At 38.1% G+C, this 144179-nt stretch overlaps 2 protein-coding genes, 1 long non-coding RNA gene, 1 other non-coding gene and 1 pseudogene across 9 annotated transcripts; 4 read left to right on the top strand and 1 right to left on the bottom strand.

The window, feature by feature from the left end:
• Positions 1 to 20116: 20116 nt before the first annotated feature.
• Trnav-cac (transfer RNA valine (anticodon CAC)) lies at positions 20117 to 20189 on the top strand. Its single transcript has one exon. It is a non-coding gene; the product is annotated as a tRNA-Val (tRNA).
• A 22627-nt stretch (positions 20190 to 42816) lies between these two features.
• On the top strand, positions 42817 to 43347 carry LOC143407315 (MICOS complex subunit MIC26 pseudogene; annotated as a pseudogene).
• A 15179-nt stretch (positions 43348 to 58526) lies between these two features.
• Hnrnpa3 (heterogeneous nuclear ribonucleoprotein A3) lies at positions 58527 to 67257 on the top strand. 3 transcript variants are annotated; one of them, XM_076865698.2, is made up of 11 exons: positions 58527 to 58652; positions 60417 to 60539; positions 60630 to 60776; positions 60860 to 61070; positions 61381 to 61470; positions 61554 to 61649; positions 61743 to 61823; positions 62313 to 62453; positions 63184 to 63306; positions 63396 to 63463; positions 66238 to 67257. In XM_076865698.2, exons 1-10 carry the CDS (start codon positions 58581 to 58583, stop codon positions 63446 to 63448), a joined length of 1137 nt encoding a protein of 378 aa, XP_076721813.1. In that variant the 5' UTR covers positions 58527 to 58580; the 3' UTR covers positions 63449 to 63463; positions 66238 to 67257. The 3 variants fall into 3 exon arrangements, with proteins under 3 accessions (XP_076721813.1, XP_076721812.1, XP_076721814.1); XM_076865697.2 differs by lacking the exon at positions 66238 to 67257 and adding an exon at positions 63556 to 64275; XM_076865699.2 differs by lacking the exon at positions 66238 to 67257 and adding an exon at positions 63556 to 64275 and having other exon boundaries at positions 58533 to 58586.
• A 3389-nt stretch (positions 67258 to 70646) lies between these two features.
• Positions 70647 to 101632, bottom strand: Nfe2l2 (NFE2 like bZIP transcription factor 2). 4 transcript variants are annotated; one of them, XM_076865693.2, is made up of 5 exons: positions 101444 to 101632; positions 74867 to 75133; positions 74098 to 74187; positions 73694 to 73882; positions 70647 to 73195 (listed from the first exon to the last, which is right to left on the bottom strand). In XM_076865693.2, exons 1-5 carry the CDS (start codon positions 101486 to 101488, stop codon positions 71972 to 71974), a joined length of 1815 nt encoding a protein of 604 aa, XP_076721808.2. In that variant the 5' UTR covers positions 101489 to 101632; the 3' UTR covers positions 70647 to 71971. The 4 variants fall into 4 exon arrangements, with proteins under 4 accessions (XP_076721808.2, XP_076721810.2, XP_076721809.2 ...); XM_076865695.2 differs by lacking the exon at positions 101444 to 101632 and adding an exon at positions 100834 to 100856; XM_076865694.2 differs by lacking the exon at positions 101444 to 101632 and adding an exon at positions 100275 to 100337.
• Positions 101102 to 140123, top strand: LOC143642135 (uncharacterized). The gene is made up of 3 exons (XR_013155596.1): positions 101102 to 101262; positions 113960 to 114053; positions 139865 to 140123. It is a non-coding gene; the product is annotated as an uncharacterized LOC143642135 (long non-coding RNA).
• The last annotated feature ends 4056 nt before the right edge of the window (positions 140124 to 144179 follow it).

Below are 144179 nucleotides of genomic sequence, written 5' to 3'. Positions count from 1 at the left end.
TTGTGCATGGATTCCAAGTTCTGAAAGGTTACCAATAGTATATTTTCGTTTCCTATTAAAAATACAGAACCTTATATCCTGCTTCAATTCACTGCCTAACTCATCTCACGACTTTTCCATTTTTTACCTAAATAAAATATCCTCATTTGATAACAATGCAAAACTTTTACCTAAAATGTTGAGGTATGTGTGTTTAAGTTCCTTTGTGCATTAGCCAGCTATTAGGTAAATAAATCAAAGCCATTATCGAATCCATCCTAAAGTACAATAAATTACATTTTGTTTGTCCACCTCATAAAATATATCAAAACACATGGAAATTAACGAGAGTTTTAGTCAAATATTCTAAACTCTTTTTCTAAAATAAATAGATTTCCTGAAGCAAATAATTGCTATTATGAATGACTGCCTGAATAAATTGATTTAATTCACTGTCATTGGTACACTTACAAATGCATGGTTACATGAAGGTTTTGAACCCAATGGAAGCCCTTTATTTTCCAGGATCAGGATATAAAGAAGGTTCTTGCTAAAATTAACTTTCTAAGATGAGACTCCAAAGTCTCTAAAATGGTTGCTTTGCTATTTATTGAATCAGCATTCTCAGGATCTAAAATGTAGACTATTCCCTTGAAGATAATTTTTTACTAAAAATTGGTTTGAGGAGCAATTTAGAAATACTTATTCAAGTCTCATTTTTATGAGCAAAGAGGATTAGTTAGGGCTTGGTATCAGAAAGAGCAATGATGGGATTTTAATTTTTCATAAAGCTGGAGGTTGCTTAAATACATTAACATGAAAACGCACATCTTTTTATGTGAATTATCTGAAATTAACCAAAAGCTGAACATGGAAACATCAAATCAATGATCTAGCAAATTTAGGCTCATTTGAGCCAGTGTGGGGACAATTACTCCACTAAGTTGATTTAACAAACATCCCAAAACTGACCCAGAGCTCAGCCTGGGTCTAAGGAAGACTCATCCTTCCACTATTTCTTGAACTGTTTTGTGGGCACAAGGGCATGTCACTTTTGTGTGATGGGGAGGTGGAGGGGGGACATAAGGAATGTAGAACTTCCTCATTCATTCAAAAGCAAACAGAAATTTTTTTTCTGCTCCCAAATATCTTCCTTACTAATAAGTGAATTTCATCATTCTATTAAAATAAATAAAAGAGCAAGTCTACATGTTCTAAGGGGACGGAAGCCATAACTGTCCCACAGTTCTATGCCAGCCTAGCACAAAGGCTGATCAATAAATATCTGTTGAATGAACACATTTCCTGACATTTTTAGGCAGCGTGGGATTTTAAAATGTTGTTTGTTTTTTGTTTCTATCAAATCTCTTTCCAGTTCCTATATGTAAGAACTCAAATTAATGAAAAGCTAGGAAAGGGAGAACTTCAGGGTAAAGTGCATTTATTCTTATGGAATAATGAAAATGACAGTAAATTTCTGATTTGTAACTATTTTTTTGGCCGACCTGGCTACAGTCTAATAAATGAAGAGGAGAGCAATCTCTCCTAATACATGAATTTGGTTGTTGAATAATGGAGTACATTCTTTATTATCAAAATTTTGTTACCCAAAATTCAGTGGGTGGTAGTATGTCCTTGTCTTTATAAGTTCCTGTAAATTCTAATTCTAACCTTATTTAGTTGAGCAATTGGAGTGGGAGTGGTGGATTAACTGACAAAAAATAATCCTAGCACATAGACTTTCACTGGCCCTATTACTGGAATTGAACATTCACACAATAAAGAAGGACAAATAACTGATGCTGGAGACATAATTTTAATCTTCATAAAAATTCTTACATAAATAAAGCTCCCCCCCCTCCACCCAGGAGACTGTGAGTCTATGTTAATTTGCATAGTTTGTAACCTAAAGTCTGAATAAGGCATTTTGGAATAAGTCAAATGGAGAACTGTGTACTACAGTATTACACCAACCATTAGATTACCTTTTAAAGAGGGGAAAAAATATATGACAGGATTGTTTCATTGCAACATTTCAGAGAAAAGGCAATATAATTATGTTAAATTCAGGAAGGAAAATTGTTTAGTTGCATCTTTGTTAACAATTTGGAAGCATCCATTGTATTACTTCTGTAATGTTATTGAGCTAGTTTTATTAAGGCAAATTTATAGCAATGTTAGAAATTAATACCACTCTTATTTCCTCCACTGCCTGACTTTATTGAATGCCATGGGGCATATTAATCAGTAAAGCCAAGTAGTGCATGAAATAAAAGTATAAATTAACCTGTAACATGAATGTAAAAGGGGCTTAATAAAATAGAAATAAATAATACTTTAATGATAATCAACCTGCCCTGTCTGAGCCCAGCAAAAATTGTGATAATGCCAAACACAGAGTCTAAAGAGCACTATATATTTATATAAAGTTAGATGGGAGCACGCATTGACATGGAAGTCAAAGATGACAATTATGGCCACATAAGCCAGAAATGATGAGTTGCTTTAGTATCATAGCACTACTGGTTCATAGATAAACACAAGTACTGCTTTCAAAGAATTTTAACACTGAGCAGTTAACTGTTCTACTTTTTTGTCGAATGGTTTTAAAAAAAATTATTGTCTTATTGGACTTCTTCTCATCTCCAATATATTTTAAAAGTATAGTATAAGGCTCTTAAATGTATTGTTGTAAACTCTTATTTTCTTCAAATATTTTTAAAGTATCATAGTTTCCTAAAATTTTTTAAATCTCTCTTCTGTGATTAATTAGGGCCCCTTTTTGTTTTTCTCATATCATTTTACCTTTTCTCTTTCTCTCTAGATCAAACAGAACACTCTATTAATATATCATATCTGTAAATTGCAAATATCTTTACACAAAGGAAGATATCACTGAACAATACTTATATACAACTGGATGCCACTCTATTTCCCCTCCAAAATGTGTTTTTCATATAACTGAATCAACTCTGAGTATATGAATATAAAACTATGAGAATAAAACTGAATCAACTATGATATCAAGTGTAAGACCCCTACAAAATGAAATTCAATGCTTCTTCCAAATAAGTAATAAAACTAGGAATGTAGCTCAGTGGTGGAGCACCTGCTTAGTATCTGTGAGACCCTGCATTCAATCTCCAATACTGCAAAATAAATAAATAAAACAAGTAGCCACATAATGATAATCTCAGCTCCTCACAGAAATGCTGCAACAACCACAAGCTTTTGATCTTATCTATAAATCTATTTTTACATATGTAATCAAAAGGAGATCATGGCTGGGGAGGGGATTATAATACCTTATTTTAAGCATCTGTTAACCTTACCAGGCTAATGGAAGAACAAAACAAAATAATGTGTTAGCATTTAGAATAACAAAATATATTCCCCAAACATAAAATGTTATTATTGACAGTCATAGAAAGAAAATAACCACACACAGCTCTATTCAGATTAGTTCTACTGGATTGTAGCATTGACTATAGTAATCAAGGAAGATGATAAAAATACTTTACATCATACTCTAAAATTATGTGAACAGTGACTTTTAAATTATAACTTTTTATTTGGCTTTCTAATGCTGATGCTAAATCAATTTGATTAAATCTTCAAGGATCCTGTACCATGTCACCAAAACTATGTCCCTGGAGTAAAATTCCAATTATGCCTCTCTCTAAAACTCTCCCTAGTTCCCATTGTTGTACCCAGAATAAAGTCCTAAATGTTCGGTGGCACATCAGATAGTCAGAGACGGCTCCTCTGCAAGCACCCAGTTCCTGTATCCTTGTGTAACTGGAGCCCTTTCCAAGGTTGTTCTTTGCTTATAATCTCCTTTCTGCCTGAAGCATCTGCCCCTCTCAACACTACACACCCCACCCCAGCACTATCCCCATAAAGTTATTTTCAACCTTCAAAGCTTCCTCCAATATTTATCTCCCTAAAAGTTTCTGATTGCATGAGGTTACATTTTTTTTTCTCAACATGAAAAGAACCAGAAATGTTGTTCCACAAAATTGTTGATTCATCATAGAATTCTAAGGGTTACACTGTTCCGGGGTAAATAATTACTCTTAATTTTTTTATTGTATGTTTTGCACCAACATTTGATATCCTTGTCAGTGTAAAGTTGATGCTTAAACTCTTCCTAATATAGTCATGAATCATATTGTGAGGTGACATTGCAGGCAAATTCTCCAATCCGGGCATGTGATTATCACTCTGGAGTTCCTTCTCCTCCAACAGAGCAAAATAAGACGAGCCACAATATGTAAAATGTATGCCCATGGACATTATAAATGGTTTGGTGAGTGAAAAGTAATTCATATATTCTGAATTGTTTTACCATAGTAAAAAACTAGTAACCAGTGGACTTCCATCAAACATCAGAAAAATAATAAAGGCTTCTCCATTTTATTGACTTTAGAGTTTAAAAACTAAATAGTGTGTGTCATATCAGAACACGGGGATTGCTGGAAGACCTGTCCTCACTATCACAATCTAAAAAATATATCAGTGTATTTTAATTTCTCTTTTATTTCAGTTGCAGGTGGATTTATAGCTAGAAGTGCCAGGAAATAAAATCAGCTGATTTCATTTTTCGAGAAATAACAAAATCTGAAACAAGATTTTTTTCCCCTGGATTAAAAGACTGGGAAGAAAACTCTTACTGGCAAATCTTTGCCTATCAATTATTCTTAGTGGTATTCCTGTAACTTCACATAATTAAAGAATAAAAATGGACCCTCTAATGACTTAAAATTGCAATAATCTAGCACATAGTGATTATGTTCTAAACATCTATGTTATACATGTACACAGATTGTAAACATCTATGTTACAAATGTAAAACAAGAGCAACTATAATAATTATTATAATAGCAATCCAGCCAGAGAAATAGCAGACCGTAAAACAGGATGGGCTCCCCCTGCTGTTTCTACTGCTAAACTTAACTAACATTTCCGGTTGCCAGGGCTTGGTGCCCTGATTTTAAGGCTGATTCATAAACAGAGGGTAAACAAAACAAAATTAAAATACCATCGTCAATAAATCAACGGGTCAAGGGGAAAAGAGGGAACGAGAATCCCTACTCATTTTTGCAGTCGAGGAGCATGAACAGGAGCTTGAAGGTGAGGACCGCCTGGCTGCACACGCCTACGCGCATGCGTTGGCAGGGAGCGGTCCGGCTGCCCTGCAGCTGCACATAGTTTAAGAAGTTTTGCAGGTCGGGCTAGCTGCAGAACTTTGTCAAGTCTGAAAATCGTACGATGCCCTTTGGCAAATTAGGCACGATGCCACCATCTCTAATCTCTGAAAGTGCGACTAGGCCAGCCTGAGCCCAACAGGGCACACTAAGGGGATTATTTTGGAGAAATGGTAATGACATTGAACAGGAGGCTAACTTAACATCTTGTCCAAGTGAAATCCCAAGCCTCCTTCGTGATGGCTGCTTGGAGTTCCGTAGGCTAATGAGGGGAACCATCTGTAGTACTTTGCTGGCAGCTGTGTCCCCTCATCCTGTGCCAACGTCTCTTAATGGGAGGGTCTTCAGAGGGTTTCAGTATCACTGTGGGGGAAGAGTGCGTAATTTCACAACCATGTAATGTAGAAGCCAAACAAATATTTAATTATTCCCATATATGCACCTTAGTATGCCTTGTCTTGTCAAACGTCAATGTTAGAATGAATGTGAGTGTATGTATTTGTTTGTAAGTTTGTCTTTACGTTGTCACATTCGGGGACATCTACCCCCAAGAGTAAAAACTACAGCCTATGTTTGTTTCTTTTGTTTAATTTTTTTTTTTTAGACTACCTCGAATGAAAGAAAAATTTGCATTGAATGAGCTTCATTTACTGCTATCACTATTTCAAAGTCACAAAATAATCTCTAAAGAAAAAAATATGAATATGCTCAGATTTTTCTTCCTTCAGATGTGTTCATTTGAAATGTTGAGTTAATTTCTGATTTTATAATTTCAAAAAGTAAGAAGAAATTAAACTCAAATGATAAATCTTAAAATCTTTATGAGTAAATTTCAAATTAAGAAAAAATGACATTTTGAAGCATTTATTTGGCAGCATATGGGAAATTATATAAGGATTACAGCCGACATCAAAATTTTTTAAGGCAACCATTAAACGGTTTTAAAGATAGACCTAATGACAAACTCAACATTCAAAGTAAGTACTCACATTATACAAAGCTGTTTTAAAAGAGCACAGATTATTTTATTTTGCTGTAATTCTTAAAATTTTATGACAATTCAATCTATCATTCACTTTCATTTCAATTAATCCACTGTCATTGATAGAGCCTTATTAAAATAAATTATCCTTTAACAAAAACATTAAAAATAGTACTCCTTTTCAGTTTCTTATTTGAAATTTATTTCATTATATAAGTGCAGCTTTTGTGTAAAGATTTAAAAGACACAGAGAAGAGCAGGTCAACTGAAGATTTTAAGATTTTTTTTAACTGGAGCCATATTAAATACCAAAAGTTATCAGTTGCTTATTAAAACCAAAGGACAATGGCAACATTTTGACCTGGTTGGTAATAAGGCTGGGTGAATTTTTTATATTAAATATGCAATTTTTAGCAGAAGTTTAAAATATAGTTTGTGAATTTCACATAGCAACACCATGGCCAGCTATTTTACCACCTGATATCTCAGGTAAATCTTTTAAATATTATTTCTCCAATAGCACAGTAACATAAATTGGACTGTAAAGTAAGACTGGCAATTTTTCTTTCCTGAAACCTCCTCTTAAATTAGATATAGTTTCCAAAAATATCATAACAAGAAGTTTCAGCTTGGATGATCCTTGTTCTCTGTAACTGACAAAGATATGGAAATATGAATGACATTTTAAAAGAAAAGTTCTTTATCACCTTCAGGTGTTTTCATAATAAATTCCACTTAGAATATTAGTACTAGTAATTGATTTTAGCAATAAGTAATAGAGTTATAAACAGCTCCTGCTATTTAATGAAAGAAATGTCTCCGCTTCAGGTTTTATTTATTAGCATTTGAAGTCCCTCCATAACCCCAGTAAGAGCAGTTATGGCTTAATTAAATGAGAGAAATGGCCTGCCAAAGATTCTTTGTTCTTAAAATAAATACTGTATATTTTTATTTTTTCTGCAAACCATGATAACCTATTTCTATTTGAAATAGATTGGGCTACAAGACTAAATTTGCTTCATATATCCCAAATAAAGTCTCTTTTGCCTGGAATTTTTATATTTTTTCACAGTGTACCAGCTACAAAGAACATCTGAAGATGTTTCTACTTTATTAACCATTTGAGTTATTCATCTTAGAGTTGTTCCAGTGAGGAGGTAGTCCATGCACAGTAAAAATCTTTGCTACTTAAGCCTGAACACAAATTTACACTTACAGCATGCCTCAGTACTGTTTGTGGTTAAGTTCCATAGTTATACATGTCCTATTCATATATGGAAATATATCTACAGGTTAAAAACAAAAGCTAAAAATTCACTGGCATAAATTGATCTCCATCAACATGGCAGGAATTTTTCAAATACATGATCTCAAATCCTTCGGAGAAACGATTGCATTTGTCTGGCCTTCCCTCTTTCTGCCCCCGCATACCGTTTTTTCTCTACTTTCATCAATAATCCCGTGTGTTCCTCTCTGGCCACACTGCAATGATTCCCCCATTCTGTTGATGGGGAAAAAAATAAGGAGGATAAAAGGTAAAAGGAGGAGGCCACTGACGCCTTCTCAGATTTGAGCCCGACAATGCAGCTCCCCTCTGCTACCACTAGCTGGCGCCAGAACTCTAAAGATACAATGATATATTGCGTCATCGCTTGCTAATTAACGAAACTGTTTTCAAATTGATCATCGTTTTCCGAAGAAAACACGAAATGATTTTAACTATGAACATGTAGCAGCAGCAGCAACAGCAAAAAGGCTGACATTCCAATGAAAATAACCCCATTTACGCCTCCAAGCTTTGGTCTTCAAAAAAAAGGAAATACATCCTTAAAAATGCATTGGAGTTTTTAATTTATTTTTTATCTTATCCAAATAATAAACCGAAGGGAAGTCATTTTTTCCTTCACAAACTATTCACTATACATATAAAACTGTAAAAATTTTTTCTGGTTATATAATGCTCTGTTAACCTAAATAAAGCGCCTTTTTTATTATCCCTTTAGTCTAAGACAGAAATGTCCGACACACCAGGGTCACACAGAGAAAGACTTTACTGCGTGAACTCCTAATTCACTCTTTATGCTCCTTCCTCCTAACCAGTTTCACATGTATTCCAAGAGCCCAGCTTTTGGTTTTCTCATCCTGCCCTCCCCTCTTCTTGTACAAGCAGAACACTTCCCTTCCAGACTCTTCCATGGCTGCAGAGAAGGAGCTAGTCAGCTGTCGAAATGCAGTGCTCATGATAGGGAAAGTCAGTCCCGGGACCAGGACCAAGGTTTAGGAAATAGTGGGTCTGATTCACAACGTTATCCCTGGACGAATAAGATGTTCTGAGTTTAGGATGGATAGAACAAAATCTCATGAGAAAAAATTCAAAGTGTATGCTGCTAAGGAAAAATTTTTATTTGTGAAAATGTCATTAGAAAAGGGACAGATACTGATTAATTTTGGCAAAAGGCAATGAATTCAGACAAAACTACAGTGAAGTACCATAATTTCAAAAAGAATTTGTAGTTTGACTTTTGTAGTTGAAATCTCTTTTATAAACCCTTTTAAATGACAACCGGGTGGCTTTGATGTAGTAAAGAACATTCAGAAAGTGAAAATGAAGTTTGAAGGAAGTGTCAAAATTCTGCATAGGAACACAATGCAGAAGCTCAATATGTCTGCCACATAGTGAAAGGTCGGAGCTAATCCTTTGCTAGCAGTAATTTTGCTGGGCCTTTTCAGGAGACATAATGACAGGGGAACTACATTAACCACAATTTGGAATGGTCTTCATGCTAACTGCAGTTATCTTTTGTTACTTACTGGCCTTGACCTCTAGATGGACTGCATTAGGTGCTACTGAAACCAGCAGGTCCCTCTCCAAAGCCTAGTGCAGGCCTGAGTCGTATGCAGTTTAATTCATATTCCACTCAACATAGCCCATTTTATTTCCAGTGGAAATTGCTCATTTAATTGCACTGTAAGTTTTATGGGGTATGCCCCAGGCTGCGTTCTTTATGCTAGGCATTTCAGTATTTATGGGCAGAGCTATACCCAAAACTTCAAACATAAAGTAAAACCAGCAAAATATGCTCTCCTCTGGTTCCATAAATACTTTTCACCAGTATCATTATTTTTTCCAATGAAATTAAATGAGTGTGTTAAACCTGTAGCATAGGCTATTGCTTGGTATCTTCAGAACTGCTTTTGTCCTTCATATTCAAGTCAGAATTGGCTCCTCTTTTCCTGTTATTCTTAGAATGAGATTGCAGAAGGGCAAGCACAGTCCATGCTGTGTATGGTCTGGCTTTCCAGTAACAATAAAGACTTTCTTGGTCAATAATTTATATGGTTTTTATCCATGAGACTAACCCTGTAAAAGGTTTTGAAGGTTTTGTTTTTTAATAAATGGTGCCTGCTTCTAGGTCACACCTACCTCCCATAAATAAACACTGATTACAGGGCTAATGCATGTGTTGCAGAAGGTGCCTGGTTTAAAGAAATAAATATGTTAGCCTTCTACTGCTGATGGTTTCTGTGTTTGGGGACAAGAGCAGACAAACATTACCTATTGCAAATCAGAATACATTCCTATAATACTCAAATGCCAAATAAAGTTCTACCTAGTTTTACTAAATCTATGACTGTTTTCTTTTTTATCTTCCATTGTTATCCTGCTATATAAACTATATGAAAGCATATTCCTAGGGAATTTCAGAGTTTCAACAAATGGTTCTTGATAAAGGACATGAATGGGTTTTTAGGCAATTTCATTGGAGAAGTAGGAACAGAAGCCTCATCATGGGGTTTCAGAAAAGGAGAACGAGGGGGAAATAAAGACACTAGGTATGGAACAGCACATCTTTCTATGTATTTGGAAGATGCTGTTAGGTCAAATGAGTATGTTTATTGAACTGAGCAAGGTAAGGCCATATTTAGAGCCACTAAGAAAAATGACAGATCTCAAGGACTAAAGTTTGAATGTGAGAACAAAACTAAAGTTGTTTTTTCAAGAGAATAGGGAACATATCCAAGACTTAGAAGAAAGTAGAGGTAATAACATAAATTATAGGAAAGGGAATTCTTAGAGATTTATCTCCAATGTACTAGATCCCAGAAATTCAAAGATGAATGTAAAGGGGAAGGGGCTGGGAATCTTTAAGAAAAATGTGATTTCTTCCTTCCACAAAAAGCACCTGGTAGAAGTGAGCCTGCAAATCCTGCAGAGGATAAGGCATATACACCCAGGAACTGCCTTCTTCATAAGTCTTGGTTTGAACCTACTTACCACAGCAGTGATGTGACCATTCTTACAGTAATGGGATTCAGTGAAGGTGCAAGTGGCTAGAAAACAAAGTAACAGTGGCTTACACAAGATGGAAATTGTACTAGGTATTAGGACCATATACTTATTTGGTTCCCTCCCTTTGGAATACATAATTTGATTATACCCCCTCTAAAGTTAGGTCATGTGCCTTGCATGCATGAGCAAAGTAAGACGTGTCATTTTTGTATACTTTCTGGACCCATCTAACAGGGAATGTACAATTCACTACCTTCCCTTTGCCTGTCTCAGCTATGGTGGAAGTTTGGTTAATTTGAAATGCTGTTAGCCTGGGTATCTGAGTCCCCACAATCAGCAGAGTTCCCTGCTGACCAGCATTGGAAGTGTGATGTGACCAAGAAATAAACTTTTGTTATGTTAGGACACAGATTAAATTTCTTTCTCACATGAAAGTCTGGGTAGAAAGACCAGGACAGATCCATGGCATTAGAAATCCAAGCTCCTCTGTCTTGCTGTTTAGCCATGCATGGCCACATGCTTCTGACCCGTAATTATAGCACTGATGCCCAAGCTGGAGTGGATGTAGAAGCAGAGGGCTTGGTGCCTCTTAAGGAAGGCTCCCAGATGTTGTCTCCCTTCCACCTGGACACCTGTGATCAGAACTTAGGCTCATGGTTACACCTGGAATTGAAAGGGAGAAAGAGTTAATGAAGATTAGGCAAGGCCAGCCAAAAGTTTGGGGCTGTTTCACCATCTCAGAGGAGAAAGAGAAAAGGGGACCACCACTCTTATCTTTCAAGGACTGCTCCCACAAACATGGTAGGGATAGGACAGCACTTCCCCACCCCATTTTTCATAAAACTACAGAGGTACTTAGCATATTGACCAATATGGATGAGAAGAGATTGAGGTCAATTAACACATTTTGTTGTTAGGGAGGGACTCTTTTTCTTCCCCAATATCTCCATGACAATGTTACTAAACTAGGCCCACTTTGCCCATCATGTAATATGCCAATCACTGAAATGATTTTTTTTTTTTTTTTGTTACCAAGAATTGAACCCAGGGGTGCTTAACCACTGAGCCATGTCCCTAGCCCTTTTTTATGTTTTATTTAGAGACAGGGTCTCATTGAGTTGCTAAGTACCTCACTAATCTGCTGAGGCTGGCTTTGAACTCAATCCTCCTGCCTCAGCCTCCCCAGTTGCTGGGATTACAGGCGTGCGTCACTGCACCCAGCCCAATCACTGAAATGAAAAGACAGAATTTATTCACAAAGCAGTCAAGCCTATTAGAGATAGGAGAGCTGGTCTCAAATCCACATCCCCCAGGATAGAGTCCAAGGGTATTTATCGAATAAAGAAGTAGGATGGTCTGAGGCCTTGGAAAGGTGAATGGAGGTAAGGAAACTGAAGTAATCTGTGGTCTGTGCATGCAGAATCAGATTTCAAGAATTTCCATAGGACTTGTGTACAGAAAATGGAGGTATTTTCATGCCTTCAGGATGGAGTTTGGGCCCTCTGACATTCAAAAGGTCACCCTTGGACACTTGCACAGGCCCCAGTGAAGGGTCAGTGGTTTCAACTGGTTTAAGCTACCTCCAAGTTCCTTGAAAACAACTTGGACAATCATTACCTTCATGACCCCTATGTCAAAGGTGTTATCTGTAGCAAAGCCAATGGGAAAGTATTGCTTAACTATGTGACCTCTAAAATTGGTGATAAAAACAAGTAACTAAAAGCAGGTGAAGCTAGAGAGTTTATCCAGGTTTTGCCTTGGTTTCAGTAAAAGATTATGAGACAACAGTCCTCAGTATAACCTTCAACAAGATTTGAAATGGTACTCTGTATTCATTCCATGTACTTGTTTGTCTGGCTTCTTTTAAAGAAATACCACAAAAGGACTGGGGCTGTAGCTCAGGAGCACAGTGTTTGTCTAGCATGTATGAGACCCTGGGATTGATTCCCAGCATGGAAATAAATAAATAAATAGACCACAAAAAATTAAATTTATATTATTTGCTACATCTCAATATAAGAGACAGGGATATAGTATAAGAAATATAAGATATAGTGATAGAAAGATTGGCCTAATCTAGGGATTACATTCCAGTGAGTTTGGCTGTATACTCATTGTTTCTTGCAAAGACCAGAATTACAAATAGATCAATGTGATCAATTCCAACAGACCACACTTGATCTAGTACCCAGGACAGTCTTGAAGAGATGGGCTGAAACTGGTCACAGAACTCTTGTTTCTCTGCAGAAATTAATCTGTTCTTTTCATAGTTTACTTAGTTCAAAGCAGAGTGAAAAGCCCATCTAAATTCATTTTTGGTCGCCATTCTTTGTAGTGTGTGTGTGTGTGTGTGTGTGCGCCGGCGTGTAAAATGCCTTTAAGCTTTATTAGTGAGCACTACATTCAGGCCAGGAAAGGACTAGAGTTTGACCCACAGAGTACTGACAATTCAAGATGTAGAGAGAAGAAAGGCAATTTTTGAACCAAAATTAACCATCAAAATGAAAATCAAAAAAGAGGACTCAAGAGAGACAATGATGTAGTGACCCTCTGTCCTTTCACTCTTTTTTTTTTTAACCTCTTCTTTTCCTGCTTCCTCCCTTTATTTAAATAGTTAGAAACTTGTTGTCCATTGCTGAGGTTCAAGCCTGCCTGGGCAGGTGTGTGGAACTGGTGGGGCAGGCTTTTGCAGAGGCCTGAGGGCCCCTGGCAATGGATTCAACTGGGTCTGCTATTTAAATTCAAACACATCCAGACAAGTCTGGAAAATTAGTAGAAAGTAGAACTGGAATATGTGTGACATGCGGAAAAGCCTCTCTACAGAGAAAACTTGTTCTCAAAAAAGGAGAGCCTTAGTTGCAGGAGTTAGAGACTGATTTAGTTTCTCCCCTCAAAATAATTCTTATGATGACTTTTTGGTCCTGGGAAATTGGGACTCGGTGTCAGAATCTGTGTACCTAATGAGATCATCTCTGTTAGAGGCTCAAATAGGATTTGTTATCAGGTCAAAAAACAAGCCTGCAGTGTGCCTTTGTACACATTAAAGTCTCCCTCCCTCCCTTCTGCTTTAACCCTTCTGAAGAAAGTAACCTAAGTAACATGATGCAATCAATTATTATTATTATTATTATTATTTCGTTCCCACACTGCCAAAAAAAAAAAAAAAACTGTCTACCATGCCCAGGAGAATTTTGTTTTGTTTTTCTTTATTTCAATGTTAGGATTAAACATAGGGCCTCACACATGCTAGGCAAACACTCTACTACTGAGATGCAGCCCCAACCTACAAACCTAAAGATTTTCTAAATCTTTAGATGAGATGTCCACTGACTTGTGAATTGCTAATAAAAGACAATTACATCTTTATACTGAATTTGTTGTAACTTTGTCTTTTGACAGAGATAATTAGATTTAGATTAGGTCACTAGGGTGGGTCCTTGATACAATTAGTGCCCTTATGGAAGAGGCACAAGAGTTTTCTTCCTCTCACTCCCCATTACATTCAGGAAACAGTGAGAAGGTAGTTGAATGACTGCACAACAGGAAGAGAGCCCTCACCACAGACCCAAATTGGCTGGCCCCAAGCCTAAAAAGGAGCAGGGAAGGGAACAGGGTGGAAACCTAAGAAGAGTGATCTAATGTTTAAACTGTTAATGCTGCATGACCAGATACTCGACTATATAGTTCTCCAAGTGTGATTATAAGGAGGTAAAAGGGCAAGGATTAAATAAAAATATTGGGGGACAAAAACTAATGCGGGATAAATCGATATATTATTCCAATACCATAACTCTAAAGAATCAAAAATTGTTAACAAGAATTTAAATATTAACACTGCTTTCTGTTCCATAAAACATAGAGGAGTGGCACTTTTCTGAAACACTCATTTCTGTAATGACTTAACAGATTAATTCAATAAACTAAATTTACTAAACTTCAAGCTGGCAACCAAGAATTTTTCCTTCTTTTGATATATCTAAAACATTTTAAAAGTACTTTAAACTGGCATTCAGTATAGATTTATTAGAAAGCTAATGGTATGTAATATTATAGCTTTAGTAAATAGATTATGTAGTCTCTAAAAACAAAGAATGATATTAAATGAGTTATTCTTAAATTATAATATTCACTATGTATTCTACTTGGAAAGGAAGAAAATATCTTATTGAAGCATTATTTTCACATTTCTTTGTAGTTATAAAGCCTTTTTCACAAATATTTCCTTTAAATACAAGGAAAGCAGACCTGCTCCAGAGGTGTGCTGGTAAATGCTTAACAAGGAGCTCTCTGAAAGGAGTAGAGTTTGAGCTTTGCTGCTTTCCCCAGCGTAAATGCTCCCACCATGGTCATCCCTCACTGCAGTGTTGGGAAAAGAGGCAAGCTGCAGACCTCTGACTCAACCCAGACTCACAACCCTTTTCTTCTTGCTCATACCCCTAGAGATATCGTTTGAAAATTTACAAGTATGATATCCTTGTACAGGGACACTCTTTGATGGTTATCTCTAAAATTGATAAATTGTTGTTTATCTAGAAATCCTATTTTCATAGACTTATCTTAGGATTCTTTTTGTTTTTTTTAAAGAGAGAGGGAGAGAGAGAGAGAATTTTTAATAGTTATTTTTTAGTTATTGGCAGACACAACATCTTTGTTTGTATGTGGTGCTGAGGATCGAACCCGGGCCACACGCATGCCAGGTGAGTGCACTACCACTTGAGCCACATCCCCAGCCCTTATCTTAGGATTCAATGAGAAATTTTATAAAATATACAGGAGGAATTTAGTAACCAGCAGTAGACAATTTTTCCCACTCATTGAAATAAACTTTAATCTTCATCCTATAATCCCTAATATATATATTTCAGATATATTTTCTCCTCAAATTTAGTGTCATATGGAACTTTAAAGAGGTGCGCAAATTAATTCTTAAAAAATTTACTCGTAAAATTATAAATGAGACATTACCTTATTCCTTTCCCTACTTTTTTCTCTCTCCCTCTAAACTCTCTCAATCTCTCTTTTCCTCCCTCCCTCCCTTTCCTTCGTTGTCTTCCTCCAAAAGTTACTATAAATTTGGAGACCACAAATTTAGCTTGATGAGGAATTTGTACAGAAGCTAAGAAATTGCAAGCCTTACCATCCCCAACATAGAATGGAAAGATGTGGGACTTGTGATTTGAAGGAGTCTGGGGATAAGGTCAAAACAAATTCCCTCCCTCTTGTGTTTCTGAGAAGACCCAGGAAGTCTAAGTGTCTGCTATAGTCACATGACAGCCAAATGCCAGTTCGAGCATTGCTGTCCACCAAAAACAAGACAGGCTCTTATGGTAATGATCTTCAGAAAGATGAAGGACTGATGAGGCATCCAAGCTTTTATCACTTCTTGGCAATATCTCCCCTCTTTTTATGTGTTTGTTTTCTTGTTAGTAAATAACCACTCCATTTCTTTCTTCCTTTCATGGCTCTCTGTAGCCACACACATATATCTAGATATAGATTTAGATATAGATATAGATATAGATATAGATACACACACGCAACACACACACATACATATATATACACACACTGTAGGTTATGTCTTCAGGGAACAATAAATAATCATTTTCTTACATATGCTAGGAATCAACAACAAAATATTTGCCATGAGCAAATCAAAAGAAAAGAGTTGAGACCAGAGCCCCAGTTGACTGTCTTTCCTAGAACTCCACCCAACTGAGACCTGCGCCAGTTACAACACACATGTATAGAGCACTGACTGTGTGCCAGGCACCATGGTCTAGAAATTACTTCTTCCATCCAAGAGCCCCAATTTACCCTCAATTTATTAAAATTTTTTGTTTGCTTTTGTGTGGCAGAGGGCTGGGTGGTCCATTTGTTACTGAACCAAGCACATTTTGCCCACTGTACAGTATAACCAATCACTGAAATGACCTGTTTCCCAAAAGAGAATGATTTTATTCACAAGGCTGCCAAGTGTGTAGAGTGGAGAGAGCTAGCCTCAAATCCACCTCCCAAGGATAGAGTCTAGTGGCACTAACTGGATCAAGAAGAAGGGTGGTCTGAGGCCTGAGAAAAGTGATTAAAGGTAAGGAAAATTGTTATGTGTTCTGTGAGTGCATAACTAGACTTCAAGTTTCTTCATAAGACACATGTTCAGAAAATGGCAGTATTAGCATCCTCTGAAGGTGGAGTTGGGGCCCTCTGACATTCAAAAGGTCACCCACTGGACACTTGCACAGGCCCCAGTGAAGGGTCAGTTGGCTTCAACTGGTTTGAGCTACCTCCAAGTTCCTAAAAAACAACTTGAGCAATCATTACCTTCATGACCCTATGTCAGAGGTGTTATCTGTAGCAAAGCCAATTGTATTGCTTAGCTACGTGACCTCTAAAATTGGTGATAAAAGCCAGTGAAACTAGAGGTTTTATTTGTGTTTTTCCTTATTTCCATTCCAGGCAGTATTGAAATACCTCTCATTCCTCACAAGGACTAATTCTCATTCCTCTGAGACTCTCCTACCTGGGAGAGGAAGGGGGAAACTACTCCTAGAAGGGCAGGCAGAGAATAGAGGAAGCAGAATGTGTCCTCTGGGTCAGGTGAGGCTTGCTGAGAACTCAGGGAGAGGGAATTGTGAAGATCCAAAAAGACACTGAAGAGAAACCATAAGAGAGGATCTAAAATAGGATAGGCGAGAAAGGAGGAGTAAGGATAGGAAAAGACAGGAAGAAGTTCCAGCTGGAGATCAGGATATGTTGGGGGGCGGAAAAGCTGTGTCAATACTGGAAGATAAATCTGGTGAACTAGAGCAAAGTCAGGGGAAAGCCTCGCTCTCCAGGAATTGTGTGGGAGACAATTCATCCTAAACCTAGGAATAGAAGGATAATGGAATAACCAGGAAAGATAGGCTCAGGGAAGGAGCTACAAGAGTTAACGTGCATGTTGTGTGCAAGACACTATCCTAAGTACTTTGTATGTTATCTCATTTAACCCTCAGCAATAGCTCCATGCAGTGGCTGATATTATTACAGTAGGAACACTGAGAAACAGAATGGTTAATTTATTTCTGTGCAGCTTGTGAGTAACATAGTCTGGATTCCAAAGCCAGGTAATATAATCTCAGAGGTCTTATCACCGTGCTGTTGCATAACCCAAAGAAGAACAGACAAAACTGGGATGAACAAGTTAATGTTTTCCAATGAGTAGCATAAGGTTGGAGTCTTACAAGTAGAATGTAAGTAGAATGTGTCCTGAAATATCACTGTAAAGATATTTGTTCACATGACATATTTTGAGCACATTATACAACAGACATCTAATTTCATTTGGCAAATATTTACTGATCACCTCCCAAATTGCAGGAACTGGGCTAGCTAATAGGAATTCCTGCTCTCAGGGAATTTATAATCAAGTGGGAACTCAGTGGTCATGGATTATTACTAAAGCAGATGAAGAAAAACCCACAGGTTTAAAGACATATATATTAAAACTTTAATGTTAAAAATGTTAAACACTATCAAAATTACTGATTCTCCAAATGGTCCTTCAATTGTGATAGTGAGGACAGATCTTCCAGCAATCCCTATGTTCTAATATGACGTACACTACTTAGTTTTTAACTCTAAAGTCAACAAAATGGAGAAGACTTTATTGTTTTCTGCCTATTTTTAAATGAAGAAATTTAGTTATCAAAAAGTAAATAGATTATCCACTGTCACTGAGAAAATAAGTGGCAGAGATTTAAATCTATTTCCCTCTGATATGCAAGTCCAGGGTTCTGCATTGAAATACAAGTCCTGTGAAAAGAATGAGTGTCAGTGATAGTTAATTAAAGCTCCATGGGCCTTCTAAATCGTAAGTATAATTTTTACAGCATGAATATGTGACTTTTCACAGATAAACCCACATGTATTGAACAAGGGCTGGATTTGGGAGCAGGGAAATACTGGATTCCCTGGTAGTTCTAAAGATGAGGTTTTAAAACAAATCTGTTTAGCTTAATGATAAAAATATTTGGCCTTTAAATAGCTCCTCTCTTTTCTTTTTAACTCAGAGCCTATACATGCTGTACTATTGAACTCTACCCCCAAAATAGCTCCTTCTCTGAGGAATTTTTTTAGAAGATCTTCCCAGAGCAGCCTTAACCCATTATGCCCCATTGTCCTATATGCAGCACACTTATAAAGTTTTATAGAATGCCTATAAAACTGTTCAATTTAAGTTTTTATAGGTGCTCTATAATATAGAATGATGGCACATGATGAGTTAAGGTGTGCTAGAGATCTTTAGCTAATTCTTCACCTAGTGTTGAGGGGTCTGGCATAAAGTCCACTTGGTAAAACCTTTGACCAACTGTGCATCTCTATTTATTTTTTTTTTTTTTGTATTTGTTTTTTGTGTTTTTTTTTTTAATCAGGGATTGAACCAAGAGGCACTTAACCACTGAGCCACAAACTCAGCCCTTTTTATTTTTTTATTTTGAGACAAGTTCTCACCAAGTTGCCTTGGACCTCTCTAAATTGCTGAGGCTGGCTTTGAACCTTCGATCCTGGTGAACTTGCCTCAGCCTCCCAAGCAGCCAGGATTACAAGCATGTGCCACTGAAAAACCAGCCTCTACCTCAGAGCAAAGCCTGTCCAAGGAAGGGACATCACCTTTGTCCTTGGAAAGACCCACAGAGCACTCCTAGGCACATTCCCACCCTGCTAAGTTGTTTATCTACAAATGAGATCTTCTGTGCCAGGTGTCCCTGACTCAGTCAGGCTAGGTAGAGATCCATAGCAACCCCCTAGTAGCCACCAATCAGCATGAGACAGGTAAATACCTGGGATGCCAGATGACCCTCCCAGTAGTTTATGGTGGTTGATAACATGTTGGGAAACCATGTAGTTCAGCATGTACACCCCTCTTGGCTTAAACCCTACCCAACTTGTTCCCACCAGTGAATGTGCTAATCATGTTTTAGAGTTGTTATTTGATTTTCCCGCGGTGTGTGATGATTTGCTAAGAGATGCTATGATGTATGTGGGGGTCCCTGCCTTCTCCAAAGAATGTATAAAACTGCTGCAAACCCTGGGCTTGGGGCTTCTCAGCGTCACCAGTTGCTGTGTGCGCGCAGAGGACCAAGCTAGCTCGCAATAAACACCTCTTTGCTGTTTACATCGATCTAGGTTTCTGGTGGTCTTTTGGGGGGTCCTGACTTCGAGCATAACACCATCACGCCTGACTGTATCTCTGTTTAAAAGCTCACAACTGGAAAATTGATCCAAATAGACTCTTTTCTCAAGAGTTGATTTAAAAACCTGTATCACTTCAAGTTGACAATTTCCTATTTCCATACCTGTTTTGGAAGAAATATGAAGTGATCCATGGTGTTTCTGGAAAAACAATCCTCAAAACAGATTGGTTCTCTCTCTCTCTCTCTCTCTCTCTCTCTCTCTCTCTCTCTCTCACACACACACACACACACACACACACACACACTGTGATCCAGTGACCATGTGTAAACATGCCCCAAGAATAATGAAAAGTAACAAATTCAGAACCAACCAAACAAGAAAAGAGGAACTGAAATTCTATAATCAGCTCTTCATAAGAATCCCCCATGATGAACTTATCTGAAATCCTCCAAGAGCTACTTTGTAATAAGGCTTTGGACTGGGGATACAGCTCAGTTGGTAGAGTGCTTGCCTCACATGCACAAGGCCCTGGGTTCAATCCCCAGCACCCCCAAGAAAAAAAAAATCTGTAATAAGACTATTTCTTCGATCACCAGAACATCCCCTAGGAAATTATAGCCTATAGGCTTAAAAAAGAAAGTTTAAGTGTCACAATCTGGCTCCAACACAGCTACCTGCAGCAAGATTCAAATGAAGGATTTCTCAACCTGGGCTGCTTTTTGAAATCACCTAGAGAGCTTTCAAAAACATTGATGTCAGGGTTCCATCCCCAAAGGTTCTGGTCTAAGTGGTCTGGGGTACAGCCTGGACATTAGAACATTTAAAATCTACCTATCTGATTCCAATGTATAGTCAAGGCTGAAAAGCATCATTAATGCTAGATACAAATGATGTGATTGCTTTTCTCTATTAAAAAAAAATGGTAAGTTAGTTGTAACTGGACAGGCCCATCTCAGAATCCTTGACCACCTTGGTTAAGGGAGTGGACTATGTCCCATTAACCCCATTAGAGGGCACCCTTCAGGCCATTTCTTCCAAACCAGCTGAGGCAAAAAGATACCTAGCCAGTGCACTTCTCTTGCCCTGCTGAGCCAAACCTGGAACGCATTGGAGGGCTATCCTCCTGGAAGGAAAGTCAAGCTTGCTCTGAAGTCTCCTGCACTCTAGTAGGAAAGGAGAGGCAGACTGCCTGAGGGTCTAAGAAAAGAAATTTGCTATAACAGCTTTCTGTTCCAAGGCTTGCTCCTTTCAAACATAGTTCGCCACCTTACCCATACACTTTTGTATTGCATTCTAAAAACATTCCACATATTTTTCATCAACGTAGGTTAATACTTTTTTATTTTTTTGGTCAATACATGTTGAGATGTTTATACATTGTTCTAAGGATGAATGCAAAAAAAAAAAAAAATGGGAAAATCTTCCATAAGTAATGTCCCCTTTATTTATATGTACCTTCACCAGGAGCACTGTACCTCTGGTGTTTCTCTGCACATTGATTTTATTACTGTCATACTGATTAACATATGGAAAATGAATTTGGTGTCAAGGAGACACCAATGAAAGGAGAGGAATATAAGACATGTATATTTTGAAAGCAAAAAAGTCAACAGGTTATATAATATCATAAATATTTATAGCATTCATCAATTTTAAAGGCTTCTAGTTATTTGACTTACACTGTTTGGTTATTGCCTATATAGTCATTATTGTAATTATCCCAAGATCATAAAAGGTTTTTTAAGAGTGTTGGTATATTAATGTGATCTGCTGTTTGAAAAATCATTTCCATTTATGACTCACAATAGAACATAAAAGAACTCTACAACACCAATGCTGTACTGTACAATTCAGGAAAGGGAAGTCAGTGAGATCATAAGATCCACAAAACAGGACCCAAGTCTGTTTTACTCACAATTGTATGCCCAGAACTTAACACTGGTGACTAACACATAGTAAATAACCAATGAATAAATGTTTGTTTAATGAGAACACATGGAAGGAGAATAAAAAGCAGGAAGGAGGGAGACTATATTATAGAAAGTGAATGGAAGATTATTTCACAGATTCTAGCATGGAAACTTTTTTATTTTTTTCTACCAAATTTCTCACCCTTGCTACAAATAAGGTATCTGTATAGAAACAAAATAATTTTAAAATGATGATTATTAAGACTATGCAATCCTATGTATATTGTCAGTACTCTTAGTTGCAAGTGACAGAAATTCCGCTCCATTTTTTTTAAGCAAATCAAGAAATTGGCCTTTGCTCACAAAACTATGTATCTAAAGTTCCAGTTCTGAGCTGGTTCTAGTATAGCTGCATTCAGATGTGCATACAGGGTCCTCAGACATACTTTCTCCTCCCACTCTCTTTCTCTTTTTCTTTCTCCTCCTCCTCCTCCTCCTCCTCCTCCTCCTCCTCCTCCTCCTCCTTCTTCTTCTTCTTCTTCTTCTTCTCTCTCTCTCTCTCTCTCTCTCTCTCTCTCTCTCTCTCTCTATATATATATATATATATATATATATATATATATATATATATAATTTGGGGGGGTAATTGGAGATTGAACCCCAGGGGCTTTTTTAACCCTAAGATACATTTCCAGTCCTTTTTATTTTTTTTATTTTGAGACAGGGTGACAGGGTCACTAAGTTGCCCAGACTGACCTCAAACTTGTGATCCTCCTGCTTCAGCCTCCCTAGAAGCTGGAATTTCAGGTATGTACCACCATGCCTAGCTCCCCTCCCTTTCTTACTTAGCTTTATTCTTAGGCAGGTTTTTTGCATTTCCGCATGTTTAGCCCCATGCCTTTCAGAGATCTCTTAGTGTCTCAAACATACATATTAATTTCCTAAAACTGGTTAGTCATTTAGGTCAAGAGTCTGTTCTTGACCAATCTCTATTTCCAGAGAACTGAGACACTGGGATTGCCCATCCATAATCACTTAGAGTAAAGGAAAGACAATTTTCAAAGTATAGGCTATGAAACAAACAAAACTAACAGACATTGTATGGATTTCAGCTTGACCTGACTGCAGCCAGCCAGAGTCTTGGCCATCATGATTGCCCCTGAGTAACCCTGTTCAGTTCTCCCTGCATATGTTCCCAACAAACTATAGAGTTTTGTTCAATAAACATTAAATAAACAAACCATGTGGACCTTTGTAGCCAGACCCTATGCCTAATTTTTTTTATATTAGCTTAAGATAAATTAGTATGACCAGTTTAGATAAAATCATTTTTGTCATAACCACTTTGTAAGTTTTAGCCTTTCTGAACTAAATCTCAGTGGTCTACTTAGTCTTGCTGTCACCCAGGGCCATGTTTCTATCAGTAAGTTCCCCAGCAAATTAGGAATCTTGGATCCTCTTGCCTCTTCCGGTTCACAGCAACTGGGGCAGGTTTTCATTCACTAGAACCAGCTCAGTCCTGAACAACTGAAAAGTCTGCCAGGACACCAAGGAGCTGAGCAAGGGGAAGGAAGCAAATCCTAGGTTAGCCAGCTAACCTGGGAAAGAGGTGGGACTTATGTTAAATAATCAGTGCCCACCATATGAGTAAAAGGATGCCCCCAAATCACCTCTTGGTTTGGAGCAGCTATGCACTGAATGCTGCTTCTCCCACTGTGGTAAGAAGAGAGGCATCTTGCCAAGACAGTGGCATAGACATAGCTGTGGGCAGTTCAACTAGCCATCATTGCACAGCTGACAGCAGATGGGAAGATAAAGAAATTAGAAGAAGAGTTATAACTTGAAAGAGATGTGCATCTCTCAACCTCTCTCTTAGCCTCTGACTTGGCAGAGGAAGTGAAAGACCAGGACACCGCCGCCTACAGACCCTTGCTTGCTATTTTGTGCAGCTGAGAGTGAAAGAACTAAAAGAAGGAACAAGTGTGAGCTATCATCTCAAGATCAGATTAAGAGGCAAAGAATTCGATTCACCAGGAGGACAGGAATGAGGAAGAACCTGGTATTGAAGTGAGAGAGGGTGGGGATCCCCTGCCGATGAGCCTTGCTTTATTGCTCAACCATTAATGCAATATAAAAAAAAAAGTTCAGCATATGCAGATGCAAGAGGGGGACCCTCCCATTCAAGATGTAAGAGGGGAACCCTACCATGCACAAACTTTGACTGTTTGGGATTATACTGCTGTAGAATTGGTAGTTTGTTGCAAAAAGTTTTAAATAACTATCCCACAAGGGTCTGACTGCCTGGATAGCAAGAATCTGGGACACAGGATGGGATGTCATTTCTCTGGCAGGAATAAAGATGAGAAAATGAGTAATATTACTATTCATCTGGCCTTTGGGCAGTGTCTACTTAATGACCCCCAAACCCAAGTAAATAATTCCCTTATATATTGGATAATCTTGGACCTGAGAAGAGTTTGGCCAAATGAAAAGGATCTGCCAAAATAGGTACCATGGAAAAGTGTAGAAAAAAAAAAACAAACAGGAAATTCTGCAGGATTGAGTATGCAACAGGTCATTTACACTTAAGTGTTCCAAGGACTTGATAAAACCATTTTTAAGTTGGAGTGAGAAATAAACTATTACAGAAGCCCCTTGAGAATGGATCAGCCCTTTTCTCTCCTTCCTTAGCCCAGTCATCAGATGTTTATGATGTGGGCAAAGCTATTAACAACTGGGGAGAGAGACTGATGTGGTCAGGAAAGGGTGTCCCTAGTCACAAAACCTGACAAGAAAAAAGGATAAATAAAAACAGGAGAGAAGAAAACAGGGGTCTGAGTGAGATTAACAAGAAAGCACATATGACACAACTTGCTTTGCACTGGCACCGCTGGAAAAAAGCTAGATAAACAATGGTGTGCAATTTTGGTAGCATCAGGAGAGGAACTTAAGTCCCAACAATTTCTAAACTTTCCCCTGTGCTCCCCCTATAGGGGAAGAAGTGGAATTTCTCCACTCCTGCATGGCCAGTTATGCAGGATGGATTTCCTTTTCTCCTTGAGATTAGGAGTGGGGCCAAGGTCACCCCAGAATGAGAAGTATAGGGGAAACCAGAGGACTCACATGAAACTCACTATTCACTGGTCCTCCAAGAAAGAGGAGAAGATTATCACCTTGGTAGATATGGGTCTGAGTCTACACTAATCCACAGCAACCCAAAATATTTTCTGGGGGTCCTGCACAGTTATTGATAGGCATGGAGGTAAAACCATCAGGGTAAAACAATTACTGTTATGTCTAAGAATTGGGAGAGTTCCCCTTGCCACTCCTTATTTGGTACTAATTTCCACAGTTCCTGAAAACATTTTAGGTATTGATGTTTTTTATATATTTATTTTTTAGTTGTAGATGAACACAATATCTTTATTTTATTTTATGTGGTGCTGAGAATCAAACCCAGGGCCTCACGCATGCTAGGCAACTCTACCGCTAAGCCACAACTCCAGCCCCTTGATATTTTATTAGAAGAGGCATTACAGACCTCTGTGGAAGAAATTTTGACTCACCTGGTAAGTGTGAGGGTGGAAAGCACTGCAGGAGTCTGCTAGACTTTCCACCACTAGATGGGTGATAAATAGCAGGTAGTACAAGCTCCAGGTGGAGGTGCTGGAATTGGTGCAACCATAAAAGCAATAGAGCAGATTAGGATATTTCGATTTTCCCATAGAGCCTTCAGTAACCAGTCTGGCTGGCCAATAACCAGATACAACTTGGAGAATGCAGACTCACAGAACAAGTTTATCTTCTTCTTCTTCTTTTTTTTTTTTTTTTTTTTTTTTTAAGAGAGAGTGAGAGAGAGAATTTTTAAATATTTACTTTTTAGTTCTCGGCAGACACAACATCTTTGTTTGTATGTGGCGCTGAGGATCGAACCCGGGCCGCATGCCTGCCAGGCGAGCGCGCTACTGCTTGAGCCACATCCCCAGCCAAAGTTTATCTTCACTTAGGATAGAAGGCAGTAGATAATCCCCACAGATATCCTCTGGCTCTATTATAGCAATAATATCATGCTAACTGGTGAAGATCATACTTTCTTACAGAACACAGTAAAGTGACTGTGCATTCATCTATGCATGAGGAGATGGGGATGTCAACCCCAGCAAGATTCATGGCCTTGGACCATCCATAAAGTTCGTAGGTTTTGGCTGGATTCAATAAGACCTTTTTGATTCTGGACACAGTGCAAGATATATGTGCCCAGAATATCCGTCCCATACAGCAAAGAATTTGATAGCCTATGTGCAGGCTCTGGGCACCTCCTTTCTAGGCATGTGATGCAGTTAGATTTCACCAGTACAGCACATGGCATGAGTTGGGCTCTCTGGCAAAAACAAGGACAAAAGTTACTTCTAGGTTTTTGGTCAAGGCACTGGAAGGGAGCGGAAACTAGATACACCCCTTTAGAACAAAAGTTTCTAGCAGCATACAATACCCTGCTCCAGGTGGAACTACTGACCAAGACTTTACTCATCACCGTGCAAATCGGCCAAACTATGAGGGATTGGTGGACGGCCTATTTCATTGACTTCAATTACTGTAGCACAGACCCCTACTCTAAGTAAGTGGCATGCACATTTACAATAATGCAACGTCCTTTTCAATAACTTAGTGACTCCCAAGCTGTGGATGGTGCTAGACCCAGTTACCTATGAAACGGTCTCACCACGTTCTGTGTTTACCCCAGCGCCTCTCTCACAGGGCAAGATTGGTGGTCCTAAATCTGAAAATGTTTTGTATCCAAATTGGCCCAGCAGGGGGAGCTCGAGTGTCTGGACTGCTGCTGCAGTACAATCCACCACAGATACTATCTGGTTTAAGGCCGAAAACCAGAGAGGATGGAGGGCAGTGCCGCAGTCTGGCTGGGCACAAAATAACCAAGCTGCCACACAGCCTTGTAGGTTCAAACAACAACCTTTATTCCCGAACTCTCACCGGCCCTCTACACACACTTCCTGGGAACACACTGCCTCCACTGGGATCTGAGCACCAATTCTCCCAGAACCCCACGAGAACTCAACCCCCCTCCTCCCCACCCCCAACTCCAAAGTAGTGGGAGCCCAGGGCAGCAGGATCCACCCTAATCCCAACAGGAGCCGCCCTAATCCTGGAGCAGGGTCACCTTTCAACCATTCCCTCTGGCAAAAATGCCAGGCGCCATTCTGACTAAACTGTGGCTCTCAACAGGGCAGAATGACAGCGGTATGGCTAGTAGGAGTTCATGGCTGCTGGTTGTTTGTACTGACAATTGAGCAGCCTTCTGAGGATTTACTTTGTATTTGGCACAACGGCAAGAGAGATAATGGTCTACTAGCATCATGCAAGCCTTTCCTAGCAAGAGAGAGTTAATGAAACTCCCACCATTAAAGATCCTAAGAAGTTAAGTGTGATGTATGGGTACCCATGCCAGATTAACACTGACCTGTACATTCCACCAGCACATTCACCCATTCCACAGTACATTCTTCTAGGATTGAGTCTAAGCACATATTTTATCATAGCATACATCTGCCATGTAACCACCAGGTAGCAAGATTGGTGAGGAGAAAGCACCACTTATTATAGCAAAAGATGTGAGCCCTATAAGGCTCCGCTGGGAGCTAAAGGGACTTGTTCACTCACAATGGGTTGGCTGTTCCTCACTACAATGTGAGAAATGAATGGAAAAATAAATGTTTAGTTGGGACTAAAATGTTTAATCCAGCCCTCCTAAATTGGCCCCTGTTGATCCTGTTGGATGCTGTACCAGTGGCCATGACTTAGGACCTGAGTGGGCTAAAGGAAACACCTCTAGGTGTTACAGGTGGCTTCTTGGTCTGGCATATCATAGCACCAGTGGTTTTAGAATCACTCGTGGATCCTGTCCTGTGTGGTATGCTCCATGGCATCAGCCCCCAACTACTGTCATGTTGTCTAACAGGGATGATGCCACCAGGGTTGTTTAGCTGGATGATACAAATTTCCTTTATAAATCCCAACTAAACATTTATTTTTCCATCCGTAGCTGCAGGATTTTTATTGTTCTTGTTTGTTATTTTTCCTAGAACCCATGCTGTTATCAAGACAAAATATTATATGTACAACTCAGATGTCATATGTCTATGTCACATATGAAAACCCAAATTAATGCTTTATCTGATCCTGTCTCTCCTATAGTAAACATATTAGGCCATTGATTTGATTTCTGGGTCTCCCGGTAGCAAAGATTTTTATTTTTTTTATTATTTTTTTAAAGTTTTTATTTTTTATTTTTATTATTTTTTTAGAGAGAGTGAGAGAGGAGAGAGAGAGAGAGAGAGAGAGAGAATTTTTTAATATTTATTTATTTTTTAAAAAAAATATATTTATTTATTTTTAGTTTTTTATTTATTTTTAGTTTTCGGCGGACACAACATCTTTGTTTGTATGTGGTGCTGAGGATCGAACCCGGGCCGCACGCATGCCAGGCAAGCGCGCTACCGCTTGAGCCACATCCCCAGCCCAAAGATTTTTATTATTTGCATAATTGTTCTGTCTTTTTCCATGCATGGGGCCTCTACTGCAGCTAAAGACTTTCTTACAGGTCCCACAAATGGCCTCACGGCTTGCCATGCTACAAAGTGCTAAAACCCTTCACAGGCTCAGGTCTTAGGGTAGAAGGGAGAGAGGTCCCTGAGATTTTAAGAGCTGGTTAGCAGGAGTGCAATGTATGGATTCAGCTTGACGTGGCTGAAGCATCTTCAGTCATAACCACCATGACTGCCCCTAAGTAATGCTGGTCAGTTTTCCCTGCCTAGTTTCCCAGTAAACTATAAATAAACAAAACCATACTGTGGTATGTGGAGCTTTAGGACCTGACCCTGTGCATGACTGTTTCATATTAGCTCGAGATAAACCAGGTATAGTCCTGCTTGGATGAAATCAATTTTTTCCTAACCACTTCACATTTATTTTCTTTTTTCTTTGTCGCAGTGCTGGGGGTCCAACATAGGATCTTGTGCACTCTAAGCAAGTGTACTACCACTGAGCTATATCCCCAGCCTCTGTCCTGAATAGCTATATACAAAGTCAATGCAAAGGACTTAAAATATAATACTACATTATTTTCAAATATGCAAAATTACTTATTTGCTAGGATGACAGTATGCTTTAAAAAAGAAAAGTAAAAGGTGTACATTAAAAAAAAACAGGGGTATGGGTATAGCTTGATGGTAGAACACTTGCTTAGTGCATGCAAAGTCTTGGTTTGATCATTTTATGTCCAAGACTGAGAAAAAAAAAAAAAGAACTGAATAAAATTACTCTAAAATATTAATAATGATTATGTTTGGGTGCTGAAATTCTTAATAATGTTTTTTCTTTTCCCTTGTTCACAATTTTCTTTATTGATCATGCATCATTTTTATTATGAAAAAATTAATAACATGTAAAAAAGAGGACATGTTTTGCATTATAGGTATCTGTGTAAATGTTTGATTTCACTTTCCAAATTGTGAAAGTAAAAACCAAAGTCTTTCGCAGCTTTCTTTCACAGCACCTGGTACACAGGATCTTGTACCTACCAGATTCTAAGAAAACATTTGTTAAATGAATGTCAAAAACTAGCTCCTTTACCATATGCTATCTTGTCTGAAATTCCCATACTTATCCTTGAACTTTTTTGGATCAAGGCAACAAAGGCTCCTGATAAACCAACAGTATGTTTTCTAAGAAATGTAATATTAATTGAAACCTTATTTTATCAAAATAGCAAGTCTGCCTTCTGATAAAATGCAGTCGAAATGGGACAAGGGAAAAGAAAAACAAATTTTTCTGAGGAGACAGAATAGAAGTTAGTGATTGTCAAGTATAAAGAAAGTTGGTCTCCCAGTGGAGTGTCTCTTGGTTTGGGGATTACAGAAAGGAAGCCTTGGGGAGAGGTTTTGTTCAAACTGTGTTTGCCCCTGCTCTTCTGATATATGCTCCACCTACGGTGTGTTGAGGAGGGAATGGGGAACACACATAGGAGAGTCTACTTGTCAGATGTTGCATCTGAGTGAAGTACCATGGTAGACAACCTAGGGAAAAACATGGTATTTTATTACCCTAAAGAATTTTATCTATTTTTGTATATATTGGTAATAGTTTTGTATCTATTTGATAATAGTTTTGTATCTATTCACAAACTCACTTTGGCATTCCTGATCTTTGTACAGGTATGTGTGTATGTATTTATATGTGTATGTATATATATACTCACACACAAGTCAATACAATCCTGATTTTTTTTTTTTTTTTTTTTTGGAGCGGGGCTGGTTAATGGGGATTGAACTCAGGGGCACTCAACCACTGAGCCACAGCCCTATTTTGTATTTTATTTACAGACAGGGTCTCATTGAGTTGCTTAGAGCCTCTCTATTGCTGAGGTGGCAATCTTCCTGCCTCAGCCTCCTGAGCCGCTGGGATTACAAGTGTGGGCCACCATACCCAGCTTGAACTGATCTTAATACCTTACTGAGTTCCTCATTACCGAGTTAGTAAATCTTTTACACATCTTCATTTTATGAAAATTTTATTGCCTGAAAATTATGTCTTAACTTTTTCAAAATTATGTTAGTACCATAGATGTTTCTAGGAACATTTTTATTCATCAGAGAATTCCAAAATTAAAGTCTCAACTTTCCAAGCAATATCATTCCACTTTCAAAATAATATCGGTTTTGTAATAAATCTAATTTTCCTAAATTAAAATAGGAAAAATGGACCAATAGAGAACTTCCAAGGAGGTTTTGAAAAGAAGACATTGTCAATTGCTTTAAAATCAGATCTTTAAATAAAAAGAAATTAAAAGCAGACAGATCTGAAGAGTGTGAAGAGAACAAAATTTAAAAATGATCAATGCCAAAGATCTATGATTTTAATACCAATCATGGGCAAAGGTCAACAGTTGCAATTAGTTATATAGATGATTTGTGAGCACTCACAAAAAAAAAAAAAAAAAGATTGATCATTAGCTTAGAGTTATTAGTGAGGCAAGAATTACTGTGGAGCCTGATCCATATATAACCACCTTGTTAACATAGAGTAGGAATTCAATAAATACTTGTTTGGTTGATCCATATGCAAAAATGTTCTTTTATCCCCCAAATCATTTACATTGCTCCCTTAAAAGTTTATAGTCAAGGGCTGAGATTGTAGCTCAGTTGCAGAGCACTCACCTCACATGTGGGAGGTACTGGGTCCAATCCTCAGCACCATATAAAAATAAAGTAAAGGTATTGTGTCCATCTACAACTAAAAATAAATAAAGAAAAAAATATATATGTATATATATATAAATTTTTAGTCAAGCATCCCAGTATCCTGTCTCTTAAAAAAAAAAAAAAAGATGCATCAAGTAGAATAAAATGTAATTTGATCCATACTGTATTTTGTTTCCTGAATATTTTATAATTAAAGTGTACAGTGACTTAAAAGTCAATGGAATAAAGCAGATCTTAATTGGTACTATTATTTACGCCACAAACAATGAGCATTTCAGAACCTATTCTAGATAAAATTCTAGGTAATATTTGTCTTTGCTGTCCCTTTTTTTGCCTTCAGCACTCCCTTGTGCCAGAGATCCCTTCCTGGGGCTTCTCCTGATGTGCAGGAATCTCCCTATCCAGGTTTGTCATTTCCACTTGATTTCCAATACTGTCATCTATAATCTTCCACCTTTGTCTTACTTACCATATTGTTTCCCTAGGTACAGAAATGTTGGGGTCTCTGCCTCTCTCCTACTTTCCCTTTTTGCTTGCACCCAACCCAGCCACCAAAGGGAAATAAATTGTTTTGAGCCCAAGTTAGGTCAAGTTTACTGTTGAGCAGAATCACTGTGTTGGTTAAAGTTCATAATCTTCCTTCAGTTTCCCATGGCACTAGCTCCGTCTAGATTAATCAGGAACCTAATTCAGGTTCCCAACCATCTCTCTCTATGGTCTTTCATGTAGCAAATCAGATGATAAGATCTCAAAGTTGAGAATAGAATTGTCCATAAACCCAAAGAATCTAACCCCAGTTTTTATTGAACCCTTATTATGGTTTAGATATTAGGTGTCCCCCCAAAGCTCATGTGTGAGACAATGCAAGAACGTTCAGAGGTGGAATGATTGGGTTATGAGAGCCTTAACCCAATCAATGAATTAATCCCCTGATGGAGATTAACTAAGTGGTAAGTGTGTAGGGTGTGGCTGAATGAGAGGGGAATTGGGGGCATGCCTTTGGGGCATATATTTTGTATATAGTGAGTCTCTCTCTGCTTCCTGATCATGTCCTGAGCCACTTCCGTCCACCACATTCCTCCACCATGATGTTCTGCCTCACCTAAAGCCCCACGGAATGGAGCCAGCTGTCTATGGACTGAGACCTCCAATAAACTGAGACCCTAAATAACTATTCCTCCTCTAAAACTGTTCTTATCCATCTTTTAGGCAAAAGAGAGGAAAGAAAAAAAAAAAAAAAAGCTGACTAAAATAACCCTTTTCACCAACAGTCTCAGGAGAAGACTTTTAAAGCTAACAAATGCAAAAGTAGGGGTGGGGAACTGTCTTTATTTTTGGAGTGGCCCCTTTAAGTAAATAGTAAAGTAGCTTGTGGGAAACTGATAAAAACCTAAAACAGGGGCTGGGGATGTGGCTCAAGCGGTAGCGCGCTCGCCTGGCATGTGTGCGGCCCAGCACCACATACAAAGAAAGATGTTGTGCCCGCCGGTAACTAAAAAATAAATATTAAAATTCTCTCTCTCGGGGCTGGGGATGTGGCTCAATCGGTAGTGCGCTCGGCTGGCATGCCTGCTGTCCTGGTTCCATCCTCAGCACCACATACCAACAAAGATGTTGTGTACGCCAAAAACTGAAAAATGAATATTGAAATTCTCTCTCTCTAAAAAAAAAAAAAAAAAAAAAAAAAAATTAAAAAAAAAATTCTCTCTCTCTCTCTCTCAAAAAAAAAAAAAACTTAAAACAGAAGGGAGCATGCTCATTTTATATCAAAGGCAACATCTCCATTGTTTGCCAATTATTTTCTTTTTTTGTTATTATTTTTTAAATAAAGACTACTTAAAAAAAACTACCAAAAGAAATTAATCTAAAAACTCAAATGTTATGTTTTACTTAGTAATATCAAGTCAAATATTCACAAAAACCTTTCTCTGCAAAGATACTTGGTTAGTGCTGGAAATTTGGGAATGGAGTGAAGAGGAAGCCACGATACATATATAGATACATAACAATAATCTACTGATATGTCTTTCTTTAACCTGTAAGCTGATAGACTGATGAACTGAAGGAAAATAAGAAGCACAAACAAATATTCTGTTACTAAAACAAAGTACAAGTAGGATGGGAAGGGCGGGAAGTGTGTCTCAGTCAAGGACTTCCACTGATAATCACTAATTCAAGAATACCCTACATGGCCAGTGCTTTCATGAAAATGCTTTTATTGTTTTATAACTGCTGTGAAGATTTTTTAAAGATAAAAGGGATAAAATATGTAAATGTGGAGTTTAAGTTAGACTTTGCCCATGTTTAGCAATTAGACTTTAGTCAAATTTCTCAACTGACAAAGAGGAGATTAATTTTGACTGATTTGGGAGGAAATGATAACAGTTATGAAGCACTGCGTCACTAAATATCAGCATGGTCACGACTTAGTAGTTTTATTTTTGCTTTTATAATTAAATGTAAATGAAAGTTTACATTTCTCTGTTGCTTTTTGAAGGACGATTTTTATTATTTTCATGTACAGAAAACTGAAGAGTGTATATTAACCAAGTTGAGTGGGTGAGATCTTTAGCCTCTTCTTGGAACATTTAATTTCTTTTCTTTTTCTTTCTTCTTTTTTTTTTTGTGCTGGGCCTTGAACGTGCGAAGCAGGTACTCATCACTGAGCTATATTCTCAGCTCTAGAAACATTAAATTTCTTACTTCTGAAAACATGACAGTGCTTTCTCAGCATGGTGATGCTAGCCAAGGCCTGATGAGTCTTCCTAAGGTTGCCCACAAGAGACTGTGTGGACAAGCCCATTTAAAGGAAGGACACCTCTGAAAACATCAACATATGGTTCAGATCAAAAAGATTGTGACATTTGGGGCTAGGTTGTAGCTCAGTGGTGGAGTACTTGCTTAGCATGTGTGAAGCACTGGGTTGGATCCTCAGCACCATATTAAATAAACAAACAAACAAACAAATAAAAGGTATTATGTACATCTCCAACTAAAACAAAAAATTTTTAAAAAAGATTGTGACCTTTTATCTCAACATAAACCATTTAAATGTAGGCAGAATGAGCAGAATATCTTTCCAATGCCTCAAACTCAAACCAGTGCCTCAAAACATTCTGGCTCCTCACCCTCCTTGCCCCTCTTATTTCTGCACTCTCTTGTGAATTAATGGTGTCATCATTCACTCAGTTGCAGAAACCTCAACTTCTACCTCTATTCAGTCAGTTACTGACTCCTGTAAACTCTCTCTTGAAAACTCTGTTTCTTATTTTCCTACATCCAACAACTTGGATATACAACCTATAATATCTGGATATATAAACTTATAATATTTTTTCAGTCTTTAGAAATTTTTCTTAATTTCTATTTTCCTTCCCTTCATACATTACTTTTAAATTTCATGATTTTATAGAATTCAATTATTTAAATTCAAGCAGAACTTTTTATACTGGATAGTGAGTTCTCAAAAACCATTCTTGAATAAAATTAAACTCTTTAATTTTACTCCTAGATCAACAAAAATGTACAGGTTAGCTATATGAATGTTAAATAAGGACCCAGATTATCTTTTGCTTGTGTGCTTAATTCACTTATTCCTAGGATATTTCAATTCAACATTACTCTAAAGTGAATTATCTCAGTTTTTTACTCTTGTGTAAATTATGGCATGACTTTCAATTTAATATGTGTCTATTTATTCACTCCTAGATTTTCATCTAGATTATCAAGAAGTCTTCTTTCCAGCACAAATGTTTACTTGTGTGTGTGCGTGTGTGGTGCTGGGGATTTAACCTAGAGATCCTCAACTACTGAATCACACCCCCAGCTCCTTTTATTCTATTTTGAGATAGGTCTAGCTAAACTGCTAAGGCTGGCCTCAAAATCGCAAGCCTCAAGATTTGTTGGAATTACAGGTGTGTACCACAACATCCAGCTCAAGGTGAAACTTATATCCAAGCATTATATTCAAAACCATATTGAAACAATTATTTATTATGCATTCCATTTGAAGATACTGGTATAAAAATAGGTCTTGATTAGTTACCTCTAAGACCTGATATACCCTCCAGACTTTATATTTTCTTGTTCATCTCAATGGGCTTTTTAGTCTAGTTTACTAAAAAACACAGTCCAAGGGAGATTGAGTGCTCTTTTTTTTTTTAATTTTAATATTTATTTTTTAGTTGAAAAAAATTTTAATTTTAATTAAATTTAATTAAATTTTAATTTTAATATTTATTTTTTAGTTGATGGCGGACACAACAACTTTGTTTGTATGTGGTGCTGAGGATCGAACCCGGGCCGTACGCATGCCAGGCGAGCGTGCTACTGCTTGAGCGTTCTACCACTTGAGCCACATCCCTAGCCCCAGATTGAATGCTCTTGCTTTATATGGTAGATGTAAACCCAGAACAGGGAGAATGAGGAAGAAAAAAAAAAAGGAGTGGCAGAAAGGATAGGAAGCAATTCACAGGTAAGCCACAGGAGAAATCGCTATGGGGCAGCTAGTCAATGAGGAAGGAGGAAAGAGGGTGATTGACTTGCCACATTCCCTCTGACTCCAATTTCTACTAGTCAAAGTACAGCTCCAGTGTAGTTAACACCCCAGTCTTTTGCATTGCATCATCCAGATACTTTGGCAATCATTTGAGAAACTGGATACTGTGCTCTTTGATATCGTGTTTCATCAAAGTCCCAAGGTGATAAGAGGAGCTAGGAACTCCAAGTGGGTGACTGGCACAGAAGCAGCAAAGAGGAACCAACATCCTGAGCCAGGGCTAAAGGGCAGAAGAAATCTGAGGATGTATATAAGACATCTCCATTATATGTAAGTGCCTACCATAAGGTTCAGAAGACAGGATAAACATCTATCCCCCACTGTCTCTGGATTCTTTCTCAGAATTCTCAAAGGCAGCATGATATATTTGCTATAGCAATCAAATGAGGAGGCCTCCCCACTATTCACCAGCTTTCGTTCTAGGATCATTTAACAAGAATCTTTGTTCACCTAAATGGAATTGCATTATAGTATATTGAGATAAAGAGGATGGGGATATAGCTCAGTTGGTAGAGTGCTTGCCTTGCATGCACAAGGCATGCACAAGTCCCTGGGTTCAATCCCCAGCACCTAAAAAAAAAAAAAGGAATCCCTTCTGGCTGGCTATGCCTTATAGGGATGAGCAATGAAAACTAGCTTCTCTCTATCCCATGTAATCCATGATATATAAATAACCTAAGGCTTAAATAAATAACATATTCTGTGGCAATTACATACATTTATCAGATGATTAAATGTGCAGCTTCCACAAGTGGAATATTGGCAAATATCTCCTTAAAAGAACCATGACAACAATTCATTCCAGTTTCTCTGTTCAATGACAACTTTCACTGTAGGTCCCCTTGAGAATGGAATAAGCCAATTCTAATCTCATCCAGGGAAACAGGTAACATTTGCCAGACGTGAAAGCATGAGTGAATTGGGGCCCTGACTAAAGGCTGCCCCCAACCTTCTCTTTCCACCTTCTGCTCAGAGGGGCCTCTGGAATATTTGTGTGGACACTCCAGCCCGTTTACTTAAAGGATATACTACCAGGAGTGGTACGCCTTAGGGAGGACAGATATAGAGAAGGGATATGACAGGCTCTGATGTGTTTTCCAGGCTATTTGGGCAAAGCATTCAGATCACAGAAAACCAGAGTCCTATCTATAAAAAGAGTTGTCCTAAGAAAATCACAAAATTATATATCTTGTTGTAAGTAGTTGAGAGCAATGAACTCAGCTCTGTTCCTTTTCATGAGTTTCTAGGAGTTATTTATTACTGCTTATCACCTGTAGATGACATATGGGCATTTGGGAGTAAATGGTTACATAGATTTCTTATGAGAGATCAAAGTCTTTGTTGTATAGCATTTTGTTTTATTATTCTATTATGTAGCCAAGGAATTGATTATTGACATTCAATAGCTTCGATTGCAAAGCTTATTTTGAGCAAAGAAATGTCAAAGAGGAATGGAGTAAATATGTTGAGAATTATATGCTGCTAGATTACTAGGTGATAATTATAGCTTCACTTTATTTATTATTATCAGTAGTAGTAGCAGTAGTACCAAGGATTGAACCCAGGATCAGGCACTTAACCACTGAGCCACATCCCCAGTTCTTTTTATTTTTTATTTGGGAAAGGGTCTTGCTAAGTTGCTTAGGGCCTCCCTAAGTTGCTGGAGCTGTCCTTAAACTTCTGGTCCTCCTGCCTTAGCCTCCAAAGTCACTGGGATTATAGGCATGTGCTACCACACCCAGCTATAGTTGTACTTTAAATCATGTATTGTGAAATACCTGCTTTGTTTTTCTGGTGGTGGTGGTGGAGTGGGTTGTTAGAAAGAGAAGATGTGAACATTTAGCCAATCACCCTACTTAATTTCTCAGGGAAAGCCCTTGAAAATATTTCATTCTCCTGGCATAAAAATATATTATTTTGATTACAATCTATGCCATGTTGCTTTTTAATCTGAGAGATTTATTGTCTCTTGTGAGAAAGTAACCAGTGATATATTTTATACTCCTCAACTCATACATCTAATTAGATGAGCAAAACACAATTAACATCTAAATTTCACACTATTTTGGAAAGGAAAAAAAAAATATTTGCTGAAAGCCAGTCCTGCATTTTAAGAAACAAATTGCCAATAGCAGGAAGAACCAAATGGGGAAAGGTTTGAAGCACAACTATAAGCCTGTAAGGATTGTAAGGTCACCTGAGGAGAAAATGGCCCCTGTATAAGTGCCCGGCAATGCCCTGCCTCTGAAACTATAGCAACCCCATATGGAGAATTTCGTTATGAAACTGCTAATAAAAGAAAGAATTCAATATTACACCTTAAATTTTTTATAGCATTTTACTCAAAGGGCACTGGGCTAGTTATTGCCTTCATTTCAGAAAACTGAAACTTATACTGGATAGCTGTTGCCTTCATCTGCAGAAGCCCAGGGATGCCCTAAGCTGCTGCTATTGGGATTCAGGGTGGCAAGGCAGAGAAGAAAGACCTGGGCAAGTTGCTTACAAAGTGAGATTTTATCTCACACTATCTCTGTTTCTAGTGTTCTCTTCTTGTCTTTTATTAGCCATATTATCATAAGCAAATTACTTAGCTTCTCTAACTTGGTGTCCTGGTCTCTTAGGTGGGGATACTAGACCTATCTATGGTAAATAAAAGGATTAACTGAAATAATGTATATAAACACTATGACAACCAGTAGGCTCCTAATTTAAGTGTCTACCTTTTAAATATAAGTAGAAATTTGGAAGCTACATCCTTCCTACCTTGTTGCTTTTTTTGCCTAGAAATTCAAACTCACAGGACAGGAAACAACCCAGAGTCTAATGTTGGAATTGACAGAGAGCCAGGAAGTGATGATGGCTGTGCTAATCTTCCCTGAGAATTACTTGCCTCCAGCAAAACAGGTTCTCAAGGGAGAAGATATCTTTTTTTTTTTTTTTTTTTTTTTTTGTACCAGGGAATGAACTCAGGGGCACTCAATCACTGAGCCACATCCCCAGCCCTATTTTGTATTTTCTTTAGAGACGGGGTCTCACTGAGTTGTTTACTTCCTTGTTTTTGCTGAGGCTGGCTTTTTTTTAATATTTATTTTTTAGGTATAGGTGGACACAATGTCTTTATTTTACTTTATGTGGTGCTGAGGATCAAACTCAGTGCCTCACGATGCTAGGTAGCCGCTCTACCTCTGAGCCACAACCCCAGCCCAAGGCTGGCTTTCAATTTATGATCCTCTGTTCTCATTCTTGCCAGCTGCTGGGATTACAGACATGCACCACCACACCCAGTTTATACACCTTTTTTTAGAAACACTCTTTGCTCCACACATTAAAAAATACTTTAGAGGCCAGAGTTGTAACTCAGTGGTAGAGCTCTTGCCTAGCACGTGTGAGGTACTGGGTTCAATCCTCAGCACCACATAAAAATAAAATGAAGTAAAGGCATTGTGTCCATATACAACTAACGAGAGAGAGAGAGAGAGAGAGAGAGAGAGAGAGAGAGAGAGAGAGAGAGAGAGAGAGAGAACTGCTTTAATGACACCATGGGTCTTACTTGTACATGTAAAAAAAGTATTGGCTAGAATGTGATGTTCTTGGCAACTAAAAATAGAATGGTTTCTCTCCTTTACAGCACTATGCTGAAAAGCTTTTTTCAGTTCTCAAAGGTGTGTGGTCACTAAAATATGAACACTGAAGTGTTAGACACAAAACGTTAGTTTGAGGATTTTAGAACACATATTCCTTATTCAAGAGAGCACTGGAACTATTTAATGAATATATTATAAAAATTTTAAAAATTATCAAATAAAATAGAGAAAGTACAAAACTAAGACTTTCTATGAAAGGAAAATCTCAGCATCAATGATATATTTAATGTCTATGTATAAATATAGATGCTCTACTAAACCATGACTGTAGGGAGTGTCATCTACAAGATGGTTTTGCTTGCTATTTCAGAAACCATAAACATGGTCACATTTACTTATTTTATATCTGTGAATATTATGATTCAGGTAGTGAAAATATTTCCTGCACAAATATTCAGGTAATTGCTGGGCACAGTGGCACATGCCTGTAATCCCAGCGTCTAGGGAGGCTGAGGCAGGAAAATTGCAGGTTCAAAGCCAGTCTCAGCAAAACCAAGGCACAAAGCAATTCCTGTGAGACCCTGTCTCTAAATAAAATACAAAATAGGGCTGAAATGTGGCTCAGTGGTCAAGTGCCCCTGAGTTCAATCCCCAGTGCCAAAAAAAAAAAAAAAAAAAATCAGGTAATAATTACAGTGTAAATAAAGATTAATTGATGAAGATGAATTTCATTTCTTTTCTTAGTTAGTCCCAGATTTTTCTTTTACTTCCTTTCTTTTTCTCTCTTTCTTTTTTTGTTTTTGTTTTTGCAACTTTAGTACTATGTTATATCAATAATTCAATGAATAAAATGTGGTATAAATTGTTACAGAGGACTGGGGATGTGGCTCAAGTGGTAGCGTGCCCGTCTGGCATGCGTGCGGCACAGGTTCGATCCTCAGCACCACGTACAAACAAAGATGTTGTGTCTGCCAAAAACTAAGAAATAAAATATTAAAATTCTCTCTCTCTCTCTCTCCTCACTCTCTCTTTGGGTTGGGGATGTGGCTCAAGTGGTAGCGTGCTTGCCTGGCATGCGTGCGGCCCGGGTTCAACCCTCAGCACCACATACAAACAAAGATGTTGTGTCCGCTGAGAACTAAAAGATAAATATTAAAAAAAAATTCTCTCTCTCTCTCTCTCTCTAAAAAAAAGACATAAAAAATAAATAAATAAAAAATAAATTGTTACAGAGCTGGGGCCTTCTGAGAAACTGAAGCAACACAAAGACTCTCCTTCAAATCCAGATTCTTGCAACCAACTCAGAAAGATTTCAGACATGTCACTCAGAGTATCAGGAATGAGTTTTTTGAAGGGACAGCAAAGGGGAAAGGGGACATTCTTGAGGGAGAAAGTGGGTCCTTTCAGTAAAGAGAGGGACAATGTGCCTCTCCTGCACTCCAGATTTATTTGAAATCTCAGAGAAGTTTCCAGAGAGTCCAACCCAGGTCCACCTCTTGACTTTTGACTAATAGCAAGATGGCATCAGACTTTCATTGTCATGGCAATTCTAGGTCACATTGGCCCATACTGACCAGTTCTAATTGTATTTTTTTTTCTTTTTTGTACTAGGGATTGAACCCAGGGACACTTAAACAATGAGCTACATTCCCAGCCATATATATTTTAGAGAGAGGGTTTCACTGAATTATTGAGGGCCTCACTAAATTGCTGAAGCTGGCTTTGAACTCGTGATTCTCCTGCCTCAGCTTTCAGAGCCACTGGGATTATAGGTGTGCACCACAGTTCCCAGCTCTAACTGGATTCTTAACCATACATTTTTACAGATTTTATGGTTAGAGGAACTAGCCTTATCTCCCAGACTTTCAGGATCAAGCCACAAAAGTCTCCCGGGTTCCTCCCATCAACATTATCTCAAGCCTGCATTTCTGCTGCAATTAACAGGTAGTTTGCTGAGCAGTGTGACCTGTCCTGTTCACTGAGGCCACGCAGGGCTGCAGGTAAATTGCTCCTTGGAAAAGAAAACATGTGGGAATCAGCACAATGGGCCCATTTCATAGAATTATTCTCTTAACTTTGTTGTTCCCACCATACTCATCTGTATGCCCCCTAAAATAAATTAACGAGGGAGTTGAGTTACTTACTTTCTAAGGTTTCTTTCAGATTTAATATTCTTAATTCAACTATAATTCAATTTCATATATAAAGGAGAAAAACACCATCATAGCAACAATGAATTAATTGAAACATTGATGGTATAGAATCCTTTCCAGTAATCCAAGAAGGTAATTCTTCTTGAATGGGTTTGAATTTAAATAAAACTTCATTATTGTAAAAGGAGTTATAGTAACTCAAATTAACTGAGATTCCGAGAGAGAGTTAACAACACACTCAGGTTGCAGGTTAATCTAATAAAGATTTGTAAAAATTGTCAAATATCAAGAGAGAAAACACTTTAAATAACCATATTGCATTTTATATATCCCTTCTGTTAAAGTGAGCTATTTGCTCAATGGTATTCTTTAGAACTATGTAAATTTACAAAACCAGTGATAGGAAGTGAAGTTGAGCTTCATCCCCAGTGCATTGGAAGACCTTTAATCACTTTACCACTTACTTGCCTTATCTGTGGTTCTATGTACTCTTTCATAGAAGGATGGAATTGAGGTAAATAGCCTAGAAAGCTCTAAAATACTCATATGATTCTTAATGAGTGTTTGGTCCTTTTGAAAAATTCTAAATATTTTCCTAAGTTTGTAGTACACCTAATAAACAGTGTTGAAGATACTATCATAGAATTTGAATTAAATAGAATTCATAGTTGACATTATAAGCTTGAAGTAAACAACAGCATATATTAGCATACTCTGAATAAGATACAGGATGTAAACAAGACAAAAATGTATTATCATTCTAAATTCAACATGGTTAATCCTGCCAAGTGGAGATTGTTTGCCTGTATCTTTTAAAAAACAAGAGGAAAAAAAGGGAAAGAGAAAAGGACAGTGCTATTTACTTTGTCTCTAAAACCCTTTTGGGGTTTTGTTTGTTTATTTAGTATTTATTTCTTCTTAGTTTTCGGTGACACAACATCTTTATTTGTATGTGGTGATGGAACCTGGGCCACACGCATGCCAGGTGAGCGCGCTACCGCTTGAGCCACATCCCCAGCTCTGTTTGTCTTTTTTTTTAGATACTGGGGTATAAACCCAAGGGTGCTTCACTACTGAGCCACATCCCCAGCCCTTTTAAACTTCTTCTTTTGATATAGGGTCTTGCTAAATTTCCCAGACTGGCCTTGATTTTGAGATCCTCATGCCTCAGCATCCCAAATAGCTGGGATCACAGTGTGCACCATACACAAGGCTGCCACAATCCTTTTTTTTTTTTTTTTTTTTTTTGGTCTCTCTTATTATGTCAGATTTCTTACCAGTGGTTCTATTTTGTTTTCTTATGTATACTTCCAATAACAATCTGAATTGCACTTTATGTTTTAGTTTGGTTTGGTTTGGTGTTTTGCCATGCTGGGGATCCAACCCAAAGCCTCAAGTGCATTTTGTTTTCTACCTGCGTTTTGAGATTGTCATAATTGCTACAAGAGACTAACTAAAAACACAGATCAACAGAATAACATTGTTTGGATGTAATATTACTCGACTCACCCTGCCGGAGCCACCAGCAGAGACTTGTTCAAGAAGTTGAACAATAGATTGCAAAGAAGAAAAAAAAAATTGCCCTGCAGCTCTGGACATAGTCTGAAAGCACAGACTCAGGTAATTCGGAGGTCCTTGGGGCCAGGGAGCCTGAGCCTGCTCACCTTCAGAGTCTATGCAGCACCAAAAAGGACGCACCTCACAAAAATGCCATGAAAGTTGAGGAGCTTTCACTCTATACAGCTCTGAAGGGTCCATGTATTTACATTATATGGAGGAGCCAAGGACTCAACTCAAGAAAGCATCACACAGCTTCAACATCATTGCAAGCCATATAAAGTTGGTGTCAGGAAACATACTCCCAAACTAAGCCCAAATGTTAAGTTTGATTCAATGGGGGCTAGACAGCTATGAATATCTCCAAAATGTACCCCCTGGATTCTTTCCAAGACTTGGTGTTATTGGTTTTGCTGGCCTTGTTGGACTCCTTTTCAGTAGAGGTTCAAAAATAAAGAAGCTTATGTATGCACCTGGTTTCATGGGATTAGCTGCCTCTATCTATTACCCACAACAAGCCATTGCATTTGCCCAGGTCACTGGGGAGAAATTATTACTGGGGTTGATGAAGCTACATAGTCATAAAAGATTTGCAGAAGGAGAACTTTCAGAAGCTCTCACTTTTGCTTTATAAGCCAGGAAATGTGAAGAAGTCACCTGGAAATAAGTAGAAAATTGCATATTCTGCCCATTTTAATCAGTTGCAGGTAAACAATGGAAACTCCAGACAGTACATCAGTATTTCTACAGAAAAATGGCAGAGAAGTCAGTATTGAATATAGTAAACTGGACGTTTTCTTCAGGAAAATCTCTAGTAGGCTTTTTCATTATCTTGAATGATATACTACAAGTGGACTAAGCTGAAATCCTTTCACCTAAAGATAATGTAAAAGGGGGCTGGGGATGTGGCTCAAGTGGTAGCGCGCTCGCCTGGCATGCGTGCGGCCCAGTTCGATCCTCAGCACCACATACAAACAAAGATGTTGTGTCCACCGATAACTAAAAAATAAATATTAAAAATTCTCTCTCTCTCTCTCTCTCTCTGTCTCTCTCTCTCTTTAAAAAAAATAAAGATAATGTAAAAGCCTTAGAACTCCTCGTTCTCATGTCACTATTTATGTACATAATTAAAATCCAAATTCAAAAAAATAATAATAATACTTCACTCAGCCTCTTCCCCATTTGCATCTATCATTTCTGTAGATTTAGGATATTCCATTGCAAGAACTGAAAACACAGCTAAAACTAGGCATATTTATTCATCCATGAACTTTCGGAAGAACTATAGGTTATCACCATTTACATCAGGGTACATCCACATGGACAAAGAATCATTAAATTCCTATTTTCTGAGCCTAAGTAGACTCCACATGGTTCCATTTTCTCCATTTCATTCTGAATTAATAATAATAATAATAAAGCATGCCTAAATTTTTTTGAGATTTTACTGTGTCATGTTGTAAGTAACTTATTCTTTATAAGGATCTTTTAAAAACTTTAAAAAAAAAAGTACCAAATAAATAAATAACCCAAAATAGAACCAGTCAGTTGAAATCTGACAAATTAAGAGATACAATATACAGATCTGTAATCAAAAGCTCAGTCTCCATCCTTGACACCAATCCAATAACAAAGACAAGATCTTGAGAAAAAAGAAAAATAAAATTTATTGCTTTGCTAGAAAAGGAGAAACACAGTCCCAAAGGCTGTGATTCTGCCCATCAGCAGAAATAGGGGTTTTTTTTATAGAGGTGATTCAGAGAAAATGAGATTAGGGAGGAGAGATCAGGAAAAAGAAGTTTAGGGAAAAGAAACTCAGGGAGAAGTTTAGGGAAAGAAGATTGAGAAAAAGAAAAAAAAATGTAAGTTTCAAAGCCACAAGGAATGTAGTCAAAGCATCAAGTGAACTCCTGTTACAGATCTATAGGGACAAAGCAAATAGAATTATATATATAATTGTATGCATACACACACACACATACATAGATAGATATGTTGTTGTTGATGTAAGGCCCAGGCTAACAATGTCCATTTGGTAGGACAAGCCATGTTAAGCTTTACAATGTCTGGTCTTGCTTATAAATTTAGTCCAACGGCACAAGAAAAACTAATATTATTATCTTCTCTCAATTATTAGCAAGGGGTAGTGCAGGTTCAAAGTGCACTGTCTAGATGCTAAATCCTTACTGTTAACCACTCATTATATTATTATGTAGTGCCTGTACCTGTGTAACATAAATTGAAGGCCAGAGCAAAGCAGTCTTCTCTAAAACTGAGGACACAGTATCGGTAATAGAGCTTAAACAAGACAGAGTTTGTACATCCCAAAGTACACTCCCTTCAACTTGCTGCTCCTCACGAGAGGCAGATCCCTCAGCAGGACACAGATCCAAGGCCCATATTAGAAGGTGTTGTTAAAGCCTTTCTTGACTCCCCTTAACCCTACATCTAACACTTTCAGGTCACATGATGACAAGAGATATCCATCAGGTTCCTTCCCTCTTAGGACTCATCTTATGAAGGAATAAGTCATTTTGCTCTTCGTCTTAAAGTCTCATTCTTTAAACTACCTATTTTTTTCCTGTGGCAAAAAGTGCCAGTTATTCTTCAATATCTGTATAGTCCCTTCTTCCATAATGATAGAGGTCCCATTTGCTGTCTCCCTGAAGTTAGTTATGGGCATGTGATCAAGTTTTTCTCAATGGCATATAAACACACTGATAGAGTTCAGGACACACTACCCCAAGTAATGTCATTCCTTTGGTATTTGAGAAAACTGCAGAAATGACAATACTCTCACCTTCTCTTCTAAAGCAGGTCATAAGGTCCTCCTCATTTGAGAAGTACCCTTCCTATACTTGAAGGAAGGAAACATCAGCATCTCTGAAGAATCTGAACAAATGGGCCTTGCTAAATTCCCCACACTTTATTACCATTAGCTCATGTTCCTCTTGTCCAATCACACTTCTCCAGGAATATATAATTTTTCATCAAACATAAAATACATGAGTATACTTGTTTCTTTGGATGTTTATTTCCTTATGAGGTCTTATGTATTATGTAAAACTTAAGTTTTTATGTTTTTCTCTTTAATCTATCTTTTGTTTTAGGTGCGTTGGCCATGAATCTACCCATGGGTGAATAAAGAAATCTTCCCCCCTTACTATTTGCTTTATTTATTACATTTATTTATTTACTACATTTATTTATTTACTACATTGCTTGCACAGTTCACAGAAGTGTTCTTGAAGGAGGTGATATACTCTTCTCCCACATTCTCCCTTCTGCTGGCTGGAATGTAGATTTAATCTCTGGTATGAAGCACAGCAGACAGCAAGATAGAAATAGGAATGGCATGTCATTCCTAGAGTTGTACTGATAACTTCATGCACCAAAAAGATTTCTGGAGTATGAGAGGGAAACAAACTTCTACCTTTTTAAAGCTCTATTATCTGGAATAATGATGTTACTGATAGCCAAACTGACCCTAACTACTCCCCCCTTTCATCTATTGACCAGCAGGACTTGTGGCTTTTCTAACATAGAAAGAAGAGCCTCCTTTTTATACCAGAGGTCCTTATGGCCCCTCCTAATTGGGCCCATGATAAAATAGAAAATGAATTTGGAAAAATCCTTCCTTAGGTTAAAAACTCTGCTTACAAGGATACTAATATGCATAATACGACTTTGCTTTCAGAAGCTGTTAGCACATAGCCTTTTTTCTTTTATACTTTCAATCTAAAAACCAAAATTTCCCACTTTTGCTAACATATCAACACTTCTATCAATGGGAGTAGATTGTGTTCTGTGAAAAGAAAAGGAGAATGTCACATAAATGTTTTCAAACCTTACTTCTTTACAGCCATCTGAAGGATAAGAAATGGGTCTCATTCCTTTGCATCCTTTAAGCTATTTCCCATTCATTTAGCCACCTAAGTTCATCTTTTAAAAATGACAAATTCATAAAAATCAAAAGTAGATTAAAGGGCTAGGGACAAAGACTCAGTTGGTAGAGTACTTGCCTTGCATGCACAATTCCCAGCACCACACACATACACACAAAAAAAGTAGATTAGAGGGGCTGGGTTGGCAGCTCAGTGGTAGATCACTTGCTTAGCATGCATGAGATACTGAGTTCAATCCTCAGCACCACATAAAAATAAATAAAGGTATTGTGTCCACCTACAACTCAAAAATATATCCAAAAACCTGACATTTTTTTTTTTTTAAAAAAAGGAGATTAGAGGCTACCAGCACTGGGAGGAAGAGAGATGAGGCATTACTGTTTAGTGGGTACAGAGGTTCTGTTTGTGCTGTAAGAAAAAATTTTAGTAACAGATAGCAGTGATTATTACATAATATTATGAATGTAACTAATGACATTGAACTGTACATTTAGAAATGCTTAAAATTACATATTGTTTTATATATATATATATATATTTTTTTTTTTTTTTGAGAGAGAGAGAGAGAAGAGAGAGAATTTTTTATTATTTTTTTTTTAGTTATTGGCGGACACAACATCTTTGTTGTTATGTGGTGCTGAGGATCGAACCCGGGCTGCACGCATGCCAGGCGAGCACACTACCGCCTGAGCCACATCCCCAGCCCTGTTTTATATATTTTTTCACAAAATAATTTTTAAATGACAGGAAAAAAGTCTAATAGTAGAATAGAGGGAATAATGCCTACCCTACAGCCTTTTAATAATCTATACCTATTTATTTTTATGTTATTTTCTAATTTCTTTTGTTATAAGAAAACAATTTATTTCACAGCAATTAAAAATAGTCAAGCATGTATTTTACCACATAATTTAGCAATATCAAATAAAATTTTCATAATTTGTTTCCTTGATAAATTCTTCATTTTTTCCTCCCACAATGTTGCAAGCTACATGGTTGAAGCAAGGTTGTATTTTTATTTATTTATTTATTCTTTTTAGAGAGAGAGGAGAGAGAGAGAGGGATTTTTTTTTTAATATTTATTATTTTAGTTTTTGGCCTACACATCTTTGTTTGTATGTGGTGCTGAGGATCGAACCCGGGCGCACGCATACCAGGTGAGCGCTCTACCGCTTGAGCCACATCCCCAGCCCAAGGATGTATTTTTAAATACCACAGCCAAAGAACTGGAGCATTCATTGACAGCTACCATGGTACTATGCTACATGTCAAATGTGTTCCTAGCAATTTTCTTCAGTCATCTTCTATGACAAGTTTTTGAAAAGCATTTATTCCAACGACTTTCATTTATCTTCAAAACCCACTGGATGTTGCACCTTGAAGAACCCAGCACGGGCCCACAAGCCCTACTACCACCCAGCCACCATGGCAAAAAGACACCTATCATTCTCCACGGCTCTGCGGAAAAGTTATTTTCTAATTCTTATATAAGCTTTTGAAGATTAGAAGATGTTTCTAATATATGGTGCAATAGAAACCTGCATATTTTGTTTGTTCAACTGAATAATTAAAAACAAAACCACTTTATTGAGTACATGGCATCTTCCATCTATATTTAATGATGTGAGGGCAAGAAGTAAGGTTTTTGTAGCTCGTATTAAAAGTGTTTTTAGGGGCTGGGGATGTGGCTCAAGCAGTAGCGGTCGCCTGGCATGCGTGCGGCCCGGGTTGGATCCTCAGCACCACATACAAACAAAGATGTTGTGTCCGCCGAAAACCAAAAAATAAATATTAAAAAATTCTCTCTCTCTCTAAAAAAAAAAAAAAAAAAAAAAAAAGATTAAAAGTGTTTTTATAGTGAGAACTGTTTTTTGTTTGTTGGTTTGCCAGGATCTGAACCTATGCCTCATGTGTACTAGGCAAGTGCTATGCAACTGGATTACAACCCCAGCCTGACTCTGTTATGTGAATAGGGCTCTGAAATAAAAAGAAACCTCAACTGGGGAAGGACTCCATGTATCCAACAGAAGACCTGAGCCACATATAAACCTGTTAAGCCTAAATCCTTGATTCCTTTACAACGTATTTGCCTTCTCATATTGTATATAACATTATATAGAGCCTAGGGTTAGCTGTGTCCCTTCATACTTTTGTCTACAGGAAAGGCTGAATTAAAAAAAAGAAACCCCAAACCTCCTTGTTTAGGGAAAATTAAGTACTAAAAAGAAAGTTATTTATTTATTTTTTTTTAAAGAGAGAGAGAGAGAGAGAGAGAGAGAGAGTGAGAGAGAATTTTTTTTTAATATTTATTTTTTTAGTTTTTCGGCAGGCACAACATCTTTGTTTGTATGTGGTGCTGACGATCGAACCCGGGCCACATGCATGCCAGGCGAGCACGCTACCGCTTGAGCCACATCCCCAGCCCCAAAAGAAAGTTATTGATGGGAGGTAAAGTAACACCATATCCCAGGAAATTAACTAAGGCAATGATAGCAATAGGACCAGATGAATCAGCAGAAAGGAAAATACCAAAAAAAAAAAAAATAATTAAGATCAGGAAATAAAGACAAAGTATTGTGAAATCTAAGTAGGGATCTAAGTAAATAGAATGAAAAGGGATTGGAAAGTTATTGAAAAGACTGGCAATCTTAAATATCTTTTTCATTCTTTAAGCCTTCACAGTGTGCTATTTAAACAAACACATTTTGAATATTACCATACAGTAGTCACAGCAATATGAAAGTATTTGTCCTTGCTTCTACATAAAAGGGGATTTCATAACTGCCACTCAGTGTAACTTAATTTCTACCTTCTAATCATTCACAGCTATAGAGCTGTTAGTTTGCAGCAGGGCCAGAGATCTGTCTAGCAGGATAGGAAGTAGCTATGATGGGGTGATTTGTTGAAAACTTCTGTCCAAAATCAAATTCCTCCACTGACTTGTCTTGACCCAAATTCCTACCATTTTAAACTGTTTGCTTTGAGTTAACGTATTATTGTCACAATAAATTTTCCTTAGGCAGATGTCCCTGTGCTTAGATAACCCACAGTTCTGGGATGCATTTGTCAATGGGAAATCAGAAGAACTTGAGTGAACAAAACATAGGACAATTTTTCTTGTGTAGGGGGGCGGGTATGCTCTTGAGGGGTATGTTCCCTCCTGCAGCTCAGTCAGAAGTCTCATGTCATTATTATCTATCTCTGTGTTTGTGTGTGTGTGTATGTGTATGTGTATATACACCCTCCCCCCCAACACACATTTTGCTTGTTTAATATCTCATGTTACTACTAGTGACTCTTTCCCTTTCATTAATTATATTTGGGTCATAGTTACCCTCACTCTTTTTACAGAGATACATACAGTTCTTAATCACAAACAAGTAAAATATATTTAGTAATTTTGGTCGACTGCCAATACATTCTGAAGAACAACGAGAGTTTTGGTGCATCTGAGGCTCAAATGTAAAGGAAAAGAAGACTCCTCAGTCAACAGGGACCTAGACAATCTCCTTGGCAATCATAGTCTACCTATACAAACCCCTTTTTTATCTCCGAATCTCTTCCACTTATTGCCTAAAATCCCAGCATATAGTTTGTTTTGACTGATATTCAAATGTACCTGAGAATTCAAAGGGACATAGAAGTCAAATTTGGGACAATCTAAATATCAAAAGGAATATTGACTGCAATTAATTATAAAATACTGAATAAATAAAAATTCATAAATCTACAGTGGTTCAAAGAGAGAGAGAGAAATTAATTTGCCATCATTAAGGTAACTGTTACACTACTTATTACTATTGAAAAACCAGCCTCTATCTCAGAGCAAAGCCTGTCCAAGGAAGGAACATCACCTTTGTCCTTGGAAAGACCCACAGAGCACTCCTAGGCACATCCCCACCCTGCTAAGTTGTTTATCTACAAATAACAGGAGAGATCTGCAGCGCCAGGTGTCCCTGACTCAGTCAAGCTAGGTGGGGATCCATAGCAACCCCCTAGCAGCCACCAATCAGCATGAGACAGGGAAATACCTGGGATGCCAGATGACCCTCCCAGTAGTTTATGGTGTTGGGAAACCATGTAGTTCAGCATGTACACCCCTCTTGGCTTAAACCAATCAGTTCAAATGAATACCCCTTTTGTACTGACCAATCACCCTTACCCAACTTGTTCCCGCCAGTGAATGTGCTAATCATGTTTTAGAGTTGTTATTTGATTTTCCTGCGGTGTGTGATGATTTGCTAAGAGATGCTATGATGTATGTGGGGGTCTTCTCCAAAAGAAGACCTTCTCCTGCCTTCTCCAAAGAGTGTATAAAACTGCTGCAAACCCTGGGCTCGTGGCCTCTCAGCGTCACCAGTTGCTGTGTGTGCGCGCTGAGGACCCAGCTAGCTTGCAATAAACACCTCTTTGGTGCTTACATCGATCTTGGTCTCTGGTGGTCTTTTGGGGGTCCCGAATTCGAGCATAACACTATTAAAATTGATAAAGTATTTATCTTGCCTTTTAGGGATTGTAGTTCATTCACAATTCATGAGGAAAAGTTTTTTTGGTTTGTTTTTGTTTTTTTTGTGGTGCTAGGGAATTGAACCTAGGGCCTTAGTGCATGGGAGGCAAGCACTCGACTAATTAAGCTATATCCCCAGCCCAAGAAAAAGTTTTTTGATTTTTACAGACAAGTGTAGATTGTTAAATGTAGAAGACTGATAATTAGAAAAGTCACAGGGTGGGCATGTAGCTCAGCAGTAGAGCACTTGCCTAGCATGTGTGAGGCCCTGGGTTCAATCCCCAGCACTGTCCAAGAAAATTCACTATTCTACTATCCCCAGTTAAATAATAGTTCACTCAAGGATGAACAGATAAAGGGAAAGATTGTTCCAGGGTCAAAATGACAGAAATCCATCTAAGGGAAATTCATGAAAGTAATTTATAAAGAACCTAATATAAAAATCAGCTTGCCAGGTGTGGTGGTATATGCCTGTAATCCTAGCTGCTTAGGAGGCTGAGGCGGGAAGATAGCAAGTTCAAAACCAGCCTCAGCAAAAACGAGGTGCTAAGCAACTCAGTGACTGCCCCTGTATCTAAATAAAATACAAAATAAGGCTGGGTATGTGGCTTAGTAGTCAAGTGCCCCTGAGTTCAATCCCCAGAAATACCCCCCACCCCCGGCAAAAAAAGATTTTAGCCTCATTAGACTTCAAAACTGGGATGAGTCTGAAAGAAAGTATAGTCATTATGGGTGTCTCATGAATAATACTAGCATGAAATTATCTCCACACACTAATCACTACTTCATTCTCCTGGGAGGAATGGACACATTCCAGGAGAGTTTTTGTTATGCTCGAATTCGGGACCCCCAAAGACCACCAGAGACCCAAGATCGATGTAAGCAGCAAAGAGGTGTTTATTTCGAGCTAGCTCGGTCCTCCGCACGCACACACAGCAACTGGTGACGCTGAGAGGCCCTGAACCCAGGGTTTGCAGCATTTTTATACATTTTTTGGAGAGGGCAGGGACTTCACACACATCATAGCCTCTTTTAGCAAATCATCACACACTGCAGGAAAAATCAAATAACAACTCTAAAACATGATTAGCACATTCACTGGCGGGAACAAGTTGTCTAGGGGTGATTGGTCAGTACAAAGGGGGTATTCGTTTGAACTGATTGGTTTAAGCCAAGAGGGGTGTACATGCTGAACTACATGGTTTCCCAACACCATAAACTACTGGGAGGTCATCTGGCATCCCAGGTATTTCCCTGTCTCATGTTGATTGGTGGCTGCTAGGGGGCTGCTATGGGTCCCCACCTAGCTTGACTGAGTCAGGGACCCCTGGCACAGCAGATCTCTCCTGTAGATAAACAATTTAGCAGGGTGGGAATGTGCCTAGGAGTGCTCTGTGGGTTTTTCCAAGGAAAAAGGTCATGTCCCTTCCTTGGACAGGCTTTGCTCTGAGATAGAGGCTGGTTTTTCATTTTCAGGTGGACATCACTATACACCTTCTCTCCCAGGGTAAATAGCCACCCCTGAGAGAACAATCCATGCATTTCACAATGTCTATTTTCATTATTACAAAATCTTAGGAAAACAGGGGAAAGAAAAATAAGAGGGAAGGATCCAGAAGGAAGCAGACAGCATAGAAGGGGAGAATAATTTTTCTTAATAAAGGGAGGAAAACATCATAAAGGAGGGACAGGTAGTAATACTAATCCCTAAATTAGAAAGGATTAACGTTGAAAATAGGGAAATTTATGCCGCAGTCTGGCTAGGCACAAATAACCGCCACGAGGCACTTACAGATTCAAACAGGAACTACTTTATTGCCCGAACTCTCACCGGCACTGCACACGCTCTCCCCGGAACTCTCTCTGCCCTCAACCGGGCTCCCGGAGAACTCAACGGGAACTCAAAAGTAGCGGGCGCCCGAGGCAGCAGGAGCCGCCCTATTGCCAGACAGCAGGGGTTCATATATAACTGAATATACAGCCTGCCCCAATCCAGCATCAACCAGTCACAGCAATTATACACAGCTTAACTTAATTCACCTCTCAACCATTCCCTCCAGCAAAATGCCAGGGCCACCCTGACTCAGCTGTGGCTCTCAACAAATTTATTTGACAATTAGATAATCATTTGTGACCTTGAAGAAAGAATTTCTGTAGCCTAGGGCAGAAACTAGATTATGAATACTTAAGAAATGAGTCTCTGATGAAGAAGTAGAGGTAAATCACCAAATGGTAAATGAATAAATTGCTCAAGAGACTAAGAGTCTGCTTTAGACAGGGCACTACAAAGGAAACTGCTGCTGGCTCCATGGGCTGTGACCTTTGTAGACACACAGGGCCTTGACTTCAGGAAGGGTCCTGGCTTAGCTTAATCCTCTGATGTCAGTCTTGAAATTCTTAATTTTGAACAGGGGTCCTGAATTTTCGTTTTGCATTGTGCTTTACAAATTATGCAGTAGGTTCTCTAGGGCTCTGTAGGGGAACTGAAAATTTCCATTTAGCATTCATTCATTTAAATGAGCTTCACAACATAATAATTGCCTACTATATAGCCAGGCACTGTAGTTGTCTCTGGAAACAGGATTTTTTTTTTTTTTTTTTTTTTTTAAGGTAGTAAGCAAGACAGGCACGACAGAAAGTCTTTTAAGGAAAGGTTGTGACCAACCCTCAAGAATATTAAAATAACATGATATTTTAATTCAGTGCCTTAGTCATAGGACTTTTATGACCTTTGTCAATTTACTCAACTTTCCTAAGCTCTAGTTTTCTTAGCTAAATAATAATAGGTCCTACCTGTTAAAGTTGTTAGGTGAATTAAATGAAATCAGGAACATAAGATGGTCAGCACAGTACAGGACACATGGTAGTATTCAAAATGTGAGTGACTATCATGAATTTCCAGCACCTACCATCACTTAGGGTGGAGAAAGAAGGTAATTTTAGATGTGGATTTTTTCACTTTTGTAAAAATGAAACAAATGTGTTTCATACATAACTTAACACATTGATTAGGCTGAAAATGTACTTCAGTTTTTGACAGAGGTCAAATCTTTGTAATAGGATGTAAGGGGGAGAGATTTTTATTTTGTGTGTGTGTATGTATGTGTTTTTTTACTTTACATACTCCTTTTCAAAAACCAAGATTTTAGAAAATAAAGCAGTTAGCATATCTTGAATATAGAGGCAGAAAACAAAGTTTATGATTTATTACAATTCTTCCTTTCTAAGAATTACTTTCTTCCAGTCCAAAATAATTTCATTCAATTACCATTCTTTGTTCTGACTCTGCCATATCTTGGAAATATCAACTCCTTCCTTTCTCCGTGTAACAGATTCATCATTCATAAAATGAGTCACACAAGCCAGACAATGTTTCTCAACCAGCAGACCTTGGCATGCTTATGTCCTGAATGGATATGAGAAATTGACCCTTCCTGCAATGGGGCAGTCAAAGGAGGTCAGAAGCAGCCAGGGCCGGTGGGGTCAGTACCTCTGGTCATGAACTGCCTTATTTAAGACTCCCCAGGGCATTTTATGCAGGGTGGTCTGGGGTGTGTGCGAAGTAAGCAATAGCCACCATGGTCAATAATCGGCACTTGCAGTTCTGATTGTCTGTGAGCAGTATCTGCCATGTGGGCAATTATATGCAAAGTACCCTACTGCCTATCATGGACCAGAAACAGTCTGTCAGGGTGTGAGAGAGGAGCTTGAGCAGAGAAAAGTTTCTGGTGGGCTCAGCTATAGGTAATGCCTTTAATATTTGTCTTAACTTACCGTGGTCATTTCTATACCTTTGCAGGCAGTGTCCTTTTAATGGCATTCAAGCTAGCTGTTTTCTTTTCTTTTCTTTTTTTTTTAAGAGAGAGGGGGAGAGAGAGAGAGAATTTTAATATTTATTTTTTAGTTATCAGTGTACACAACATCTTTGTTTGTATGTGGTGCTGAGGATCGAACCCGGGCGCATGCATGCCAGGTGAGCGCGCTACCGCTTGAGCCACATCCCCAGCCCAAGCTAGCTGTTTTCTATGCATACATTTCTGCAAGCTAAAGTTTCAATGTAGAAATCTTGATATAAAAATGTATTATTGGGTTTGAAATCCATTTGATTATCACATGAAATTACATTTGTCAATAAAAGAAGAGTTGCTACATCCTTTAAACATAATTATAATTGTAAATTTTGAATGGTTGTATAAAATGGTTTTAAATATTTTATTACGTACTTATGTGATCAGAGTCCCTCAATGATAATGACTATTCAGAATATGAGAAGTTCAGCATTAAAAAGTCTGGATCAAAAACTGCATAAAGCCATTTCAGCCATAAAACCTAATATCAAAATGTATTCACAGGAACAAGTTCAAATCCATCATTAAAAAACATGGAAATCCTTATTTTAAAGTATTATGCCAATTCCATATTTAATATCTCCCCTAATACTATGTATTTCATTTTTTATCGAAATTATAAACTTTAAAGAAAATCTTAGGGCTGGGGATGTGGCTCAAGTGGTAGCGCGCTCGCCTAGCATGCTTGTGACCCGGGTTCAATCCTCAGCACCACATACAAACAAAGATGTTGTGTCCGCCGATAACTAAAAAATAAATATTAAGATTCTCTCTCTCTCTCTCCCTCTCTCTCTCTCTTTAAAAAAAAAAAAAAGAAAGAAAATCTTATAAATTTAACCATCATTTAGGTGGCTCCAAATCTCTTTCAGTTTACCCTAGTGTGCTGTACAAAAATGATCATTTTCTGTGTCATATGAAAGAAGTTGAGAGGCCTTGATATAGATTATAAGGCCTTCTGCCACCCATCCCACCCCAGGAACCTCATTCCCTGCTTTTGCTTACTCTGTCTCTCTCATTTCAAACACAGCTAGGGATACAAGGGTACATAGCAGCCAAGGTTCAAGTTTGTATATTACAGCATCAAGAACTGGACCATGGATGGTTGAATGCCACATGATCTTAGAGCTAGAGGGCAAGCTTAAAGCATAAAAAATAGACAGTGCCTAAAAATCACCTACAGTTAATAATAATAATAAATCTGGCAGGGTATGGTGGTGCAAGCCTGTAATCCCAGCAGTTAGGGAGGCTGAGGCAAGAGCCAAAAATTCAGAGCCAGCCTCAGCAAAAGTAAGGCGCTAAGCAACTCACTGAGACTCCGTCTCTAAATAAAATACAAAGTAGGGCTGGGGATGTTTTTCAGTGGTCGACTGCCCCTGAGTTCAACCCACCCCCCCAAAAGAATAATAAATCAGGATGATTCCAAAGGGAAAAATTCACATTTATTAAAGGACAAAAACCTGAATAAATGGACTAACATACAATATTCCCAGATGGAATGATTTAGTAGTCCTGTTTCTCAAGTTAACATACAACATACAAGTTATTGATTAGAAATAACTTAGAATATACAGACACCCATGCCCTACAGCAAAGCCAGGTAAATATTCTCCTTTATCACCCTTGTAATGTCTCAGAATTGCTCAGTGTGGATAACATCTTCCATCATTTTATAATTTTTTTTTTGTAGGTACTGAGGATTGAACCCAGAGGGACTCTACCACTGAGTTACATCCCCAGCCCCTTTTTATTTCAAGAATGGTCTTGCCAAGTTGCCCAGGCTGGCCTGGAACTTGTGATCCTCCTACTTCAGCTTTCCAACTAGCTTTCCCCTGTGCCATTTCTTATGGTCTTTAACAGTGCATTTTTCTACATACCTGGAATTGATCAGGCTATCAAGATTATTTCATAGTAATGAAATTCACAAAATCTTGGAATTAACCAGACACTATAAATTTTTACAATGCATCAAGGCTGTTGTTGGCTACTGAAGTACCTGAGTACTTGTACTTAAACAAGTCTGCTTGTAATTCTGAAATCAGAGCAACAGGAGGAGGCCATTTGGGGTGTTATTTCACCCAAGTTACATTTAGGTCTGCTGACTGGTTTTTGCCCCACAACATAAACTTTGTTTCCCAAATACGAGGCATGTCCTCCTTTGGCAATGCTAAATATCAATAAATTCTTCACTTTTCATGTCTCTTTTCCACACTCCAAGCTGACCACTCCCCATTTAACACAAATTTTCTTTTCAAACAATTCACAATATAACTGATTAGACTTCTAATCTTTCAAGGGAGAGATCAATTCTAAAGGAGTTGTTCATGTGGATTGCTGAATTAAAATATAAGGCATGTCCTAGCAGGGAAGGGAGGTTTGTCAATTGTAATTTTGTTTAAATATTATTATTATTAATTTATGGCTGTCATGGATGTTGGGAGATCACCCAATCCTATTCCTATTTTCAGTCAAAAAACTAAAGCTAAGATCAAGAGCTGGGGTTATGGCTCAGCAGTAGAGCGCTCCCCTAGCACGTGTGAGGCCTTGGGTTTGATTCTCAGCACCACATAAAAATAAATAAAGTTTTGTGTTCAAATACAACTAAAAAATAAATATTAAAAAAAGAAAACTAAAGCTAAGATCAAATGATTTAAAAATCCTTTGGCTAGGCAGAAAAAGGATTAGATCTCTGGTTTTCTAATTCATCTCATTCATTACACTGAATAACAGAATTGGTAACAGGTGACTACATGAAAGTAAAAAAATTACTCGCCAAGAGGCAGCAGGTCTGGTGAATGTGCCCCTTTAGAAATTTTTAAGCCATTCACAAGCCCCTAAATTCTGTCCCTTAAAACACATGCTTCAGTTCTTTCCTGGATAACTAGAAAAACATTAAAAAATAGGCCTGACAATTCTTGAGATCAGTGAGCACCTAATGAACTGACCTCCATTAGTCCTGACTCATGTCGTTAAGGATAAAAATTCAGTAAATCAGCCGTATTTTGAGGACCGTCCAAGGTGCCCCATGATTCATGCATGTCAGTGTCGCATGGATTTTCAGTACAGGCCCTCTCATGTGGGCGTCGCCAGTCATACACATTGGTCCCTAGCATTTGAAAGGTGGAAAGATGATCCGAGGGGTCGAGCCTTTCTTGAAACCTTAAAATTGCAGGATAGAAACCAGTGATTTTAGCTCAGGCACAGGACTGGAATGAATTCGGAAATGGAGACCGAGAAGCCTGCATGGGGGAGGGGAAAGAGGCGCAAGAAGAAAGGAAAAGGCCTTTCTCTCCGGTGACGCGCGGTCACGAGGCATTCTCCCGACGTGGGCGCTCGCCATTGGCCCAGCCCGAGCTGACGTGCCGGCAATCGCCAGGGCGCGAACGGCGGCAAGGACTGTGCTGCATTGGAAGTTAGCAAGGCGCGCGCGCTCCCGCGTTCCGCCGAGCCTCCGCCCCCCGCCCTCCTCCCGCCAACCCTCTGCTCCAGTCCCCCTTCTCTCCCGCTTGGCCCCGCCCCTTTCTTACGCCGCCCCTCCCCCACCAAGCCGGCGGCGCGCGGAAAGGGCGTCACGTGACGGCTGGCCCCGCCTCTTCCTCTCGGTCCCATATTGAACTCGAGTTGGAAGAGGCGAGTCCGGTCTCAAAATGGAGGTAAAACCGCCGCCCGGTCGCCCCCAGCCCGACTCCGGCCGTCGCCGCCGCCGCCGGGGGGAGGAGGTATTAGGGGGAGAGTGGGGGGTTGACGGGTAGTGGCCGGCTTGGGGGGAGGCCTGGCTCGATGGGAGCGGGGAGGCCGGGTGGACCAGGTTGGCCGTCCCGCGCTCTGCGTTGAGACGAGCGGTGGGAGGGGGAGGGGAGCGGGCCTGGGAGGCCTCCTCGGGGCCCCTCGCCTGCCTCGCCCTCACTCGGCCGCACAAGAGGAGGCCCTCGGAGGCGAGGCGTGGCTGGGGGGACCTCGGGCGGGCGACCGGTCCGCCGGCTGCGCGGCCTCGGATTCGAGGCCGAGAGCGGCATGGCGGGCCTCAGCAGGAGCGGTTGGGAGGAGGCGGTGGGGGGAGGGGACGAGCCCGCACATCCGGGCGAGCGAGCAGGCGGGCGGCGGCCACATTGACATTGATCCGCTGCCGCGTTACGAAATGGCGCATTGGCCCGCAATGGCCGCCGCCTCGCTGCGCCGCTGAGAAGGAGCGCGGGATTGGAGGAGCAGTCAGGAGGCGGCCCGGTAGAAATGCCGCAGATGGCTTCGAGGTTCGCGGCGCAGTGCTTGCGCTGAAGTTCTGCCGGCAATTTTCTAGGCTTTTACAGGTCCTCTTCGGCGACGAGAGTTGATTAATTCTCTGGCCTGTTCTTCGGAGTATCAAATTGGAAATAACGAGATATCTGAAAAGTTTGCTGCTTTAAAATTCTTTTTAATCTGCTAATTTTGCTAAACAAAGTATAACTACTTAAATCGCCATGTGGATGCAGTACTTCGGAGGATTTGAGAGTAGATGTTAAATAGGAATTTACATTTTTTGACATCCGTTTTTCTCTCTGTAGTTTTTCTGAGTTTTTGTTTTAGAGGACTGCAAGTGAAGTTAAGTTCATGTGTTTTCGGTTATTTGAGTTTTGATTTTTTTGTGGACTTAATATGTTATCAATCAAATGTATTAAAGACTTGAAAATTTTCAGTAAATTAGTGCATTAGGCTATTAGTCACTTAACATTTTTTTTTTTAGCATGTGACAACCTCTTCAAGTTAAAATACCTTGTCTTCTAGAAAACATTAGGATGTAGTTGTGAGTGCATGCGTTAAATGACGTGTAATTCCTTAAGTCTTTAAAACAAAGTCGGGCCACATCTTAATTTTTTTTTTAAACCCTCAATATGTTTTGTGCTCCAGTTTATATACTTACCCCAACTCGTTTGTTGTCACACTTAAGGTTTTTTTTTTTAAACATTTATTGATATGAGGCAAATGCATAGTTTTTGCACTGTATAACAAACTGGTTGCAGAAAGATACGTGGTGGGTTTTTTTCTAAGGTTTTGGGAGGTGCCTGTTTTAATTTTCATGAAACAGATTCTCTAAATTGCCTCTTGCAACTTTCAAAGTTGTATTACACAGTTTTGTGGTTAAAAATTAAATGCTTCTTGTTGTGCTGACTGAATATTTGAAATGGCATGTATTGGACAGTTTCTCCAACACTTCAGGTTTACAGAAAATGACTTCTCATTGGCAACTTCTAAAATAACCTAACAGTTGTAGCTTAAAGTTAAGGAATTTTGGGTTCTGGATTTGTCCTCTTGGACTTAATGACTTAATTTAGTTGAAGTGATTTTGTATTTGATAGGCTGGTTTCTTTTGCTATCATTTTAGTCAGACTTTTTAACTGAATCAAATATTGCAGGTGTTTGTTTTTTACTACTTTGTAGATTGAAGATTTGAACTTTTAAAAAATTAGCTTTTTGCAAGAAATAATTAATATATTGACTTTTCTCAGGGCCACGATCCAAAGGAACCAGAGCAATTGAGGAAGCTGTTTATTGGTGGTCTGAGCTTTGAAACTACAGATGATAGTTTAAGAGAACATTTTGAGAAATGGGGCACACTCACAGATTGTGTGGTAAGTTACTAGGGAAACAAAGGTTTAGGAAAGGGAGGGTGGAGCGCCTGTGAAGGTATATTTCAGTGCTTTCAAATTTTTATTTTGTAGGTAATGAGAGACCCCCAAACAAAACGTTCCAGGGGCTTTGGTTTTGTGACTTACTCTTGTGTTGAAGAGGTGGATGCAGCAATGTGTGCTCGGCCACACAAGGTTGATGGGCGTGTAGTGGAACCAAAGAGAGCTGTTTCTAGAGAGGTATTTTAATAATAACATGTTTTGTAATATGTGAAGTTGTGAAAGTTTTGTTTTTTTGACTCAACATATTATTTTATTTGTAGGATTCTGTAAAGCCTGGTGCCCATCTAACAGTGAAGAAAATTTTTGTTGGTGGTATTAAAGAAGATACAGAAGAATATAATTTGAGAGATTACTTTGAAAAGTATGGCAAGATTGAAACCATAGAAGTTATGGAAGACAGACAGAGTGGGAAAAAGAGAGGATTTGCTTTTGTAACTTTTGATGATCATGATACAGTTGACAAAATTGTTGGTAAGTAACAATTTATTGGAATTTGAGGAAACAATGGTTTCTTCTGTGAACTAATTTTGCTAAATTGCTGTAATCTTGTGTTGAATAGCCTATGAAATGTACAGTTCACTTTTCATGAAGCACCTACACTTGTGTAACAAGCATGATAATCAAGAACTATTTTTACATCCCAGAATGCTCCCTCATCCCCACTCAGTCAACTACCTTCTTGGCAATGTTTTAATGAATTACAAAATGACACAGGATATCGTTTACATATGATTTGCCAAACATAAAATAACTTTTTTTGTTTGTTTGATTAAAAAATTAGTTCAGAAATACCACACTATTAATGGGCATAATTGTGAAGTGAAAAAGGCCCTTTCTAAACAAGAGATGCAGTCTGCTGGATCACAAAGAGGTAAGTAGGATCGTATATACATACTCAGTAAATGTGAGGGGTTTTTGTTAGATTCTTATAGAACTTCTTTGCCTGTGTTCAAGGTCGTGGAGGTGGATCTGGCAACTTTATGGGTCGTGGAGGAAACTTTGGAGGTGGTGGAGGTAACTTTGGCCGTGGTGGAAACTTTGGTGGAAGAGGTAAGAGTATACTTACTAACATTAATTACATGTGTATCTGAAATTTAAAAGAAATTAAATACATAATTAAAGTCAAATCTTACATTTCCTCAGGAGGCTATGGTGGTGGAGGTGGTGGCAGCAGAGGTAGTTATGGAGGAGGTGATGGTGGATATAATGGATTTGGAGGTGATGGTAAGTTTTTATTTGTCTTTTAATGCCTGATATCTTGATTTTGATTTTGTTTCTCAACCTTCTTTAAAATGTATTTAAAATGTTATACTGTGTAATTTAATCATGACTTAAATAGATTATTAAATTGTATTTTTAGACTAGTGCCATAGAAAAACATTTTTCCTTGGAGATTAAACATTATGTTCCTTTTGGCCAGTAAGATATATTGTACTTGACAGTTGAGATAGAATTTTAGTGAAACTTTTCCCTGAAAATTTTTTAAGTGAAATTTTAAAAAATGAAAACAGTTTTCATTTCAAGAAGTAATTAAGTATTCATCTTAATTCTTGCTAGCCCAGATTGTTGCTGCACTATTAACCAGGTATTGCTAGGTTTTAGTGTTTATTCATTGGTTTGTTGGCCAGTGACTTAACTGTAATATAAAACCTGAATTCAATACCTTCACCATCAATTGTGATTATTTTGTGTGGCCTTATTTTATCTTTTTAGGTGGCAACTATGGTGGTGGTCCTGGCTATAGTAGTAGAGGAGGTTATGGTGGTGGTGGACCAGGATATGGAAACCAAGGTGGTGGATATGGTGGTGGAGGAGGATATGATGGTTACAATGAAGGAGGAAATTTTGGTGGTGGTAAGTTAACTTTTATGTGAATACTCAATGTCCATTACATAGTTTCATTACAGATGTTTCCAAAAAGTGATAAACACATTTGATTAACTGTAATATTGGAAAGTAATCAGTAGGTAGACAATTTCCTTAACTTTGCTGACTATTAGTATATTGGTAAAAGTATTCCATCACATTTAACTCTCAGGCACTTTTGAATTGGTCAAATGGGATCTGCAGATTGAATACTCCCAGACTCAAGATGCTGTTTTGGGTATAGTTTAGCAAAAATACTTTGAATCGTGATATGTTACAAATGCATAATGTAATAAGTTTGAATCATCATTCCATGATACTATATAACTTTGTTAGAAATGCAGTGTTTTGGAATTTACTAGTGAAAATGAGTTCTGATAGAAGGTATTTGTGTCATTTTAAAAGTTGTATACTTTATCAGAATCACCGTGAGTTTTGAACAATGAAAGTTTTGATGGTGTTGGATGAGAGAATATGTATAGAATCTAAGTAGATGTTCCTGTAATAGTCTGACATTTGGCCTGCTATCTAGATCTGAGGGTTTGCTAGGAGACTAGTAGAGGTAGTCTGGTAGCTCTATAAAATCTCTTTGGATGTAAGAGTTGGATGTGAGTTGCAGAGAGGGCTACCATGATTGTCAAGATAAGTTACATAAATTAAAATGAGGAAATAATTATTGTATATGTAAGCCACCAATAAAAATCTTTTGTGATTTTAGGTAACTATGGTGGTGGTGGGAACTATAATGACTTTGGAAATTACAGTGGACAACAGCAATCAAATTATGGACCCATGAAGGGGGGCAGTTTTGGTGGAAGAAGCTCTGGCAGTCCCTATGGTGGTAAATATACTTTATATAAAAACTCTTTTCAGAACTATTTTAATTTAAAATTTTACATATATTTGAAAACTCTACATGTGTATTTTCAGGTGGTTATGGATCTGGTGGTGGAAGTGGTGGATATGGTAGCAGAAGGTTTTAAAAACAGCAGAAAAGGGTAGGTATCTTTAAGTTTTTATCATGATGATAAAGAATATGTGGAACTGTTCACTGAGTGTAATAATTTTTTTATCCTGTATTATTCAACAGGCTACAGTTCTTAGCAGGAGAGAGAGCGAGGAGTTGTCAGGAAAGCTGCAGGTTACTTTGAGACAGTCGTCCCAAATGCATTAGAGGAACTGTAAAAATCTGCCACAGAAGGAACGATGATCCATAGTCAGAAAAGTTACTGCAGCTTAAACAGGAAACCCTTCTTGTTCAGGACTGTCATAGCCACAGTTTGCAAAAAGTGCAGCTATTGATTAATGCAATGTAGTGTCAATTAGATGTACATTCCTGAGGTCTTTTATCTGTTGTAGCTTTGTCTTTTTCTTTTTCTTTTCATTACATCAGGTATATTGCCCTGTAAATTGTGGTAGTGGTACCAGGAATAAAAAATTAAGGAATTTTTAACTTTTCAATATTTGTGTAGTTCAGTTTTTCTACATTTTAGTACAGAAACTTTAACAAAATGCAGTTTTGAAGGTGTTTCCTTGTGAGTTAACAGTAAAGAAGATCATTGTTAATTACTATTTTGTATGAATTTTGCTAAAGTTAACTGTAAAGAAACACCTGCTGACTTGCAGTTTAAGGGGAATCTATTCTCCCCATTTCCAAACCATGATATGAATGGGCGCTGACATGTGGAGAGAATAGATATTTGTATGTTTGAAATGTGTGTTTTAGATAAATAGGATTGGGTATTTAAATTAGCGTATTTGTGAATTTAATAGCACTAAGATTATCTTCAAATGAAAAATCTCAAAATTCCTATTTGGTTTTTGTGCATTTTCTTTCACAATGTAATCATGATTTTAGTGTGTTAGATTTGCCGAGTCCTAGCTGTGTTTAGAACATCTCCGTTCTACATTTACCTTGGTCACATTTAAACTGCTGCCATAGTTTTTGGGTGTAAAGGATGTCTGCCGCCCTCTATTTAAATTCTGAAAAAGGGTAGTGGATGTTCTCCCCCTCCCAGCTTAAAAAACATTAACTTTTTTAAGATAAGGTCCACTAAGCCTGCTACATTGGAGCAAATAAGTGGGTATCTGCTTATGTTTTGTTTTCTTTTTAAAGCACATGAGGCCCATATGTCTTGATTTATTTTCCTTGGTTTAATTTTTCCCCCCTTGATAAAGCTTTCATAGCAAGAGAATAAAAATCATGCTACTGAACGCTCAACTGGCTGGCATGCTTTCCTGATTTTGCCCTATACATTTTGCTGAATAAAACCAAGAATAGTTTAGGTATAATTGTTGAAAATAACTCAATGCAGCAGAAATGTAGCAACAGTTGCTTAGTACAAGCTTCTCACTTCCCAAAGACCTGAATTCCAAATTTGGATAGCCTGAGTTTTTTCTTAAATTCCCAAAGAACACATTGTTATTCTTTATGTATATTTCAACCTAAATTATGTTGGTGTGAGTTATCAATTTGTTTGGAAGACCATGATTGAGAAGAGTTATAGATGATAACAAGGTCATATACTAAAACCAATGTTTACTGTTTTGCGCCAGCTAGTGCTTAAAATTTCTTTCAAGCCCTAAGTATGTGCCCTGCTGTTATTCTTTCTTTGGTAGTTGAACATTGAATTCAAGATTTTTACTTGGTTTTAAAAGTACTAAGCAAAACAAGCAATAAAAAGGGGAATGGGGCGTGCTAGTGTTTGAATATGCTCTCTTGTTGCTCTAATTCTGTGCCTCTGTGCATTATTAATATTTGGATGCATGCAATGCCAGCATGGAAATCGGTCTTCACAGATACTGCAGTTTTCCAGAAAACACTCACAAACCAATAAATGTAACAGACAACATTCCATTTGTTAATGGGCATATGTGAATAAGCAGTGTAGAAAATAGGCTAATATTAGAAAATGGTTAAGTCCTTAATAACTTCAAGTGTGGTTATATAAATGGACACTGTCAATGTTCATAACTTAAACCTTGGGTACCTGGTCAAACTAATGCTTGGGAAACATTTTATTAAAATTGAGCTAAATTGTCTCAAGTTTTTTTATTCACATAATAAAGGTTGAAAGAATGGGGGAGATTAACATTTTCTGTTTTTATGTTTGTGAAAAATTGTTTGACACAACCTTGACAGTATCCTTTAATGGCATATGAGGTTAATTGTACTGTTAACGAACTTTGTATGTTCTGGAACTAGTTTAATAGTGAATACATTTTCAGTAAGTCAATGTTTGCAACCTATAAGCAGGTGAAATCTGTGTATGTGACCTGTTTATAAGTTGTATTAGCTTAGTTTTTGTGAACAGTGTGGAAAAGTAAGCCATGAGGAGAGCGATTTAACCAGCTTTAAAGGACCTAAGATGTGCTTTTTAAGCACAATGTGGATCAAAGGAAACTGACTAAGACAGGACTTCAGCAGCCTTTTGAGTATGGACAAGTCAGCATAAATAAAGAATGACAAGGCAGCAGCAAGAGCTTCAACTACTGAGAAGTGAAGGCATAAGATACTATGATGATAGTAAGCAACTTTCCAAAAGCTAGTTAAATCTGCTTATTACAACTGAAATATCGAAGAAAGTAGCAGGAAGGAGCTCTTCGCCTTTTGGAACATCAATGAGAGATAGTTGCCACAGTCACTAGGTCTAGCATTTAGACCTGCAAGGAAGGGCAATAAGGATTAGGTAAGGCTTGAATTTGAATTTTTTCACTAATTAAAGAGTAATTTTTTGTAAAGCAAGGTAAGAGTAATCTTTTTGATTTGCAGGTTGAATGAGAACCCTACTTGCCTAAATGAGGAATGTCTTTCCTACCATCTTAAATACGAAGGTTTCTGGCTGGGTAAGGTTTGTAGCTCACAGTAAAATTTGATGACACCATTTATTTCCCTACAAATCTATATTACATATTTTGAAATTTCATCCCCTTTCTAGTAGGTACATTGGCAAAATTATAAAGCTGAAAACTTGGTACCACGTTCAACATGTGTTAAACCTAGGACAGTTTTTAAAATTCTGAAATGGCCACAAGTGTTCATCTTGATGCAGATGTGGCCCCTTCATGTATACAATTCATTAATATCTTTAGGTTCAAGTCAGTTTTTGGTAAGGGAAAATACTTCTGTGGAAACAAGTTTTTGTAACAAACATGACTGATGCGTTAAGTTGTCAATCCTCACGCCAGGAAAAATACCTTCAAATGAATTTACAGCATTATCAGGTGGTATGGTTTTCTTCATTCAGGTGGCCTCATGTATAACTTCTCTTGCATATAAATTCAGGGAATTATTTGAACAAATAGGATAAGCTTGGTTTTGTTCATTCTCGTTACTCTTAGCTAGAAGCAGTGGAGGCCTAATTAAACAAATGAAATTACCTCTTTTCCCAAAGAATTATTGGTTACTATTCAGATCAGTTGCTGATTGTACATAAGGGCTATTTTTGCTGCCACAATAGGGCTTGTTAAAACTTGAGGTTTAATTTACTTTTTAATAGAATAACAATTTCAGGGGGACAGTTGCTCAAAACACTAGTTTCTAAGATGTGAGTTGATTGCCTTCATGAATGGGAGTAGTGAGTTTGCCATAAGGTTTAAGAAAAAAGGTTGGCTCTTATCTAAATTAGGACAGAGTAATTCATAGAATTGAGTTAAAGGTAACAGCCTCTAAATGGTAAATAGAATTCCTTCACAACATGGTTTAGTAGAACAAATTTAATAAGATAGGAAACATTTTAAAAGCATTCTTTCCAGTTCATTTATGAAATAAAAGGACTTTTTTAAAAATGTAGTTCCACTGTCATTTCTGAAAATTCCATATTGTGTGTCTTTTTTTTTTTTTTTTTTTTTTTTTTTGTTGTTGCTGGGGTTGGAACCCAGGGCCTTTTTTTCTGCATGATAGGTAAGAGCTTTCCACTGAGCTACACCCCAGCCTCTCCATGTTGTCTTTAACTTGTAACACCAATAAACAAAGTAAGGAAATTGTTAACTAAATGGGAAATGCTTGAGGCAAACTTCACACTGATATTAAACTTGCAGATTATTCCTTTCTTAAAAGTTGAAGTTACTTAAACTTGTGTCCTGTGGGAAAAGATATTTGGTAAAATCCATTTGTTCAGGGACTAAATAGAAATAAATTTGGTTTTAAGAGTTCTGGTAAAAGTCACAATTAGGAATATTTCTAATTAATGACAGTATCTCAGTTCCATTAACTGATGTCACAAAGTAGTGAATAAGCATGCTAATGTGCAGGGGTAATGTAAGGATTGTTAGCTTATCTAAATATTCACAATTACTTTTGAAGCTTCAATGTTTTCTGATTTTTTAGACTTCAGAGGTGGTCTGTAATGGATTCAACTGTTTAATTTGTAGTATAATGAAATGTTTACAGAAAGAAATTTTTCATTAAAATATTTTTAGAAATGTGTGTGTTTCGTCACTTCATGATGTTCATGTAACTTATGCTATAGGTGAATGTTATAACTTTAGTAATAAAACAGTAAACATGAAATGAGCCTTTTATATAAAGTTGTTTTAAAAATGTGGGGTTGTTTTTGTTGTTGGTGTGTGTGTGTGGTGCTGGGGATTGATCATAGGGCCTTGTGCATGCAACAAGGTAAGCACTCTACCAACTGAGCCATTTCCCCAGCCCCTAAGATATGTATTTTTATTAAATGGAATATAACTGGGAAGTAGATACATAAGAAAAAGTATTCTTAAAACGTTAAAAATGTATTGCCACAATTCTTACTGCTTCACTTAGGTCACAGAGTGAGATACTTAAGTTGATGTGAGAAATCTGAACCTGGGGGGAGAAGAAAGGATTAATTAAGGAAGTAAATCAATGAACAAACAAACTGGGAAAAGGGGGTTGGGTGCAGCAGAAATATTCCCAGATGTTAGAATTGTCTGTTTCTTGAAGTTGGTAAGTTGAATATTTCTTGTGAGGGCAAGTTGGGGAAAGAACCTTCCTTAAAATTGGTGTTGAACTACACCGCTGCAGTTTTAACCCCAAGTTAAAGTGAAATGGATGTGGTTATGTATGGCTTGATAATATGGGATAGGGTTTTCATAATTTTTTTTTTAGTAGCATTGCAAATTTGGATTTCTAGCTTTAACAGCTGTTGATATTTTCTCAGTACATTTTAAAGTAAAATACCTTGTAAATAGAAGTCCGATGAGGATTTTTGGCTATTAGCAGAATTATAACACATTTTGCTTGTGTTCACAATGGTTTCCTAGCATGTGCAATGGCTTAATATTCTCTGCAGTTAAGTAATTTTAAAAATTGTATACTTTATTTCATGTTAATACTTGAGTCCCTAAATAACATTCAACAATGTATTTATTTTCTCAATAAGATTAAATTTTATTAACTGCAAAACACTCAAGAGATAACATTTGGATCTTCTTCTATCACTGTTATTTTCTGAAGACTGGTGTTTTGCAAAAAACGATTATAACCATTGCATTCATTTTAATTGTTAAAGGACTTGTCAAAAATTTTTGTCAAATGTTAACTGGCTACCTGGAGGTTACAGCACAGGTAGTTTTTTTTTTTTTTTTTTAATTTGGTAGTTTCAATCTTTAATGCATTGCATTGCTCTTTCTGTCAACAATTGTGTAACCTTATATCCTTCAAATGTGAATGTTTGATGGGCTGCATATTTGAAGTTAATCTGTCATTTTAGTAGGTGTTGAAAGTGGGTTTTTGGTCTTGTTTTTTACATAAAGTTTTGCTTATCAGATTTTAAATAGTATCATGAACTTAGATAAGTTATTTGGGTGTTCATATACTGTTGCGCTTTTTTTTTTTTAAAAGTAAAAGGAATATAACACCCATCCTGAAATATCATGACATGAAAATGATCTTACAGAGCTTAACCTAGTGTCTATCTTTTGGTTTGTAAGAATGTTGTGGTTTTGTCAATTCTAAGTGTTTTCTGTCCAGGTGTGGTGTTGTGAGGCTGAGGCAGGAGCATTTAAGTTCAAAGCCAGTCTTGGCCACTTGGCTTGACCCTGCCTTAATATATATCTGTACTGAGCATGCCTGAAATTTTCATGGGTGACTAGGTATGCCAGTGTCTTAGACATTTTTCTTCGTGTGAGATTGAAAAAAATTTTTTTTCCCCTCAGTTCTTAAGTAGTACTAATTCATATCAACAAACTGATCTGACAGTATCTTCAAATAGGAAGAATTCCTATGTTCCAAGACCTGATTGCAAAAATAGGGGCAGAGGAGATGAATTCGAACACACTCCCACCTAGCACATAAGTGAAACAGGCTTCAGAAATCTCAGAATGAAAAGGGCATTTACATTTATAGCAACTAGTATGTGTAGAACGATGACTGGCATTAATGCCTCAAAAGGTATACATTCTTAAACTACAGAATGGAACTTACTTAGGAATAGTTCAAGTAAGTTTTAGGATTTGTTCTACTACTAGAAATTTTAAATGAGTTGCAATTGAATTAGTACGTAAATAATTTTGGTACTATAATATGGTTACATTGAGCTGGGAAAGAATTTTGGAACTCAGCGGATGCAGCTAAGTGGAAGAAGACAGTTATTACTAAGTACCAACCAACTCCAAATGGGTCTGCTACTAACATTCTTGCCATGAAACCCCACTTAATTTTGTGTAAGAATGAATACTTCACTGTTCTGAGGTTGGAAAAGTCTCCTTGGCGTCCATCAGTCACCACTGCTACCACCACCAGAGGAAATTACTTGACAGCACAATATTCAGGACACAGTATTTGAATCCCAGGTCTATTCTTGAAGTCATTTTCAATCCTGATCTTAAGTCATCCGAATCAGAAAAGTATTCAAAACACCAGCTACAACGTGCTTAATGTGAGCTAAAACTGAAATTTACAGATAAAATTAAGCCTGAGTGCTGAAGAAAGTTGGCTGGAGGTCATAGGAAATAATAGCAACTTGGATTATCTGGTTCCAGAGGTGGTGGAACACTAGCTTGCTCCTGATGGATTAACAGAACTCTCATTTTGGTACTGGGGATTCAACACAGGGGCACCCAATGGCTAAGCCACAACCACAGCCCTATTTTATATTTGATTTAGAGATAGGATCTCACCTGAGTTGCTTAATGCCTCAGGCTGACTTTGAACTTGTAATCACAGATGTGCACCGCCACATGTGACTGGATTAATAAAACTTTTAAATGAGTAATTGATATTTAATGCTTGCTTTGAGTCTCCTGAGTCAAAAATACTTAACATCACATACAGTTGCTTAGATGAACTGAATGGAAGCCAGGAATGGTTTGAAAATGCATTTTTAAAAGAACTTGGTAAGGCCTCCATGTCTAATATTCAAAGGTGTCCAAATGGGAGCCAGTTCCCATTTACCTGTGTTCTAGTTTACTCCATTCCTGGGCAATACCATTTATAATAAAGTCCTTTCCTCTCAAGTTTTTGAGATGCAGAATCTAATACTTAGTTGCTCTTAGAGGATGTTAGCACAATCAGTGCTTGAATATATTCCTGCTTATTGTAGCCAATAAGCTCTTAGGCTGAAGTGAGGGCTTAAAAGGCTTGTGTTCCATCCCTCATCCTCTCTGGCCACAATGCATTCTCTCCCAAGTTCTTGACCTTTAGACTTACTAGATGTGTTCCATCTTTAATCAAAAATTCTTGCTTTTCCACACCTTCAAATGTTGCAACTTCAAGGTAGTTTTGTGTCCAACCCTGTTTTAGGTTGCAACACAAATGCTGACATTCCCAAGGTTTTTTTCCCAGGTTGGCCTTGAATTTGTGATTCTCTTATCTCAGGCTATCACTGGACAGCAGAACCTTTATTTTCCAACATAATAAGTTATGTTTGCTATCCTTTACTAGAATGCAAATTCTAGAACAGGAATTTTGACTTTAACGTTTCCCTTGTTTGAGATGCAGCTGCTATTGAACTGCCACTATCTTGATAAAAGTCATAAAAAGAACATCCAAGTGTGTCAGATGATTGTCTCATGGAAAATGTTGTGAATAAAGTCAAATTATTTAACAGTCGTAATATTCCTTTATTAGTATCAGCTCTTAAAAGTTGCTTTTTGCCAGAGCTAAACAATTGAATATAAAAAATGCATTTTTTTCGTTCATACAGTATTTGTAAAAAAAAAAAAAAAAGTACATAGTGGTTAGTTTTACAACGATTTACTTTTATCCAGATGTCATATCATCATATAAATCTATGAATGTAACAAATGAGATAAAGAACAGTATAAATAAGTTTTGTAGTATTTACACTTATGCAGAATCTAGCCCAAATGGTGTCCTAAGAAATTATAGTTAAAAGTGAAATCACTGATTCAATGTACTGATATTTTAATGCTTTTAAGTTTCATATTATCTTCTATACTAGCTTTGGCTATAATTTTGCATAGAATTATAAAGTATATTTCTGCATTTCACATCACAGTAGGAGCTTTTAGTATTACAAAAAAAAAAAAAAAACTAGCTCAGAAAATGTCAAATTCTCCCAAACCTAGTTTTTCTTAACATCTGGCTTCTTACTTTTGGGAACAAGGAATACATTGCCATCTCTTGTTTGTTGCAGAGAGTATTCACTAGGAGAATAAGGTTTCCCATCTTCATCCCGTAACATGCTAAAGACTTCAAGATACAAAGTGCTGAGTTGCTTTTTCAGTAGATGGAGGCTTTTGTCATTTTCTCCTTTTTCTTTAAGTAATTTTTCTTTTTCATCTTTTAAATGACCTAAATCCTGCTCCAGTTCTACTATATTTTCCAGTTTTCTTTTTCTGCAATTTTGAGCAGCCACTTTATTTTTACCCCTCCTACGTATATCTCGAATTAATGCAAGTTGGGCTTCATTGAATTGTTCTTTGGACATCATTTCATTGAAGTCGTCAACAGGAAGGTTAATGATTTTTTCCACAGGGAATGGGATATGGAGAGCTTTTGCCCTAAGCTCATCTCTGGTGAGATGAGCCTCCAAGCGACTTGAATGTTTGTCTTTTGTGAATGGGGTTTTTCTATGACCAGGACTTAAAGGCATTTCTTTCTTTGGTGTGTTTTCACTGTAGGCATCATGCACGGGTGCACTGTGCACTTGAGATGGTGACAGAGGTTGCATTGTATCCCCAGAATGTATTGGCTGTGTTTTGGGAGCATTCTGTTTAACACTTTCAGGGGCACTATCTAACTCTTCCATTTCAGAATCACTGAAGCCAGGTGGTGGGTCTCCATAGATGGAAGACTCCACTGAATGTTCTGGTGATGCCATGCTAGGGCTTGTGTTCAGTGAAATGCCAGAGTCAGAATCATTGAATTCTGCTGTGCTTTCAGGATGATTTTGGTTGAAAGCTTTACAGAGTGATAGGTCAGAACCATCAATGGGTCCATACAGAAGTTCAGAGAGTGACTGACTGACAGTAGCAGAGGAGGGCATGCTATTGCTGGTACTAGGTTCTGCTATGAAAGCAGAATAAAATTCATCACCAAAATCTGTGTTTAATGTGGCATCTGAATTTAATGAATTCACTGTCAACTGATTGGGATCTTCTGTGGAGAGGATGCTGCTGAAGGAATCCTCAAAAGCATTCAGAAAATGTGGACTGCAGTTCCCTACTTCTTTCTCCAGTGAGGGGATGGATGGGTAGAAATAATTGTTGTCGATTTCTGTCAGCTTGGCTTCTGGGCTTGGAACGGTGGTAGTCTCAACCAGCTTATCATTTTCAATATTAAGACACTGCATGGAAAAGAAGTTTACACTATATGAACCAGTATTAAGTTTTTTCCCAGTTTGACCCCAGGGCCTTGCACATGCTGTGTAAGCATACTACCACTGAGCTACATTCCAGCCCCTTTTAAAATCTGTTTTGAGACTGGATCTCACCAAGTTGACCAAGCTGGCCTCAAACTTGTGATCCTCCAGACTCAGCTTCCTGAAATCACTGGAATTAAAGGCTTGCGCCACCATGCCCAGATTACCTCAACTTCCGTTCTATAATCCAGAGATTAATGTCCATTTTCAATAGATGTATACACCTAAGCATATGTATTATTTTCAAGAGTTATAGATCTATAACAGCCCATTAACAAAGTGCATGTTAAGTGAACCTGGGAAGTTCTTATGACTAACTGAAAAGCATTTTCAAATCCTTCCTATGAATAGATGGCATATAAATAATAATCAGAATGACTAATTTAATGGTACATCTTCAGTACTGCATTGTATCTTAGTTACCTGTAATTCTGGAATGGAAAATAGCTCCTGCCAAACTTGCTCAATATCCTGCTGGATGTTGTTTAAATCAGCCATGGCTCCATCAAGAGAAGTTTCAGGTGACTGGGCCTGAGGAGGAGCATTGAAGACTGGGCTCTCAATGTGGCTGGGAATATCAGGAACAAGTGACTGAAATGTAGCTGAAGAAACCTAAAATTGACAAAGCATTTATTTATCTACATGAGTATGTCACCAACAGTGGATAAGCAGTCTCCAAGGCACTATCATACAAATAGAATGAGCTGAGCTGCAGTTCTGTACTTGAATTTACCAACTTCTGACCCCAATTTTATTATTTCTTTTAAATGAATACACATTGAAATGACTTATTTATAGAGTTTTGCTGTTAACCAAAGGTTTTATACCTCATTGTCACCTACAAATGGGAATGTCTCTGCCAAAAGCTGCATACAGTCATCGAAGTACAGAGCATCTGGTTTGGGAATGTGGGCAACCTGGATTAAAAAGGGAAAGGCATAAAGGAAGAAAAAAATTGTTAAATGTTCCATTGTCAAGCTAAATATTCATGATTAATGTTCATAAAATGTTTACAGTCTAGTTAATTGCTTAGTTCAGAAATCAGTTTGATACACAGGCTCAAACCAGACTACCTGGATTCAAATCTTAACTCCCTCATTTTTGTTTTGTTTTGTTTTTGGTAGTGGTGATAGGGATTGAACCCAGGGCCTCCCAAATGCTAGACAGGCACCCTACCACTGATTACACCCTTAGCCTTCCCCTAATTTTTAAAGTGATTAGGCAAATGTTTAACCTTTTTTGAGCTTCAGATAAAAATGTGAATATTCTTCACTTATATAGAACATTGTTTGCCCTAATACCGTAAGCAGACTATGGCTAGTTTTAGTACTGCCAGTACTTCCATTGTTATTTGACCCTAGGGGGATGTTTCTTTATGTACAAAGTTCTTTTATGTGATTTATGTCCTACTAATCTTACAACAGGTTAAGTATTGAATTTATCAGAAGGCTGTGGTTTGGAAGTTAATATGGCATGGTCACAAAAACATAGTTAAAGGCAGAGCTGGAACTCAAATCCAAATATTGTCATTCCTCGATCAATGTTTCTTCCCTTAAACCCTGCCATATACTTTCCCCCAAACTGAGTACTCTGTACCTGGGAGTAGTTTGCAGATCCACTGGTTTCTGATTGGGTGTGCTGGGCTGGCTGAATTGGGAGAAATTCACCTGTCTCTTCATCTAGTTGTAACTGAGCAAAAAAGGCCTTCTCTTGCTCCTTTTGGAGTTGTTCTTGTCTTTCCTTTTCAAGTTTTTTCTGTTTTTCCAGCTCATACTCCTTCTGTCGCTGACTGAAGTCAAATACTTCTCGACTTACCCCAAGATCTATATCTTGCCTCCAAAGGATGTCAATCAAATCCATGTCCTATGTTTAAACCAGAAAAGAAGAGATCATGGTTAAGATGGTCCACATAGGTTAATTCATAGTATGCCATGGTTGATGGTGGGGGAGATTACAAAACTCAAGTGAGAACACAAGATCCAGTGTTCTAGGAAAGCAGTTACTTTTGACTCAATGAACCTATTCACTAAAACAACCAACCTATGCCGTCTAATGACAGTTTGAATCACTGGTAAGGTGTAGAGAAAACTAAAGGGGGAAGGGTTACCTTTTGCCTACAGAAAAGTTGGGAAAGTGGTATTGACTGCCTACTACCACATTTTTGTTATTGGTATATTATAGTTGTACACACTAGTGGGTTTTGTTGTTACAATGAATAAGTTTTAAGATTGGGAACAATCTTACAAACAGGGGATGGTTATTTTGAATTAGTAACACTTTTTCCTAATGAAAAATGTATCAAAAGCAGTTTTTCTGATTTGTAACTTTAGTTTGGGGAAAATGTCCAAACAAAATGTCCAAACAAAATTTATAGCAGTTTCATTTAATGAATTACCTGTATCAAAATGAAATTGAGAATGGAAAAGTGAAGCCCTGAGCAATAGGAACTGGGGCCCTAAAGGCCTCAGTTCTGCTTAGGGCTGGCTGTGTCATCTTGCCTGCTCAGTAGAGGTCTAGAGCTCTACTCTATTTGAAAGGACAAAAATATAACATGGCTGCTTCCTCAGTGAACACTTGAGACTATTTTTACCCCACACAGCAGGATCAGGTCACCTGACCTGGAGACAGCACAGTGGCGATCACACCAAGAATTGATTTACCCCCCTATTATTTCTTTTGTCCACTTCACCCTTCTACCAGATGATTACAAGTTTCGATTGGTTTTAGTTATGATTAATATTATTTTATCCTGCATTAAAGTGTAAAATGTACAAATGTTGTTATGTATGTTGATAGCAATGGGCTCTACTACTCTGGACTCCAGGTCTCAATAGATACTAATGAAGCTGGGGACCTATCTAATGGGAGCCTGGAATAACATTAGGGCTGTCTAAACGGACAAAATGAACAATTTAACTTTTCCCAAAACTATGTATAGTATCTTTGAAGCAGTGAAGCTGCTTGATCCTTCCTCAGGGCAAGTCTGAAACTGATTACTAAACATGTGCAACATGTAAATAAAAATGATGGAGGCATCTTAATATGAAGCAAATTGGATGATGTTGTGTTGGTGAATGTTAGTTTTGGTGACTCTGGTGTTGGGTGGTGGGGACCCCATGTACATTTATATATACCTTTTTCACAAACAATTCTGCCACCCAATTCCTGCTATGACTACCTTTCAGTGCACTCCAAATTTATTCAGTATGCTTTTATTTTTAATTTCCCATACACATTCAGAAAAGGACAACTTGATGGATCCTTATCAACAGGAAAAATACAACAGAAAGCATCATCTGGATCAGCTCTAGAACATCCTGTCGCGGGCAATGATCTGAAATAGTGGTAGATCCTGGGAGGCTGAGCAGCTCTCATAGTCCTAGCTTTCCATCTCCACTATGAAAGCAACCGAAAGGTTTTCAAAGAACAAACGTTATGTTTATTAGGGTAGGGGGATTATAATGGCACCCACACAGATGTCATCAAAGTGTTCTAAGAGGTTTTCCTCTGTGTTTTTAACTTTGTAGTTATGCTATGAGAGGTCTCTAGAAGAAGAAAAAAAAATTAAAGCTTAATTTTAAAGCAATTACTTTTGGTTTCCTAAAAACAGATGTTCTAACCAAGTTTAGAATGCAGCAATATTGATTTTCTCCTCCCATCCTTAATACGTCATGCTGTTACTCTAATTTTCACACGTTTCAGAAGGAAAATGCTTGTAGATTTGCTATTGCATGAAACATTGAAAGCTTTACATTTAATACAAACAGGAGTTTATTAGCCCACACTGCTACTGGGAAGACCCACAGGCTCAGTGCTGTGCTCTGTGCTGACCAAACAGGCAGTGAGCATTTCCTGTGAGAAGCCGTGTGACCGGGCACATGACTAACTGCACAAATGACCCATCTCTGCAAAGCTTGCACATTGTCTAAAAGGAAATTCAATTGTCAGGGTGGAGCCCGTAACAAACGAGGACTGAGGAAGAACTAAAATTGCTCTTCTGCACAGAAGCCTAAGGTTGAAGAAGTACAAGTGCCTGATCTCCTAACAAGGCCCAGAGGAGGATAGCCACAGTGTTATTTCCTTAAAACTGATGAAAAAGCTTCCCAAGGGCCACAGAAGTGCTGGCTATGAGCCTTCATGTGGCATATGGAGCAAATCCTGTCTGCCATTTAAAGAGTCTGAATTTTTGTTTTCTTTTGTGAATTTGAGTGTGTTGTAAATTATGTTGCAAGTGTGGCTTACACAAAAGAAGACAATAGGAAACACAATTGTTCGACAATTTATGGTAAATCACCATCTGGCCTAATGGAAATATTCATGTTTAAAATGTATTCATCATCATTTGCCATCTGTATAATCTTTCACAGGTTTTATGGGAAATTATCTTTGTACTAGGATAAACAAATAAGAAAGGCCTTGAATACAGAATCCACATAAAATGTTTTTCTGCAAGCCAATTTTAGTACTTTGAACAAATCAGCATTTATCATGTTCAGGTCATCCAAAATATCAGAAAAGATAAGGCACAAATAACATGATCACCATCCTTAAAACTATTCAATAAACAAACTCTGGAATGGTATTTGAAAACTAAAATGGTATGTTTTACACATGTGTAAATGAAGCTCACATCCTATTCCCTTGGAGAATTGACTGAAAGTGGTGACACTCTTTTCTTCTAAAAATAAATGCATGTGATCTGTAATCCCAGCTACTCAGGAGGATGAGGCAGGAGGGTTGTGAGTTCAGTCTCAGCAACTTAAGTGAGACCCTGTCTCAAACAACTAAAAGGGCTGGTGATGTTGCTCAGTGGTTAAGCACCACTAGGTTCAATCCCTAGTACCAAAAAAAAAAACAAAACAAAAAAATGAATTTCACTAATAAAGTGCTAAAAAAAGTACATATTATTTAGTAAACAAATCCTTACTGCTAACTTTGAAAGCAGAATTTAGATAGCATCTTCAGTTACTCTTTGTTTTTTCTTTCACACATTTCATTTTTTTTGTATTATGCCCAGGTGAATATTCACCTAAAACTTAAATCTGATTTAGTATTTTCGTCCCATAGACACTGCCCAAATTATTTTTTAAACAAAACTAGACAGAACACGGATCATACTCCATTGTATGAATGAATTACACAAAAACAATTGAGGGCCCCAATGGCCGGGGGGCTGGCTAAGACAAGAGGATCATGAGTTCAAAGCCTGCCTCAGCAAAAGCACTAAGCAACTGAGTGAGACCCTGTTTCTAAATAAAACACAAAATAGGGCTGGGTATATGGCTCAGTGGGTGAGTGCCCCTGAGTTCAATCCCTGATACCTGTCCCACCCCACCCAAAGAAAAGAAAATTTAGGGCAAGCCTGAATTTTGAGGAATTCATTAAACAACAAAAAAGAACCTAATTTACAAGGTTCTACTTTGCAGTCCTAATGCTTATTAAAATGATACCAAGCAGAAGTGGTTTTAAAATGCTTCTTTTGAAGACTATTATATTTCATGAATATTTATGTACCTATATACTTTTCTAGGGCTTCTGTCCTTCATGGCATTACAAGATACACAGTGCAGTGCTAATTGTTTTCTTAGAATTCTAGATTATCCAAAATATCAAAAAAGACAAAGTACAGATGGCAGGTCATTCTTTGTAGTTTGTCCACATTCAAGTACTTTTGAGTTTTTACAAGACTGATTTGCTAATTCTTGCTTGTGTTGCTACAATAATTGTAGATAATTAAAATTATAAAATGATTATAAATATAGATTAAGAGAATGTTGGAGACAAAAAGCCATCTAAGCTAAGTAGAAATGTTGCTCTGTTTATTTCTAATTATAGCACAATTATAAAAAATACTGATCTAGCAACCAGTTGTAATACATCAGCAGAATTCTTAATAGGTCTTAAGAGTTACCACTAAACCAAATTTTCCTTGTAAAGAAATCTTACTCAGGAATTCTTCCTCAGTCTTCAACAGCTAGCTAGGGATATTTTACCCACATAAAAATTCCTGAATTCACACCAAGAGAGATTATTCAATAAGTTGAAAGGCAAGTTCACTATGTGCCATTCCCTGGATTGTAGAGCCATTACTATCCTTCTCCTCTTGTGTCTTTAAACTAGAGTGGTCCAGTTTCCTCAGACTGGCAGGTTACTATACACAGACATTTTCATGTGCCTGCTTCCTGTTCACAAACAAGTTTCTCAGCAATGACTCAATCTAAGAAATATGATCCAAGCAGCTTACTGGAACTCTCACCCATTACCCTTGTCTATAAACTCTAAAGCATGATGCAGAGATAAAGCAAAACTGAAAAGTGGTTTTTCTCAAGAGGAACATATGTAGTTTAGTCAAAAAGAAATCAGAAGAGTTAATTTCCAAAATAGGTGACCCCAAATGCTAAAAAATCTGCACAGCTCCAGCTTTTCTGTGAGAGGTTTCACAGCTGAGTCCCAACAGGGCTGGTTTTGGTTATTTGTATTGGAGCAAGATCCTGCTGCTAGGCTTCTTAGGGGTTATACAAAGATTGTCACTTCTTCGCCAAGAGAATGGCTTGAACTGACAAAGAACTTTGAGGATATTTTGAGTGACCTATACTGAGCATTCAGTTTTGGAAGTCTATCCTCCACGTATGAAAGGCACACTTGGATAGATGTACCACTACTATCTGAATGATCCTATAGGAAAACACACATGTATACCCCTTGTTACCAACAACCTTGGAGATCATTACATCCAACGCCCTAACCTACTTCATCTAACCTACATGGAAATTCATTGGACGTGGACCACCCAGGCAGCTCTAATGGAGGTCAAGCAGCTGTGTTGCTTGTCTCCTAGGTCCTCCTACAGGGGTGTCTCCATAAAGAAAAACTCAAACCAAAGGGGCTCTTTACAGAAACTTCCACCTCTTCTAAATTTCCCAAAGTCACCCTTACCCTATTTTGAGGTCCTGCGTTTGTAAAACAATAACAACAATAAAACCCCCACCCTTCAGGGTCTATCCTTTTCATATTTAACTATTTAATATTAGCTAAAAAGTAATAAGCAGGACAGTCACTCAGGATTGGGGGCCGAGCACTCAATGTCACGCCAGTCAGAGACCTTGTTTGATGTGGCAGTGGTTAGGGACACTGATGGGAGTGATGAATTTTATTGATACATATATATTTTTTATCATATTATATGTTAATAATTATAGGCTAACACTTAGCTTTCATTTTAAAGATGTCATTAAAACACTTTACTTTTTTAATGTAAACTTTCCAAGTATAAAATATTTCTTAAAATAGTAATCAATGGTTAAAACCTCAGTTTTCCACAATGGTGGTAGTTTCAAAAGGTGATGGTCAAGATCAACAAGATTACTGCACATACCTTAATCCATCTACCCACCTCTCTTACACACTTACAGGCCACCTCTAAGGTGCCAGGAGCCATGCTAGGTGCCAGGGATATAAAGATAAATAAGAGACAGTCTCTGACCTTATTATGAGACAACAGGATAAAATGCACGAGCAGCCCAAGTAGCAGAGAGGAAGTACCACTAACCCTGCACAGAAAGGCCTCACAGAGATGACAGTTGCCATAAAGTACATCAGTCCTGACTACATGAACATTCCTACCCATTTGAAAGGAAAGGAGGCTACAGAGGTGATGAGAACACATAAAAATAAACACATCTCCACAATGTTTCTGTGTTCTTATCTCCCTTGGTGGTGGAAATGTTTTCCCCCACTGACACCCCCACCAGAGGCTCAGATTCTCCAGTACAAGGGAAATTCTCAGACTCGGAGACTTCCTCCATGCACTTGAACTTTTCTGTCAGCATGACTCATCTCAGCTGGCATGGGGCATGGGAATTACTGTTTATGCCACATAGTCAAGGAACGCTTCTGGAAGGGACCATAGGAATCATCCAAATAGCCCCTCTCATTTTGTGAACAGGGAAACAGGTTTAGAGGGTGAAATAACTTACACACAGTCCAACATCAAAGGATTCTTTCTCACACTATCCTTTTTCTGATTCTCTAATTTTACAACTCCTACCAAATTATTTGTCAGAGAGAGAAAGATACACCTTTGCTTCACTTTTGCTTTTAAATGCACTTCATGGTTTACAGGAGTTTTAGTGTGAGGGAAGGAGATCAGTATCGTATAATCTTCAGTTCTACATGAGCATGTTGAGGCTCTGGGGTTGGAGCTACTTGTCCCAAACATGTGTTCAGCAAGCAGCCACAGCTAGGGCTCCAACACCAAACTTCAGATTCAGAGTCTGAGGGAATTCTTCCCATACTCAGGCTCCAAGGCATTCACACCCCAGCAGAACAAGGTCTGGAAACTCTAGTTTTAGCCCCATACCTCCATCCCCCAAGCAGGAAATTAAGATGTGGAAGTCAGCCCTCTGAACCCCTGGACCTGACTGACCCAGGAGTCTTAGACGCAGATCAGACCAACTCACAGGAAGTTCAGCACTGAAACGATCTTCTATAAAGCCAATATTTGCCCTATACTATTTATATTTCTTATCAATAGTTTTATTACAATACTCTGATTAGACTAAATTCCTTTTGGGCATGACAATATATTTGAAAAGGAAAAATACATGTATAGGTATAACATTTAAAAAGAAAGATCAAAAAACTAACCTCCAAGTTACCCTCCTCAAAAGCAACCACTTGTATTTTGTGCTTCCTTAGGGAAACATGCCATTATATGTCCACATAGACATACAAAACAGCCTACAATCACAAGGTTCCGTTTACCCCACCCTCCTGTTTAATATATTCCAGAGATCGTTCAGGTCATAGAGTTATCCCACTACTTATAATGGTCAGCGTTTTGTCATATAATGTACCATAATAACAAATGACTCAATAGTGTAACAATCAGTACCCCCATTCAACTTTTGTTTCTTTTGGGGAAGGGCAGGGCATGGTATTGGACATTGAACCCAGGGTACATGCTAGGCAAGTGCTCTACCACTGAGCCACATCCTTAGTCCTTTTTATTTTATTGTGAGACAGGGTCCCTGTAAGTTGTCCAGGCTGGCCTCAAACCTCCCATCCTCCTGTCTCAGCCTCCAGAGTTCCTAGGATTACAGATATCACAGGTATGTGCCATTGTGTTCAGCTTCTAATCTTTTTGTTATTACAGATAATGCCACAATGAATATCCTTGTACATAAATGACTTCATATGTGTTTGAGGATATCTGTGAGATAAATACAAGTGGAAATGCTAGGTCAAATAGTACATGCATTTTAAATTATGACAGAAGTATCTATCAAATACCAAACAGCTCTATACAAAGGTTGTGCCTTTTACACTCCTACTGGTAATGTGGAGTGCCCATTTCCCTACCTTTTCCAACTCAAGTGACCTTTACATCTTACATCATACTGGCCTGTGGTACCCACTCAATAAATACATATTTGGGCAGGGGGTACAACTCTGTGGTAGAGCACATGCTTAGCATGCACAAGGCCTTAGGTTCAACCCCCAGCATTAAAATAAAAAATAAAAAAATTAATGTATAGGTCTCCTGTGTTCCATAATCATTTCAAAACTGGACCATTCCTAGTATCTTTTAACAACAAAATGGAGGCCAAAGACAAGAATAAATTTCCCCTGCAGAAATGTCGGCTTGCAAATAGCACTTCTTTAACCACCCATCTGTGCCTATCCATAGTCCAGCCAGCTAACCTTGGTTTGTGCTTTCTGAGCTGGCAGCTTACTTACAAAAGTAAGAAACAAAGCCTATAACATACAGAGATAAGGCAGGTGGGACAAAGTCCCAACAGGTGGAACACTCAAGCACAACAGTCCAATCAGCAACCTCACTCTTTCTAATATACAAGATAAACTTAAGGAAAAAAGAAGGCACTCTTTCTAAGGATGTGTCTCAGAAACAGGTGTCTGTTGGCCATTAAATTACATTTAGAACACATAACTGATTATAAAAAGAGCCAACAGTGATTTTGGAGACTACAGTCCAGGTTTATAAAAATAGTCAGTTAAGTAGGCAACCAGCTAGAGGTCTCACCTGCCTGAACAGACCCCAGGAGGGTTCATCTAGCTATCTAACATAAGCCAGATTTCAATCTAGACTTTTTAAATTATAATTTCTAGTACTTAAAAACTCATTTAACTATTAGGAATTATTCTAAAAACATACTTTTTTATTTTTTAATAGTTCTTTTTACTTTTATATGTATATAAAATTAGTTTACATTCTGACAAAATTACAAAAGCATGGAATATAATTTACTCTAATTCAATCCCCAGTACTTTTCCTTGTCTACCTCTCCTCCCCTTCCCACTTCCTTCCCTCTAATCCACTGATCTTTCTGAAAACAGACCTTAAAAATATTGTGTGGAATTTAACCTTAAGAGCCAAATTAATGGCCCATGAAACCCTGTTATCAGAAAATGTCTGATGTCTGACCTGCATCCTTCCAAACAAAACTATTCTTCCCCCATCCACAAGCTGTGAATACAGTTTGGTTTTCAAAGACTGTGGCTCTGCTTAACACAACAGGAGTAAGAGATTCCCAAGTCCTGAACCCTGCAAGTCATCTCCACTGCCTGGCTGCCAGCTTTCCCTACCAAGAGCAAAGGTGGCCCCAAATGCGTGTAGACCCTCGAGAACCACCAGATAGGATCACATCCAAGGGCTCCCCAAGACTTGCTGTGAATCAAGCAACAGTTCTCAGCTTCTGTGAGAAAGACAGCCTGACATCTGCAGTGATTTAAGGTCACAAAACACTTTCACTTGTATCATTATATCATTTAATCTTCACACTACCATGTGTGAGGAAGCCAAGATAAGGAAGGTAAAGTGTCAAAGGTTTCCTGGCTCATCAGCTGCCATCTGCAGCAGTCACAGATCCTCTCCAAACTGAGGAACATACCCATGTAAATCATTTCACCATTCAGTGAATCCTAACACCTCCCTTTCCTCCCTGTGCCCCCCAAAATAATTAAATTCCAGTCTGCTCTAAAGTTTGTTCATTGTAGTTGTGGATGGACTATTCATTAAAACCAGTTTTGAAAACAATATCATAAAAACAGGCCCACCCTTTCAGATGATCTCAGACAGCCCTAAATAAAAAATAAACACATGAGCTGGGTGCAGTGGTGCACACCTGTAAACACCTGTAATCCTAGCAGCTCAGGAGGCTGAGGCAGGAGGATCGTGAGTTCAAAGTCAGCCTCAGCAACAGCGAAGCGCTAAGCAATCACTGAGACTCTGTCTCTAATAAAATATGAAAAAGGGTTAGGGATGTGGCTCAGTGGTTAAATGACCCCAAGTTCAATCCCTGGTATCCCCAAATAAATAAGTAAATAAACAAACACATGAATTAGAAATCTCAGTCTCTTTCCTTTAGGACAAAAGCCATGAGTCTAACTAAAAATCTATGACTTGGAAAAAGTTAAAGTATGAAAACCAGTTGTATGGAGTTTTCTCAAGTAAATGTTCAGACAAATGTGGGAATTTATTTGCCATTCCTCATAAAAATGCCATTATACTATCCTTCAGCTGCCCCCGAAAATATACATCAAACACCTAACTCATCATACTGTCTATCCACTGCAAGATGTGGGATACCACCCAATAAATTTCTTACCACCTATGATTTTTTATTTTTTGGTACTAGAAATTGAATGCAGAGGCGCTTTACCACTAAGCCACATCCCAGCCCTTTTTAAAATTTTTTTTTAATTTTTCAATTTTTTGTTTTTTAAATTTTGAGGCAGGGTCTCACCTAAGTTGCTTAGGGCCTTGCTAAGTTGCTGAGGCTGGCCTTGAACTGGTGATCTTCCTGTCTCAGTCTCCTGAGTTGCTGGAATTACAGTGGTGCACCACTGCACCCAGCTCATCTAGGATAAATTTTATTCTAATTAGTTATATATGACAGTAGAATGCACTTTGATACATCATATATAGGTAGAGTATAATTTCTCATTCCTCTGCTTGTACATGATGTAGAATCCCACCGGTCATATAGTTATATATGTACATGGGGTAATAATGTCTGATTCATTTTACTATCCTTCCTTCCCATGTAGCCCCTTTCCTCCTTTCACTCCCCTCTACCTAAAATAACATCATTCTTCCATTGGTCCACCCATACCCTAACTGTGAATTAGCATCTGCATATCAGAGAAAACATTCAGCCCTTAGTTTTTGGGGATTGGATTATTTCGCTTAGCATGATATTCTCCAGCTCCAGGACAATTTTCTTTTTAAAGGAACTTTCTTCAGCTTGGACCTAGTAGTAGTTTAAATTATTTGCAGTACTAGGATTCCAGTGTCAAGTAAATCCAGGATTCAAAGCAATAAGCTATCAAGAACACCTACCTCAGGCTGGGGTTGTGGCTCAGTGGTAGAGCACTTGCCTCCACATGCATGGAGCACTGGGTTCGATCCTCAGCACCACAGAAATAAATAAAATAAAGGTATTGTGTCCATCTACAACTAATATTTAAAAAAAAAAAAAAAAAAAAAAAACACCTACCTGAGACTAGGTCATATCATTTTATAAATAAACTTTGGCCTAGGTTTCCTCATCTGCAAAAGGTTGGGGCTAGATTCATTCAGTGATCCTTAAAATGTTGCCTTCTAAATGCTTCTGATTCTATGATGCCTAAAATATAAATCTAAAAACTAACTTTGAATTTTTTTTTAAAAAAAGGGCTAACTTGGGGCTGGGGATGTGGCTCAAGCGGTAGCGCGCTCGCCTGGCATGCATGCGGCCTGGGTTCGATCCTCAGCACCACATACAAACAAAGATGTTGTGTCCACTGAAAACTAAAAAGTAAATATTAAAAAAAAAAAAAAGGGCTAACTTCAGCTACTTGTAAGATGCTCTAAAGCAGGCTGGGGATGTGGCTCAAGCGTTAGCGCGCTCACCTGGCATGCGTGCAGCCCGGGTTCAATCCTCAGCACCACATACAAACAAAGATGTTGTGTCCGCCAAAAACTAAAAAATAAATATTAAGATTCTCTCTTTCAAAAAAAAAAAAATTTTCTAAAAAAAAAAGATGCTCTAAAGCAGTACTAATAGAAATATAATGCAAACCACACACCTAATTTCACTTTTAATAGCCTAGCTAAAAAAAAAAAATTGAATTTAATTTTAATAACATGTTTAACCCAATATATTCAAAAATTTATTTTAACATGTAACCAAAATTATAAAAATTATTGAGATACTATAAGTGACACACTCAACACATATAACAACAAATCTTACCTAATGTGACAGCATGAAATATAGTCCCACCAAAACAATAAAGGCATATTTAACAGAAAAAAAAATTATACTAGCTAGAGGTAGTGATACAAATTTTGTTATCCCAGGTCCTGGAGAGGCTGAGGCAGGAGATCACAAGTTTAAGGTCAGCCTAGGCATTAGAGAGACCCTGTTTCAAAATAAAGAATAAAAATTGCTGGGGATGCTCAGTGGTTGAGTACTCCTGCTCCTGGGCTCAATTCCCAGTACTGCAAAAAATAAATAAATAAATAAATAAATAAATAATAAAAAATAGTAATTTAAATTTTAGCAAGACTCACAGCAGCACACCTGTAACCTCAGCAGTTCAGTGGCTTGGGAGGCTAAGGCAGGAGGATCACAAGTTCAAAGACAGCCTCAGGATCCCAACTTAGTGAGATCTAGTCTCAAAATATAAACAAACAAATAAATAAATAAGGGGTGGGGATGTGACTCAATGGTAAAACTCCTCTGGGTTCAATCCCTGGTACCAAAAATTCAGTTCTTCAGTGGCACTGTCCACATAGCACTCCAAAGCAACACATGGCTAGTTGTGACTACATTGTTGGGACAGTGCAATTCTGCAACACCCTACAAAGTGAGCCCTCCACACTCTACAGGAGTAAATTCTACTGAACCAAACTCTTTTGCTTGGCAAATTACTTCCTAAGGATACAATGAATATCCTAGAAACATTAGCCCTTCCAAACTACATGGGTAGTATTTACACTGCTAACAATTTGGATAGAAATAGAGCCTCAGGTACTTAGTATTTATTTCTGCTAGATATGTAAATTAACTTGAGTTTCAACTACTTTAAGATGTATACATTTGAAAATGCACAATACCTTATACTGTTATTGCTCATCACCAGAAGCAATGTGTACCTCTTAAAAAGATTATCATGTGTGTGTGTGTGTGTGTGTGTGTGTATGTATGTGTATATATACACACTATATATATATATATATATATATATATATATATATATATATATATATATATATATTTCTATTAAAATTAATGTAGAAATCTTTTCCTTAATGGTAATCTTTTCAATTAACTCACTAATTATGTAGGGGACTTATCTACTAAGGCTTCACATTGAGATCTGAGAATAAAGGATCACAGTGTCAAAATTCTGAGTCCAGATAATAATGGTAATGACCACCCATTTATCACTTACTTTGTATGTGCTCAACACTATTCCAAAACCCTTGTATATGCACACCAGTCCACCCAGGTGTGCCAGCATTTCCATCACTGACATTCCAAAGAAAGGAAAGGGGTGTGGGACTTGTGTCTGAAGACCTCCGTCTTAGAGACAGTGACATCCAATGCAGGCACTGTTATATTACAGAACCAGAGTTCTGATCCACTCCAGTAACACAGGCTTTGCTTTTCCTTCAGAATAGCTTAGGTCTCTAAGAAGGCTGCCAGAGAGATGAGTGCCACATGGGGCCTCTGCTGCTAACCAGCTGTACAAGGTGCCTATGGCTACCACCTAACCTCACTGTGGTCCCCACAGTGGAAGCCAAGACAATATCAGTCCTCACAGAATAGTTTTTCATTTGAAAAAGTATATGAATGCCTCTTAAAAACATAAAGGACAACCACAGGGTGAGGTAGTAATGCTATTAATAAATCCATCTCCCATTGCATCTCCCAAATGACCCTGAGAAGCATCTACTTTTAAAGTTTCTGGGTCTAGCCACTACATAAAAAATAGAAAATGAGATCTTAATTTGTTTATGTACCAGAATTTGCAATGGTGACAAAGGGTTGTAAATGTAAAAACCTTCCAGCTATGTCATCTCCTCAAGGGTCTTAGGTTTTCTCTTTCCCTTCACTGCTCTGCCTGTTTTTTAAGGTTAAAGCTTTTCTGAGGTAGTTATCACAAAATATTTTAAAGCCTTTAAAGAATGGATGGATGGGTGGGGGAAGATAAGAAGACAGATTTGGATTTAGCCTTCTGCGAATGAACTGCCAGTTCCCAAACTCCTGTTCATATAACTTCAATCCATATAAATTGCCTATGGACACTGGGTTTTTAGGCCCAGAAGCCCAGAGAAAGAAATTTTGCCATAAGTAAGGAATGGGTCTGGGAAAGGGTTCTATGAGATGGTTTAACAATCCTCACAAAGACAGGGAATCCAGTGTATGGGCTTATAATGACCCTAGAAGAGCCTGGGCTGTGGGTAGGGCCTCTGCTCAGCTGGGGTATGTGTAAGGCCTGGCCAGGAGTTGGTTTTCTGTTTCAGGAGGCCCAGTCTCCAGATATAGGCCCTCTCATCAGGCCAGGATGTGTGTAGGGAAGACCACAGGAGAATGAGAAGCATATAGCAAAGAGCAAAACAGGGCATGGATGTTTATGCCATTGTACAGCTAGAATTTGAGAAGGGATATTTTTCAAGTGGGCTGTGGAAAGCTCAAAAATCCCTGAAAAAGAAGAATATAATAGTAAGAATAATCACAGCTACCATTTGCTGAATACTAGCACTAGTACCTTGTGCTAGATCCCATGCCAAGTTTTTATCTTCCTTAATTTGAAGAACACTGTGCATAGACATCCATAATATAAAGGTGCTGACACTAAACACAACCCACAGTAATATCTACATAACCTCCCCAGGCCTCAGTTCTTCACCTAAAAAACAGGAAGATGTTCCTTACCTAGGGGTGTAATAGGACTGCACAGGACAAAAATGGTTAAAGTACTTAGCATGCGGCTCCCATGGTCACCACTGGCAGACTCCACATCTGCTTGCTTGAGGCTCACAGACAGAACCCACAGGAGAAAGGACACTTGTCTGTTTTTTTTTCTTTCCTTGGGTGAACAGTGATAATTATTGGGATTGGAAACCAAGAAAAGACTGTTACAGTGGATTGAAGATAGTAATTTGATCTTAGAGAAGGGCAAAAAGAGTCCCTGTGCACTATCTTGGGGAAGAAAAGAATCTTCTGAAAGTAGAACAACAACTTCAAGCTGGCTTTTTCTTTTCTTCCATCAATGGAATGAATACACTGGCAGATAAGTTCCTGCTCAAACATAGCAATAGTGGAACATGCAAGGCTGAGCATAAGTGATTTTATGGTGGGACCAAAAGGAGAAAATACATTTCACTCCTTTAAAAGATCCCTTTTAATGGCCAGCAGAGGTGAAATTTATTTACAATGGCAGATTCTCAATACACACGCTGAAGTCAAGCCCTCTAAGCCATAAGAATACTCGCTCCTACATAGCAGGAGCCCCACCCCCCGCCCCTGTCACATTCATTTTCCTACTCACCATAAACTTTCCAAACCCTCTGATGGCTTCCACACACCTTGTGTAAATTTGAAACACTGCACATGCTCCCCAAAGGCCTTCCAGACACCCCTGATCCATCCCTTTCAGCCTACCTTCTGGCTCATGACTCTCCTATTCCTGGGGCTTCACTTAAATCTCTAAGTCTGAGCCAAAAGATATCTATTGGCTTAAAAATAAAGTCTAGTGAGGGCTGGGGCTATAACTCAGTAGTAGAGTGCCCGCCTCACATGTGTAAGGCACTGGGTTCCATCCTCAGCACCACATAAAAATATAAGAAAAATAAATAAGTAATCACTGTTTAAAAAAATAAAATCTAGTGAAAATGTGACCTCCTCTAGGATGTCCTCTGTAAGTCAGGTGGAGGTGACATTTTCTCATGTAGCACTGTCATGGCCCTGTCATATGTCATATACTAGCTTGTATTTATTAAGTACCAACCTCCCAGTGGGCAGTTAGCAGACTCACTCTCATGTTTATTAAGTAACTATTAAGTAAACAGGCAAGGTACTAGATGTCAGAGTTACAAAAAGAGTAAAATACGGTCTCTACCCTAGAAGAATTCATACCCTAGGCTGAGGAGATAGACACTAACTAATTTATACTATTTATGAAATAAAAAACACCCTATAATTCATGTGTGCAAAGAGTCAAAGGGATAGATTAATTAGGCAATCTGAAAAACAAATACACTTCCTTGCCTGAAGAGTATCTGCTGTTATCCTAGGAGGTTAAATGATTTAATGCCATGTGTTGTGATGCCCACTTGTAAAATCGGTGACTTAGGAGGCCTTGGAAGGAGGACTGCAAATTTGAAGCCGGCCTCTACAACCCGGTGAGACTGTCTCAAAAAAGGACTGGGGTTGTAGCTCAGTGGCAAAGTACTCTTGGGTTCAATCCATAGTACTGTTTTTTTTTTTAATCCAACAATTTCATGCCCTAAAAGTTTCCTAAAATGTACAGACATTTAATAAATATTTGTGGAATGAATAAGTGTACATTATTTTGGCTCTGAATTCAGTATTTTCATGTATACCTAAGGTGTCTCCAGTTAAAGACTTCAAATTACTTAAGAACTGAAGGTACCATGTTTTATATAATTTATGACCTAACTATTAGTTGTAGAAAAATTATTTAACCTCACTCCCAGTGAGAGTACTTCAAAATTAGCCTGTAGGTACTCTACTGAAGTATTAGATCTTAAGAATTATTATCTCATACCCCTTCCACATACCCCTTTCAAGGTAACAATAAAATCGATGTTTTAAGAGAACAAATGTGTCTTGAAATGTCCATTAAAAGAATTATGCAGGGGCTGGGGATGTGGCTCAAGCGGTAGCATGCTCGCCTGGCATGCATGCAGCCCGGGTTCGATCCTCAGTACCACATACAAAACAAAGATGTGTCCGCCGAAAACTAAAAACTAAAAAATGTTAAAAATTACAAAAAAAAAAAAAAAAGAATTATGCAGGGGCTGGGAGTTGGAGCTGAGTAGTAGAGTGCCTGCCTTGCAAGTGGGAGGCACTGGATTCCATCCTCAGCACCACATAAAAATAAATAAATAAAGATATTGTGTCCATCTACAATTTAAAAATATATTAAAAAAGAATTATGCAATCTAGGTAATATAATAAATCAATATAATTGCTGATTATGCATATATTCCTAGAAGATACTAGGTATTTTCCTTAGGCTAGTGGTCAGAAAAAGATAAGTAGGGAAACTCATTTTGCTCCTATACACTACTTTTTTCCTAAAGCATCAAGCTATTACCATGTCATCTCAGCCTACTCAGCTATTGTACAGCTTCCCTTATTTTCTTACCTCCATACTCAGACTTCTTCAAAAAGTATCCAGTGAAAAGGTTGTTAAGAGTCAGAGAAAAGTCGGGCACAGTGGTACATGCCTGTAATCCCAATGGCTCAGGAAGCTGAGACAGAAGAATCATGAGTTCAAAGCCAGCCTCAGCAATGGTGAGGTAATAAGCAACTCAGTGAGACATGTCTAATAAAATAGGGCTGGAGATGTGGCTCAGTGGTCAAGTGCCCCTGAATTCAATCCTCAGTACAGTACCAAAAAAAAAAAAAAAAAAAAACCAGAGAAATATAACTTTTTTTGGGGGGGGGGGGGCGGTACTGGGGATTGAACCCAGGAGCGCTTAACCACTGAGCCAAATCCCCTGTCCTTATTTTATATTTTTAGAGACGGGGTCTAGCTAAGTTGCTGAAGCTGGCTTTGAACTTGCAATCTCCCTGCCTTAGCCTCCCAAACTACTGGGATCAAAGGCACGTGACACTGCACCTGGCTATGATTTTTAACTTCATCTCCTTGAAAATTAAAATAGTTGTGTTTAATGTATCTTTTCAGGACTAATTCCTTATAGTTGTAGACCTGAGTTATCAGTGTCACAATGACCATATCAACTGATATTATTTTCCGTGTGGTGTGGAGGGATCTGGGCAAGTCACTACCTATATAAAAAAAAGGTAGGCAGTCCCTCTGGTGTCTAGAATTTTCTCTACTATCTATGAGCTCTCTTCTATGATCTCCCCTCCCTGACAATGCAGTGAAACCCAGGCTTCAAAGGGTTTCTAGAAGTAGATACACCATGGGATTCTGCTAGGACAGAAACCACCACCTAGGAGTATCTTGAAATATATGGAGGCTGGATGGAATGCTTTCTGGTAGTGACAATGATGCTAAGTATCCTGTAATGTGGGACAGCCCTCCACTTCCACTCATAGCCCACACTTTAGTAAACACAAACAGAGCGCTATCTTACTATTCTTTAAAAAGGAGCCCCTTTTCTTTAGCATCTAATAGACTGCCATAGCCTTTAGACAAGAACTTGAGGAGGAGCAGTAAAACAGGCAAGGCAGAGTAAAGATTATGGACATTCAAAATTCCTGTTCTACCATCTCCAGTGGTGGCCTTGAACAAATGACTTAACCTCTTAGAATAGGTTTTGCCATCCATAAAATGGAGAAATCTCCATAAACTTATTTTCAAGATCAAGTAAGAGAACATGTCTAGGGCCTAATATACTATTAACAGGTTGTCAGTAAATGTTCATTTTTCTTTCCCATGAATTGCCAATTCTGTTGTATAGTCAGCCCTCCATATCCCTAGAATCTATATCTATGGACTCAAGCAGCCCAAATTGAATTAAAAAACAAAACAAAACAAAACAAAAAAACTGCTTCTGTACTGAATACTTACTCTTCTTTTTCCTTGTTATTATTCCCTAAATACAGAACAACAACTACTTACATAATATTTGCATTTGTTAGGTATTAAGAATAATCTAGAGATGATTTAAAGTACAAAGGACTATATAAATAGATTTTGTGCAAATATATGGTATCTTATACAACAGACTTGATTTCAGTGTCTGCAAGGGGGTCCTGGAACCAATGAGACAATGTCTGATAGCTTTTAACATGGAAAGCAGTTCTCTTCACAACACAGGCAGTGAGTTGGTAACATGAACCAAAATAAAATCATAATTGTTTCCTTAATCTCCATTATATTTTGTAGCACATACAATCACTGAGCTATAATTTATAGCACAATTATACCATTATCAAGTGAACTTTGGAAACCTAAGGGACATAAAAGCCACAGGCAGCTGGATACCAGAGTCTTCTCTGGAGATCAGACTTTACTTGTCAGGGTCAATGAGAAGAGATATGAGGTTGCCCCACTTTCCTTAGGATGCCTCACCCCACCTGTGCAAGGGGCGGGGTAGTCCCGATCACAGCTGGGAAGCCACTACCTGAGGATTCCCCCAAACATAGAGCGTGGTAAAGAAGTTTCTAGAGAGTACAAACTCTTGTCTGAAGAATGACGACCCTGAACCCACAGGCCATTCTCAATCTGGGAATCAGCAAGAGAACAACATCATATAAATTGTCAGTGGGGCCTACCCAACAGCAGAAACTAGCTCATCCCATTCCAGTCCTTTGAGATTGTATATCTTGTTATGTTTCATTGAGGACTACCAAGAACAAAAACACTTTCTTCCAAACTTGGTAATTTTTTCTATCACAAGTAAAATATAATAATTTTTATTCTTCATGATTTTCATTACCAGGATTTTAATGGTCAAAAAGGGCAGGAGGGGGACTAGGTTAAAAAAAAAAATCCATAGTTCTTCAACACTCTCTAGTCAAAGCAGCAAAGGTCCCTGGCTACAAAACAAACCAACAAAGAGTACAGCTCTTTGAAAACTCTTGAGAGCCCAAAGTAGCAGTCACACCCCTGTGCCTGTCCTACACAAAGGAATCAACAAAGCACTGTATTCATTTCCCCTTCTGTTCTAAGCTCTTAGGCAAGTAAATGGGTTGGATTCTGCATCCACAAGTAATATTTTAATTCTGTGCTTAAGCAGAGCAGAGAAAGAACTGTCAGATCTGAAACAAAGGACAGTTCCATACACCTTTATCAGTGGGCCAGCCCCCTTGTACACACAGTCAATACAGACCTCAAATTCAGATCATTTCTCTCAGAGACACTGGAGGCACTAACCCACCTCTACTGCCAGTTATATTCCTGACAAGAAAGGAAAAGGCATTTAATGGGAAAAATTATTCAAGAAAATATAAGTCTGCACTGCATAAGAATAAATGTTAACAATGAAATCTTTCTGTCCTGAGGACCTTTAAACACCTATTACATAAATCATTTGATACAAAAGTCACAAGAACAAATAAAAGAATAACATAGTTTTGAAATATTAAAGAAACAAAAAGGTCATATTAAAAGAATTTCAAACTACTGCCAGTAGAATTTTTAAAAGCTCAGCAGCTTTCTGAGGTGACCACACACACCCCACCAAAGGGTGCTGGAGAAGATGACAGTTGGGCCTCAAAAGATCTATCTGGCAACCTGGTTGGGGGGTGGGTTACAAAGACAGTATACAGGGCAGGGGCTAAGTCAGCTTCAGAAGGTAACACACCACACCCAAGTCTCTCAAGCAAAACTACTGTGCTGTACCCAGCCTCCAATACATACAATATGCACACAATTTGGAGGTTAACTCCCAGTTCTAAATATGTAAGCTCAAACACCATACAGGGAAGTACAAGTGATAGTTACTTTTTTTGGCAGATAAAACTCCAAAAACTGGAGTTGCTAAAAGTTGCCTAGGAGATTTACAGGTTTTGTTTGCAATAGAGGACGACAATAAGGAAGCCCAGAAATGCAGAACCCTAGGGTAGGGCAGTGCCCTGGCCTGGCCTCCAAACACCCAATCCCAGTTTCTGAGTATTCCATCCAATCTTTTCTATATGCTATCCCCAAGTAAGCTACCCACAGGCCACATTCCCAAGAAAATAAGGAAAAATTCTACTGACTCACTTGGGGGAAAACCTTTTTATAATAAGATTATCACTGAAATCTTCCCGAGGAATTTAAAGAGCTCAAGTTATATCTACTGAATTTCAAACATTCACCAAGCACCTTGAAATACAGCTCCCAGATTTAGGCAGCAATCATAAAGTTGTGAAGGCCAGTGACCAACTATAAAAATACTTATTTTCATGATTTAAGTAAGGCATCAGCTTTGCTAAGTTACTATATAGACATTTTCAATGGGTACCAAGTCCTAAGCTAGGTCCCCTAAAGCACTGGCTTTAGAACCTGATTGCACCTTGGAATCCCATGGAAAACTTTAAAACAGCAATGCCCAAGTTAACCCCCAGGGAATCCAACAATGTGGAACACAGTCTGGGCATTAGTACTTGAATACTGATTGTAAATCTAATATGGCAAAGCTTAAGAACCACTATTATAGGAAGCAAAAAGAAATACAAAAAAGTGGAAATCACTAAAACGTCCATCACCTAAAATGAGTAGATAACTAAAATATGATTTATCCATACAATGAAATCTTCAACAATAAAAAGAAAGACTCACTGATGTATGTTACAACATGGCTGAACCTTGGAAACATTATGCTAAGTGAAGGAAGCCATACACAAAGGGCAGATATCACCAATGTTGTAAGTTTCCATTCATATGAAACATCTAGACTAGGCAATCCATAGAGAAAAAAATAATAATAAGTGAGTGGTTTCCGGGGGCTAAGGGACTTTGGAGAAAATGGGAAGTGAATGCTAATGAGTATAGGGTTTTCTTTTGATGATAAAAATTATAGTGATGATTCCATAACTTTATGAATATACTAAACCACTGAATTAGCTTAAGTAGGTGAATCATAAGGCATGTGAATGATCCCTCACTTAAATTGTGTGTCCACCTCTCAAGGAGATTAAAATCCAGCTGTAGAGAAATAAAAAATCCTAGATACACAGGTAAGACAAGTATCAAGAAATATTTTCAAAGGCCATTAAAAAGAACTGCCCAAGTAATACGGGGAAAAAAAGAGCTACACTCAGGAGGCATCAAAGTCAAAGCAATCTGATGTTTTTCTTTTCCTACCCAATCATTTTTCTTTTATTCAAAAAGGTCAGATCTTTTTAGTGTACTAGGGATACTACAGGCCCAAAGTCTCACCAAACTTACGAAAAAGGAATGACCACTCAGCATTGCCAAGGAATTTTTTTTTTTTTACAAATTCTTCAGAATGCAAACTGTTGATGGACTATAAAAACATTCAAGAGTCAATAATCCACAGGTTCTTTGAAAGACTGACTTGGTGATCCAAATCTGACTTATATCCTGGATATGTCTTCCACCACTACAATAGTCCCAGGCAAACTCACATGCTAAAGTACACAAAAATTTCCAAATATGAAGCTTTGTAACACCTATGTATTATGGTACACATGCTGTGAAAACAATGAACTGAAAGGGCTTCCTACCCTCAAGAGTTCTTAAAATTAATACAAATAGCTAAAAGGTGTTTATTGTGGCAGGGGCTCACTCAAACAGCAAAATCCAATTTTAGACAAGGTGGGATTTTGTTTAACAGTTTTATTTTGTTTTTTAGGGGTGTTAGTGTAAGAATATTATTTGTATTTTCCAACACTGTTTGGGAATATAAATATTATATACTGGAATATATTTTTGCTTTTATATCCAAAAAACATACCATTATCAATTGAAGAAGGCTTGGCCTATATCTCAGTCTTTTTAATAAATATTTGCTGATACTTATTTAAAAGTAAGTAGCAAAAAAATTTCAGTAATTTCTAGAAATCAGATCATCAAAACATAAACTATAGCCAGGTATAGTGGTGCACACTTGCAATCTCCATGATCCAGGAGGCTGAGGCAGGAATACCATAAGTTTGAGGCCAGCCTGCAAAACTTAGTGAGACCTGTTTCAAAACTGTAAGGGCTGAGGATGTAGTTCAGTGGTAAAGTGCCTCTGGTTTAGTCCCCAGTATCAAAAAATAAACACACACACCACACTTACACACAACCTCTATTCCTTACTTTATAGTAAACCTGAAATACAGATGCATTTTTACAGTCATAGACAAAGACAAGCTAATTACTGCATCTAATAAACCTGCTTCCTCTACCCTGATGTCCAACATATTTCAATCAACTTTCAGAAGTGGCTGGGCCAGGTAAACACCCTGGGGACTCACCCCCATCAACTTTTAGACAAATAAATCATCCATGGATCATAAGTTCTGCAGCATGCTAGATTCAGGCAAATCAAGTCATAATTCTGAAAACACTTTGCTTAACAATAAGGACTAGGAAATAAAGTGTTTAATTTTAAAATGTACTGTTCTCAAAGCTCTAAGTAAACTTCAACTAAACAGACTTGAGCCCTTATGCTTGCTTCAATTCAGAAGTGCCAAAACAGGGAATTAGTGTTTGAGCCAGCAGGTTTTTGCTAGCTGTTTTCAACTCAAATTCCTACCCCCTGCCCCAATTCTACCCACTTTCCTTAAACCTGATTTAACTCTGTCAATCACACTTTTCACCATTCTCACTTCCAAACTTTAATTTTTTTTTATATATCGATGAACCTTTTATTTTATTCATTTATTTATATGTGGTGCTGAAAATTGAACCCAGTGCCTCACACATGTGGGGCATACGCTCTGCCACTGAGCCACAACCCCAGCGCCCCCAAACTTATTTTTGATCACTATTTCAAAACAAAAGAGACAATGGAATAGGAGAATATACCAACCAACAAAGGCAAAGGCTGAGATTAAGAAAAAAGGAAAACAATCACTGAAAAACATACGGCAGAATCTCAAACACTGTTGAAACTGCCTTATAAAACCATTAGTATATTAAAACAGTCCTGCCTCTCTAATGAAATCTACCTAGGTTTGTTTCTGAAAAAGACCACAGGCTGCAATTTCATTGATGGCTTATACTCTCACTCACTGAAATTAACAAGATCCACCTCGCTCCATAGTAAGTGGGAAAGATGCAAATATGAATCTTTCATTCCAGGCTCTTCTGCTAGTATTTCTTAATCTATCAATTTGTTAAAGGGTGGGCTTTTCCTCCTGCTTCAAGGTTAACTCCTCTTTGTTCGAATTGAAAGTGGGGATTCTGAGCTCTGTGTCAGACTACATAGATTTGAATCCTCTCTGGGCCACTCAACATTTGGGTCACTTTAGAGTACTGGACCTTTCTCTGTGCCTCTTTCCTAACCTGGAAACTGGAGATAACAGTATTTCCCATGAAGTCACTGTGAAATTATTTATGAGTCAATTATCATATTGCCTAGTACACAGAGGTGTCCAATAACTTAATCTGTTATCATCTTAGTGCCAAATTCTTCCTAAACACGGAAAGGTTAACCTGGCTTAAAGAAAAAGTGAAAAAGAAATATATATATATATATAACTCCCTATAATTGTTTTCAGTCAGAACAAAGGATATGCTAAAAAAAAAAAAGCATCTGTTCTGTAGTCACAGACTCCTTTCTCATGCAGCTTTGTTAAGTGTAAGTCATCCTGAATAAAAATAAATATTAAGAAAAATGATGCATTTGGCTTACAATGCTTCCATAGCCCTAAAAAAAGACTAGGAGTTCTCCTGTTGCTGTTGGTTTCCCCGCAATGTTTGGGTTTTTTTTTTTTTTTTTTTTTTGGTACTGAAGATTAGAACCCAGGGCCTCGTGCATGCAAGGCAAGCACTCTACCAACTGATCTATATCCCCAGCCCTCCCAGCAATGTTTTTAAGGACCCAAGTTAATAAGTGATATTTTTAAATGGCCCTTATTATGTTTAATGCAGAGAGACTGATGTGAGTTGTGCAGTTATCCTCCTACCTGTGGGCTTCCACAATGTCCCAAGAGATTTTCCACATATCTAAAAGTCAGACTGTTTTTTGCTTAACATTCATTCAAGAGATGAGAAGCTTGTCCTGTTTTTATGCTTGACTTTTAAAAATAATCTTATCAGTCTAACCCAAGATCAACTTCATCCCTCATCTACAAAAGTGCTTTATCTTTCCAAGACACTCTTGAAAAATAACTGATGGTTCTCTCTACTTAATGAAGATATAGAATCAGTCTGGCTCTTCTTACTATTTTGTTTCTCAACACATCCTTTGCAGAGTGAAAACCTGTAATACCATTAATACCTAATACCCAGTTCACACCTGGATAGTTTCTTTGACCTTTTGTTCAAATCTTTGACTCTTCAAACCTTTCTTACTGCAATGATTTTAATATGAATCACAATTATAAACATGAAACTGATTCTCAATTTTACTTCATTTTTTCATTGTCTTCAAATATGCAAAATGATGTGTTTGATAAAAATATCCAATTTTCCATCTTTGCAAACATAACTGAAAAATTCGTACTTATGAGAAAGGAGTACATATTTTATGCACTTCTGTAGATGGAATGCAATACTACACAGTAAAGAAAAAATACTAAAAACCAAAGTTCATTTACATCATCTATCTTTTCCTCAAACATTCCTACTGATTACTAATGAACAACAAAAAATCATAACGTACAATATACTTCTTCCTAATAACCAGAACCAGGAGAATTCGATCGCAACCATTTCTGGGAGGAAAAGTTCAAGACAAATAATTTTAAAAGGAAAAAAATGTACAATTAATATGCTGTCAGTAACCTAAAAGCTTACATTACCTCTTCGGGATCAGTCTCAAACTCTACATTTAAGAGCATAAACATATTTACTGTCCTATAAATTTTTCCCCCTACAAACTCAATTATCCCCACCATTGACAAAAGAACAATCTTCTTTTAAAAGTTCCTACAAAGTATGAACAGAAACTTTTTTTTACTTTTATAATAATGTACAAAACAATATCAAAATATTATGAAACACCAGTATCCCATCCTCTGCCCTTACAAAGAAAAGGTAACACGATAAGAAACTGAGGCAAATTCTCAAATAAAAAATACAAAGAATTCATGGGATAAATAGCTGAAAGGAATAAAAATTTAGTAACAGGCTAAAAGCAATAGAAATTCTAATCTACACTCACAACTCTTACCCTTGACAGCACAGAACAGAATATCCTGCCTTACACATTTTGAAATTGCAATTTTAAAACGCTAAATCCAAAGACAAAGCCACCCAGGGGAAAATAACAATTGCGCAACAGATCAACAGCTCCAACTTGTCCCTTGGCCCCAGCGCGGCGAGGTTTGCACGCTATAAAGCAGGAAAGGGCCAACTGAGGGCCGCCGTGACAGCCAACCGGCCACTGTCACTGAGGCCAAGGCCACGAATGCTAGGATCCACACAGAGAGGCACCGCGCCCCGAACAAGAAATCCTGGTCACTGCCCACTCAAACCTCACAGTCCGCGGACTGGCCCTCATGTTCTGCTGCGGTGCAAGGGGCCAACCCTGGGTTCCCAGCCCAAACCTCTCTCCTGACCCAAAAGAGCGCACAGAAACGCGCGCGGCACCCCTCTCTGCCGCCGGCCGCACGTCGGGGGATTCCAGCGCGCAGGGCACTTCGTGACTCCCCCCCCCCCACCTCCGGGGATTGGGTTTTCTAGATCAAAGCTTCCAACGCGTGATCCCATGGATCCACTGGTTAGGTTACTTGGCAAAGTAGCGCCCACAGACGGCCCAGCGGGGTGAGTGCGCGGTGCCACAGCCCGTACCCGCCTAAGTGGTGGGGCCCGGGGGTGGGGGGACACGGCGGGAGAGGAGGGGCTCCAGGCCTAGGCCAGCAGGAGACCTCAGCTCCCCCGAGAGCGGCCCCGTGACTAGGCACATTTTTGCCGGCTCCGAGTCTGGGGAGCCGCGCAGCCCCGGAAAGGGCCGGGCCGCGCCGGCTCAGACTGCCATCGTCCGCCCCCTCCTGCCCCGCAGCCTCTCGGGCCGCTCAAACTCTAGGACCAGGCCAGGGTTCGGGGTTCCAGCTTCGAGGGCCAGGGAGCGGACGTAGACGCTTCCTCTTCCCACACACGCTGGCACAGCCCCCGAACCTCTCCCCACACTTCCACCCAGCCATCCTCAGGGGCCGCAGGTACGTTGACGGACTGACCGTCCGGCGTGTCCCCACTCCCTTCACTGCCTCAAGGGTCGCGCAGCGGCTCCAGTGTCCGGCCGCTGCAGTCCAGGCTCTGGCTGTCCCTCCCAAGCCGTGGTTCTCTCGCGCCCCAGCCCCAGTCCCGACACCAACGTGGAGCCCCGGGGCCAGGGAGCACCTGCTGGGACGGCAGTCCTGGCGGCGGCAACTCCATGTCCATCATGCTGAGCTGGAGATTGCGATGGGGCTCCTCGACGGCGACCCTGTCCCGGCTGCCAAAGCGCGGCGCGGACAGGGCAGCACTGGCGGCGGCGGCAGCTCCTGGGGGCCCTCGGCACTCCCCGTTCGGCTACTCGTCCCGAGTTGCGGGCCAGCCCTCTGGCCCGCTCCGCCTCCCGCCCCCTGAGGGCGGGGCAAGATCCCGGGCCCTTCCTTTCCCCGCGGCCCGGCTGCCGAAAATCCCCCACCCCCGCCCCGGCTGACGCAAGAAGCTCGGTGTCCGGGGGCGCGAAGGGGCGGCGGGCTGGGGTCCTTTGGAGCGGCCTGAGGAGAGGTAGTGTTCCACCCCGGGTCCCCGCGCTCAATTTGTCCTTCCCCGCATAGAAGGACCGCCCTCTTGCCCGAGAGATTAAGAGTTGTTTGACGAAGGTGGCTTGGGCTCTGGCATGAAACAGTTTAAACAGTTGGAACAAACACGCCCGGAGCCCCTGTAAAGGCGCCGGTATCGGAGCTGCGCCTCGCTGATTTGGAGTTGCAGAACCTTGCCCATTTTATCTCACCCCACCGCCCAAATGTGGCGCCAGCCCAGAGGCGGGGGCCGAGGATTTGGACCGCGGCGGTGCGTACCGCCAACTGCCCTCTGGCCCTCGGTCCCCTCCGGAGCTGGAGCCAGAGCCCTGCCCAGGGGAGGTGTGGGCCACGCTGCGAGCTCGTGCTCGCAGTCACCCTGAACGCCCTCGCACTCTCTCTGAGCTCTGGTCGCCGAGGGCAAACGAAGGGTGTTTGGGTGGGTTAGGGTTGCCCACCAAGAGCTGAGCGGGAACGCGAAGACCTTTCTCTTCCCTCCAAAGCACGCACAAACCACAGATGGCGTCCTTCAACAGGACAACACGCCAAAATTTTAGAAATTTTCAAGTACTCGCGATATAGTTAAGAAAAATATAAAGTTATAAAATGATTGAGGGGCTGGGGTTGTAGCTCAGTGGCAGAGTGCTTGCCTAGCATGGGTGAGGAACTGGGTGCAAGCTTTAACATCACATAAAAATAAAGGCATGCTGTTCACCTACAACTACAATTTTTTTTTTAAATGATTGATATAGTATAGACCTGTTTTGTAAAAACCTGTGCCTAGGCATGAAGAATGGTAACTTATGTATTAACAGTTGTAAAATAATGAATTATTTTTCTTTCTCTTTGCTTTAAATGTGTTTTTCTACTGTGAATATGCATTACGTCTTTACATTAAAAACATTTAAAAATTAATCATTGCCTACAGATAACAAAGTATTTGAAAACAAGAATAGTGTGAACTTCTACAAGTTTTTTAAAAGAGGCTAGATGGTTTTGGGGGTTTTTCTCTTACACATCAACACACGAACTCTGGAGCAAGCCTACTTTGCAGTTTCTAGCTTCTCGGAATTATTCAAAACCAGGTGAAGCAGATAGTACCAACAGTGGTTTTACTCTTTCATTCAAAAACCTGACTGTAGCAGATCAACGCCAGCCCTGCGCCCGCCCCGCCCCTAGTCCCCCCCCCCCCACCAAAAAAAAATAAAGAACCCTGCAACAGCTTACTTTCCCTTGGTTGCATAATTTGACACGCCCAGGAATTACATGTAGGTTTACATGTTCAAATATTCTTTTAGATAAGTGAAGTGTAATTACTTGTAATTGAAGCAGGCTTCTCCAACTTGAATTAAACCTCAGCTGTTGGGTAAAAATCCTGCAAAATGATCCCCACACTGAAAACAAGTTTGGGAGAAATTGTTTACAAAAACCTCATACGAAGAAGGCAGACATCATAGTAAAATGACGTTTTGGGGTCAAAGGAAACAACAGTACATTGTTAACCATTCAGGTCACTTATTAAAACTACTACGTCAGAGACGTGGACAGCTAACCAGGAGGTAGGAGATGCTCAGTGGCTATCCTGAAGGCATTCATAAAGTCTTTGGTACTTCCTTGTTAAGCAACCTTTCCACTGAGTTTAGACTGAATGAAATAACCATTACCTTTACAAAACTACAATTTGCTGGGAGTATATTATTTCAGGAACCTGTAGAGTACATATTTTCAAAGGGAGGAGAGGAATATGATAAGTTTGAACATGCCAAAGAAAGAAAAATAAAACATGAAAATCTGTTTGACATTGAATGGTGGTTCAGCTCTAGAAAAGGAAATCTGAGTCTCAGACCACCCATGCCAAGGAGGTTCCCAGTCTTTGAAAATATTGAAATACAGTTGTCCTCTTGTCTCCTCAAAGAGGGCCAAGGAGAACCTCGGCCCTCCTTGCCCTCTAAACTTGCACTCTGTGCTATGGAGGCACAGATAACTACGTGTTGAGAAGCACCAGGGGAGCAAGAAAGAAGAGGTTCTCTTTTTTTCTCTCCATTTCTGGTGTCCTTGAGAGCCAATGTACTGCCAAGCTCTTAATTACATGAGTGTGCGCATACGTGTGTGTGTGTGTGTGTGTGTGTGTGTGTGTGTGTGTATGGTATTGGGATCCAACCCAGAACCTTTGCATGCTAAGCAAGCATTCTACCTCTGAGCTACACCCCTAGCCCTACTATTTTCCCCCTAATTGGTATCACATTCTACTGATCCCTGAACAGTTTCATTAATTCTTTGCTGTCTTTGAAAAGACAGACAGCTCTCCACACATGCTTGAGAAGTGTCAGAACTGTGATACCTTGCCCCCAAATCTCACAAAAGGTAAGCATCAAGAAGGAAGCCTTCTGAGTGCACAAAGTTTGGATAACGGTAATGCAGTGACCCATTGTTCCACCTGCTTCTCTTGCTCTCATCTGTCAAATTCCGAGACCCAAGAAAGAACCAAGGCTGCTGCTTCTATCATTCCTCCTCAGTTATACCCCTTGTTGGAACAAAAAAATATTCATACTCTCTTGGAATTATAATTGAAATTTTACTTCATACAGCATATTGGGAAGTAAATTTCCAAAAATGATACCAAAAAAACCCCACCCCTCCCAATACTGAAGCACATGAGTAGTACCCCTACGTTGAATCAAGGATGGCCCTGGGGTTTGCTTTAAGTTATTGGAGGCCAGGAGTGCCACTATGCCAGGTCCCAGCCTAAGCCTGAATAAAGCCTGACAGCTTTCAATTTTATACTCTTGGAATTTAGTCATCATGTTAGAAATCTGACTACCTTCATGAAGGAGAAGCCACACAGGATGAAACTCCCAGTGGGGAGAGAGGCTATGTGAACACAAGGACCAGATATTTGAATGTCTTGGACTTTCTTTTTATATATATATATATATATATATATATATATATATATACACACATACATACATATATGGTAGTTGGACACCATACCTTTATTTTACTTATTTTTATGTGGTGCTGAGGATTGAACCCAACACCTTGCACGTGCTAGGTGAGCGCTCTACTGCTGAGCCACAACCCCACACACACTCCCCACCCCCCTGCATCTTGGACTTTCTAGCCCACCTAGTCAGGAAACAGAACTCCAGCCCTGCTAATGTCAGACTGCAACCACATATGAGAAACTGCAAGCAGTGGAAGACTGGCTGAGCCCAATCTACCCAAAGAACTGTGCAGGAGTATAATAAATTGTTTTGAGATGGCTTACTTCATAGCATTAGATAACAAAAGTAGTATATATTGAATAGCAAAAGCAGGATGTCTCCAGCCTGCTTTATATTTGTTAAGCATTACTGTGAGCATGTTTAAAGATGATTTAATAACATCTCAGATCAGTAGAAAAGAATTGACTTCCCTGGCAATGAGGATGTTGTCTTTCCCATAATACATACTTTTTGCTACATACAAAGCAAATGACCTCATCATGCCACACATCAGTTTTATACCATTAGATAGGTGATAGTGAGATATTCTCCTTATTAAAATACACTTAAAGAATACAGACATTCCATCAATTAAGTAAATTTTTTATATAAATGCATATTAAGGTTCTGACCCTGATAAGACTTCATTTACACCAGTTATATAACATTCTTGCTGACTATCTGCTGAGGGAATTTGAACTTCAGGAGAAAATTGCCCATTGAATAAACTGAACTCCAGTATAGTAGAGTCCAAAGTAATTTATGTGCAAACTTTGCACACCTCACTATGCAAACTACAGCTATAAAGAGCTGCATATCTACAAAGCCAGTTTTAACTGGTGTAGTTTCCTGTTCACAATAGAAACAGTGCCCTTCAAGAACTGCAATGCAGTGAGTAAAGGAAAAAAGAAATGGAGGTTTAAAAAGAGTTATTTTGAATTATGTGTGTTGATATAAATATTTTTGCATAAGAAAAATGCTGTCTGTACCCCAAGTGGCAATTATTTATTAATCTAATTAGTTGTAAATTGATAATTTTTTGCCTGTCTGTATTTTACTAAATAAACATGTATTATTTTAATCATCATCATCAGCAGCATCAAACCACTGGATCTATTTTATTTTCAAATTGAATTTCATTCACATGCTTTGCAGATCTTTCCATCTTGTATTTATTTGAGTGGAGCCTAGAGATTTCATCCACACATTTAATTGTAGTTATGGTAAGGGTATGAAAATTCTTTCCTCTTCCAATGTACTGCCATTATATGCAAAGTTTCACTCAGAATAGTAGTTCCCAGACAAAGAAGAAATTTTATGAGTAGAGACTAAGAACTGCAGCTTCATAATTATATGCAAAGTTTTCCATATATAACACTGCCATTATAGGGAGAATAAACAAAACATAGAAAAATGCTTAGGTACAGAACTATGTCTGGAAGGTTGATTTGTGAATATTAGTTTTGGGAGTAGAATATTAAATAATTTTCACTTTCATCTTTGTATTTTTCTTAATTGTTTAAATCTTTTACAGAAAGTACTTTTAAATTAGTGGGAAAAGGAACTGGAGTGTGGCTCAATTGTGAATCCATACACTTGTCTAGCATGTGTGAGGATCTACGTTCAATCCTCAGCACTCCCCACTTCCATGCACATAAAAGAATTAAGGGGAAGAAAAACTTCATTTTGAACAAACAAAAAGCAGAATGCAATGAATGGGATACTAATTAGAATAAGATATATCTCCTGCTTGTATAAATATATCAAAATAGATTCTACTGTCATGTAGAAAGAACCAACTAAATTTAATTGGTTCTAAAAAAACATTAAAAATAAATAAATTCTAAAAAAAATGCAATGAACAAAAGAGCAAAACAGGGCTGGGGTTGTGGCTCAGTGGTAGAGTGCTTGCTTTGCAGATGTGAGGCACTGGGTTTAACTCTCAGCACTGCATATAAATAAATGATTAAAATAAATGTCCATCAACAACTAAAAGTTTAAAAAACAAAAAGGAGCAAAACATCCTCATAAACCAGCCTTGCAGACAAAGTTTATAACATGCTTGAAGGCTGAGAAGTGAAAAGAGAAATAAGATTCACCAAGTTATTTATCATCTACAATTAATTTTTTTATTTCCATGGACTTTTGATTTGCCCTTTGAATAATGTTAGAATCAAAAGGAAACTTAAGATTTCTGACCCAGATATGGCAAGTAATTTTTGTTTGGACTGATAACTCTGATCTATAGGTAGTAGCTGCCTATGAGGCTTTGCTGAGAAGTATTCAGAAGCAATTTCCCAATTTGGTAGAAAATGTCAATGTTTGAATAACAATGTCTTCCATGGGCACAGATTTACAGGATTGTACAGGATTGGTGGCATTTATCTGGTATTTTTTCTCCCTACTCTAATCTAAGCTACCATTTCTTAATTTGAGGGAACTGGGGGGTCAAGTGGTTACCAATGGTAACAGAACTAGCTATTGCTGGAACCAGAAGTAGAATAATGTTTCCTGACTCCTAGTTTTACATTCTTCTCACACAACAAATTGAATTGGACTTTTGCAGATAAATCTGATACCGAGACATACCTAAAGTGTAAATTGGCACATTGGTTTTGAAAGGGATTAATAATCCAATTTATTAACAATAATTATTATTATTGTATATATTTCATATTCCCTGCAAATCAAAGTGATGTGATTTGGTCCAATATTATAAATCAGATAGTGACAAAACAATAAAATGACTTGCTTAAAGCTCAAGAAAATTATTATCTGAAAATCACTGGATCCAAAGCCCAGGCTTAGTCCATTTCATGTCAGGTATCATTAGATAGCCTCTTGGCTTGTGCTGTATTTGCAGAGAGTACTTGTAGCAAAGCTCCCTAAAGATTACATTTTTCCACATTCTGTTTAATTAATTCCCTGTGGACAGAATGATAATGTATTTTTCACTAGAGAGAAAACTTGCAAACAAATACAAGAACAGGATTTCTGAATTTAAAAACTTCCAAGTGAACGCTGGGAGGGTCGTTTGCAACCTGAGCCCCTTCACTTAATGGCAGGGATTCTATTTTTATCTTTTAATGAAAAGGTCTAATAATAAGGCATACAATATACTGACAAGCCGATAAGCTATTGCAACCTTTGTAATTCTTCCAATAGATTAAATTCCTCTAGATGTGTGCATCTAAAAAGCCTAACCTACAGGTTAACTTTAATGTCAGTTTAGAGTTATTCTTCACTTCAGGGAGGACTCAGGCAACTATTCATCACATTTTCTTTCTCCTGATGAAAGATAGAATATTTCAATTTCAGGAGTTCATAAACTTTAAAAATTTGTATTGAATAATATATTTATTTACTTGCCTTTTTTTCTGCTAACACTTATTATATGCTTACTCTGTATCCCAACCTTAATTTTCAGATTTTTACTTCTCTATGACATATTAGGGCTTTGAATAGCAACAACAACCCAAACAAATACAACACATATTTACTGATTGCTGGGACTTGTGTGTTGCGGATCATGTATTTTGCATAAATTTGTTCATTTAATTGTTTCAGAAAACCAAAGGTCCAGGTACATTATTACCCCCACCTTAGAAATGAGAAAACTGAGGTCCAAATATACTAGATAATTTATCTATGGGCAAGCCAGTGATAAGTAGCTGAACAGTCACTGACTTTAAAGTTCTTAAAAATGTGCCATGTCTAAGGTATGTTTCCAAAAAAATACAAGGTTAATTAGAATATTTGGGCAGAAGTATTTAAAATAGTGCCCCCCCCAAATCCAGACATTTTATTATTCATTAAAAAAAAAACAATAGTTGAATACTGAGGGACACTATGTTGGGGATTCAATGAAGACCAAGTTTAGTTAAATACACATTCTGTTTTCAAGGTCCTTACAGTCCAGTAATAAAACATCATAATGGACTATCTTAAGGAAGTAACAAAGATGAAGACAGTTGATCTATTCAGCATATTGGCAGAGGACTAGAGTTTTCTCTTTTTAAGTTTTTATGCAAAATTGACACAATTTTCTTTTTCTTTTATTACTTTTTCTTATATTTCTTTCTTTCTTTCTTTTTGGTGCTGGGGATTGAAACCAGCGCTTCACACTTACTAGGCAAATTTTCTTTAAGGAAACAGAAAAAAAAATCCCAGATTTTTTGAGGTATAAGTTACATACAATAAATGATACATATTTAAAGTATAGAGTTTCATAAATTCACATACACACATTCATGAAACCATCATCAAAATCAAGATAATGCATAAATTCATCATGCCGGAAGTTTGCTTTTGCCTCAATTTTAATTCTGCTTCTAGGAAGAAGAACCTTGCTTCCTATCACCAGACAACTACTGATCTACTTTCTGTAACTACGAATTGTTTGATATTTTAATCATGAATGGAATCATATAATAAAGACTCTTTTATCGGGCTTCTTTCATTCAGCATAATAGAGATTTATCTGCATTATTATATATATATCAATATTTCATTCCTCTTCATTAAATAGTATTACGTTGTGTGAATGTATCAGAACTTGTTTATTCATGCACTTGTTGATGGACATTTAATTGTTGCCATTTTCTAGGTATTACAAGTAATGCTTTCAACATTCATGTACAGGTCTCTTTTGTGTGAGCTCTCTCTCTCTCTTCTTTCTCTCTCTGTGTTGGGGGGGTACTGGGGATTTAACCCAGGGCTGCTGTATCCCCACTCCTTTTTTATTTTTTTATTTTTTATTTTGAGTCAGGGTCTTATGGCTGGTCTCAAACTTGTGATCTTCCTGCATCAGCCTCTTGAGTAACTGGGATTACAGGCATGCACCATCCATATACATATGAACAAACATTTATTTTCTCTTTGAAGTAAATGGCTAGGTCATATGATAAGCATATGTTTGACTTTATGAGAATTTGTCAGACCTTTTTCCTAAGTTGGTTATACCATTTAACATTCCCATTAACAGTCTATTGGAGTTCAAGATCCTCCCCAACATTTCTAAAACAGGCTGGCATAGTTGTTTCAATTATATATACATATACATACACACACATATATCCCCAATATTATACAGATTCTAATTACATATATACATACATATACACATATACATACAGAATTGTGGCTTTAATTTGCATTTTCCTAATGACTAAGGATGCTGGTTATCTTTTTATGGCACCATGATTTTAATGTATAATGTAATATTTTCTATACATTGTCTGAGAGGAGAAGTTGTATCTCTACAATAAGCTTGACTGTTAACAACATTGCTATTAGATAATCAAAGAGGAATTATGGTAAGAAAATATCATTAGCTAATGGTAAGATGACATAAAACATTCAGAAAATACAAAATATGCAGCTTCATGAAAATTTGAGTTCTTAAAAACAGACACTATAAAATACTAAGTTTTTATTTTCAACTGGTATCTCAGAATTTCTGCTGCAGCTGGGGAGTGTAATTCAGTGGTATAGCATGTGCTAGCATGTTCCGAGTCTTAGGTTCAATCCTTAGCAAGAAAAAAATAAAATAATTTCCTCTGCTACCATGCACTGATGGACCCATTCATGTTTCCCGGACTGCACTGAGAAGCAACAGCCATTACCTGTTTCTTTTTCTTCCTCAACTGTTCTTCCTTTGAAATCCTAGTTGTTACTATAAACATTTTTAATTAAATTGTCCAAAATCATCTATAAATACTCTGATGAGTGAATTGCAGTAGGTGTTTTGTGACAATACTGATTAATAAGGTGGAAGAAATTTGGTTTTTGTTTTTGTTTTGTTTCACTAAAGACTTTTCCATAAAGGAACATTATAGAAATATTTCTTGCTGAAGCTAAAATCCTATAGCCTCCTGGAGTTAAGTACTGTGTTGGCAGCAGCAGTAAATATGTCTTTTCAATTGCTCATTCCAATTGGAAGGTCAGATAATACCAACACTTGATCTTATTATCAATTCAATTTTTTTAAAAAATTATGTGTACTATGTGAAGTGTCTCTTGTGAAATGAGTTTATTGAGCACGGACTATATACAAAGCTCTACTTCAAGATACTTTATATATGTCATTACCAATCTTTACAATAACCATTTTATAGGTGATAAAGTCTAGTTCACTGACTCAGGAACTTGGCCAAAGTTACATAGTGCCATGATTCGGTAACTTAGCTAAGGGTCCATGGCAGAACGCATGTGAAATCCTGGCTTTAGCTCATTGCAAAAACCTTTGCTCTTTTCACTGGACAAAACTAGGCCACAAAATACCTCCCAATGGTTTGTGAATAATTAAACATTGTAGGAATCATGATCTACACTATAATTTTTGCCACTGACCTCACTTAAGTATATGACATAATTTGAAGGATGAAGCATAATTTTATGCTACTGGGATATAATAAAGCTATATAAACTATGCTATAATTTTCACATTTAAATTCAACTTAAGATATCCATATGTTTATTTTTCTTTACCTTTTCTGCAAATGGCATCTTTGTATTTTTTGTGGTTGTAAGTGGTTCTAAGCATAGTAAGGGGAGATCTACCAGAGACCAGAGAAAATGATATTAGGAAAGCTTGAGACAAATGCTTTCTTTTTTCCACCTTGCTGCTTACCATTAACCTTCTACCATTGACTGAATTTGTAAATGCATAAAGGAGAAATTATAAGGGCCCCAAGAAACATGTGACCTATATATTATTGCTAGTAGTTCATGGGTGCATTTAAAGAATATTACTCTTAAGGAACATGATTCAAATTTTATGGTCTGATTCCATGGTCCAAGGTTTTCATAGTTAACTGCCAGTCAGTACTAGATTGAATCATGGGACCTTACTCAAATTATTATTATTATTTTACTATAGATCACCTTCATAATTTAAAAAAGTTGTACCCTTCTCTAAGAGAGTTATGCATTCTTCATTCACTGAAGAGTGAATACCTTGCTTCCCAGAGGCTTAAATAGAATAGAGTGTGTCATGAGGACAGCTACAATAATATGTCTGAAAGTAGAAAGGCAAGGTAACTTTTTAAAAAAATAATTAATGTAAAAATACTGCAATATCTTTAAAGATAAAAGACTTGACATGGATAGTCAAAAGACATACAGCAAAGCAGTTCAAACAAAAGGTAAGCTTGTAGGAAGGTTTGAAGATGAAAAAACAAAGAAATACAATGAGAAAAAACAGTAACTTCACTTATACATTGATCCTATTAAAGCAAGGAATAAAACTTAGTTATCATTGTTGTCTTGGTCTTCATGATCCTCAGAAAAACAGGTTGTGTTTGCAGAAATACATTGTTTACACTTAGTTTGATTATCTCCAAGAAATTTTCTGTGAAGTAATTGAGTTTTTTTTAAATCAAATGACCATCATATACCCTTACCATATTAATACAAATTATAGTTTCTCTAGCCTATATTTTGACAAGTCCTGCTGTGTATTAGTGTATGGGGGTTGTAAGCCTTAGAGATGGGCAGATCTGGGTACAGTTACTTACTAGCTCCAAGTACATCACACAACCTAGGAAAGTTGTTTACCCTCACTCTTCCTAGTCCAAGGGTCATTGTGAGGCTAACTGGTATAATGTATTTAAAGTTACTTATGAAGATGAGGAGTAATTAGAGCCTTTGAATCAATTATCTGAAAATAAAAACTGTGAATAATGCTGATATAATAATGGGCAATCTATGAATACAAAATATTTAGTTCTTTTTATAAATGCATATTTGACATAATGAAAAGAAATACTGGTATGAACTTGAGACACCGAGAGATTCTTCAAGATAAAAATAAAGGAGTTGGCTTAGACTTCAGCTCCTTAAGAGCTAGAGACTGTATTCATCTTCTCAGTCCTATTACTTTTAACTTTATCTATGCAGAGACACTCCATAAACAATAAAGTTTAATTAGTTGACAGAATGATTTCTTGAGTAAATGTGCTGATTTCTAAGGTTTCTTTTAACATCAACACTCTGCTGTGAGATGATGGGTGATTATTTTGTTGTGCTTCATTAAGACACATGTATGAAAATATCAAGTACTGGTTTAGCAAGAGACTTTGGTATTTATATTGAAATGGGGAGGCTGAATATTTCTTCTTGTATATCTTTTTGTTGATAAATATTTTTAAAACTCATTTTCTACCTACTGAGGAATTTTCCAACTTGCAGGAACTTGACCAGAGGAAGATCTCTGTAATGTAACTCATGGAATATAAAGCTCCATTTAAAAATATTTTTAATAATGGCAGTGGAAAACAAGGAATAATTCTTTATGTTTGTAACTAAGGAGGCTTGCTGGCTGAATTCTGTGGTACTACTGCCAATAATTAGCAGACAGCATAAACATTTTCATTTGTTGGAATGCTAATGTCTTAATTTCAAATCTACGAAATACTTAACCCATTAGAGCTAATGACCTCTACAATTCACTTTCAAACTGCTACATAATTCAGAATTATTTTCCTATTCCAACTTTACATAAAATTAAACCCATTCAATATAGACATATAGACAATGTAAACGGGATATGTTATGTAAGCTTAGTGACTCACTCTAAGCCTGAGGAAGATCATTTATCTCAGCTTCTTGTCTTTAAGTGTATTTGTCAATGCCAGAACATGATTTTAGAGACCCAGAAAACAGTACATTCTCTGCCTAATAATTTTAGTGTTAAAGTTCTTATCTGCTTTTCAATGATTAAATCCCTTAAGGTATATAGCAGACTTTTGACGTTAATTTTCTTAAATGGTAGATTTAGGGTTATGGGACATTACTTCCTACCTTATATATTAGTGTATTACTTGATTATTTAATATGACTTTTTATACATTTAATATTTTAATAATAATACTGTTATGGTTTGGATATGTGGTATCCCTCAAAAGCTCATGTGTGAGACAATGCAAGAAATTTCAGAGGTGAGATGATTAGGTTATGAGAAGTATAACCTAATCAATGGCTTAATCCACTGATTATCTGAAAATAACTGTAGGCAAGAAAGAATGTATCTGGAGGAGGTAGGTCATTGAGGCTGCCTTTGGGGTTTATACTTTGTCCCTGGTGAGTGAAGTGCCATCTCCACCCCCCCGCCCCCCTTTCTCTCTCCTTCTTGGTACCAGGTCCTGAGCTGCTTTCCTTTGCCATGATGTTCTGCCTCACTGTAGTCCCTGAGCTAATGGAGTACGCTGTCTATGGATTGAGACCACTGAAACTGTGAGCGTCAAATAAATTTTTCCTTCTATAAAATTGTTCTTGTCAGATTTTTTTTTGTTCACAGTGGTGAAAAAGCTAAAATACATATTCATTATTCAAACATTTTAAAAATATAAAAGGTAAAAAAAATTAAGGAAGTGGAGATGCTGGCTATCTGGATTTTACCATTACAAATTGTATACATGTATCAAATTATCAAACTGTGCCCATAAATATATATAATTACAATAATAATTAATAAATTAAAAAATCTCTCTCTACACTATTTTCCATTCATGGTCTCCTCTATTTTTTTCCCCTAATTCACTATTACTGAGTTCTTGGAGTCATTTCAGACAAATACATATAGAAAATACTAATATATATTCTATTTTTTCCTTTTACACATAAAAGGTACCACATAATATATATTTCTCTACACCTTGTATTTTTCATTAAAAATATCTTGGAGATTTTTCTATATCAATACGGTACATAGTACATTCTCATTCTCTTCCTATGCAATTTTTTTTTTAAGGCCACATAATATTCTACTGCATGGATGAATCACTATTTATTTAACTCATTTTATATTAATAAACATTGGGTTGTTTCCACTCTTGCTATTGCAAGTAATGCTGCAATGAATAACCTTGTACCTAGGTCAGTTTTTAATTTTTAATTTTATTTTTAACAGATAATAATCACATATATTTATGGGTATAATGTGATATCATTATATCAAATGTACACATTGTGGAATTATTTAATCCAGCTGCTTACCAGGGCATTGTATGTGTCAAGTACATTTATTCGATATGTTAATTTAAAAAGGGTTTGGGAGTCAAAGATAGGTACACTTATCAGATTGACAGATCTTGCCAAATTGTCCTTGTTAAAGTTTTACCCATTTATAAATTTATAAGATAAACTATCAAACTTTTAAATTTTTGAAAATATAAATGACCACCTTCATATTCATTTTCTATTTTTCTTTTTGGTTTTTGGGTTTTTAAATCTTACATATTTCTGGTAGTGCTTTGTATATAAAAGATATTAATATATGTGATATGAGTTGAAAGTACTTTTCCCAGTTTGTCATTTATCTTCTGATTTTTATTATGGTGAAGTTTCTTTTTTCTTTTTCTCTCTTCCTCCTTTTTTTTCCCCCACATGAAAAATTTTCGATTTTGAGTCAGAATTATGAGAACTTTCCAGGTTATTAAGAAATTTTCTCATAGTTTTCTTCTACTAATTTTAGTTATTAGTTTTTGTATTTAAAGGTATGATGTCTTCGTAATTTAGTATACAGTATAAAGCATACAACCACTTTTATTCCAGATGGCTACCCAGATACACCTGTACCATGTCTTGAACAGTCCTCTGTTATACCTGGTAATTTACAATGTCACTTTTTTCAAATCCTGTATGCATCTGGGTCTACAATTTCATCTGTTTTGTTGATCTCTGTGGACATTTATGGGCCAGTTCTACATTGTTTTAATTACTGAGGCTTTTTTTTTTTTTTTTTTTTTTTGTACTGGGGATTGAACCCAGGGATGCTTTACCATTGAGTCACATCTCAGCCATTTTTATATTTTATTTTGAGACAGAGTCTTGCAAAGTTGCTGAGGGACTCACTAAATTGCTGAGTCTAGCCTCAAATTTGTGATCTTCCTACCTAAGCCTCTGGAGTTGCTGGAATTATAGGCATGTCCCCTCTTGAAACTTTTTATTGTGTTTTAATATCTGATAGAACTAAGAATTCCACTTTTTCCCACACAGAAATATATATTTCTCTCCTTTTCAGACATTTCCTGGGTATTCTTTCTCTGACCTCAATACATATTTGAGAATTATCAAGTTTAAAAGGAAAATCAATTGTTTTTTTAAAAATTGGGATTGAGGTCTGGGATTGTGGCTCAGCGGTAGAGCACTCGTCTAGCACATGCGGGGCCCTGGGTTCAATCCTCAGCACCACATAAAAATAAATAAAACAAAGGTATTGTATCTGACTACAACAAAAAAAAAATATTAAAAAATTGAGATTGAGTAAAAATATTAAATCAACTTAAAGATGTGATTTTTAATAATTTGAAAATTTCAGACCTAGATATGTCTTTCTGCTCATTCAAAAATTATTTGAATTCTGGGGTGTTTGTTTTAAAGTTTTCTTTTCTTTCTTTCTTTCTTTCTTTTTTTTTTTTTTTTTTAATAAATGTCCTACCTCTTAAGTTTAGGTGGACACAATATCTTTATTTTACATTTATGTGGTACTGAGGATCAAACCCAGTGCCTCATGTATGCTAGGCAAATATTCTACCACTGAGCCACAACTCCAGCCCCAGTTTTAAAGTTTTCTACATACAGAGCTGGTACATATTTTGTTCAATTTATTTCTAAGTATTTTCCTTTTTTTTTCTTGCTACATTAGATAAGGTCCTTCATCTTTTTATCTTCCAGGAGGTTATTGTTTGTATATATGAGATTTATCAGTTTCTCTATATTAATTTTGTATCTTTTTACTTTACTGAATTGTCTTATTATGATGATTTTCCAGTTGAGTCTTGGGTTGAAAAAACATAGTCATATCATCTGTAAATAACAGAAGTATTTTTCTTCCTTTCCCACTTTATACTTGAAGTCTTTTTCTTCTCCTCCTCCTCCTCCTCTTTCTCCCTCCTCCTACTCTTCCTTCTTCTTCTCCTTCACATTGAACTCATAGATTTGTGCCTGCTAAGTGTGGCTCTACTACTGAGCTCCACCCGCAGTTCCATTGAAGTTTTTATTGTGTCTTGTTATGATTTCTAGGACATTCAGTAAAATTTTACTAATAATAGTGACAGTGAGCACTCTTGTCTTATTTCCAACTTCAGTCTGTAGCATTTCTCCATCAAGCAGAACTCTGGCTAAGTGTGTTTTATCATGTTAAAGAAGTATTCATCTGTTCCTGTTTTACTGAGTGCTTTCTATCAGATCGTTGAAATTATGAACATTTTAAATAAATACCCTCAACAATATTCTATTATTTTGACCTTTGTGTTTTCTGGCCCTTCAATCCCTTGTTCATGTCTCCAACAGCTGGTCCTAATAAGAAACCAGAGGGAAAGGGAGTTCCTAATAGTCAGCTTCCTAGAGCCCAGGGTAGGACAGGGAAGGGTAAAGGAGTAGATCTGGAGGCACAGACAGAATGTATCCCGTATAGATGCCAGTAACAGAAAACAAGACAACCTCTCTCTTCATTAATTGAAAACAAAAAGATTGTTATGGGTGGCAAAAGTAATCTTCTTGAAGTTAATGGCATTACTTTTGTTTATTGGGAAAAAAAAGTGAAAGAAAATTATATGATCTTGAACATTTTTGCATAGCAACTTGCTGGTATCAGCATTTTTCTGATCTGATGTCAGCAGGCCTAAATTGCATTTCCTGAGCCTGAACTCCCTTTTAGGATTGAGCTTCTTGAAAATAATTTCCCCTCTATTAATTACCTTATTTTAAAAACCTTTTCACTCTTTCCTCAGACCTAAAAATTATGTTTTAGTGGGATGGATATCACATGGCTCAATTTTCAGCCCAGGAACCAGACACTATATCTTCTGGGAAGAATCCAGCAGAACACACCCACTTCCCTGGCACCTTGGCCAGTCTCCAAGAGTGATGATCCATTCAGTCCTGCCTCAGATGCCCCCTTGCATCAATACACCTGGTTTTGGGTAGTGATTTCACCTGATGTTAACACTTGATGCTTTCCCTGATAGGCTCATTCTTTTTCTGCCAGATGTTTGGAAACTGTTCCAAACTCCATAGCAATCCTGGCTCTCTATTCGTAGATTACATTTTTGGGAGATATCATGGATTACAGAGAGGTTGGCAGACAAAATACAGAACCCCCAGTTACATTTTAATTTCAGATAAACAACAATATGGTGTTTCCATGTGCCATATAAGTCAAATAAGATAAACAAACGTTGTTTATCTGAAACTTGAAGTTGACTGGTCCTCCTGTATTTTTCTTTGCTAAATTTGTCAACCCCTGTCATAAAGCGCTTCCCAGAATAATCCTCTACTATGCTCCCTGCAGTTACCTCCCTTTCCCCCAACTCCAAAATTTCTCCCCCAGAATTAATTTCAGAAAAGTTTTAAGACAGCCCAGGAGGAATGTTAATTCTACTGGTCACAGCTGAGATTCACTTCCAACTGAATTTTAATTTTAACCCCCATTTGCAGAGATTAATTAATCAGATCAGTAAATTTGTTACTTTAGCACTAAGGACATTTCAATGGTGGCTGAAAACAAGGGTGAATTATTGAAAAAATTAAATGTTGTAAGGTATGTGTAAAGGTGGGGTGGAGGTGGGGATGTCCAGGGTAGCTTAAAGGAATGCATGCAGGAAAAAGAATACTGAAAAAAATATTAACATTTCTGACAGTTTTGCCTGGCTGGAGTCTTGGTATTCTTTGGTGTAGAGCATGACTTGGATCCTGGATCCCAACAGCTGGTCCTAATAAGAAACAGAAGAGGCTGTGGAGGGAACAACTGCTAAGCAACCGAGGACTGAAGGCAAAGTAGCCCAGGAAGAGAAGTAAAACCAAGAAATTTTTAAAAATTAGGTGCTTGACGTTTAAGGAAAAAAAGTCCAGAGTTAGTCAAGGATGATTGCTTATTGCAGGATTAATATGACAAAACTTCTGAAAAAGGAAGTAATGGTAGCACGTGGTACCCTGCTGATTTGTCTCCTTCCCAAGTACTTCTCCATTCCTAGCTTTTATGCCGCCATACATAGCAGAGATAGCAACAACGCTCTTCCTAAAGGCTTTATTCCATGAAATGAATACACCAGACCACAGTCTTATTTTCTGAGATTGACTCTATGTAACTAGCTCTCCCAAATTATGTGGCCTGAGAAGCTGAGAGTTTGGTCTGTCTTAAGTCAGATCCAATACAATGTTTCCACGTGCCACATAAGTCTATGCCTTGAGACTGACTAGTTAAGGGAACCACTTAGCAAAACCATTTTTATGGTCATTTTCCTATCCAGAATTTTTGTACCAAGCAGCTTAGGGACTTCAATGCAAGGGTCTGCTGAAACCTGACCTGTTCAGAGAGGCAAAAGAGTTTTTAGCTGCCAGTCCAACAGGGTGGTTAACTTGTTTTGGTTTATCAGGAACTTTCCTAGTTTGAACACTGAAATTCCCACACCCCAGAAAACCCCCAGTCCCAGGAAAACTGGGATGGCCAGTCACCCTAAAATCAAAGTACCTAGGCTTTGGCACCTGAATATCAGTTTTCTAATCTATAAAATAAGATTGGCTGTATCTATTGGGATTGGCTGACATAGTTTCTAAGGTTACTATCATATCTGTGAGTCTGTGATTTGTTCTCATGCTCCTGACCTTGCCCATCTACAGCCTATCTCCTGGAGAAAATTCATTTGCTCCAAGTCCTGAGTCCACATAACCTGATAAACTTACCATCAATGTGTTAATGGGAGAGAGGTTGATAAGGTTTACAGCTCATTTCAACAATGGTTCAGGGAGGAAGGATGTGGCCATAACCAAGTGGCTCTCCTGGTGAGAAGTTCTGCTGGGGATGGGGTATGTGGCTGTGTGCCACCCCAAGAGGAAGATAGTCTTAGGCAGGCAGGTTTGGGGGCAGCCAGACCAGGAAATTTGGTTTGGTTTGATGGGCTGGTTTCAGCAGCAGGGAAGGAAAAGGCCACAGGCAGGGTGGTGTTGTCTAACTTGAGACAGCTTTCACACTTTGACCTGAATAAAGTCAGCAGTTGAAACCAGAGACTGAAGAAGAAAGGAAGTAGTCTATTGATAGCACTCTTTTTTTTTTTTTTTTTTTGCATTTGCTCCTAGCCTGTGTCTGTCATCTAAAAATATAAATAAGCAGCTATCATTCTAGAGAAGTTGAGAGTTCAACTCTGGAATCAGTGGGCAAGTAGTTGGTTAAATCATATGAATTTACTGATATTTGACCTTTTCAATCTACAAAAATAGCAATTCTACATGGTTCAGCCTGATAACCAGCTTTCCTCTCTTGGTTTCCTCCTGTATGAAATGTAGATAGATACCAATCTTAGGAGGACTAAGTGAGAGAAGACATTAGAAGGTGATCAGACAGTCCCTGGCACACAGTCCCTGCTCACTCATTGGCTATATGGACACCACCATCATTACTAGTGAAGAAGCATACAGGATCTTTAGACTTCATCAACTGAACCTAGGAGGGCCTAACTCTACTAGGATAGAAGACATGGACAAACCAACAAAATCTGGTTACCTTAATAAACTGTGGAACTTCTTAATACCAGGTGAAGAAAGAATAGATTCATACCACAGGTTTTTCAGGTGGTTTGAAGAACTGAAATTTCATCCCTTTTCCCAGTCCAGACAATCAGTTGTAAAGCACAAGAAAGGTCTTTTATCCTGCGATCTTGCTCTACTGTTGGGCCCCATCTTCAGTATTAACATCTGTTTATAGCAACCGCATTTTATTCAACTTAACTGTATGCACATACAATGCGTAAGCATTGTGAAGCTCACACAAATATGACAGGCTTGTCATTATCAGAGTACAAAAAAAGTTACAATGGATTTCTCTCAATAACTAACAGGAAGCAATAAAAAGAGTGGAAACAAAAGACTTGCTGTAGTATTTTCATCTAAGTAAATAAAATTTATTAACTTAAGCAAAGGCTCTTGGGCTTTTTATAGCTGAAGGATTCTAGGAAATTATATGTAACTCTCTTACATATAATGAGGAAGTGCATCTTTAGATCTCTATATTTTTGTTCCCTATAACGTTCCTATGTTTAATCTTTTCCAGTTTATACCCTTGATGATAAAATAATCTGTTCAACAGGGGACACTATAGTCCTTAAGTCAAATGATGGCTAGGGGGATTCTGCTGACTCCAAGACCAGTTCTTCCCACTGTGTGGATCCCAGATGTCATGTCAGAAATTTAAGAGAGAAAAGAGCTTTGAACTTGGCTTGGCTTAAACTCTCCCTCTCAAGCTAACCTCTTTCAAATGTGAGAAAGTTCAGTTCTCAACTTGCATTAACAAAAGGTGTTTACAACAGAATGCCTGCCTGTTCCTAATAATGGCTTTGCTTTTTGAATTAATTCCTCACTGATGACAAAGACTGAGCTTTTGAACTTCTGGGTATGGCTAGGCAGGGCATTTTTACTTGGCTTGGCTCTTTACATGATGGAAAAGGCTTGGTTGGGCACCTGGCATTTGTGGCCAATAATTATATTACAATTGTTACTGTGCATTACCGAAACTTCAGTTTTGACTAAAAGCCAACTGTACTCTTTAAAATAAACATCTTTTGAAAGCCTAGTGTGCTTTTAAATGATCTTAAAAATCCATTTTATAAGGTTTGGTACAAACTAGATTTTTTTAAAGTCGGTTTTTGTTGTTGTTTTTAAACAAGGTTTTGCTTTAAGGAAGTATCTCTTTGCCTATAAATTGGTGTAAGTTCCTTCAGCTTTAAAAAGCAGTGTGACCTCTCATCTGAGGCATTAATGCCTCCTTGTCTCTTGTCCCTTCATCAGTGTGGATGTCTTTCCATGCCAACATGCTTACCCCATTGACTTACTCCAGAGCATGTGCTCATAACTGAGGCAGGGGAGGTGATAAACAGCTAAATAGCCAGAGAAACAAATCATTGTTTTCACATTTAGAGGATTAATTAGGGTTGGGATGTAGCTCAGTGGTAGAGCACTTTGTCTATCATGTGCATGGCTGGGTTCAATTCCTAGCACTGCAAAAAAAAAAAAAAAAAAAAAAAAGGAGGAGAGAGAAAGAAGAGTCAGTTGTCCATGGACAGACTTTCATGGTTGTAAGTCTTCAGGTCCCAATTCTTAACTGAAAACGGTGATAGGATCAAGCCATGAAGGATGGAGCCATAGGTTTGTGCACGGAGCTGAGCCTTTAAAGACACATACAGCAGAAGAAGCCTAATCTGTTAGTTTCCAAATGTAATAACTCTCATCAGTGCTTCTCTTCACTGTTAGATTCAGAACAATGACACAGATATTTGCCTCACAAGGAGGACCTGGTGAAGTTACATGTGATACACATGTGACTGAGAAATGGTTTTTTTCCTGGTATTCCCCTGCCCCTCCTCCCTGCCTCCATGCCTTGGACAGCAGGCCCTTGTTGCATTGCCTCAAGGTGGGGGAATGATATATTAGGATAAAAAGCAAAACAAGAACAACACAACTTTTGTGAGTTGTATGTTATGTTAAAAAACCTCTCTGAGGTCTAGACAGGATTTGAAGTACAGCCGAAGTATTCTGGGGGAAAAAGGTGTGAGGAGAGTAGTGCTTTCCTGGAAGATTAGAAACACTTCCTTCTGCTAATGGGAGGAAAGATGGATGAAAAGCCAGAGGATGAAAGCATGAGTAGGTCCTTCCATACTACCTCACTTTAAGAGGAGGTAGCAAGCCTAGGGAGAAAAATGGCTGTGTGCTGATGGCCTACAGAATTTCCCAACACCTGGAGTGGGCCCCAAGGTAGCAGGGAGCTGTTGAACATTACTGTGAACTAAAAGGAGGCACAGACTTAACACTGTCAGTAAAGAAGGACTAAAAAAAAAAAACCATAGACATCTTGGTTGGTGCCTCCTCCAAAATCAGACTTGAAAAATAAGTAGATCTCCTAGTACCTTGGCACTACCTAACCACCCTAACCACCCTTTCCACTACCACCCTAGACTTAGATACCTTCGTAAAGGTAGACAAATACTGAAATGATGGGAGTCATGAATGATACCTCCCAATATAGAGTGCAGACTTGAAACATACATTAGGTTGATTGACAAAGGAATAAGTAAATCTTTTTTGTATACTTGAGTTTGTACACTGAAATCTTTGCATCTGGTTTGAACTTCTGGGCATGGCCTCATGGTGTAGTGGAAAGATCACTAATTGAGAATGATAGAAGCAAATTTCTGTCACTTAGAGGGTGACTTTGGACAAGTCATGAATCTACCCTGAGTCTCAAGATCCTCACCCATAAAATGTGGATAATAAAACCTCTCCTGACGACTCAGTTGTGTAGTGAGGAAAGGGATGTCACAGAGTACTGTTTGAGGCAGCAAGGCAGCCTACATAATAGTACCAAATGCCAAACATAATTAGAAGAAAAATACTAGTTAATTCCAACCTGTAGGAACTTGTAGCAAAGGCTGACCAGATATTTTTCAGTTTCATTTACTCTTCCTGGCATACAAAAAGGACATTTTTCAGCCTTTGTTGCAAAGTTAGGATAGAGCCATATTATTGTATTCTGGCTGATAGGATATAGCAGAATAATGGGCGGTGCTTGCAGTCTTAGCCACAGACCCTGCTGTGTGGTCTTATATATATACTCTATTCTTCTCCTGTGTCAGTGTTGAAGATGTTGGCCTTTTAAGATCAATGGAGCTTGAATTCCCAGGTCACCATTTGGAGGTGTCACCCGGGAAAGCTCCCAGGTTTACACTAGATCGTGATGCATGAGAAACTTTCATCCTGTCAAGTCAATAATATTGTGGGGGCTTTGTGTTGATGTAGCCTATCTACCCTATCCTAACACCATACTATAATAAATAATAATTATAGAACATATTGCTGTAATAGAAGTTATACGTATTATGAATGTATGCATATACATATAGATGAGATGTCTCAAAGCATGAAGGAGTGGCTCAGTCAATATCTTTCCTACCATATTACAAAGAACATAAAAGTTCTCCTCTTGGGCAAAGATGTCATAAGCACAAGTCACGATGACATTCAAGTCTGTCTGACTTGCACAGTGGAAGCACATTCACCTAGAAAGCTGGAGGAATCTCTCACTTGGAGTTGATACCTGTATGGGTACTCTGCACTGATGAAGATGATACTCTGAGATGAAGTATCATCTCAGCTGCTGAGCCCGTTTCTTGCCTGATCTAGTTGGCCACTTGTACTAGTCCCTTTTCATCTCAAACTCTCTATGGGCCCCGGCATTCTAACAGGGAGAACTCAGGGGATGCTCTGGACCTAGGTAATGAGGAAAGTCTGTTCTGTAGGGAGCACACAGCTGTTACAAAACATCTCAAAGCAGTAGGTTTTGCCTGTTTGCTTATTGCTACACACATTCCCCAAATGGTTTCAGCATACATACACATTTGCTACTCAAACCACCAGAGCAGTTGGAACCATTGACTGTACCCAGAGACTGAAACCTCACTGCAACCCTGGAAGCTGCTCATGCAGACAGTAGTGGTACTTTCTCCAGAAACTACACTCTCTTTGTTCAGAGCTGGCTAGAGACACAGTTATCTTTGAGGCCTGGGGCTTCAAATTACCTTTGCTACAAGCCTGGTCATCACCTTTCCCTGGATAAGGCTTTATTCTAACACAGCTAGTCGGTAGGATCCCTAGGGAGAACCAGGCATTTCATTCCTCCATTAACAAATACTCCCCCTCTCTGGGACCAGTTAGCTGACTTTTGACCCGTGGCAGAGAATCTTGCCCAGTGGTCATGCAGACTTGGGCCACTGGTCACAGAGGATGAATGAAGAGCCACAAATACAACAGGAAATCTGACATCATAACTGAATAAAATCTCAAAACTCCCATCCTGCTGAACTCTGGTAAGTGCTGTTGTTACATAACCTTCAGATAAATGTCACTACTCTTCAGGAAAAGAAGGCATTAGTACACTTTCTATAAGTATTTTCATTATTGTGATGAAAATTGGTAACCTTAAGTACAAAGATACTTTAGCTGTATTTGTTTGTTTGACAGTGCTGGGGCCTCATGCATGCTAGGCAAGCACTCTTCCACTGGACTGCATCCCCAGCCCTACTTTAGCTGTTTTTAACTGTTGCTTTCTAACATAAAGTTGGTTTTTTTTTTTTTTTTAATCATGAAATTATTTTGTACCGATTATAGTAAATTTAAAGTACAAAGAGGTATGTACAGTTTTTGCATAACACTAATCAGCTTTTGCCTTGTGATGTAGTTAACCATGTATGTCTTTCTCCCCTTCATATGTTCTTGATGGAAGAAATGATAGCAATATCTTTAGTTTTGTATAGCTCATAACACCCACCACAAACATTAAATGTTTGTGAATGAATGTCATGACCTTCCATCCTCCAGGTCTGCTCAACAGAAATAACCACTAGTTCCAGCTTTTTGTTTATATCTCTATGGATATATATATCTACAACAAATATGTTGTAGATAACAAACAACTGTGTATGCAAGTGCATATGTGATCCATTTCTTTCTAAAAAATATTAATATAGCATGCCATATATATTAGTTTGCAATAGTTTTTTCAAATACTTTTTTTTTCTTGCAGATGGACACAATACCTTTATTTTATTATTTTTATGTGGTGCTGAGAATCAAATCCAGTACCTCACGCCTGCAAGGCAAGCATTCTACCACTGAACTACAACACCAGACGGCAATAGTTCCCCCTGCACCCCTCACCCTGGGGTGCCAGGGATCTAACCCAGAACCTTATGCATGCTAGGCAAGCAAGTACTTTATCACTAAGCTACACACCTCCAGCCCTATTTTGCTATCTGAAAACACACACACACACACACACACACACACAATTTTACAATTTTTTTTTTCTTTTTGCAGTTCTGGGGATCAAACCAAGGCCTCTATATCCTAGGCACTTTACCACTAAGCTAAATTTCCAGCTCCTAAAATCTGCTTTTTTCACTTAGGAATATATCTTGATGATATACATTAACACATATAGATATGATTGCTCTTTTGTGTGTGTCTCACCCCATTGCAGCGCTACAGTATAAATCATTTAACCAGTCTCTATAAACAAGGTGTGTGTGTGTGTGTGTGTGTGTGTGTAAAGACTCCTCTGGGCTGTGCCAGCATGGGACTCCTCTCCAACATCCTTCCTTAGAATTCATCCTCTTCTGAATCAGAGATCCAGATCACAGGTGGTGGACTGCTCTCTGAGTGAGAACTTCCAAGACCAAGGACCCTGGCTGACAAGTTGGTACGCTTGATTCTTAAGAAGGAACTGAGAGGACTGGGGTTGTAGCTCTGTGGTAGAGTGTTTGCCTCACATGTGGAAGGCACTGGGTTTGATCCTCAGCAGCACATAATAATAAAAAATAAAGGTATTGTGTTCATCTACAACTAATAAATATATATATATAGAAGGAACTGAGGGTCTTATGCAACAATTGACATTCTGGATAGCCAAACAGATGGGCTTATGTCTTTTCTCTGCTCCTAGTAGATTCACAGTTTGTTTTTTATTTTTATTTTTTAGTTGTAGATGTAAACAATACCTTTATTTTATTTCTTTATTTTTTATGTGGTGCCAGAGGACAGGGTGATTGAACCCAGTGCCTCACACATGCTAGGCAAGCGCTCTACCACTAAGCCACAACCCCAGCCCATAGATTCACAGTTTTAACCCATTCTGCAACTTAAAATATTTTTTCTTCCTTTCCATTTTTTTTTTTTTTTGCAGTGGTAGGGATGGAACCCAGACCTCATTCATACTAGACAAGTGCTCTACCACTGAGCCTCACCCCAGCCAAGTCCCCAGCCTTTAAAATTGTTTTTTAACTTCAAGTTTGGGAGATTGAATTAATTATACTCCTTATTCCAAAGTACCTCCTCCTCTTTAGTCTCTTCAAGGCCCCTCTCTTATTTTATCTATTATCTATCTATCTATCTATCTATCTAGTATTTGTCCCTCCTTCCAAACTATTTCCTCTTACCAAAGCAACCATTCTTCTCTATTTAATTGAATGTGTACCTTTTTTTGCGGGGGGTGAGTACTGGGTTTTGAATCCAGGGGTGATCTACTAATGAGCAATATCCATAACCCCCCCTTTTTTTTAACCTGTACACAGATTTTTTTATTGGTTATTCAAAACATTACAAAGATTGCAGAATCACATCGGTTACACATCCACATTTTTACATAATGCCATAATAGTAACTGTTGGATTCTGCTACCTTTCCTATCCTCTACTATCCCCCCTCCCCTCCCCTCCCATCTTCTCTCTCTACCCCTTCTACTGTAATTCATTTCTCTCCTTATTTTTTCCCTTCCCCCTCAAATTCTCTTATATGTAATTTTGTATATCAATGAGGGTCTCCTTCCATTTCCATGCAATTTCCCTTTTCTCTCCCTTTCCCTCCCACCTCATGTCTCTGTTTAATGTTAATCTTTTCCTCCTGCTCTTCCTCCCTGCTCTGTTCTTGGTTGCTCTCATTATATCAAAGAAGACATTTGGCATTTGTTTTTTAGGGACTGGCTAGCTTCACTTAGCATAATCTGCTCTAATGCCATCCATTTCCCTGCAAATTCCATGATTTTGTCATTTTTTAGTGCTGCGTAGTACTCCATTGTATATAAATGCCACATTTTTTTATCCATTCATCTATTGAGGGGCATCGGGGTTGGTTCCACAGTCTAGCTATTGTGAATTGTGCTGCTATGAACATCGATGTGGCAGTATCCCTGTAGTACGCTCTTTTAAGGTCTTCAGGGAATAGTCTGAGAAGGGCAATAGCTAGGTCAAATGGTGGTTCCATTCCCAGCTTTCCCAGGAATCTCCATACTGCTTTCCAAATTGGCCGCACCAATTGGCAACCCCACCAGCAATGTACAAGAGTACCCTTTTCCCCACATCCTCACCAGCACTTGTTGTTGTTTGACTTCCTAATGGCTGCCAATCTTACTGGAGTGAGATGGTGTTTTAGGGTGGTTTTGATTTGCATTTCTCTGACTGCTAGAGATGGTGAGCATTTTTTCATTGTACACAGATTTTTTAAAATTACTTGAATCTAATAGTAATTGGTCATAAAATATGTAATTATTATTTTTTAAATTTTAAATTTATTCTAATTTGTTATACATGACAGCAGAATGCATTTCAATTCATAGTACACATATAGAGCACAATTTTTCATGTCTCTGGTTGTACACAAACCAGTCACACCATCTCATTCCACCATCTTTCCAATCCCCATGCCCCTCACTTCCCCTCCCTCCCCTTTGCCCAATCAAAGTTCCTTCATTCTTCCCATGCTTCTCCCCACTCCATCCCCATTATGGATCAGCATCCACATATCAGAGAAAACATTTAGCCTTTGGGTTTGGGGGATTGGCTTACTTCATCTAGCATGATATTCTCCAACTCCATCCATTTACCTGAAAATGCCATGATTTTATTCTCTTTTAATGCTGAGTAATATTCCATTGTGTATCTATACCACGGTTTCTTTATCAATTCATCAATTGAAGGGCATCTATATTGGTTCCACTATTTAGCTATTGTGAATTGTGCTGCTATAAACACTGATGTGTCTGCATCACTGTAGTATGCTGTTTTTAAGTCCTTTGGTATAAACTGAGGAATGGGATAGCTGGGTCAAATGGTGGTTCCTCCAGGTTTTCCAAGGAATCTTCATACTGCTTTCCAGATTGGTTGCACCAATTTGCAGTCCCACCAGCAATGTATGAATGTGCCTTTTCCCCCTCATCCTCACCAACACTTATTGTTGTTTGTATCCTTAATAGCTACCATTCTTACTGGAGTGAGATGAAATCTTATAGTAATTTTGATTTGCATTTCTCTAATTGCTAGAGATGTTGAACATTTTTTCATACACTTGTCGACTGATTGTATATCGTGTCTGTTCAGTTCCTTGGCCCATTTGTTGATTGGGTTATTTGCTTTCTTTTTTTTTTTTTTTGGTGGTTTTTTTTTTTTTTTTGGTTTTTTGAGATTTTTATGTATACTAGACATTAGTGCTCCACCTGATATGCATGTGGTAAAAACTTGCCCCCATTCTGTAGTCTCTCTCTTCACCTCACTGATTATTTCTTTTGCTGAGAAGAAGCTTTTTAGTTTGAATCCATCCCATTTATTGATTCTTGATTTTATTTCTTGCACTATAGGAGTCTTATTAAGGAAGTCAGGGCTTAATCTGACATGATGAAGATTTGGGGCTACTTTTTCTTCTATTAGGCACAGGGTTTCTGGCTTAATTCCTAGGTCCTTGATCCACTTTGAGTTGAGTTTTGTGCTGGTGACAGATAGGGGTTTAATTTCATTTTGCTGCATATGGTTTCCAGTTTTCCCAGCACCATTTGTTGAAGAGACTATCTTTTCTCCAATATATGTTTTTGATGCCTTTGTCTAGTATGAGATAACTGTATTTATGTGGGTTTGTCTCTGTGTCCTCTATTCTGTACCATTGGTCTACAAGTCTGTTTTGGTGCCAGTACCATGCTGTTTTTGTTACTATTGCTCTGTAGTAGAGTTTGAGGTCTGGTATAGTGATGCCACCTACTTCACTCTTCTTGCCAAGGATTGCTTTGGTATTTTGGGTCTCTTATTTTTCCAGATGAATTTCATGATTGCTTTTTCTATTTCTCTGAGGAATGTCATTGGGATTTTGATTGGAATTGTATTAAATCTGTATAGTGCTTTTGGTAGTATGGTCATTTTGACAGTATTAATTCTGTCTATCCAAGAACAAGGGATATCTTTCTGTCTTCTAAGGTCTTCTTTATTTTTTTTTCTTTAGTGTTCTGTAATTTTCATTGTAGAGGTCTTTTTCACCTCTTTGAATCCCAAGTATTTTATTTTATTTTGAGGCTATTGTAATTGGGGTAGTTTTCCTAGTTTATCTTTCAGAGGATTTGTTACTGATATACAGAAATGCCTTTGATTTATGGGTGTTGATTTTGTATCCTGCTACTTTGCTGAATTAATGTATTAGAAGTTTTCTGGTGAGATTTTTTTTGGATCCTTTAGGTATAGAATCATGGCTTCACCAAATAGTGATAATTTGAGTTCTTCTTTTCCTATCCATACCCCTTTAATTTCTTTCATCTGTCTAATTGTTCTGGCTAGAGTTTCAAGAACTATATTTAATAGAAGTAGTGAAAGAAGGCATTCCTGTCTTCTTCCAGTTTTTAGAGGAAATTCTTTCCATTTTTCTCCATTTAGAATGATGTTGGCTTTGGGCTTAGCATAGAAAACTTACAATGTTGAGATATGTTCCTGTTATCCCGAGTTTTTATAGTGTTTTGAACATGAAGAGGTGTTGTATTTTGTCAAATGCCTTTTCTGCACCAATTGAGATGATCATATGATTTTTATCTTTAAGTCTATTGATGTGATGAATTACATTTATTGAAATCTGTATGTTGAACCAACCTTACATCCCTGGAATAAACCCCACTTGATTGTGGTGGACTATCTTTTTGATATGTTTTTATATTTGATTTGTCAGAATTTTATTGAGAATTTTTGCATCTATGTTCATTTGAGATATCGGTCTAAAGTTTTCTTTCTTTGATGTGTCTGTACCTGGTTTTGGAATCACAGTGATATTGCCTCATAGAATGAGTTTTGAAGTGTTTCCTCTTTTTCTATTTCATGAAATAATTTGAGGAGTATTGGTATTCGTTCTTCTTTGAAGGTCTTGTAGAGCTGTGTATTCATCTGGTCCTGAGCTTTTTCTTGGTTGGTAGGCTTCTGATGGAGTCTTCTATTTCATTGCTTGAAATTGATCTGTTTAACTTGTGTATATAATTCTGATTCAGTTTGGGCAAATCATAGGACTCTAGAAATTTGTCAATGCCTTTGATATTTTCTATTTATTGGAGTACAAATTTTCAAAATAATTTCTAATTATCTTCTGTATTTCTGTGGTGTCCATTGTGATATTTCCTTTTTTATCATAGATGTTAGTAATTTGAGTTTTCTTTCTCTTTCTCTTTATGAGCATGGGTAAGGATTTATCAATTTTATTTATTTGTTCAAAGACCAATTTTTGGTTTTTATCATTTTTTTCAATTGTTTCTTTTGTTTCAATTTCATTGATTTCAGCTCTAATTTTAATAATTTCCTGTCTTCTACTGCTTTTGGTGTTGATTTGTTCTTATTTTTCTAGGGCTTTGAGATGTAATGTTAGGTCATTTATTTGTTGACTTTGTCTTCCTTTAAGGAATAAACTCCATTCAATGAACTTTCCTCTTAGTACTGCCTTCATGTGTCCCAGATATTTTTGATATGTTGTATCAGTGTTATCATTTACCTCTAAGAATTTTGTAATTTCCTCTTTGATGTCTTCTGCAACTCATTGTTCATTCAAAAGCATATTATTTAGTCTCCAGGTGTTGGAGTAGCTTCTATTTTTTATTTTATCATTGAATTCTAATTTCATTCCATTATGACCTTTTAGATTACAGGGTAGTATCTCTACTTTTTTGTATTTGCCAAGAGTTGCTTTGTGGCATAATATATGGTCTATTTTAGATAAGGACCATGTGCTGATGAAAATAAAGTGTATTCACTCATTGATAGATGAATATTTTATATATCTCTGTTGAGTTTAAGATATTGATTGTATTATTGAGTTCTATAGTTTCTCTGTTTACCTTTTGTTTGGAAGATCTATCAAGTGGTGAGAGAGGTGTGTTAAAGTCCCTGAAAATTATTGTGTTGTGGACTATTTGCTCTTGAACTTCAGAAAGAGTTTGTTTGATGAACATAGATGCTTTGTTTGGGGCATACATGTTTATAATTTTTATGTCTTGTTGATGTATGGGTTCCCTTAAGCAGTATGAAATGTCCTTCTTTATCTTTTTTGATTAACTTTGGCTGAAGTCTACTTTATTTGATATGAGGATGGAAACCCCTGCTTATTTCCACAGTCCATGAGAGTGGTATGTTTTTTCCCAACCTTCCACCTTAAGTCTGTGGGTGTCTTTTCCTATGAAACGAGTCTGTTGGAGGGAGCATATTGTTGGTTCTTTATTATTATTATTATTTATTTATCTAATCTTCCAGTCTATGTCTTTTGATGGTGAGTTTAGGCCATTAACATTTAGGGTTATTATTGAGACATGATTTGTATTCCCAGTCATTCATGTTTATTTTTGTTATTTAACTTGACTACATTTTTCCTTTGAATGTTTTTTTCCTTTAGTGTAATACCTCTCTTTGCTGATTTTCATTGTTGTTTTTCATTCCTCCTAGTGGAATATTTTTCCAAGGATGTTCTGTAGTGCAGGCTTTCTAGTTTTAAATTCGTTTAACTTTTGTTTACCGTGGAAGGTTTTTATTTCATCATCAAATCTAAATATTAATTTTGGTAGAGAAAATTCTTGGTTGGCATCAGTTTTCTTTTAGAGCTTGGTATATGTTGTTTCAAGATCTTCTAGCTTTCAGGGTCTGGTTTAAAAAATCTGTAGCGATCCTAATTGTTTTTCCCCTATGTATAATCTGATTCCTTTCTCTTGTGGCTTTTCAAATTCTCTACTTATTCTATGTGCTAGGCATTTTCATTATAATATGCCTTGGTGTAGATCTGTTGTGATTTTATATATTTGGTGTCCTATAAGCCTCATATATTTGATTTTCCAATTCATTATTCATGTTTGGGAAATTTTCTGATATTATCTCATTGAATAGATCGTTCATTCCTTTGGTTTGTAACTCTATGCCTCCCTCTATCCCAATAATTCTTAAATTTGGTCTTTTTATGTTATTCCATAATTCTTGAATGTTCTGCTCATGGTTTCTTACCATCTTCACTGTGGGGTCAACTTTATTTTCACGATTATAAATTTTGTCTTCATTGTCTGAGGTCCTGTCTTCCAAGTGATCTAATCTGTTGGTGGTGCTTTATATTGAGTTTTTAATTCGGTTTATTATTTCTTTCATTTCAAGAATTTCTGTTTTTTTTTTTTCAGAACCTCTATCTCCTTATTGAAGTGTTCTTTGGCTTCCTGTATTTGCTTATGTAGCTCTTTATTAAAATGATATTTTGATGCCTGTGTTTGCTCTCTTATATCATCTTTTAATTCACAGAACATTTTAATTATGTATATCCTAAACTCCTTTTCTGTCGTTTCTTCTGTTGTGCTGGCCATGGATTCTAACAATGTAGCACTTTGGTTTGTTTGGGGCACTTTCCCTTGTTTTTTCATGTTGTTCATGTGTCTTCCCTTCTAGCATTGAGGATCTGAGGTGTTACAATTTTTACCCTATAGGGTTACAGTGTCTCTGCAGGGTTTCAATACCTCTCCTTTAATGGGGAGAACAATATTAACAGATCCCAATACAAACAATATACAGCCTTAAACCAAATAGTTGTAGATGTTTACGGTTTTGTCACAATATACAGTTCAATTATTATCTACAATATAAACAATAAGTTTGCAAAAGGATCTACAGTTTCTGCTGGTGGACAAAGAGAGAACAGGAGGCGGGGTGTAGGATGAGATGTAAAGGAGACAGAAGGTGAGCATATAGTTATTAGATCTTAGGAAGCATGAACGAGTAATCTAAAGAAGTTGGCTAGTAGCAGGAGGAAAGAGAGAAAGTGATTTTGGGGAGACAAGTAAGTGGGAAGACAATAGAGTACCAAAAAAAACTCAAACATAAATGTTAAGAAAAGTAAAAAAAGGAAAAATAGGAGATAAGAAATATACAGCACAACTACAATATTCTCAGTAACCTAATTCATGAAAAGTAGTTGGTTTCACAGATGTTGGAGATGTGAGGGTGGGAGAAGAGAGAGAAAAGAAAAAGATAAGAGAGAAAAAATTTTTTGAAGGAAGTTGCAAGGATGCTTCCCTTCTCTCCAATATGTGTGGTTGTCTGCTGTCTGCTGGTAACTCTACCCTCAGATGGTGAAGGTTATTAGGGTAGAAGGTTTGGCCTTGAGGGGCAGAGCTCCTAGAGGTGTGGATACCATTTGTCCTTCCCTGATGGGAGACTGCACCCCAAGGATCTCTTATGGAGTCTGCTCATGTGATGTGGGTGTCTGGTCTTATCTCCTTAAGTCGCCTGTAGACTTCACAATTCCTGATCTCTAATTTAGTCTCTAAACTATATCTCACTCACCCCTCTCTTTCTACTTCCCAATCAGGAACCTTTCTCTCCGGAAGTCTTGTGGGTTCTGCTCTGGGGGCTGCGCACCCATAGTGGAGAGCTGTTTTGGCAGTTCAGGACTGAACTGTTTTGGCTATGGATTGGCCAGTAGCCGCAAACACTGTGCCAGGTTAGCGGCTGTAGGGGGAGAGTAGGGAGTTGGGGACTATAGGTATCTTGATATTGCTTCTAGGCCCCAGCCGGTAGGAGTTGGAAGTTGCCCCAACTAAAGATGGCAACAAAGATGTCCCAAGATGGAGGTGGCTGCTTTCAGATATGGGGGTTGTGTCTGGCAGGGCCCGGGTGGCATTGGGAGGCGTGTTCAGAGGTGCAGCTCTGTGACATGCAGTGTTGTGGCTGGTGGCTGTCTCCAGACCCTATGTGTTGTCCCCAGGTGCAGGCTACTACATGTAGGGGACTATGGCAGTGGTTGCAGTGTCCCAAGATGGAGGCAAAGCGGGGAGTCCCATGTTGGTAGATGGGGGTCCACACGGGAGTAGCAGCCAGAGGTCCTGCATGTGGGCAGCAGCCAGGGTCCTGTGTAGGAGTGGCAGCTGGGATTCCTGCATGGGTGGGCAGCTAGAGGTCCTGGTGGGTGCTGATGCTGGTGGTCCTGCTTGGCACAGTGGCTGGGAATCCTGTGTGGGAGCAGCTGTCAGGAATCCTCTAATAACTCGCAGAGAAACAGTATTCCCACTACTTGAATCCCAGGTCATGGAGTCACACAGAATGCAGCCTCCTTCTAGCCTGCCATCTTCGATCTCCTGTTCCCAGCCCTTTTAATTTTATTTGAGACAGGGTCTCACTAAGTTGCCAAGGTTTCCCTTGAATTTGTAATCCTCCTGCCTCAGAACCCAGAGTACCTGGAATTATAGGCATGTTCCACCATGCCTGGCTAATATGTATCTTTCAGTGTGTGTGAGTTGTATAAGCTGGTTGCAACACAGGTTGTGTTATTATATTGTGTGTAGCTTCTTATTCACTCTTCTAAGGACAACAATGTATGTGTATTTCACTTACACCAGACTGCTGCTGCTATTGGCTGTCCTCAAATGCTCAAACCACTATTCTACAAAATATTAGACCATTCTGTTGGTGAGCATAGAGGCATAAAGTGAATCTGAGAGCCTGGAGATCATGTAGTCTTCGTTCAATTTCCAACTAACAGGTTTGAGTAATATATTTATATATCTTAAAAGGCAGCATGATAAAAGGATAAGCTAGAAACTTGGAGGTTTAAGAGTTGGCTGGGAGTCAGGCTCCCTTAACTTCTATCGGCTTCCCAAACCCCAGGTCACCCCAAATAGTAACAAACCATGTAAACATGATGAGCTTTCCATAGCTCATAGCTTTAGGACAAGTACTTAGGCCTCTCACTTCTAATCAGTCCTCTACAAAGGACTGTGTCCACCTACACTGACTGTTAGTGGAGTACCAAGTCAATTCCCAAGATGGTCTCAAGTTAGAGGCATAATTTAATTTATGAACTAATATAGTCATCCCAAACTCAGATCCATTTGAGGTCAAAAGCAGTTTCCCCAGTGTTCAGAAATTCCTCTCTGAACTTCCTGCCACTTTCACCAGCCCCCATTCTTCCTCCTCTCCCTCTATTCTTTTCTATTATCAGGTCTGATATAGGTTGAATTGTGCTCCACCCCTGGAAGTCCTAGTCCTCAGGACCTTGGAATATGACCTTATTGTGAAATAATATCTACTTGGATGTAATTAACTAAGATGAAGTCATACTGGAGTAGGATGGGCCAAACATGACTGTGTCCATATAAGAAGACCATGTGAAGACACAGAGACATAAGGAGAAAATGATGTGAAGAAGGAGTGATAAATCAATGACCAAGGAACACCAATGATAGCCACCTATCACTAGAAGCTAGGAAAGGGTGAGACAACAGATTTACCCTCAGAGATTTCAGGAAGAAACAACCCTACCAACACCTTGATTTTAGACATCTAGCTTCCAGAACAATAAGAATACAAATTTCTGTTCTTTTAAGCCACCCAATTCGTAGTACTATATGGCAGTCCGGGAAGTAAATACAAAACTCTACAGTCCTTTCTGAGCCTAGGCTCCATAGGGAGACTGTATTAGTCCATTTTCTGTTACTATAAAGAAATACCTGAGACTGGGTGCTCATAAAGAGAAGAGGTTTATTTAGCTTATGTTTTGGAAGCTGAAAGTCCAAACAAAATGACACTGGTTCTGGCAAGGGCCCCCTTATTTGCATCACCTTATAGTTGTGGTTGTCACAGTGGCAGGACTTCAAGCAAGAAGAAATCACACCACTAGAAAAAGGAGCCAGAGAGCAGGGAATGGCCCATAATTACCTCTTACTAAGCTCTACTTCTTAAAGGTTTACCACCTCAACACCCCCCCCCCCCCCCGCCGAGGACAAAGCTTCCAATACATGAACTCTTGGAGGACAAACCATATCCAAACCATAAATGAGTCATTGAGCAAGGTTTTGACCAGTACCCCTGGTTCCAATGCCCCTGCCCTATACAGCCAGTCTTGCTAATCCCAATTCGGGATATAACACACCATCTAATTTCCGGCTGCAGTCTGTGGCTGTCCAGATGATAGTGAAATTAGATGAACTGGTTATACTGCAATGTCTCCAACTACAATTCACTGCTCTCTGAGCCTGAGCAATCTTCCATCACACTGAACTAAGTATCATAAAGATTCCTAACTAGTGGGGTGAGAAGGGCTTGCGGTTAAAATAAAAGCTGGGCCTCATTGCTTTACTTCATTTAAAATTTGTTCTGAATTTCTAAAATCCATTAGGGGGAGTTAGGGAATTCACATGTTTTGCAGAGGAGTGTAAAGGTAGGTCACATTTCCCTTCATGCATATCTCTTGTCAGAGATTAATACACAGGGAAAGGAGTTTGAATTCAGGCTTGCCTGACTACTTACCTCTCTTTTTAGCTTGTTTCACCCAGCCTCTTGTTGACTCGCTCCACTAAAATTGTTCTTTGAATGATCATCAATGGCTGTTTAGATACCAAATCTAATAATTCCCCCTCATTCTTTGTTCACATCCTCTCATTTAAAATTGATGACTTTCTCTTCTTTCTTGAAGTTGTTTCTTTGTTCTGCATTTCTGCTCTTCCAGTCTTCCCTCTAACTCCATTTCCTTCTCCTTTTCCCTAAAGTTATATCCCAATATCATCTTTGGTCATTTTTTCTAGTACTAGAGATTGAACCTATGGGCACTTTACTACTGAGTTACAGCCTCAGTCCTTTTTAAAATTTTATTTTGAGACAGAGAATCTAAGTTGCTGAGGCGGGACTTGAACTTTCGATCCTCTTGCCTCAACCTCCTCAGTCACTGTGATTATAGACCTTCATGCCTGCCCAACTTCCTTGGTCATCTTGTTGTCGTTTCTCTGCTCTTTCTTGGTCATTTCATCCAAACTCCTATTTTTCTATCTACTGGCATAATTTTGCAGGGCGTCTGCAAATCATCTTGGCCTTGAGCTTTTCTTTCAAGGTCCCCATTTCTAGCTGCCTCTGGGATGTCACTATTGGTTGCCTCCCTACTTTAAACTCAACATGCCTACAAATGGACTCAAGTTTCTCCCCCTAGAGATTCTACATATTTTGTACATCTTCAGGAATGTAACACATGGCCACCAATGCAGTTCTGACAGTATGGTGGTGCTCAGGCCACTTCCCCGCTCAGAAAGCTCCAATGGCTTCCTACTGCCCAAAGTAAAAAGTCCAACCCTATTGTCCAATAATGCCTTGCTCATAACCCCAACCCTTCTTTACAACCAAAATGTTCTCTCTTTTCCTCCCATGTAGCCTTCATAGCAGTTAGGCTCAACTTCTCATTGAGCTCCAAACGCTCCACACCTTTTGGCTTCCTTCCTTGCCACCTAAGTTTAGAGTCCATCTTCCCAGAGTAGGCTCCTTTACTCTATTCCTGAATTTCCTAATCATTCTCATTCTTTAAAGCTCAGTTCCAATGTCACTTTCATAAAGCCATGAATGACTGCTCTGTCCTGCCCACCTAACTAGAAATTACTTCTCTAGTCTCTGAGTTCTCATAGCTCTTTTTCAAACCTCCTTTTTATGAACCTAACATTCATCTATGTATGAAGTTATTTGTATGAGTGATAATAAATACAATTTTTTCCCTTTCTCTTTCTGATGGTGGGGATCAAATGCAGAGACTTGTGTGTGGCAGGCAAGAGCTCTACCACTGAGCTACACCTCCAGCTCTCCTTTGTTCAAATCTTAATGCAATCTTGTTTAATTCTCCTGTTGATTTTATGAGTTGTACTATTATCCTCAATTTGCAAGTTAGGAAACTGAGGCACGGAGAGTTCATCCTTATCCAAGGGTAAATAAGTGGGTTCAAATGATACAGATGCAGTCAGCCTCCAGAGTTCAGACTTCTAACTACTACTACATGAGACACTATTTTGGTTTATTAGACAGGAAGCTCCTGGATGGTAATAACCCTGATTCCTAATGCTATCATTATACTTTAAAGAAGTTTTTGTTTGTAGGTTTTGTGGCACTGGGAACTGAACCCAGCGGCTTTTTATCATGGAATTACATCCCTAGCATCCCTTCTTTTTATTTTGAGAGTCTTGCTCTGTGGACAAGGCAGGTCTTCAACTTGTGATCCTGCTGCCTCGGTCTCCCCAGTTGTTGGGATCATAGGTATGTGCCACCGCACCCAGGTCACTTTAAAGTTCTGAGAAAAGGAAGAGAGTTCATTAAAAATTCTTTTTTTCTCCTTACTGAGTAAATTGGTGTCTTTCATATGGTATTTGCTGCAAATACTATAGCTCCATTGCCCCACCCCTCTCCATCTCTCTTTGCCCTCTTGCTCTCAGCCTGTGGAAAAGGGTCTGTTCTAAGGAAGGGCAAAGGGGCCTCCCTCTTCCTAGTCTAAGAAATCTCAGGAGTTCTCTAGGGCAGTGTAGACTTCCTGAGTAATGCTCAAGTGGCCTCCCTCTTCAGCTAGCAAGTACTCTACTTTTGTAACCTCAGCTTGTTCCAGTGAATGAACTTCTTGAAATAAACACAGAGGAACAGGACTTTTTATTATCTCCAGATGGAATTGTACAGGCTTGGAAACTGTTGAAATATCTCTGCTCTGCCTGGATCAAACTTCTGTTATCTTCCCAAAGGGAACAAAGTTTCTTTCATTGAGAAATAGTAAATTTTGTGTTAACTAATTTAAACCAACTTAGATTAAATTCCACCAATAGACTCTCCAAAATCCAGATTTTTATGATGTGCTTTTTATTTAATTTTGTATCCTCCCCACCTGATCCACCTTTCCCTCCCCCTAGTTTTGGGGATTGGACTCAGGGGTATTCTACCACTAAGCTATATCCCCAACCCTTTTCATTTTATTTTGAGACAGAGTCTTTCTAAATTGTTGAGGCTAGCCTTGAACTTGTGATCCTCTTCCTCAGGCTCCTGAGTTGCTGGAATTATAGGCGTGTGCCATCACATTTCTCTCCCTTTTAAAATCAGATTTTAGGCTGCATTGGCATGTGTGAGGACATATACACATAATTGTGAAATTGTTTTTGAATCATAAATCGAGGTTTAGTTATTGTTTTTTAAAATAAGGATTAACCTGAAAGTGGAAATACAAGGCCTTTAAGATATTTTATTTTTATTCAGTTAGTGGCAGTCAGTTGAGCAACTTCCGCACAAAAGGAGTCCAATAAACATCTAATGAATGAACACCATAAATACTTATAATTTGGGGCTATAAAATATAAAATATAATTGAAAAATGATGGTGCCACCTATTGGTGATGATATAAAATGTAACCTTATCACAGACATGTCATTTCATGTTTTACAATCATTTGTTACTTATTCTCACAGATATTCTAAGAGTAACTGAGGAGCTACAAGGAAGGCTTGAATCATGTGCATATGAGGGAGGCACCAATGTTTCAACTGGGTTGCTCTCTATTGGGTGCCTATTAAGCACTCAGCGTGTTGGAGGATGCCAGAGAATTGAAGACATATCTCCTGCCTTCAAGGATCATCTTATCTACTTGGGAAGAGACCTACCTACTAAGAACTGTCAACCAATACAACAAAATAATTAACAGCCTGACATTAAAATATATGATGTTCATTCCATGTGTATGGGTATATTTAATATACTGTATTATATGAAAACCATACTTTCTGAACCCACAGGACAGGAATAAGATTGTTTTTGTGCACAATTTACCTCAGGCCTACTATACCACACACCTGGCACTTAGTAGGAAATTGATAAATACTATTGAATAACTGAATAAGTCAGGTATCATAGTAAAATATATGTGGCTTATAGAAAACTTTAAATCAAGACTGGCAAAACAGATCAAAAAATATGTATAATCATAGGAAATCCTATAGAGGAAGTGAGTCTTGAGTTAGGTTCTGGAAAATTCCTTAAGGGACTTATAACCTAATAGATTAAAACCATCAGTGCAGAGAGACCTCTTGTACCCTTGGGTTTGGTTTGAATTTGAGATTTTTGTGGTTTGCTGTGCTAACCCACGCTTTTCCCTCACACATGGACTGGATTTTTGCTCCAAGTCCAAAGCAAAAGAAGAGAAGAAGACAGATGGTGGGTAGTTGCAAGAATGTATACATTAATTCTACTTGCGGAAGTTTTATGGGTGGGAATAATTCCTGAAGTAAGCAAGCAGCTTGTTTTCCTTCCTCCTGCCCTCCAACCCAATTGTGTGCTCCAAAGTATTCCTAAAATATTTGGCAATAAGTACTACAAATCTTAAAAATGATTGTGTTTTGATTTAGTACTTTTCCTTCTAAAAGTATGTTAAGGAAATAACCAGAAATGTGAACAGAAACTTTTGAAACAAAGAAAATATCACTATTCAGCATAAAAGCAGTTAATTTTTTTTAAGTTTAAATAAATAAGTTTTGATACTGATATAAGCCAATTCTTACATGATATTTAAAAATATGCCACAAAATTGTGTATGCATAGGTATCCCTGAATAGAATTATAGTTGTTTTAATTTTACTTATTGTATAAAATTTATGTCTTTGAGGGGTTGGGATTGTAGCTCAGTGGTAGGGTTCTTGCAGGCATATGCCAGGTTGGGTTTCATTTCCAGCACTGAAAAACAAAAAGTTTTTGAAATTTAGTGCATGTTCTGACTAGCATTCCTCTGGTTGTGCCCTACTTTCAATGTCTTTAACTAGTCCTTGATTAGACTATGTTGCAACTTCATAGAGAAAAGGTTAATATATAGAAAATTGATAATAATGCAAATGCTTCCTGTCCATAGGTATGATTTCTGTTTCTGTGATGCCAACACAAATTAATTTTGTCCAGTAGATAATATAAATCTTCATAAATCAAATTCCCATTGATTTAGCATATTAGTGATTCCCTCATTAATTACTGTCTTAAATAAAAAAATTCAATGTATTCATTTTACATTTCTCTGTAGTAATAATTTTGTCTTATTTTGAAAACCATTCTTTAACACTAAGTATTTCTTATATTCTAGGAAATACCTATTGTTTTCTACAATAAATATGTTACTAATTTTGGTAAACTTTTTAAGTATAACATGCATGCAGAAAAGTATAGAAGTTTAAAGATTAATGCATATCCACAAAATTAACATACCATGTACCTAAGACCCAAATCAAGGAATAGAACCTATCCCAAAGTGCTTTTGTGGCTCTTTCCTTGTCACTCTAACCACCTTCCTTTATTAAACACTATCCTGCCTTACAGCATCATGGATTCATAGTGTGTTCTCTTTTGTGTCTGGCTATCATGGCTATCATTAATGTATATGGTTACATAAAATTCTGTTCTTACATTCCCTTTGCTTTGTAGTGTTCCATTATCTGAGTAGATCACATAATGTCCATTCTAATGCTGATAGACATTCAGATTGTTTCTGGTTTGGGGGCTATTGTTAGTTGATAAGCAAGGCAGGCACTTTTACTTTTACAGAGGAGAAAACTGCCACTTCTTTAAAAGACTGTTAATGACCCTTCAAAGTTGTTTTTGTTGCAGCAAAAACTCTTGGAAAAACTTAGGAAGAACCAGCCAAGGTCACCCAGTCACACTGATTCACTCTTTTAGGCAACCTAGATTAAACTTGGCTCAGTCTATACTAAGCTAAGCATATTCAGAAACATTCCTGTCCAGTAATTTTTCCTTCTTAAACATGTGCTGTAGGACCTTGAACTGAGCATGCCCAGAACTGTTGTCCCCCACCACATGTACTTTCCTATATGAATATGTATAGATTCCCCAAACAAAATCCTCATGCTTCCTTTGTTTGGGGAGAGCACTGCTTTGCAGATAACCCCAGTGCTTTTCTTACTTGATGCAGGCAATAAACTATCTCCACTCTCTTACCTCCTGGTGTGCTTTTTGGCTTTGTACTCACCAAAAGCAAACCCATCACATTTGGTTACACTATTATGAATAATGCACCTATGAACACTTTGTACATTTTGTATCATTTTTGCTGACTCTACCATATGTTCATTTAGACTATGAAAGATAAACCTGAAATTTAAAAAATCAATTTCCTTTTTCTCTCTATGCAACATTCCATCAATATAAAATCCTTTCAATTAACAAGTTTTGAAATTTATATTCCAGATAATTAATCCTCATTCACACATTTTGTGAATTTCTATGATCTGATAATGAGATTAACAGCTAGTGGAGAAGTTTCCACCATAAGGAAATGTAGGGTAAGGAAGGGGAAATAGATTTGGATTTGGTAGAAGGCAGTTAAGTGTCAGGCTTTAGGGGTAGGATGTAGGAGAAGCAGCAGGAAGTGTAGATTACAGACATTTCCATTCATTGAAGTCTTGGCTACATCTCTTTGAAAAGAATCATTATAATGATTGTTAACGTGATTGATTGCTTTAAAAATAGTTTAGAGTTGGCAAAGCGCTTTTCTATCCATGATTGCATTTGATCTGACTCTCATGAAGAGATTGGTATTTTCATATCTGTCCTTATTTTCAATGCCTAACACTTAAAATTGGACATCACAGTTAGACTGGTGGATTAGGACTCCAATTCTTCCCCACCGAGAGGGTAGGTTCCATAATCTAAGTACATCTAGTTCGTTCTTTCCAGATCATTTTGGTAATTCTCCAGTTAATACTTATCTCAAAAGTAGTGAAAGGGAAGGAATAAAGAGGCAGAAGGAGCATAAAATATGCCCCCAATTACCTCTTTCATCATTAAAAATATTGTAAACTCTCAGAGACATGTCAAAATTCTATAATATTTGATTAAAGACCAAAAAAGTGGTGTAGAATGGCAGTATTTATACTTTGGCTTTCTGCAAGTGAAGAAGACAGTGGGATAGAGTGGAGTAGGTGAGGGTGGTGTGGAGATTCAGGATAGATCCAACCCAGCAGGCTTGGTAGGGGTAGGGCTGGCACTGGAATTGCCAAGCACAATCCAAGCTGGAAGGAAATTCTAGTGTACCTAAGAGTTTTGGATAAAATGGCGCAATGGACAGAAGAAAGTTCTAGAGAAGATGTGTTGAGTTTGAGAATGTGAATGTGATATCAGGGAAGGAGGTTGCTGTGGTGGCTTAGCAGCAAGTTTCAAATCTTGGAGGTGACAAAGAGGCCTAGGGAGGGGTGTTGTGAGGCATCTCAGTAAATCTGAAATATTTTCAGAGTTTTTATCTGGACCTGTGCTTTGGAATAGTGTACAAATATTCCAAAGTTTGAGATCTTCTAAATTGTTTTTTCAGGGCCTACTACAAAACTCTTACAGTCCTAAGGGTGACAGATGACAGGGGAAGTGGTTATGGTCTTCTATGGATGGTCAGGCAGAATGGAATTCACTTGGGAACCCCTGACAGGTACTCTCTTGTGTACTTTGCTTCAGTACCCTGAGAAAGGATTAAGGCTGATCCATGCCAACTCTGCCAATGGACTCACTCCAGCTAGGCAGACTTATTGTCTTTGACAGCTTCCAAGTGTGTGTTTTCTTAGAGATGGATTTCTCGAAAAAAAAAAAAAAAAAGCTATTCTTGTTGCCAAGGTATTAATTTAACAAGTTGCAAAATGCTAAAGGAGAACATGAAGATGTTTTTAAGCTTCATACTGGGCAAGTGGCAACTATTTGACACTACTCCTACACTAAAAGGACCAACAACTATGCTATGGATAT

The sequence above is a fragment of the Callospermophilus lateralis genome, chromosome 9 (assembly GCF_048772815.1).
Source record: "Callospermophilus lateralis isolate mCalLat2 chromosome 9, mCalLat2.hap1, whole genome shotgun sequence".
NCBI classification, from domain to species: Eukaryota; Metazoa; Chordata; class Mammalia; order Rodentia; family Sciuridae; genus Callospermophilus; species Callospermophilus lateralis.
The sequence above is the reverse complement of the archived record's forward strand: the minus strand, read 5'-3'. Positions and strand labels throughout refer to the sequence as shown.

Excerpts from the sequence above, each read along its gene's own strand:
- Hnrnpa3 (XM_076865698.2), top strand. The coding sequence starts at position 58,581 with ATGGAGGTAAAACCGCCGCCCGGTCGCCCCCAGCCCGACTCCGGCCGT. Across the intron at positions 60,777-60,859 it reads AGAGAGCTGTTTCTAGAGAG|GATTCTGTAAAGCCTGGTGC; the intron begins GTATTTTAATAA and ends TTTTATTTGTAG. Across the intron at positions 61,471-61,553 it reads GTCTGCTGGATCACAAAGAG|GTCGTGGAGGTGGATCTGGC; the intron begins GTAAGTAGGATC and ends CCTGTGTTCAAG.
- Nfe2l2 (XM_076865693.2), bottom strand. The coding sequence starts at position 101,488 with ATGATGGACATGGAGTTGCCGCCGCCAGGACTGCCGTCCCAGCAG. Across the intron at positions 73,883-74,097 it reads CATTTGTAGGTGACAATGAG|GTTTCTTCAGCTACATTTCA; the intron begins GTATAAAACCTT and ends TGTCAATTTTAG. Across the intron at positions 73,196-73,693 it reads TTTCCATTCCAGAATTACAG|TGTCTTAATATTGAAAATGA; the intron begins GTAACTAAGATA and ends TTTTCCATGCAG.